Source organism: Rhipicephalus microplus, chromosome 4, assembly GCF_043290135.1.
Source record: "Rhipicephalus microplus isolate Deutch F79 chromosome 4, USDA_Rmic, whole genome shotgun sequence".
NCBI classification, from domain to species: domain Eukaryota; kingdom Metazoa; phylum Arthropoda; class Arachnida; order Ixodida; family Ixodidae; genus Rhipicephalus; species Rhipicephalus microplus.
This window is the reverse complement of record NC_134703.1, coordinates 223452047-223596225: the sequence shown is the minus strand read 5'-3', so window position 1 is coordinate 223596225 and position 144179 is coordinate 223452047. Positions and strand designations below refer to the sequence as shown.

The 144179-nt window shown below is 46.8% G+C and overlaps 2 protein-coding genes across 3 annotated transcripts; one reads left to right on the top strand and one right to left on the bottom strand.

Annotated features, from left to right (window-relative positions):
* Positions 1-40579: 40579 nt before the first annotated feature.
* On the bottom strand, positions 40580-138231 carry LOC119172476 (3'-5' ssDNA/RNA exonuclease TatD). Of its 2 annotated transcripts, none has more exons than XM_075894019.1 (2): positions 137724-138231; positions 40580-42979 (listed from the first exon to the last, which is right to left on the bottom strand). In XM_075894019.1, the coding sequence occupies exons 1-2, from the start codon at positions 137976-137978 to the stop codon at positions 42506-42508; spliced, it is 729 nt and encodes a 242-aa protein (XP_075750134.1). In that variant the 5' UTR covers positions 137979-138231; the 3' UTR covers positions 40580-42505. The 2 variants fall into 2 exon arrangements, with proteins under 2 accessions (XP_075750134.1, XP_037279490.1); XM_037423593.2 differs by lacking the exon at positions 137724-138231 and adding an exon at positions 134503-134935.
* On the top strand, positions 138213-143033 carry LOC119172477 (uncharacterized). The gene is made up of 4 exons (XM_075894020.1): positions 138213-138677; positions 138808-138873; positions 139192-139257; positions 139804-143033. Exons 1-4 carry the CDS (start codon positions 138491-138493, stop codon positions 139905-139907), a joined length of 423 nt encoding a protein of 140 aa, XP_075750135.1. The 5' UTR covers positions 138213-138490; the 3' UTR covers positions 139908-143033.
* The last annotated feature ends 1146 nt before the right edge of the window (positions 143034-144179 follow it).

The following is a 144179-nucleotide window of genomic DNA, read 5'->3' as shown; positions in this document are numbered from 1 at the left end:
GTAGCTGCTAATTCAGAAACATTGCTTGATTTAGTCTTTCTATCACGCAGAGTGACACATAGCACTTATCGGTCGAAGAGGGAATATCGGACCACAAGCTGATAACTGTTAATATCCAACTAGACGCAAAGCCGCAGAAGCGGCCATTTATCCCGGTTCAGATTAAAAATTTTGCACGGGCCGATAACAAGTCTATACTTGATTATCTAGAATTGTCCCTTCATGAGTTTGAACTTGCTTCTGTCTCAGAATCTGTAGAAGAGTTATGGCAACGTTTCAAAATCATTGTAAAGCATTGTACGGATAAATTTGTTCCAACTCGTAAAAAGAAAACGAAACAGCGCAGTCCGTGGATAACCCGGGAAATCGTCCATATCAAGCGAAAAATAAAACGCATGCGGAAAAACAAAACCAACTCGGTAGCAATCGTACAATTGCGTGGACAGTTAAAGACAGCATTAAAAGAATCAAAACGAAAGTTTTGTACCGAAACCCTTGCTGACTTCATTAAGTCTTCCCCTCAAAAATTTTGGCTTCACTTGAAGAATAAAAAAGAAGCAATTGAATAGATAAAAATTGGACCCGAGACAGTGAGGCAAAAACCGCAGATAGCAAATTCTTTCAACCAGTTCTTTCAGTCGGTCTTCACTAGAGATGAAACCGATCAGGTAGATGCTGACCAGGCCTGCCCGCGCGCCTGCGCAATGGAGCCCTTTGCCATCGTACAAGAAGGGGTGTTCAGTCACTTGCTAGGGCTTGGCACTAAAAAGGCAACCGGGCCCTACAAAATTCCCAGTGAAATCTTACGAAGATATACCGAATGGTCGTCCTTTTATTTAACAATTATTTTCAGAAAATCTCTTGAAACGTCCTCATTACCACAAGACTGGCGCACTGCAATTGTAAAGCCTATATACAAAGCTGGCAATCGGCTTCATGTGAACAATTATTGCCCCGTTTCACTGACTTCTGTGTGTTGCAAAATCATAGAACACTTCATAGCAAGGCACATTATTATTTTTCTTGAGTCAAAAGAGTTTTTTTATCCCCATCCACACGGATTCAGGAAGGCGTTGTCAACTGTTACTCAACTGGTAGAAACGGTTCATGATTTTTATTTATCTCTCCAAGGTCAACAACAAATAGACGTCATTTGTGTAGATTTCACCAAAGCATTTGATAAAGTTCCTCATAGCAAATTAATTTTAAAGCTTCAGCAACTAGGACTTAGCTCAGATATACTAAATTGGATAGCCGCGTATTTGGAGAACCGTCAACAAAAAGTACGTGTAGATGATTGCACATCTAGTTCATTGAAAGTACTGTCTGGTGTCCCACAGAGGTCTGTGCTGGGTCCTTTGTTGTTTTTAATTTTTATAAATATTTCCGCAGTTGTCGAAAGCCCGGTTAAAATCAAACTTTTTGCTGACGGTTGTTTAATTTACGCTCCTGTAACTAACGCAAACGACCAAATCAAAATGGTTTGCTGTCTGCAAGCCTTGCATAATTGGTGCGCCCAGTGGGAGATGGAAATTAACTTTTCAAAGACTACGTTCACCCATATAACTAAGAAAAAATTCGTACTCGCATATGATTATAAAATCGGAGATAGCCCTCTGACCAGAACACACAGCTTTAAATACCTGGGGGTGACTATTACCAGCGATTTGGGGTGGCACACTCATGTTGAGGAGGTGTGTTCAAAGGCCTACAGGAAGTTGTTTTACTTGAGGAAAAAACTCGAACATGCCCCTAGAGATGTCAAATTACTTTCATATAAGACATTTGTTCACCCTATTTTGGAGTGTGCGTCTTCTGTATGGAGTCCTCATCAGCAGTCACTGAGAGATGAAATAGAAAAAATTCAAAGGCTAGCAGTGCGCTTCATTTGCTCGCGGTACCGGAGGACAGAATCCGTCACAAATTTGTTAAAATCATGTGCGCTAGAACCCCTGCAAGTGCGCCGCAAAAAGCAAAGGTTAAAACTCCTGTTTCAAATTATAAGAGGCGAAATGAAAACAAATAAAGACACATACATACAACCTGCACCCAAACGAGGAGCTCGGTTGAACCATAGTCACCCAATAAGGCCTTTTTGGGCGCGTCTGGATGGCTTTAAAAATTCTTTTTTTTCCCGTATAGTATAGAAGTGTGGAATAGACTTCCAGAGTACGCTTTTACTAGCGCAAATGTCAAAGCGTTTGAGTGTTCGCTAGAATTGTACTACTGGCAACATGAAACGTAATGCCTGTTTTGTCATTGTGTATTGTTTTTGTTTTGTGTTTATATTGCTCCCTGTAATGACCCTCAAGTGAGGGTTACAGTATTAATAAAAAAATAAATAAATAAATAAATAAATAAAAAACTTCTAACATACATCTGTTCGCAGATGACTATCTTATTTACCGCGAAATTACCTATGTTGATGGTACTAAAACACTTCAAACTGACCTAAATAATATAGCTAATTGGTGTAATATCTGGTTAATGGAACTTGATATTAAGAAATGTAAGATAATGAACGTATCAAGAACTAGCTCGAATCATAACACTTACCCCCTAAACAACGTTCTTTTAGATTCCTTCTTGTCTTATAAATATCTTGGCGTGCACATCACAAATAACTAAAGTTGGACAACTCATGTAGAGTACGTGATTAACAATGCTAATCACATGCTCGGCTACTTACGACGTAACTTTTCCAAAGCACCCTCTTCCTTGAAACTAGTACTCTATAAGTCTCTCATACGCTCCAAACTCGAATATGCATCCGCCATATGGGATCCCAGTCATGCTAAACTCATCACCTCTCTTGAACTAGTACAAAATAACTCTGCTAGGTTCATCCTCTCTAACTACAACCGCACTGCAAGTATGACTTCAATGAAAAATAATTTATCACTTATTCCATTGGCTAACCGACGAAAAATCGCCTGTCTTTCACTGTTTCATAAAATTTTCTATCACCCTACACTTCATAATGACCTGATACTACAGCCTCTGTACATCTCAAACCGTGTTCATCATCGCAATAAGGTAGAAATCGCATCATGTCACACTAGGTCTTTCTTTCAGACATTTATTCCCAGCACATCTCATGATTGGAACCGCCTTCCCTCGAATGTCGCAACCATCCCTGACTTCAAACTTTTTCACGAAACATTAGCTAACATTGTATGACCAAGAGAATCTGTTACATATGCTTGTTGCTTCTGTTTTTGTATATTTGGAAATGACTATTTTTTATACATTCTGCACAAATGTTAATATTATCTGTCTTTTATTTTATTGTTTTATTTTTATTTATTGTATTGTTTATTGCACTGTTTTATTTGTACTTTTCATGTATTTACCCGCTCCCCTCTTTAATGCCTTTTGGTCCTGAGGGTATTATAAATAAATAAATAAATAAATATAAGGGGCACGTGGACTAAACTGAGGCACGATAATTTTAAAACCCATGATACGTACGAAAAAAAAGACTTTGAAAGCACTCTCACTGTCCCACTCGATTTTATTGCACGTGTTTTTCACTTGCACAAAAGTTTTTCGTGCACCTTGAATGCACAAAGTTAACAGTGTAGAAGTACAGCTAAGTTAGTCTACTTAGCTTCAGGTGTTGCGCTGCTTTTCTCTTTGACAGCACGTTTGCCTTGTTCAAGCCTTTGATAAAAAAAAATGAAGCCACGTGGTGACATAAAAGCTGACTATGCGAGGAGTGAGACTGTCGGCGTGAGCGCTGCCTCCCACCTTCAAAGGAGCGGCACAATGAATCATGTGCAGGATTTCCATTACGCTCTCCCAGTGAAACTTTTGTGCACTAAAGCAACTTGTGAAAAGATCTTCAAGTTATGACATAAAGCGGAAGAGTTCGACCGATGGGTAGAGCACACCACCTTGATCATTGTGGCGCACAAATTCTGCTGCATGCGAGCGGCGCCCTTTTTCTGTTGGGAGAAGGAGGCTGTCATTACATGCAGAACACTTGGTGGGAAGCACACACTTTCTCGCCACATATTCGGAAATGTAATAAGTCAGCCTTGAGTCACTTCTCTGTATGTGGTACTCATGTTCCACAGCTTCACTTTCACATGAGCCTGAAGGTCTCGCGTGCTTTTCCGCGCAAAGCTTCATTTGGTCAATCAGCTGTTGGTTTGGAGTTTCTTCCCTGTCCCCAACATCAAGAAGAGAACTGATGACATCGCCTTCTGCATTCCCGCCTGCAACACTGTGTGCCAAATTATAGAAAGAGAGACAGTGAACAGTGAGCAAGAACTGCTGTGGCGGCGGGTGTAAGTTGCAGCCGGAAGAAAGTCTCACGATTCCGAAAAAGTTTTCCACTTTATCTTGGCTCAGCCTGGATGTAAACAAGTAGCGAAACCCATATTTCTCACGCAAATAGCGGAAGAGCTCTAAAGTACTTGTTAAAGTGACTCTTAAGCCCTCAGCACTTGACTCGCTAAAAAACTTCTTATCAGCATGACGCTGCCAGGCGTCCAAGAAACTGAGCATTTCCTTAATGCTTTCTTGACTTGCAGAGTTGGGTCTGAGAGCTTCGACTGTGTACCTTGCTGTCATCACAGCAATCAATGACTTCATTCTCGTGGAGAATTTCTCTGTCAAATCAATTGTGCCACAGATCCTTTCCAACTGAGTACGGTAAAGAAAAAATGCTCGCAAAGGACCATGCCCAAACAACTGAAACGCATAACTTGCTCGCATTTTTTCGAAACTGTAGGGGCTTATGTGGACGCTGGTAATCCCGGGCATTGCCTTCATTGTGACTGCATTACTGTCCAATTTGAAAGCTTCTCTTGCTAATTGCATCGAAACTTCGCCATCTGGGGTGTCAAAAGTTGTAGTAAGGAGCCTGTTTCGAACGTTCTTGACTAAATGAGGAAAATCAGAAAAAAAGTGTAGGAACTGTTACAAGCTGCCACTCTAGCGTCGCCAGCGCGAAGTCGGCGACGGGAATGACAGCAGGTTGGTTCGTTCCGTACGCAAGCAGAGACAGTGAAGAGATCAGAGACGTGAGAAAACAAAACAACTTTAATCTAGTGATATTGCAGCACACGGGATCTAATACAACACTTCAATACAACTAACAAAATACATCGGCACTTGATACAACTAAAGAAATATATAACAGAAACAATAAATCAGCTTACGCGAGAGAACTATCACAAACTACACAAACTAACAACAATAGAACTACGGAGTAGAAAGTTCGAAGATATAAACAGGTGAAGGCATACGTGTGATGACCGGCAGCGTTGCGTCCCCGACGATCGGATGCGAGAAGTCGAAGAGAGTTCTGGCACGACTGCGATGTCGGCGGTGTTGCAACGCTGGTGGCTCCGGGAGGCTAGTGCTTGCAGGTGACTTCGAGCAGGTTGAGCTAACTCGAAGCGAAGTCCCGATGTCTACGTTGCGGACGTTAATATCGCGTCACAACTAGACGAACGGCTAAGTTTAGGTGGCCAGCCGATACAGAGCCACAATAAAAACTTCTAGAAGAGATGCTTGTTGATCTGTTTCTACACCATCTTGGTCAGCGACTAGTCTGCCTAGCAGGGCGAAATCCTGCGCTTAAATCCCCCTCGTGTCTCCTCGCTCTCTTCCTTGGGGACAAGAGACCTCTACATGGGTCCAATCATGCGCGTTTAATTGAGGGGAAACTCCGCCCCAAAAATATTTTGACCCCACCTCTTTTTTAATTGTTAGAGGGCCCACAACTAGCGAGAGTGACAACCTGTCGGGTTGTTGTCATACGGCTTGGCCACCAGAGCGTTTCCCACGCTTTTCCCCGGGGGAACGGTCAACCACTTAGCTCTCAGCGGGTGCGTCTCGTAGTCTAATCTTTGGTCAGGGTATACCGCGGCCTTCTACGACCTTGCAGACGTCGCCACAGTTACAAAAGGATTAACTGTCGGCGGCGACGTTCTAAGGAGAGCACCCCATTTTGCACTTCTCGGCTCCCTTTCATTCGCCGCCGTTTCTCACGGTCAGTCGGGGAGTACGGCGCCCGTTAATTGCCGTGACGCGGTGTCGCCGAAAATAGCCGTCCGTGACATTGCCCCCCACTTTCAGAATGTTATTCATAACATTTGTTCACACGGAGGGGAATTTTTTCGACAATAAGGAACAAAACACCACCAACAAGGGAGGCATGAGGACTGTCCCTCTCATACACAACATACATAGGCAGAGTGCATCAAAGTAACAACAAAAAGAAAAACAACAAGTGTTAGAGTACCAGCTTCATTTACAGGCAACAATATCAATGCGCCATACAAACAAGAAGAGGAAATAGCCGTGTACGGCAGCCATCAATACAGAATACACTGCACGAATGTATACTACGAAACAAAACGGAACAGGTGCGCTCCTCTACTGTAGTGCAATCCTTCAATGTGCATTACAGCAAGTAAAAACAACCAATGCAACAAGAAACAAGAAAATAACTCAAAATACACTTCTTATACAATGAAATACGTACATAAAAACAGAAAACAACCGACGGAAGGAGAAAAAAAACAACATACTCATAGATCTCAAGAACTATATCCGGCTCAAGTAATCGGCTCCCACGTTTTCGCTACCCTTAATATGCGTTATGGTGAACTGGTACTCTTGGAGTAGTAAACTCCATCGAAGTACTCGAGCGTTCAGCTGTTTCGCCCGTTGGATATAACTCAGAGGCTGGTGGTCTGTCTGGACACAAAAATGTACTCCATATAAGTACATGGATAATTTCTGAATTCCCCATACCAACGCGAGACATTCGCGTTCGATGGTACTATAGGAAGCCTCCCGTGGAAGCAGCTTTCGGCTGGCATAAGCTGTGGGGTGGAGCTTGCCTTCGTGGGCCTGCATGAGCACGGCTCCGAGACTTTTGTCCGATGCGTCCGTTCGAAGTACGAATGGTTGGTGCAAATCTGGTAGCCGTAGTATCGGCTCCGTCGAGACATGTTGTTTGAGACTTCGAAAAGCCTCCTCGTGGGCTGCTGTCCATTTCACCGAGTTAGCTTCGCCTTTCCGAGTTAAATCTGTAAGGGGAGCGCTGACTTCTGCGTAATTCGGGATAAATTCCCGATAGTACCCGGTCAAACCGAGGAAGGCGCGCACTTGTCGCTTGGTTGAAGGACGTGGTGCAGCTTCGATCTTGTCGAGTGTTTTCCCCAGCGGTTGCAATCTGCCCCTGCCAACTCGGTGTCCCAAGAAGTCGATTTCCTCTACCCCAAGTTCGCATTTACTGGGGCGCACTGTAAGCCCGGCCCTCTGTATGCGCTCAAAAAGCAGTCCCAGGGACCTCAGGTGCTCTTCCCATGTCTCGGTGGCTACCAGCACATCATCGTAGTAGTGGTCCACACCGGGTATACCTTCTGCAACCTTCCGCATCAGCTTAGCAAATACAGCAGGCGCTGTCTTGATGCCGAATGGCATGAAGCGGAACTGATATAGTCCCGATGTCGTCGAGAAGGCCGTCTTCGCTTTGGACTCTTCGGTCTGCGGGATCTGTCAATAGCCCTTCACGAAGTCGAGCTTCGAGAAATACTTCTTCTTTCCCACTGTAGCAAACACCGCGTCAGTTCTTGTCATAGGTTCGGAGTCGGCCACCAGAACGTTGTTCAGGCGTCGAAAATCGATACGCAGTCGATTTGTCCCGTCGGGTTTCTTTACCAAAATGACTGGCGAATTATAAGGTGACTCTGATTTCTCAATGATGCCGAGCTTCTCCATCTCCCGCACCTCTTTCTCTACACCTTCCCGCGTTACAAAGGAAAGAGGGTATTGTTTCACGTGGACGGGGTTACTCGTGGTGAGTTCGAGGTTGCAGTGGACCCAGTCAGTTTTGCCCGGGACATCCGAGAAAATACGAGCGTGTTCCCTGACAATTCTTTGCAGCTGTCCGATCTGCTGAGCGTCCAGTTTGTCGGAGAGCTTCACGTCTTCTTCCCCTTCTACTTTCAGCCAGTCAGGGGTTGGAATATGCTCGTCCTCGCTTGATTCCACAACACCAAATGTCACGTTGCACACCTTAATGGAGGGGCTGTCCCTCTCCTCGTATCTTTTTAGTAAGTTGGCGTGGAAGATTTTTCTGCCACCAGCCGTGTCTATGACGTAGTCAGCTTCACCTTTCTTTTCCCGGACTTCAAAAGGGCCCTTCCATTGCAGCAGCAGCTTGTTCGTGTCGGTTGGAAGTAAAATCAGTACCTTGTCTCCGGAGTTGAAACTCCGCTCCTTCGCCTTTCGATTGTACAGCTTCGCGTACCGGGCTCCGGCTTTTTCCAACTCCTCGTGTGCCAGGCGGCACGTTTCCTCCAAACGATTCCGAAGGTCAAAGACATGCTGGTACGTCGTCTTAGCTTCTTCAGTCAAGTCATCGTTCGTCCACAACTCCTTCAGTATCGCCAAGGGTCCCCTCACATGGCGGCCGTAGAGAAGCTCGAAGGGTGAAAACCCCATACTGGCCTGCGGAACCTCCCTATAGGCAAAGAGGAGAGGTGCCAGGTAGCGGTCCCAATCTCTCGGTTTTTCGGCGCACATGCGCTTCAACATTAATTTTAAGGTGCCGTTGAATTTTTCCACCAAGCCATTCGCCATGGGGTGATATGGGGTGGTGTGGAGCTGGCGCACGGAAAGGAGCCGCGCTACTTCCTTCATCAGGTCCGATGTGAAGTTCGTGCCACGGCTGCTCAGTACCTCGCGGGGGACGCCAAATCGGGAGAACATCTCGACCAGGGCTTCGGCCACTCGCTCAGTTTTGATACTCGGGAGCGCCACTGCGTCTGGATACCGGGTGGCATAATCCATCAAAGTCAAAATGTATCGGTTCCCATGCTTTGAGGGCGGGTGAATCGGTCCCACTATATCGATCGCCACTCGCTTGAATGGGGTGTCGATTATGGGTGCCCTCCCCTTTAGAACATGTGGTACACGGCCCTTCGGTACGGTGCGCTGACAAATGTCGCATGAGGCGACGAACCTTTTCACGTCAGCTGTGATGCCTGGCCAAAAGAACTCCTCCGAGATCCGGTCCTTGGTTTTCTGCGTGCCCAAGTGTCCTGCCATTATACCATCGTGTGCCGTTTTAAGCACAGCTTCTCGGTGGCAGCGCGGAACGACTAATTGGCGTACAAGCCGTCCGTTGGCCTCTGTGTACTGTCGGTACAGCAGTCCCTATTCTTGTTTGTACTCGATGATTCCCTTCTCATTTAGGCATGTTTGCTTCCTGCCGATCTTCTCAAAACACTGTTTGAGTGTCGCATCTCCCCTCTGCTCGCAGCCATAGTTATCTCCCGGCAATCCCGCCGTGGTCCCAGGCGTACGAAGGTTGGCAAATTTTCCCGGCTGTGCGTGCGCTTGGGAACGGGTTATAGCTGCCTCCACAGGCTCTTCTCTTAACTCCTTTGTCGCGACTGGTTTTTCAGTCTGCTTTCTGGGATGATTAGGAGGTCTTACGCCCTCGATATTGCCCAGAATGAGGTCATACAGTGGATCTTTACAGTGGACTTTACAGTGGATACAGTGGACTTTACTGTCAGATTGCCAGTAAAGTAGAGGGTGTCAACCTCAATTCGTGCTTCGGGCAGCATCCTCACTGTTCCGTCAACCAAGTAGACGAGTCTGCTTGTACCTGTCAGCTCGTCTTCCTTCACCAACTTCCTCCGCACGATTACTGTGTTGCACCCCGTATCCCGCAACACTGATATGTCTGTGCCTCGGAGGGTCCCTGTGGCCACTGGTAGGTTCTCGGCCAGATTTTTCGGCGGTGTCGCCCTTACGGCGTTGACGACGGGGACTTTTTCGCCATTCCTAAGTTCGACATACCCGTCGCATATGGGATCCTCCCGCGTTTCTCTTGGTGCGTAGAGGCAGGATGCCTGGAGGGAGTTATTTGCTCCTGACCGGCAGTCGTTTGCCCTATGTCCTTTTTTCCCACACTTGAAGCAGACGATGGCTACATTAGCGGCAGGTCTGTTGCGACACAAGTGCGGTGGCTGATTCCCACGATTGCAAATATAGCACCTTGGTAGTGGTGAGTGGCTGTTGCCTCCTTTTTCGTATTTCCCCTTTTCGTCCGTTATGGGACCATCTTTCTTTGTTTTCGCTAGGCTTGCTCCACCCTGAGCTTCCGAAAACTGGTCTGCCAGCTCAAGCATGTCTTCCAGGGATTCCGCCCTCCTTTCTTTCAAATATAATGCCAGGTTCGAACCAAATCCATGCAAAAACCTCTCTCTAATCAACAATGCTCGGAGGGACTCGAATTCTGTTTCAGTTTTGGACAGCTCAACCCATTTATCGAAGTAATGTCTTAAGCGGGCCGCGTACTGTGTTGCTGTTTCACCCCCTACTGGCCTCTCCTTATTAAACTTGTCTCGGAACCCATCCGCCGTGAAGCGAAAGCGCTTCAGGAGGGCGGTTTTAACCTTGGGGTAGTCCGCTGCATCTGCAGGCGGTAGCCTGCCGTAAACACTTAGCACCTCTCCTGTAAGACATGTCGAAAGCGCCGTCACCCATTGGCTTTCTGGCCACTTTTGCCCTCTGGCGATGCTCTCAAACCGGCGTATAAACGCATCTAAGTCGTCCCTTCCTTCGTCAAAGGTGACGAGCAGTCTACCTGCATGTATTCTCAAACTCGGCTCCTCCCCGGCATCGCCGTGCTCACTGCTGGATCTGCTCACACTGCTACTCTCATTGAGGCGAATCTTTAATTGCAGTAACTGCACTTCCCGTTCTCCGGCTTCCCTAGCCGCTTCCCTTGCCGCTTCTCGTTCTCTCTCCTTTTCTGCGCGTTCTCTCTCCCTTTCTTTTTCCTACCGGGCCAGTGCCCGCTCTTCTCTGGCTAACGCCTGTTCCTTCTGCTCCTTAACCCATTGTCTCAGTTCGGCGCCCTCGAGGCCTAACTGTTTACCGTGCGCGATCCACTTATCCAAATTCATACACTCCATACTGCAAACTGTCACTATAACGCCACTATAAAACCAGCGCAATCTTATCCAGGCTGCAACCGCTTCAACTGAGCGGCTCTATCACCACGCTGTCAGCACGGTTCTCGTTCACCCCTCACTGTCTTACTCTTGTACGGAACGTCCTGTCTCGCGGACGCCAGTTTTGTTACAAGCTGCCACTCTAGCGTCGCCAGCGCGAAGTCGGCGACGGGAATGACAGCAGGTTGGTTCGTTCCGTACGCAAGCAGAGACAGTGAAGAGATCAGAGACGTGAGAAAACAAAACAACTTTAATCTAGTGATATTGCAGCACACGGGATCTAATACAACACTTCAATACAACTAACAAAATACATCGGCACTTGATACAACTAAAGAAATATATAACAGAAACAATAAATCAGCTTACGCGAGAGAACTATCACAAACTACACAAACTAACAACAATAGAACTACGGAGTAGAAAGTTCGAAGATATAAACAGGTGAAGGCATACGTGTGATGACCGGCAGCGTTGCGTTCCCGACGATCGGATGCGAGAAGTCGAAGAGAGTTCTGGCACGACTGCGATGTCGGCGGTGTTGCAACGCTGGTGGCTCCGGGAGGCTAGTGCTTGCAGGTGACTTCGAGCAGGTTGAGCTAACTCGAAGCGAAGTCCCGATGTCTACGTTGCAGACGTTAATATCGCGTCACAACTAGACGAACGGCTAAGTTTAGGTGGCCAGCCGATACAGAGCCACAATAAAAACTTCTAGAAGAGATGCTTGTTGATCTGTTTCTACTCCATCTTGGTCAGCGACTAGTCTGCCTAGCATGGCGAAATCCTGCGCTTAAATCCCCCTCGTGTCTCCTCGCTCTCTTCCTTGGGGACAAGAGACCTCTACATGGGTCCAATCATGCGCGTTAAATTGAGGGGAAACTCCACCCCAAAAATATTTTGACCCCACCCCTTTTTTAATTGGGAGAGGGCCCACAACTAGCGAGAGTGACAACCTGTCGGGTTGTTGTCATACGGCTTGGCCACCAGAGCGTTTCCCACGCTTTTCCCCGTGGGAACGGTCAACCACTTAGCTCTCAGCGGGTGCGTCTCGTAGTCTAATCTTTGGTCAGGGTATACCGCGGCCTTCAACGACCTTGCAGACGTCGCCACAGTTACAAAAGTATTAACTGTCGGCGGCGACGTTCTAAGGAGAGCACCCCATTTTGCACTTCTCGGCTCCCTTTCATTCGCCCCCGTTTCTCACGGTCAGTCGGGGAGTACGGCGCCCGTTAATTGCCGTGACGCGGTGTCGCCGAAAATAGCCGTCCGTGACAGGAACCGATTGCTGTCAACAGGATGTGGTTATTTGCAAACCATTTCCTTTAAAGAAGTTCTAATGTTAAAGATGCGCCACATTTTCCAGTTCCAAACTGCTGCATCACATGTTATGTAGTCCACAAGGAGGCCGGCTCTTTCTGCTAGAACTGTGGATTCCAGAATAATTTTGGCCAACAGGTCCCCTTTCACGTTCTCGTTGCTCCCGAAAACACCAACTACTTGTGTCCAGCTGCCAACCAACGGCACAAACATTACGACGAGGCCATGATTGCATGGCAATGTTTTGTCTTTTTTGGGCGTATACGGTCTGAGGTCCACAAAGCCTTAAATGTTCGCACCTGTGGTCACAGATAAATGTTCAGCAAGTTTCATTTCATCGATTATTAATCCACCATGGCGGTGCAACGCACACTCAGCATCTTTTCATTGAACCCATAGCTGCTTCTGTACTGAGCGGTGTATTTACAAAGGGTTGTGTCACTTGGGAGTGCCAAAATGTTCTGTCTTCGCATATACTGGTAGAGCTTCGGGCTTCTCACTTTGAGTAAAATGCATTCAAGCATCTATTCTTTGTCGTACTTCATGCCCCGCAAGCTCTTCCTTTTGGATGCCTCAAAGCACTGCCTGACATCGAGCTGCTACTTTGGCGACAACAAACTTATCTTTTTAGCGAGTACTTCATCAGCTGTCGCAGCGCACTCGCTTTTGATTTTTTTTATGTGTAAGATGAGCTTGTCTACCTTCAATAAAAGTCGTTGATTTCTTCGGGTACAAGCTTGCAGCTTTTTCGAAACACGGCTATGGCACAGCGAGCTAACATTATGACTGTTCAGGCTTTCTCCTTGACCCCTTTTGAGGCACCACTGCCGCCTAACAAGGGCTTTTCTTACGTATTTGCAAACGACGCAAGCCATTCCTTCTTTCGTTGCCCTGCCTTGGGAGTTAGTACTGTAAACTACTCTGCCCTCGCACTTAATTTGGCCTTGCAATTGCATTGTTAAGTTGGTTGTGAGACTACTTTCAGCTCTCAATGCTGCGCCTTAGCATATATGCATGTCATCGGCTTCCTGCAGAGTGGTTGTAGCATACTGAATTGTTGTCACTGACGCACCAGCCACCTGTTCACCACACACGAACGTCTTCGAGTGCAAAGCACCGACACTGTTTGCAGTGAAGAACACGGCTTTTTCCACAGTGACTTCGCCTGAAAGCGAGTCGAGGGAACATGAGGTAAAGCACACTCCTTCGGCGTCGTAAAATTCATGCAGCGTCCAGTGCTTCCCGGGTATTTCGATTTCCATCACCGCAGCGACAGTCGCAGCCGCAAAAACTTTATCGCCATTCGAAGGTTCGTCGACATCTGTCACTTCCGCAATCTCCCCACGCACCTTTTTCTGTTGTGGGACATCGTCATCGCGCTTGCTTTTTCGCTCATTTCTCTTCGGAGTGGGCTGCTTGCTCAGGTAAGCTGGTAAGTTTGGAAAAATTGTGGGGACGGCGTCCGAAGTGAGCGTAGGCGTCCCACGTGGAATGCGAACTTCCTCATCATTTATGCGGTGTACGTAGTCCCTCATAATAAAACGCTGCTCGAAATGGAGCTCACATACCGCGCAGTCCGCGGTCAGCGCCTTGTCTGTTCTATGAAGGCTTCTTTCCCACGTGGATCTTCGTTCCGGGTCTGCAGGTGCCTCGAACGGCGACAGCTTCTTCGCGCTGTTAGTTCACGCGTACCCTGTGCTGCACCCTGGAGCGTAGCAGTGATTTGAGGCGTTGCTTTCCACTCATTGCCACACGTGGCCACGCTCACATGAGAGTACATGTATGGTGGCTAGAAGAAGAAAAAAAAGAAGAAGGAAGAAGAAGAAAAAGAAGAAAAAAAAAACAAGGCTGCGAAACAAGGGAAAAGCAACGTCGAACACTTCTCGCACGTTTTCTCCGCTGTCTTCTTTCACGCCTTACCGGCATTACTGCATGCATTTTAGTGTAATAGAAAAAAAAAGGCGCATCAGTACTGCATATTAGCGCATTACGCGGGCGAGTTCAGCCGTTCAAACAATCGGCCGCTCCACAACTTAGCGCGGTTTTGGAGAGCGACGGGGCGAACCCACGGAGCGACGGCACCTCAGAGAGAGGCAGCGCCACCTAGAACGCCCGGCGTTTCTCATCGCTATTTTGTGCGCTCCTCAGCTTCCGTCCATCACACTTCCCCTTCTAGCCACCATAGTACACGCGTGGAACTCAACCACACAGAACGAGAAGCCACCAAGAACACCACTGAAATGAGACGGTCGCGCGTACGCACGAGTGCACAAAACCGGTAGCTTTCAAGGATGGATGGATGGATGGATGAATGGATTTGGCTGTACCCTTTAGATTGGGCGGCGGCTAATGCCACCTAGCTGTAATACCTAATGAACCAAAAACTATATTTATTTTTTTTCCTTAAAAAGTGAGTTTGAGGATTCGTACTTTGCAGTGAATAGTTTAATTTTCACTCGTGCCTTGACTTTAGCCACCAATCAGATAACCTCCTTCTAGTTAAGTCTACCCGCTTAAAGTTTACTTTGCCCTCCCGGTCCCTAAACCCCAGTGCTTTGAAAAACTCTGTGCCATCATCCTGAACTATAGGGTGAAGCCCTTTACAGAACATTATCAAGTGTTCGGCAGTTTTTTCTTCCTCTCCACACGCACTGCATACTGTGTCTACCCCTTCGTATTTGGCCCGATATGTCTTGGTTCGCAGTACTCCCGTCCTGGCCTCAAACAGTAGAGAACTACCCCGAGTATTATCATAGATCGATAGTGTCGGTCGCGAGCGCCACCGCGCGGAGCTTGTTTAAAACTGAAGGCAGGCCAACTCCACTGGGAGCGCGAGCCATTCCCCAGGCATCTTTCTAGAGGAGGCGTTGTTGGAGCTAGCGCGGCCGTCCACCGCTCCGCAGCTTCATCTGAGTGTGTGCGCAATGAAGTTTCTCAGAATGATTGCGGAATATTGTTGTTGGACGTATTGCATTCTCGAGATTGCAACGTGGTGTTGTCAAAGGTGAAAGTGTCCTTGCTGCCGAGTTTTTCTTGTCGAGAAGGCCAAAGTCGACGATGAAATAAATGCTTTTGCACAGTTCACGTGCGACTGACCGGACGCATATGCATGAAACCCCAATGCGTCTGCGAAGTGTTCTTGCGATGGATGGAAACAACTTTATTGTAGCGTTCTTACGAAGCCTTTCATCTGCGAAGGCTAAAGCTACTGTCAGAATCTTTTTGAAGGACTCTGCTACTGCGTTGCCGGCTTTTTTGTCAAGTGCGAACACGTACGGCCGTCCACATCCGTTGCTACCTAAATGCTCCTGCGCTGTTACAGGCCGTGCGTGTTATTCAGCAAGGCAGACAAGCTGTCTTGTAGTTAGATAGGCTAACGCCATCGGCACTTCCTCTTGGGCATCGTTTATCAAGTGCTGATCGCTTAGACCGTTGCGGTGGCACGTCAGTATTTTGAAGCGGCCTGCCGGTTACCTCGTCAGGGGATGGTACACTGAGCGACATAAAAAAGTTTCCCGAGACTACGTTGCTGTGCGCCTTTCTGTCATCAAACCTTTATAAACCGTGAAAATCAACATTCGTGACACGTGGGCCGGTGAAACCAACTAAGAAGTGTGGCAGCTTGGGCTAGTTGGTATGACATGACGATAGTTATAGCGCGAGAACAAAACGACGACACAGAAACAAGAAGGAGAGAGAGAGAAACAACATTTTTTCGCGCATCCGGCGTGCGGGAAGTCACCGGCCGCGCAGGGCGCGGGTATTCCCTATCTAAAGACTATGGCTAATAGCCCGATAGTCCCAGGCCCTAGATCTTGAGGACGTTGTGCTCTGGCTAGGCGTTGGATACTCGGGCTCCTCCGCTCCCGTTGTCCGGGGCGTCGGTTCCCTTTCTCGTCTGCTTTGCCAGGGCCTCCTCAAGCCGCTGGATGGCCCTTCGTTGTGTGTTTGAGTCTTGGGAGCGTATCCATGCTCCCACCTCTTCGGGATACGTGGCGTCCTGGCACTGCCCATTCCCATTGTTCACACCACTGTTACACCCGCCCCACATGATGTGGCGGAGGGTGGCTAGTTCACGTTCGCACACGCTACACTTAGCGTCCCCAAACATGTCGGGGCATACGTGCCGGGCCAATGCTGGTGTTAGCACGCATTCCGTTTGCAGTTGTCGGAGCTTCACTGCTTCCGCACGTGACAGTTCACGATGCGGGGGCGGAAAGGCTCTCCTGGCCTCTCTGTAGGCCGCCAGGATCCCTCCGTAGTCGGTGAGGGGATCGAGGTCTTCTTCTCGTTCTTTACCGCTGGTTTCAGGGACACGGGCTGCCGCGGTCCGGCACGTGATGAGATCATGGGCCACAGCGTCCACCTCCTCGTTGCGGTTCCCAATGTCGGGAGCCAGTTGCCCCATGTGGGCTGGGAACCATTTGAGGGCGATGGTTGGCCCTGTAGCGGCGCCGCGAGCAGCCCGCGAAGCCGCGATGGACGTCACTAGCCGCTCAGTGCCCCGCCAGACCATGCCTCGGGCAAAATTCCTGATTGCCTGCTTTGAGTCGCTTAGCACCGTGCGCGTGCCCGGCCTACCTGCGGCCAGGGCTATCGCCACCTCCTCTGCCTGGCCGGCTGTTCGGGCGCGCACCGTGCTTGCTGTTAGTAGCTTACCGGTAGTAGCGCTGACCACCACTGCTGCGAAGGCGTTGCGTCTTCCCGAATATCTTGCGGCGTCCACGTATACTGCGCCCTCGTCTCTCTGATGTTAACGGGCCAGCGCCGCTGCTCTCGCCGCTCGCCTGCCCGCATCCCTTTCTGGGTCCATGTTCTTTGGCAGTGGGTAAACAATGACTTTCCTCGCTGCCTCATCGCTCAGGGGAACTTGTTCTTCTAGCTCCCCGTCCGGTCCTGCTCCCGGGCGTTCTCCAGAGGGTAATAATCCCACCCGATTGAGTAATCCTCTGCCCGCGGCTGTGTCGCTCAGGCGGCTCAGCTGCGAAGCTCTCTGGGCCTCGCTGATCTCCGAGAGCGTGTTGTGTGTTCCCAGAGACAGCAAGGCCGTTGTCTTTGTGCCTGGTAGGAGCCCAAGAGCCCCTGCGTAAGCCTTCCGGATGGCAGCGTCGATCTTGGCTCGTTCCGCGCCGGTCCAGCGGTGAAAGGCCCCCGCATATGCCGCGTGGCTGATAACGAAAGCCTGCAGCAGATGTAGGAGCCCCCTCTCTTTCATGCCCCGGTAGCGGGACGACATTCGCTTGACCAGGCGCGCTGCGATGCCCATCTTGGTTGTGATGTTCTTGACCGCCGTGGCGTTGGTTTGGGTGCCGTCCACGAACATCCCCAGGACTCGAAGCCCCGGGACGTGCGGGATCTGCATACCGTCACTGGTGCGCACGATGATGTTCTCGGCCGCCTCTCGACTTGCCTTCTTTCTGTGCCTCCCAGGTGGTGGAAGGATGAGTAGCTGTGATTTTTGTGGCGAACACCGCAAGCCCGTGCCCGAGAGTGCGGACTCCACGGCGTCCACCGCCACCTGCAGACCCGCCTCGATGTCTTCGTCGCTTCCACCCGTGGCCCAGATGGTTACGTCGTCAGCGTAGAGGCAGTGTCGTATCTCCGGGCCCAGCGCCTCCAGACGCCTGGCCACCTCGATCATGACAATGTTAAACAGGAACGGGGAGATGACCGAGCCCTGTGGGGTCCCGACACTGCCCAGCTCTCGTTCTTCGAGCTTCGTTCCTCCCACCTACAGCCTGGCCGTGCGGCGAGAGAGGAAGGCTCTGATGTAGTAGTTGTGCGATCTTGCGGCCAGCCCCAGGCGGGACACCTGAGCCAGGACCGACGAGTGTCTAACGTTGTCGAAGGCACTCTGCAGGTCCAGGCCCAAGATCGCTCGGTTGTCATTCTTCGGAGTCCCGCCCGGTGGGTCAAGGACTTCTCGTTGGATCAGGAGCATGGCGTCTTGCGTTCCCAACTTGGCCCGGAAGCCAAGCATTGAGTCTGGGTAGACATGGTGCGCTTCCATGTAACGGTTCCACCGGGTGTTAAGAACGTGCTCCAGGACCTTGCCCACGCAGGACGTGAGCGAGATGCGACGCAGGCCCTCTATACCCGGTGGCTTGTTTGGTTTTGGCAGCAGGATCGTCTTTGCTGTCTCCAGGCCTTGGGCAGCTTGCCGTTACGCCAGCATTCGTTGTAGTAGCGTGTCAGTGATGTGATGGCTGAGTCGCTCAGGTTGCGTAGAGCTTTGTTAGTAACTCTGTCGGGTCCGGCGGCCGAACGACAGTTCAGGTCCTGCGCCACCTGCCTCACTTCCCATTCCTCTAGATCTCGGTCGAGGTGGAGGTTCGGCTGGCCGGCGTAGTCTGGGTGGTCTTCATGACTGGTGATGGGGAGGTAGCGCTCGTTGAGTCGCTTGAACATCTCTTCTTCGCCCAGTTGACGAGCGGTGGTGTGTAGTGAGCCATGCGTGTACGTTGGTATTCGCAGCTCTTGGTCTCATCCTTCAGTTGCCTGAGGAGTTTCCAAGTGCCGCCGCGGTGAAGCTGTCCGTCAGCCTGGCTGCAGAGTGCAAACCACTGCTGTGAGCAGAGCTGCCTGCTGTGTCGCTCGATCTCTCGGCCGAGTTCTGCGATCTTCTTTCGTAGCTTTCTGTTGTGACGTTGCCGCCGCCAACGCTTTTGGAGCGAGCGCCTGGCTTCGAGGAGGTGGGCTAGTCTCGGGTCCATGGTTTCGATTTCTTCGGGTGCATCGATCTCTTCGGTGGCCCCTTCTGTTGCCGCCAGCAGCTTCGCTGACCACTCGTCGATATTGTCGACTTCGCCGAGTTCTGTGTTACGGAACTTGCTCCAGTCGACGAGTTTGTGCTTTGATGTTTTGCCGCGGTTCGGGTTTCCGTTGAGATGAGCCAGCGGTAATTCAATTTTGATGATGAAGTGATCGCTGCCCAGGTTGATTCCCGTATTCCTCCACTTCGCGGTGCCAACTTCGGGCAGCATCGCAAAGCTGAGGTCCGGATTTGTATCCCGGGCAACCGATGTTCCGATCCTTGATGGATGGGCTGGATTGATCAGTAATGTGAACTCGGCTTCGCCGGCATCTTCGAGAAGGTTCCTTCCCTTGGACGTGGTGGTCGTGGTGGGCGTTGAAATCGCCGCATATTACCGCGGCAGCGTCTCCTCTTTTGGCCAGGTCTTTCTGTGCTTGTGATGTGGCGCTCTTGATCTTAAGGAAAAGAGTTTTGAATTTCTGCTTACCATGTCTTGGGTTGCTATAGATATTAGCGATGAAGACGGTGGTTGACGTCTTCTTCTTTCTTCCACCCCGGGTTCCTCGTCCTTTGCCGCTAATCGCTAGCTCGGTGACGCACAGCTCAATGGCGGTGTCCCTGCTGCCCAGGAACTGTTGGTGTTTCACGTGGGCGATGCCTTTCCGGATGAACGTGCACACTCCCTGTGCCGCACCCTTCCCGCATGTGCGAGCGGACGGGGGGCAGGCGTGTGTCCGATACCCTGGCAGCGTCGGCGTGTCTTCGGTGTGGGTTTCTCGGACCGCTATCACGTCCGGGCGAGCCGTCGGTGCCAGCGATCTCAAGTACTGTTGTAGGACTGCTTTTCGGCACCGGAACCTGTTGGCGTTCCAGTGCCAGATCTTGATCTTATTGTTGCTGTCCATTATGAGGGAGAGCCTTTTGTGTTTGGCAATATTGATGCACCGCTTCACCAATTAGCGGCTGCAGCTTCTCGGGGCTCAGGGCCCTCTCTAGCGCTTGCTCAATTTGGAGCTGAATCGTTTGCGCAAGTTGTTGTTGGATCACTTGGGTGCATTTCGTGAGGATTCTCTTCTCGAGGCCCTCAAAGCTCTTGCCCCATTTCTTTATAGCTCTCGCGTTACGACCGATCTTCTTACTGAAGCTCCCGTAGCCGAGAGGTTTGGTCCTGTCTCTGTTGTTTGTAGTTGCCACCGAGATGACCGAGACGCTATCATCTTCTTCCTCGTTGCTTTCGCTTTCTAGTTCCTCTTCGGGATGTGCTTCCAACCCTCTTGCCACCGCAACCATGGATGCCCTTGCCGGAGTCTTCGCTTTGGCGGTGAATTGGTAGGTCTTAGGGGTTGTAGTGTTGACAAAGCGGTTGCCCGCGATGTTCATTGGGGTTCCGTTGTCATCCTCATCGGCGTCTGTCGCCATCTTGTTGTTGGCTTCGTTCCTTGATCCCCCTCTTGAAGCCTTCTAATGGCGTCTCGTTGTTCGTCGATGACGCCTCGTTGTTGTTTGATGGTGAGCTGCGTCGCCGCCATCGCCGTCTGGAGTTCCTCCATCGCCTTCTTCATTTTCTTAACAGTATCTTTCAACTCCCACGTCTCTTTCTTGCATTGTTCGCTGCAGCCGCCGCCGCCACCGCTTGGCATCTTGCCAGGCTCCTTCAGCGTTGGAGCTGCTGCTCTGCTCAGGGCCCCGCTCGTTTGCGTCATCGCCGCGTGATTGACGTCAGACTTGTTTGTCGTGCTCAGGTGCGCTTGCACCTGCGGCGCCGGTCTTGGCGGACGCGCTTCTTTCGGTCTTCCGGAGGTGACGTCAGCCCACTTCACGTCCTCCGGTTCCGCTCTGCTCCTATCACGGCTCGCCACGCCGTTCTGTTCGTGACGTGTGCCGCTGGCTCCCGGCTCCGGGAAGTCGAATCTTCTAGAAAGCGCAGCCTCCCCGGGCGCTTTCGCGGGCGCCATCTCGGTTATAGTTTCGGTGTTCTGTTTTATCCTCTGCCGCTGCTTGATTTGTAGCGGCGTTTTGAATTTGTTCTTGCATTTGCCCGCGCCCGTGACGTGGGAGCCGCCGCAGAACTTGCATCTTGGTTTGCAGTATTCTGCATGGTCTTCTCCTGGATTGTTTCTACCGCAAGCGAAACACACCCTAGCGTTCGGAGTTGGACACACATCTTTCCTGTGCCCTATCTTGCCGCATGTAGTGCAGACCTCACGGTGCTGCCTGTACAGCGTACACTTCGAGACAAAGCCGCCATACTTTACGTAGCGCGGTACTTTGTTTCCTTCAAATAGAATTACCACCGACTCAGAATTTCCGAGCCGGTGTGCGGCCATAACGGTGGGGTTATGCTTGTTCACTAGGAACCGAGTGATCTGTTCCTCGGGTTCCTCTCTGCCCACTCCACTTCTTACACCCCGTGAGGTGTTGTCTGGGGTGCTCTTATACGCAAACGTTTCATACGTGCGTTCCTCCACCGTGATATTACGGATCGATCCGTAGCGAAAAGATCTTGCTTCGCTAGGAGTGCTCAGCACTATAATGTTCTGGGCGGCGTTCGCCGCAAACGAATCGCCCTCCGCTTCTTCGATCTTAATGTTAGCCGCTGTTATGATGGCTGTGCGCAGCGTGGTCATTCTGGTGGCACTCACTACGAGTCCCCCGCGAGGCCTAACCACGCGGTGCTCGTCTTTCTTGGCGAAAGTAGGCATGCGGGCTGACTTTGCCATATTAGCGTTCACTTTGGCAACGTACTGCGCTTTCTGTTCGCGCCTACGCTCCTCCTTCAACTTAGCGTTCGAAGCCGAGAGAGACTTGCTCGGCTCACCTGCGGTTAGGGTATCCCGCTGCGATGGGCTGCCTGTTTTTTGCCGTTTCTTCTCGCGTCGAGAGGCCACTACAGTCCAACCCGCACACGAGTTCGGCGGGTCACAGTCACTGTTCACCGCGGTAACACACTGTCCGATGCCAGTGGCGGTCTGAAAACCGTCGCCGATCGTCGTCGAGCAGTCCCCGCTGGCGTCGAGTCGCGATCCGGTCGGTTGTTCGGCGGCTTTCTTCTTCGCGGCGGTTAGGCCTAGCTGACCATGCCGCCTCTTGCGAGCAGAATCCGCACTTATATCCGCAGCCGAGGAGTCCATAGCTTGGAATTCTTCGTAGTGTTGGTCGTTCTCGTCATTCCGAAGCCTGACGAGCTCTGGGGAGGCCTCCAAGGCCGCCCCAAGTGCCGCGCCGACCGAGCACATGGTCGGAGCGAAGGTAGCCGTCGTTAGGCATAGCGGGGCCTCGCCCGCTTCGCACATGAAATCGCTCTAAAACTCTCAAAATTGGGTGAAATGGCCCAAATTTTGTATTGACGTGGTCCACTCACTGCGTTGATCACTCACGTACCAAAATTAGTCCTGCAGGGGTCGATGGTCCGCCGAAAATTAGCATTTCCTACGGAGACGATGTGAAGCGTGACCGCTCGCTCCGCGCGCTCGCAGCGCTCGCAGGACACGAGCGCTAACTTCCAACTAAGTTTATTGCGCAGAGCGCGAAAATATATAGAGGAGAAAGTAAACCATGTGACAAAACCATATGGCACAAATAGCAAAACATGAGTAAGGAAAGAAAACAAAAGCACAGAAAAAGGCAAAGAAAAGTCTATAAGAAAACGAAACAAAAAAAAGGTAACATAACTACTTGCGCGCACCAAAACCTTCCAGGAACCTTAGTTCCTTCTCGGACCGAGACACGGAGGTCTTGCTATGCAAGACACCTGTTCGCGTGCCATCTGCGCGGCCTCGACAATGACTCAGGTGTGCTCATTTTTGTGCTTGCACAGCGTCGCTGCGCCCTTGAAAAGGGGCACACAGTTGCACTCAGTGCAGTTCTGAGCAAGAAAACCATCTTTCCCGTTTCTAACAATGTTAGCATGTTCTCTCAGTCGATCGTTCAGACACCTTCCAGCCGTTCCGACATAACAAGCACCGGATAGAGGGGGGGGGGGGGGGGGTCCTATAGACAACTTCGCGCTCCCCATACCTGTTTCTATGCTGAACTCTGCATTCCGTTGATGACTGCGTTTTCAGGGAGTTTATAGATTTGGCAAGGATGATTAATTTGAACGGTGCAGAGAACAGGACACGAACTCCAACTCGTTTTCCGATTTTCTTGAGCCTGTGTGATATCTGGTGCTTGTATGGAATCACGGCTATCCTTTCACGCTCTGCATTGGTGTTGCTCGGATCCTGTTGCTGCCTCTGCTCTGCCTTATTAGTCCACAGGATAATCTCAGCAACGGAAGCGATAAAGGCCTCAGGGAAACCCGAAGCCTTAAGGGGAAACTTGAGCTTCGAAGCTCGCAGAGATGTTGTGGACGCACGACCTATTTAAGGCATTCTCAAGACAGCTTCGTGCTATGCCTCGCTTAACTAACTTGCTGTGAGCGGAAGAAAAAGTAAAGGTTTCTGTGCACGTGGTTCATAACACCAACAGATGCGCTGTGAGCTAAAAACAGTCTTAAATCCAAAAAGCGTAACTTGTCATTTTCGGGCATTTTATGTGTCAACACAAGTGGCTTTAGACAATCTTCAAAGCCACTTGTGTGCCGTAGCCGTAGTCGAGATTTCAGTAGTTGTTGGGGTCCTCGGTATGAATTGGGCCAATGTGGTCTATAGCAATGGTGTGGAATAGTGCCTGAATTGGCATACGGGGGTTTAGCGAACCCGTTTGCGCTCCTGTCTTTGCGCTATATCTTTGGCATGTTTAACAGATATCCATGTACATAGACTTCAACGTCGCTTTTCATGACACGCCAAATGTAACGTTGCTCAATTTTTGTAGTGTTCGAGAGGTATCGCCGTGACAGTCTTCATCATGATATGCAACAGAAGGAATTATTTTAGGCTTTCTGGCACCACGATGCGGTGTTTTATTCTGTCTCCGTCGTTGGTGATTTGTACAAGTCTGTCCTGTACCATACTATAGGGGGTCACTCTTGGTGCTCTCTCTGGTTGATGATTGGGGCAAGCGTAGGATCGTCTTTGTGTGCTCTTCGGAGTCATTTGTGTTCAGCTTTCAAAACGAACACATTGTGCGCATTTTCTGGGTCTCGTGAGAGCGCATCTGCGATGAAGTTTGTCTTGCCCGACGTGTGTCAAGCCGTGAAGTTGTATAACATCAGGTCAAGCACGATCCGAGCTAACGCCTTTGTGGGTGCTTCTTTGACATGATATGCGCTACCGCCCAGTTGTCGGTGGATATTTTGAAGAGGTCTGGCCCTTGAATGTATTGGTGGAATCCGTCAGTGACAGCACAGTGCATTGCAATCGCCTCCAGATCAGAATAGTGCTTGAGCCTGTCCAAGTTGGGCACCCTTCTGCTGGCATATTCCACGATGCGCGTTTCGTCTGCGTGTCTTTGAGAGGGGAAAGCACCGAATGCAGTATATTATGCGTCAACGTGAAGTTGTGTCGGAAGTGCTGGGTCAAAATTCGCGATAGTCCTTGATGTATTTCCTTGTAGTGAGATGTCAGCCCTAGGAATGATCGCACTTCTGTCTTCTAGCGTGGTTGCCCATAGTTCTTTATGGCACTCGTTCGTCTTGAGTCGATGGGCACTCCATCTCTCGAAAGTATGTACTCCAGCACCGAAAGTGCTTTTCCTGAAGTCCACTCATAGGTTCAGGTCTGTCAATGTTTTTACAGCATCGTTCACGGTTCTGATGAGCTGTCCGATGTCGTTCGTGAATATGCATATGTCATCCATAAACACAATGACGTGTCCACTGTCAATGAGCGGTTTCATTCCATTATCCACAATGCTCTGCATGGTTGACGGAGCTGTGCACTACCTGAAGATCATGCGTCTAGGCTCGTAATGTCAGTCTTCAGTTACAAACTCTTCTTTATCGATGTCACTTTCACGTATTGATACATTGAGAAAGGCCTTTTTCACATCAAAATTCGAGAAGAGTCATGACCGTGACACTTTGCGGAGTAGTGTGTCAATTCACGGCATACAGTAGGCGCGCTTCAATGTCTTCGCATTAAAGAAACGATTGTCGACGCACAATTGCTTTGGAGTCGATTCTTGGTGAGGCTGGACCACAACAACGAGCGAGGCATGTGGAGACTTCGAATTGCAGATGATGCCTCTTTTCAGCCAGTGTTGTTTCCTCCCTTATGAACTTTCTGTTCACGTCACTTGTCTTATATGGTTGTATTGTCACTGAGGCCAATCGTGTGCTTGGCATGCGTGCAGAGACCCATTTCGTTGCCGGGGTTAGTAAAACATGGATGTTTTCACTCAGTACAGATCTAACCTTTTTTTTTTTTTGGTCCGTGTTGAGGTTGGCAAGTTGCACTTTTTCAATTATGCGACGCACTTCCTGCAACGCCGGAAGACTAGGATGACCTTGCTTTGGGAAGCTTGCTTGCTTGCTTGTTCCTTTCTTTTGTGGCTCTCACCCACTAAGGGGGATTGGCCAAGAAGCCGGTGGTTAATGCAAGTAAATACCTATAGATTTTCTAGATTAGGGGAATATGATTACTGTGTTTTGACTATGCAATTAATTTGGCACAATGTTAAAAAAAGAAAAAAGGGGGGGAGAAATAATAAATAAAATTTGTTGAATATCTGTGGTGGAATCGTTATATGAAATTCTCCTGAAAGTTGAATCATCGCAGTGTATCAGCTAAATAATAAGTGGTAGTGTGACTAGTAAAATTCGAGAGCTGATGGCTGACTCAGCAAGGTAATCTTCTTGTGTTATATATGAATTCGCAGAGAGCCCCGCAGATGTTCCTGTCGCTATGTCCCAATGAAATGGCCCCAAAAGACAAAATATTGGGAGTATTAGGTGATATTCCTAATTTTCTGAATAAAATTTCGAAGCAGTTTTTTCTTTGATTTTTGAATCGGTGACATGTGATAAGAAAATGGTCGATATGTTCAGGTTCGTTACAGCTTGAGCACAGAGGGGATGGCACCAGACCAGACCTGTTTAAGTAGAAATTAAGAGGTGGTACACGGCAACGTAATTTTGTTACCAAGACTTCCAATTTACGCGTGGGACACCATTTATTATTTCATGTGAAGTGCAGGTGCGAGAAATCTGGATTCGGTATCATGGTTTTTGATGAGTCTTCAAGAAGGGAAAGTTTTCTAAACCTCGCTGCTGTTACATAAGCTGTAGGAGGCATGATTGGCACAATCGGAAGATCAAGAGATGTTCGCGCAAGTTTGTCAGCCATCTCGTTTAAAAATATACTACGATGGCCTGGCACCCATATCATTCGCACTAGACGAATGTTTGCTGGGATTAATGATTTAAAAGTCTCTAGTACTGCTGATGTCGACGACGATGATAAGAATGAACACACGGAATACGAGTCAGTCACTATCACAGCTGTCGAATGAGTCGCAGGAAGTTTACGAATAGCTAGTATAACGGCCGTTAATTCCGCTTCAAATATTGGTGTATAATCTGGGAGGCGTAATGAAAATGACCAGAATAATGAGAGAGAAAAAATACCCACACCTGCCTTCTCGCCACTCATAGACGCATCCGTTGCAATTACTGTATTAGTACCTAATTGAGACAGGTGTTGTTCTAATAAACCAATCAAATATTTAGAGGGCAAGTGTTTAGCGTTCATGGGGAAGATATCGTCAAATTCTATTTGCACTTGGCCGATTGGTTTGACAGATGGTGTGATCTCGAAAATATTAAGATGTAAAGCATCTAGAAGTGTTTGAACAAATAGCACTTGGGGTTTATATACACGGGACCAATGCTCATTGAAAAAGACACCAGGCTCGGCAAAGAATACAAATTGTCGCCTTCTTAAAGTGGATTCAGAAAATTTTAAATAGGTGTTTACTGTTAAAATACGAAATCTGCAAGCAAGGGTGGGTATCCGAGCTTCTTGATACAAAACATTGTTAGCTGTGAATTTTGGCACACCTAAACAACTACGTAGGGCTTCCCGCTCTAAGAGAATGATGGGGTTTATTTTGTATGCTGGTCCACCAGAGAATAATACACATCCGAATTCAAGAATCGGACGAACGTACATGCGATAAATCATGATCATCGTATCTGGGAAGCTGTTCAGAGAGGCAGCTACAAATGTTACATCTGTTTCTTCGTTGTCATCGTTGTGTGCTGGCTGCAGCGGAATGTTTTTTTTTTTCAATGTTCCATTTTTGGCATTTCCGGTGAACTGTTTTTCGGTATCCACACTAGCGTGTGTTCCAACCGTGCATCTTTCGATGTAGTCGAATGCCACACATTCTCACCAATCGGTAACTATGACAGCATCATGAGCCAAGCCGTTGACTACTTTTACACCAATAATCACGCTTGAATATTTGATGACAACGTGGCCTTGAGTTGCTCCTAGGGGAGTCGTCAAGTCTCTGAATGGTCCTTTGAGTACGCAGTCTGTGTCAGGCACAACACTGAAATTATGTTGTTCTGCTAACGCTGATGAAATGGGAGTCGCAGTAGATCCCGTGTCCCATAATGCTATTGCCTCGACACCGTTGATGTTGATCGTAATAGCCACAAGAATTATCCCGCCTTGCGTGCGCGTCCTCACGATGCGGTGGATGCGTTGTTCTTGCGCTGCTCTTCCTTCCCTTCATTTTGCGGCAGCCACCTTTTCCTCTTAGGTGCCTGTGTCAGGTTTTGTGCAGTCCCCCGCGCGGTGTCCACACTGTAAGCAGCGAGCGCATGAGTCAGCGGAGATTCTTGTGTGCTTTCTCGGTTGATGATCATTCTTCGCTGTGCACTTTGCTGTCTCGATCCGCACACTGCTATCACATGGGATGGCTTCACCCTTGTGGTTTCGCCTCTTGTCGATGTCGTGCGTCTGTTCAACTGTCGTGCGTAGCTGATGAAGTCGGACATGGTTCCGTTTTGCAAGTCGTGAAATGCCGCGAGCATGGGTATTGCATTTTCCGATCGGACACCTCGTATGAGCCAGTCGACGATGTCGTCGTCGCTTAATGCGTACTTGCCACATCTGATGCGTTGCAGCCGGGAATATAAAATCTCTAATGTTGTCATCGTCGTTTTGCCACCGTGCGTTCACACTTTTTACCAACTAGCAAAACAGTGGCTGTTGAACTCCTTTCGTAGTGCCGCTACCCAAGTGTGCCAATCTTTGAGATTCATGCCTTTTATGCAATGCCAAGCTGCTGCTCGCCCACAAAGCCCTGAAATACCAGCATTTAGCTTGGCCAGGTTCTTCCATGAGCATCTTTCGTGCATGTTTTCCACCGATGTGATCTTCAGACTGTCATTGTCTGTGCCGCAAAATGTAGGGAGGGTCATCGCGAGATCAGACATAGCCATAATCTGGATCATGGCGTTTTTGTTGGCACCATCGATTGAGTTTCTTGGCGCTCCCATTTGTCGTTGCAGAAGCTGTGTCATCATTTGCACCGCAGTTGCCAGTGTCGCGAGTTCCATCGAGCTTTCGTTTCGTGTCATCATGGGCATCTCGGGAGAAAAGCTGCGTCGTTGCGTACCACCATGAGAGTCTTCGCTCTTGTACTTGTCTTTGAGTGTCGACTGTCTCACCTCGGGTTTTCGATCCATCATGACTGCTCGATTGTTGCACGCCGTGCTTTGTTTAGGGGATGATTGGGATTGGACATTCGCTGATACCGTGGAGACAGGGGACGCTCAGATTCTTTCCTGTGTCGCGTCGTTCACCTCATGTTTTTGTGCTCACACCACCTTTTCAGCCATACTGTGTGCTTACCTTTTTCGCAGCATGGATTGCTGGTTTGTCCGCATTGGTGCCTTCAAAGTTCCTCGTCACCATGTCAGGGGTTGGCGGACACGATCACTGATAGAAAACAAACAGGTTTAATGATGATTCATATAGATTACATCGCGGCTTCCTTTGCGAGCGCGTCCTCCCGCTCCAAACGCTTGACGTCACGTCATCTCTCCTTTCCTGCCTCGTGAGCCAAGGGCAGTTGATCCTTCTTCGATCCGACGACAGGCATCGCTAGTCTTTCAGCTCGCGCAGTTTGTATCATTCTCTGAATTGTCGGTAGATGTTGCTAGTCTCTCAGCTAATAACATGCCCCACATAACATATATTCCCTAGGTACGCGAGATCTGCCGAATTTTTGAGAGTTTACACTCTATTTACTGTTTGGCCCTGTTGTTTTCTTGTTTATCTGTTGATTTCGTTTTCTCATTATCATCATTTATTGTCCCTTAAGGGCCCTGGGTTGGGCATTACATAAGGGGGGGGGGGGGGAGCATCGAAATATGCATACAAGGTCACATTTACAAAGGAAAAAGGCATGTTAGCTCTGTGCACTGCTACGAAACTGAAAATAAAAAACAAAAATGACACATGCTACGCGTTTCCGCATGTGTTTGCAAAGTATTTGCATTGCGGTTTGACATGCACAAAACAAAGAAAAAAAAAAGAAAACTAATAAGAAACAAATAAACAAAGAAACGTCATAGTACGTGTTTACAAAATGATAGATGGACTGATTTTGTAAGCAGAATATACAATAAGGAGTGGTTTCGTTATACATTGTTACGGAGTCGAGGACAGTGGTATTATATAACTTTAGCGGTACAATATTTACAAAAGAATAAAGGATAGAATGTGTCATCTTGTTGTGTCTCTTTTTTCTTTCGTGTTCTTTTCTTCTATTGACCTTTCTTTTCAGTTTTCACCCACTTTTCTCAGTTTTCGTGCCATCTTTGACTGCTGCTTATTTTATCTGCTGTATTTTATTTTTGAATATAGCTGCTCTTCACAAGTCTTCCAACTGATCTGCATTTTCTTTTCTTTTTATTAAATAATCAGCTTTTTGTTTTCCTACGTTTTCTTCTTTATCTGCAGTTTTCCCTTCTTTGTGAACTTTGTTTTATGTTATTTGTTTCATGTTTCATTGCAATTTATCTCATGTTTAAGTGTTCTTTTCAGCTCTGGGCTTACCTGCTTTTTTTCAGGTCATATTTGTGCTTGTCCGCTTTTTTCTGTTTTCGCTCACCTGCTGTTTTGTGTTCTTTTTTAGAGTTGATTTGTGTTTTTTCAGTTCCTTTGGGTTTATCCGCTTTTTTTTTCTTCCAATCTGCTCTTTTTTGGCCTTCTTATAAGGCATCGTAGAAATGTCACGCAAAAACCTTACCAGGCACATCCATCGACGTCGCCGCATTCCAGACATTCATCCCTTGTGCGTATTGTGTCGTGAAACAATGCCAGGAACACCAAAAGTGAAAGTGACACTGCTCTAATTTTTATTGAGCGACACGTTATGAAATGACGCTAAATATATGTACGAATTTGAATGCACAGGCATATGTAGAACAGCTGCATATGTTTATATAACAAGTTGTGTGCACTTGCCCAATGATGCCAACAGGAAGATGAGCATTAGCAACCAGAAGCGATAAGCTGATAGGAAGCACTAGAGCTCCCGGGGATGGTAGCCCTAGATACTGCTACATAAATCAACTTCAGTGGATGACACCTCACTACAATTGACATCAATCCGACATGACAGCTGTATCATAGGAGTACATGCAATGTTTATAAAATTGCCCCGCCGCGGTGGTCTAGCGGCTAAGGTACTTGGCTGCTGACCCGCAGGTCGCGAGATCGAATCGCAGCAGCGGCGGCTGCATTTCCGATGGAGGCGGAAATAATGTAGGCCTGTGTGCTCAGATTTGGGTGCACGTTAAAGAACCCCGAGTGGTTGAAATTTCCGGAGCCCTCTACTACGGTGTCTCTCATAATCATAAAGTGGTTTTGTAACGTTACCCACATATCAATCAATCAAATCAATGTTTATAAAATTGGAAAGCCAGCACTGCAATCCCAATTGATGTGTTACGAGTATAATGGTCTATTTATAAGGTAGTCCCGACACCTGGTGTGGCTTCGTGGCTGAATACTTGATTTATACGCAGAATGCTGGTTGATTCTTGCTGGTGCCATGACATTTATTTTTAGCGTCCGTGGGGCAAACCCTGCCGGTGTCAGTTTTTTCTTAACGCTGATGCGCTAATATTATCCATGTCTGTTCTCACTGTTCTAGAGTAGATATTAACTGTCTATCACATGTGGCATATACCCGCCCACGGGCACGTGCCACAAGTCTGGCGGGAAGGCTTTGACGGCGAACGGGGCGCGATTGTGATATTCATGTCATGACCAGCGAGTCATACCCATTAAACCACCTTACCCACCCATCCCAAGTTAAGGGGATGATCACGAGAGCACCGAGACGTGAGTGAGTGGATAGATAGATGAATGGACGGACAGACCGATGGAAGAATGTACGCCCAATGTGCCTGCAGTACGTAAAGAAATGTTTCGCATTTAAAATACGTACCAAAAGCCTCACAAGGGCATTGTTCGGAACTTCAGCATCAATTGGCTCATGTGCAATTGATGGCAGCTCTGGGAACCACGGCTGTATGACGTCAGAATGGGGATTCAGGTGCTTTCGCTTGCTACGTAGGCCAGGCGCCGTGTGGAAACCAAGGTCGAGGTAAATCTCAATGAAAAAGCAGTTCAGTTAGTTATCTTGTGCAGAGTGGCTTTCTACACTGTTATAACAACTACAGGTTTTGATATTCACAGTAAAAGCACAGCTCATTGTTTAATAATGTTTTTCGGCCATTTGTCTCCGTACTGAGCTCTGCACAATGGTGAAGTACTGTTTTGTGCCTCAGTGTGCCACGTCCGCTCATGAAAAGGGAGTTAGCTTTTACATTTATCCTAAGGACCCGAAGCTCAAGAATAAAGTGAGTACAGAAAAAGCTCGCTTACCCAGAACTCATTAACTTGGAAATTCGGTTAACCCAGACATGCGGCGTGGTCCTGGCAAAACTGTGTATATTTCAATGGTGTCAAATGTTCATTGATTCGGAGGAATTTAGATGTGCACAGGCTAACTCGGACGATTCAAGAGAGGGCTATCGGGGCTTCATGCTTTCGGTAACCGATTTCGGTCACTGAAAGCATGAAGTCCTGGCTTTGCCGCTGTAATCATCAGCAGAACCGAAGTTTTGGAGAAAATGAAACTACATGAACAGCAGCAGAATATGATCATGATGATAGTGAATGAGGGTGGAAGTGGCCAGGTGGCACTAGTCACCACCTGGCAGAAGCGCTTGGGCCGCCGGTGCATTCAGTGTCTGCGAAATGCGTCACACATGACGCTGCATGGGACAGTTTGCGCAGCTACCCCAGTTGCCCGTGACGCCTACTCTGCTGATTTCTCTGCGTAGTGACTTCGCGCATCCTGTGCAGCTCGGGTACATCAAAAGACTTGACTGTTGGACAAGTTAGCACTTTGACATAGAAACCCTCGTTACATTCTCGGGCTGTGTTCGTGTGCGTTGATGATGGTATGGGCATTGCTGGTTTGCCGACTGATGATGGCATATTGTAACGGGGAGTATTTAATAAGTGAACGCCGGGTGGGCTAACACTGCACACAGTATGCAAGGATGCAGGACAAGAGGGCAGTTCAGACACAGCCCCACGACAACATCGTCGTCTTCATTCCGTCTGTGTCATTTCTGCACCCGTGCCTGAGGTACCTTTTTATACTCGTGACATTACCCCGGGCGGAAAAGCACCGTCCCGGTGCTTGCTGTTATTAGACGGACGGGTCAATTAGATAGGGCTTCAGGCGAGACACATGCACAATGTCACTTCTGGATGTAACAGTGGGGTTCGTAGCAGGAGAAACTTCATAGGTTACAGGCATGACTTGGTGAAGAACTCGGTAAAGCCCAGCGTATTGCGATAAAAGTTTCTCGCACAGGCCGACACGACGGGATGGCAGCCACACTAGCACGAGAGAGCCCGGAGAAAAATCGACATCCCTACGTCGGCTGTTGTAGAGCGACTTCTGTGCTCTCTGGGACGATGAGAACCTGGTGCGGGTTACTGTACGTGCGATCAGAGCACGGGAGATGGCATCTTGTGCGTACGAAATGGTGGACGGAAGGTCATGCGCAAGCAGGGTATCAAAAGGTAGTAAGGGATCACGGTCAAAGAGAAGATAAAATGGTGAGTAGCCGGCAGCTTCATGATGGGACGAGTTGTAGGCAAAGGTTACGAACGGAAGGGCAATGTCCCAATCGGTGTGGTCGTCAGAAACATACCTAGCAAGCATGTCCGTCAGTGTGCGGTTGAGGTGCTCAATAAGTCCGTTGGTCTGAGGATGGTAAGAACTCGTAAAGTTGTGCCGCGTAGCACAGGATCTAAGGAGGTCGTCAACCACACGAGACAGGAAGCAGCGGCCACGGTCCGTGAGTAGGTGAGGAGCGCCATGCTGATGTCATCATCATCAGCCTGACTACGTCCACTGCAGGACAAAGGCCTCTCCCATGTTCCGCCAGTTAAACCGGTTCTGTGCTTGCTGCTGCCAATTTATACCCGCAAACTTCTTAATCTCATCTGCCCACCTAACCTTCTGTCTCCCCCTAACCCACTTCCCTTCTCTGGGAATCCAGTTAGTTACCCTTAATGACCAGCGGTTATCCTGTCTACGTGCTACATGCCCGGCCCATGTCCATTTCCTCTTTATTTCAACTATGATATAATTAACCCCCGTTTGTCCCCTAATCCACTCTGCTCTCTTCTTGTCTCTTAAGGTTACACCTACCATTTTTCTTTCCATTGCTCGCTGCGTCGTCCTCAATTTAAGCTGAACCCTCTTTGTAAGTCTCCAGGTTTCTGCTCCGTAGCTAAGTACCGGCAAGATACAGCTGTTATATACCCTCCTCTTGAGGGATAGTGGCAATCTACCTGTCATAATTTGAGAGTGCTTGCCGAATGTGCTCCACCCCATTCTTATTCTTCTAGTTACTTCAATCTCGTGGTTAGGCTCTGCGGTTATTACCTGCCCTAAGTAGACATAGTCTTTTACAACTTCAAGTGCACTATTACCTATCTCGAAGCGCTGCTCCTTTCCGTTGTTGTTGTACATTACTTTCGTTTTCTGCAGATTAATTTTAAGACCCACCTTTCTGCTCTCCTTGTCTAACTCCGTAATCATGAGTTGCAATTCATCCCCTGAGTTACTCAGCAATGCAATGTCATCGGCGAAGCGCAGGTTACTAAGGTATTCTCCATTAACTATTATCCCTAACTGTTCCCATTCTAGGCTTCTGAAAACCTCCTGTAAGCACGCGGTAAATAGCATTGGGGAGATTGTGTCCCCCTGCCTTACACCCTTCTTGATTGGTATTCTGTTGCTTTCTTTATGAAGCACTATGGTAGCAGTTGATCCCCTGTAGATTTCTTACAGAATATTTATATATACTTCATCTACGCCCTGATTCCCCAGTGTCTGCATGACGGCCAATATTTCTACTGAATCAAACGCCTTCTCGTAATCTATGAAGGCTATGTATAGTGGTTGGTTATACTCTGAGCATTTCTCTATTACCTGATTGATAGTATGAATGTGGTCAATTGTTGAGTAGCTCGTTCGAAATCCTGCTTGTTCCTTTGGTTGATTGAATTCTAATGTTTTCTTTACTCTGTTAGCAATTACCTTTGTAAATAGCTTGTATACTACAGAGAGCAAGCTGATCGGCCTGTAATTCTTCAAGTCCTTGTTATCTCCTTTCTTATGTATTAAGCTGATGTTAGCGTTCTTCCAAGACTCTGGTACCCTTCCCGTCAGGAGACGGAAGGATGATGTCATAGAGTAGCAAATCTGCGACATCCGTTGCGCAGCTGGTCGGTAGCGCTCGAGTAATTGCATACCGAGCGGCACAATCCGTAGCTACTGCTATCCATTTGTTTTCCGTTGTTGATGTTGGGAAGGGACCTAACAAATCCAAACCCACACGATGAAACGGCTTGGCTGGGACTTCAATAGATGGAAGGTGACCACCAGGGAGAGACGTAGGCTTCTTCCACCACTGGCACAGGTCACACACTGCAACGTAGCGGTGAACGAAACAATGAAGACCCTTCCAGAATACTCGTCTGGCGATGCGATCATAGGTTCTGGAAACACCTAAATGTCCGGCACTTGGGGCGTTGTGAAGTTCTTGCAAGATGTCCTTGTGCAGATGACGGGGGACGACGAGCAAAAGTTCCGCCCCATCGGGCTGTAAGTTGCGGCGGTACAAAACGTTGTCTTAAAGAAAAAATAGGCTCAGTGAAGGGTCTTTATGGCCGGATTGAAGACGGTCAATCATCGATAGCAGCGATGGATCTCGTTGTTGTTCGTCGGCTCTTTGCACAAAATCTGTTATAGCTAGGATGTCGGCATCAGCTTCTAACACAGAGGAGTCAGGTGGATAAACAGGGTGTCGAGATAAGCAGTCGGCATCGCTGTGAAGCTTGCCAGACTTGTACACTACAGAGAACGTGTACTCCTGCAATCGCAATGCCTATCGCCTGAGTCTTCCAGTAGGATCCTTAAGGGTTGACAGCCAGCAGAGCGCATGGTGGTCTGTGACGACTGCGAACGTGCATCCATATAGATACGGACAAAATTTCGCGATAGCCCAGATGAGAGCCAGGCACTCTCGCTCAGTAATTGAATAGTTCCTTTCCAACTGAGAAAGTAGGCGGCTGGCGTACGCTATGACACGGTTTGTGCCGTTCTGCATTTGTGAGAGTATTGCCCCTATGCCATGGCCACTTGCGTCAGTGCGTAGCTCCGAGTGGCTGGGTCAAAATGAGCCAATAGAGGTGGGGATGTGAGCGCAGAAATCAACGACGCGAAGGCATGTCCTTCGTCTTCCCACCGGGAAAAAGCCACATTCTTTTTGAGGAGATCCGTGAGGGGCCGAGCGATTTCCGCGAAGTTGCTGACAAAACGGCGGAAATACGAACAGAGTCCCAAAAAGCTGCGGACTTCTTGCATGGAATGTGGGATTGGAAACTCGCGCTCCGCACGGACTTTATCAGGGTCGGGTCGTATCCCAGCAGCGTCAACAAGATGGCCAAGTAGCTTTAGCTTTATCTGACGGTGCCCAAAAATGCAACGCGTTAAGTTGGAGGCCAGCACAGCAAAAAACGTCAAGAATGGCCGACAGACGTGAAAGATGGCTTTCGAAGGTTGGCGAGAAAACGATGACATCGTCTAGATAGCACAGGCACGTCGACCATTTAAAACCGCGAAGGAGGGAGTCTATCATGCGTTAAAAAGTTGCTGGCACATTGCACAGCCCAAAAGACATGACTTTAAATTGATAAAGCCCGTCGGGTGTTATGAATGCCATCTTTTCGCGGTCATCGACTGAATTTGCCAATATCCAGATCATAGGTCCAGGGAAGAGAAATACTTGGCACCATGAAGGCAGTCAAGCGCATCATCAATTCGAGGACATCCTTCTTGATTATTCGATTGAGATGGCAATAGTCGACGCAGAACCACCAGGTGTTGTCCTTTTTAACAAGCACAACAGGTGATGCCCAAGGACTGGTTGAAGGCTCTACGACGTCTTCGTCGAGCATTTTCTCTACCTCCTTCTGGATTATTTGGCGCTCTGAATTGGCCACACGGTAAGGACACTTATGAAGGAGACTGGCATCGCCAGTGTCAATACGGTGGGCTACGACGCTCGTGCGGCCTAAGGAACGGTCGTAAATATCAAAAATGTCAAGGTAAGAAAATATAACACCACGGAGCGCTTCAACTTAAGACGGCGATAGGTTGTTTGATATCATTTTGTCTAGGAAAGCTCTATTCTGTGCGGCTGCGACAGGTTCGGCTACGGTCTTGATGTCAGGAGTGAGATGAAATTGTACATTGCTCCAGAGTGAAGAGTTCTGCCCCGCCGCAGTGGTTTAGTGGCTAAGGTACTCGGCTGCTGACCCGCAGGGCGCGGGTTCGAATCCCGGCTGCGGCGGCTGCATTTCCGATGGAGGCGGAAATGTTGTAGGCCCGTGTACTCAGATTTGGGTGCACGTTAAAGAACCCCAGGTGGTCTAAATTTCCGGAGCCCTCCACTACGGCGTCTCTCATAATCATATAGTGGTTTTGGGACGTTAAACCCCACATATCAATCAAAAGTGAAGAGTTCTGCTAAAGCAATACCTTGAGGAATGACCTGGGTCGACATGGAGAAGTTGAGGACAGGGAGAAGCGTCTTGTTGTTGCTAATCCTCACTATATTATAAGAAAGTATGATGTTCCAGGAAAGGGTCAGGTCAATGAGTGGAGCTGCCAAGTAGTCGCCATCAGGAACAGGTGGGAACGGCGACATAGAAAGGTACACAGCGGCCTGAGGCGGTAATCGTAGACACTCCACAGACCATCGCCGTGTGCGAGCTGCAGGAGGGGCATCAGAGTAAAAAGGCAACTCTAGCTGTAAAGTGCAGGTTGAACAATCAATAAGGGCTGAATGCGCGGTCAAGAAGTCAATGCCGAGAATCACGTCGTGTGGGCAACAGTCTAGAACAGCGAAGAGGACTGAAGTGTGAAGGCCGGCAACAGTGACGCAGGCAGTGCACATACCAAGAACTGATGTTCGGCTGCCGTCGGCTACCCGCACAGTCGAAGACATGGCAGGGATGATGGAAGACATGAACTCATAATGCATATGTGGGCACCAGTGTCTACCTGTTCAGGCCATTGATAATAACACCAAGTAAATTTCGTCTGGAATTAGTGGTCGGTAGAGGTTTTTCAGTCCGAGTTGTCAATGCAGTGCCACCTCCAGGAGCTGCATCTGTTTCCCGAGAACTGCCCAGAATACACCAGTGACAGGGAGCGACGGCGTTGATAGGAGCGGGGCTGGTGACCCTGAGGCGACGGCGAGCGGCTGGACTGGGTACCCTGGGCAACGACATCGGCGTAGAATGCTTCAAAGCGTTGCGTATAACGGCTAGGTGGCAGGTACTGAAGGTGGTAATCGGAAAAACGAGGTGGCGAATACTGCCCCCGATTCTGTCGGTGGTCGTCTAGAAAACGTTGCAGGAAAGGCATTTGTTGCGACAGTGGCGGGAAATGTGGCCAACACGGTGGCAAGAGAAGCATATCGGTCAATCATCTTGTGTGCGCCACTCAGATGGATTTCGATAGTGCGATGAGAGCCGCGGAACCGATGTGGCAGCAGCAACAAGTGGGGCAGCATGGTAGTGAGCATTAGGATTTATGGGCTGCAGTGTGTGGCTGGAGTTTTCGGGAACTAAGACACCCATGTTGGCAAACTCGTCGCACAACAGCCTGAATAAGAGATATTCGGGCCGAGTTGTCAGACACAGGGGGTTGATAAGCGGAAGGAGCCATGGCTTTCAGCTCCTGGCGAACAATTCTTGTGATGTTTGGAGGATTTACGAATAGAAGTGGCGCCACAGGATCTTCGCAGGAAGAAGTCGCAGCGGTGTTCGGGAGTTGGGAAAAACGTTGAGTGATTCTCCTACTTCTAGCTTGTTCGAACCGCCGACATTCACTGACAATTGAGTCAATGGTGGTTAAGTTCTTGCATATCAGAGTGTTAAAGGCATCGTCGGCTATGCCTTTCAACACATTGCCGACCTTGTCTAGTTCGGTCATGTCTTTGTCGGCCTTCCGACACAAGGCGAGCACGTCTTGGATATAGGTGACATACGACTCGGTGGAAGATTGAACCCGTGACGCGAGTTCCTGCCTGGCTGCCCTTTGTTGAGCAACTGACCGGCCGAACAAGTCACGGAGCTTCTGCTTGCACATGTCCCAACTCGTCAGGTCTTCCTCGTGTGTCTCGTACCAGGCGCGTGCAGTACCTCGCAGGTAACAAATGATGTTGGCCAGCATAAGTGTCTCATCCCACCTGTATTGCTTGCTGACGCGCTCGTCTAAGGCGAGCCACTCGTCAATGTCAGTTGTGTTGGTGCTGCAAAATGTATCTGGATTGAGAAGATAGGAAGGGATCACAGGTGACGGAGCAGGCGTAGACTGAACAGACGGTGCACTGCCTTCAGGCATCGTGGCTGGACGAAGCAGACGTCCGCTACGGAGATCCAGAGTCGGAATGTTACCTAGCACCTCCACCAAAAATATGCAACGGGGAGTATTTAATAAGTGAACGCCGGGAGGGCTAACACTGCACACAGTATACAAGCATGCAGGACAAGAGGGCAGTTCAGACAGCCCCACAACAATATCGTCGTCTTCATTCTGTCTGCATCATTTCTGCACCCTTGCCTGGGGTATCTTTCTATACCCGTGACAATATTATCGGATGTGCTTGAAGAGGATCAAAATCACTGTTCCGATGATGACACTCAAGATGAGTCGACAAGACATTGCACCCCCTGAAGGAGGCCGCAGAAGCTGTCGCTGTCGTCGCGAAGTTCTGCATCAGTTCTCGTGACAGCGAGTGTGCACATCATCACCACATAGGGTTGAAGAAGATTGTTGTAGCACTAATTCCGATGGTGACACAGACTAAGTTGATGCAATTTTTCATGAAATAAAGGTTTGTCTGTGCCGAGTACATTTTGCTTTTGCTTTGATGATTCATTCGATAATCTGGAATTCGTTTAACTCGGACATTTTCACCGGCCCCATGAGACCTGAGTTAACGAGCTTTTACTATAGTCAAGCTCAGAATGGAAAAGCGCCTCGTCGATTGTGTGCAGCAAGCACTTTGTTCAAGGCGACTTTTGCTACCTACGATAGGCACCAAGAGCATAGCCAAAAATGTTTTCGGGGAAAAGGGGGGAGGGTTCAACTCTGTATTTCGTGTATGCGCTTGTATGTGCGCATGTATACGCAAGCAAAATTAAATATTTTGGGGAAGAGTGGGTGGAACTACCTAAACACCCGCCTCGGTTTTTGGGTGGTTTACCCTGCCTAAATAAACATGGCAACTCTTCGGTTATGTAACCGTGTTTGAGTGCCTCATCATTACATTAGCTATTTATTGCTCGCAGGCTACAAGCATAGGCAACTTACTACCAGGTGCCGTCCCAAAACTTGCCACGAAGGCTTTTAGACAAGAAGCCGGCGGTACGGCCTCTGTATGACTTGTGTGTAAGCCTCTGTAAGCTCGCCTGTGCAGATCTTCCATTCATGAAGACAAGCGCACCCCAATAAATTGTTGCATCGGGCGACGAGGTCCGGTCAGGCAATGAACACATTCCTCCTCTCTGGCATGCGGGCGACGGCTTGGAGTGTGTGTGTGACGTTATCGAGCAATTTGCCGTGTATTAAGCCAACCTGCGGATTTCGTTTTTCTTAATTGCTATGACAGCCAAGAATTGGTCATCAGGGAACCACTGCGTTGTTTTTGGATGCAGTAGCCACTGAAAAAAGGAAACTACAGTCAGAAGAAATATGCTATGTGCATCACCAGACGCGGAGTTTTTGTGGCTGTGGACTCTTCAAGTTGCATCCTTTTCCTGTTGACGAAGAGAAACGACTTCTATGGCTTGCAAACTTAAACAAGAAAAACTTCGTACCTTCCGCGGGTACACTCGAACGAACGAACCACAACAACTTCGGCACCAATGCTCAACCTCGGCTATGAAAGAAAGGTACGCAGCCTACAGCTATTCTAACAATGACAATATTTCCCTGATAAACAGCACCACACAACATTTTTATCTTTATTGCAGGTCAAAGTACTGCGGCACCGAGAGTCGCTCAAACATGGCTATTAAAAAAGAATATAAAAAGGGGACACGCAGGCCCGTCAGCATTTTTTGATGTAAGAGCTGTATTTAAGTGCACACTTGTAAAAACAAACAAGCAAGTAAGATACGGTCACTCCTTCAGAGTTGAGAAACAATTTAGACAACAGTTGTTTAGCAGTTAGTAAAAATTGCCAGTGCCAGGAAATGAAGACGAACTCCTTCAGAGTTAAGAAAGAATTTAGACAACAGTTAGTGAGCAGTTAGTAAAAATTGCCAGTGCCAGGAAATAAAGAAGAACCAGTACACTTTAACGCACAGCTTCATGCAAGAGCAGTAGCCGATGCGACAATTTGGCGTAAAGAAATCTCATTAGAAAAGTGGATGACTACAGCTCAAGAAAGATATTCACTATGCTCTCAAAGTGTTGTCGCTCATTCTGCAACAAAAATACCTTAAAGGACAGCGCATTCTTCGAGCACAAAGTTGGGGCTTCAAATATACTGCATCAACAGTAGCGGACTCGTTAGCGGCAATGTGTAATAAAACAATTGACCCTCAGCGACTTTAACGTTTTCAGTACGTCTCATAGATTCATTTTATAAAGAACATGCATCACATCAGTCTAAATTCACCACATAAAAACAAACAGAAAATGATATCCCCCAGCCGCACGTTTATCTTCTATGCAAGCGAACTTCCTGCATGCCAGATGGGTTGCCAGACCAGAAAAGGGCCATCCGCTAGCAAGATGGCGGCGCCTACGAAAAAAACCGTCTATAGGACAGCTTATCATAAATTCATAAGTGATACCTGCCGCCGCTGTTCAGTGCACACTCCATAAAAGTTTTCACCTGAGGCAGCACAGAAACTTTATGCAAAGCAGAACTCTTTATGTTTCCCGTTAAGGCACGTACGTGAACAGAAACTAGCTTGCTTTTGCCATGCTGTGTTCTATGTTACGTTACATGTAGACATTGCCTCATGCTGCTTTGCACGAAGAGCGAGCATTCACTGTCATCGATCACAAGGGCGACGTTGTGTGATGAATTTACAGAGCAGGACGACTACAGGGACAGTGATTTTGTCTCTGTTAACAGCCTCGATGACGCATTCAACAACGTGACCTGCATCGTATACCACCTTGCCCTCGATGAGACGCCGCGACATTTTGCAAGCTTTATTTACATACTTGAAGATGCTGGAGAAAGGCTCGCTTTCTGAAATTTCATAACACCCAAACTAATTAGTATCATATGACAGAAAGTGTGGACAACAAGCGAGAACACTCACACATAGTCTCAATTTTTCACCAGCAATGCGGTTGGTGGCTTTGGAGCACATCTCGGTTATGCTGGGGATTTCTGGCCCGGTCATTTGCTCCGGAACTAAAACAAGTTGATAATTGTACTCGAAAACAATCCTTGTAGGCGTTCCTTGATTCTTGTGAGGCTGTTTGTTCGATAATATTCCCCCCTGAAGCATACGATTTGCATACAAAAGCCGCCGTGGCCGCAGCGCGGTTGAGAGCAAAGCACCCCATGACGTCACACGCGAGAGGCTGCTACTCATTATCCCGAGGCAAATTGGGATGGGACCAGGCGAATGTCTCCTGTTTCCAGAAAAAGCACCAATGTAGTTACATGTAGTAGCCTCGTGAAGCAACTAAACATCTCGGTTTCACGTGCGAAAGCTGATATGATTATGAGACAGGCTATAATAAAGAACATAGCTGTGACTTTCATTACACGGATTTTCTAAAAATGCATTTACGAAACTAACTACACATTGATTTCACACTTAGGCCACATCTTGACATGGCCATCACAGCATGGCATAAAGCGAAACAGATCTGCCAAGTATTGAAATGCTCTTTAGTCAAGGCCGAAAATGCTGAGTGCAGTGTACGTGGTTCGCAGAGCCAAGTCCTGGGGTCCAATTCCAAGCACAGCTGCGGTCAGTTCAAGCACCGCAGGCAGGCAGCAGGGCTCATTCCGCTGAAAGGAACAGTAGCGCTCGAGCAGCCGCACTGCACGAGGCTGCAGCGCCGTGCGCCACTCGGATGGCAGGGCACGTGTGTTGGGCCATAAGAAGGGGCTGTCGCTCTCCAGCAAGATCCGCTCCGGTGGCACACTCTGCAGGACTTTTGGTTCCTTCCATAGCTGGCCACCAACGCCCAAGTAGCAGCCGCGCGCTAGGTACGCCGCTGCCTGGTCGCTGCTACCCGCAAAGCAGTGCAGCACAACACGCGCTGGCAGCTGGCTCCGTGCCAGCAAATCCACCATGGCATCAAATGCTGCCCGCTCCCGAAGCACTAGTGGCTTGTTCAGCTCGCACGCCAGCTCCATCTGCATAAATTTGATGCTCTTGACACAATCTGACTCACGCGCCAGGAACGGCAACCAGATCGAAATATGGAGCCCGCTACTTTCAAGTTGAAGGAACGCACTAAAACACACACACAGGACAAGCACGAGTTGACAAGGTCCACATGCTGCTGAATCTTGAATGCAGATTAGCATGACAAAAACGGGGACGAGAATATAAAAGACAAACTACAGCGCTGCTAGAACTCAAAGAACGCACGAAATATATACGCACAAATATACACATTTTTAAAACGTCGCTGCACGTAGTCTGTGAACTCTAACGTTTATATATTACATAGCATAAAGGAAAACATAAAAACAAAAGATAAAGTTATATGCTTCAAATTTTTCACATTAATATTGAAAAGCTTATTCCGTGAGTTATTTTTGTTTCTAGCCGTTTCTAGTTGTCTGGTTTCCTAGAGTCGTTTCAGCTTTTTCCTGCCCCAGTAGTCATTGATGGCTTAGCTCGGTCACAGCATGTCCCACTCGAAGCTTGTGAGCAAACATGAGTGCGTGTTCGTTAGGTGATCTTTATTGATAGAGAAACTGTATCGAGAACTGTATTCATCAAAAAACAGGATCTGTATTCATTGAAACGAAGACTGCAGTGCGTCGTCAATCATTTCGTTCGCTGCATGGGCAATCACTAAGAAAGGTGTGTGTGAGTGATATCATCAGTGAAATATTTTTCTAAACAATGCGAAATTATTACCTTACCACATTTTAAATGAACTGTTACAAGAGCATCGGCCAACGAATGTGGTGAGTGCAACGCAAGCATCAAAATTTGAGGAAAAATGTGGCATAGGAATATTTCGCCCTGAATTCGAGTGACCCTTTTTATTATGACTGCCTGATTTTATTCCAGTTTTTACAGCTGAATTTATGGCCACAATATTAGCTTTATGACAATTAGGTAGTTCTATTACAGTATTTGCAATTATCGCCGTCACTGTATGCATTTAGTTTAGGTAAGAGACAGTAATATTGCGCATGTTAGTATAACATGATAAAGAGTCACAAGAGACAGGAGGGGATAGAAGAGACGGGACAGAGCGCTGAACTACCAACAATTTATTTCTTGCGAAGGTCTTCGCTTTTATACAGTCACCAGTCGCACCAGTCATGCGCCAAACGGAATGATAATGCCGAAGTACACTGATAAAGAAAAGTTGTTCTTTTGCTTGTCGGTATGATGTACTTATGCATTATTATTGTGTTTCGCGCATGACTGGTGCAACTGGTGACTGTATAAAAGCGAATACTTTCGCAAGAAATAAACTGTTGGTAGTTCAGTGCTCTGTTTCGTCTCTTCTATCCCCTCCTGTCGTTTGCGCTGTTAAGCACTCTTCATCATAGTTTAGGTACCAGTGCACAAAAGTTTGTTGGGAAATAAAACGACTGATTTAGCAAAGGCGCCGCTTTTTGCGCCAGTCATTCAAGTTTTACCGGTCAAAACATATATCCCGATTACTAGATTCTACACACTAATACTGAGAAAAAGTTTATCAGACCCTGTATTAACAGCTTCTTCAGAAGATAAGCACTTCTTATTTGGCTGGTGCAGCGATTTATCAAGGTCGAGAATGATGGAAGCGGCTGTTACCAAATTTCACTGCCACGCTGCCTCCCTCAAATTTTACCTGCATAGAACAAGTCTAGCACTTTCTCCTCTGTGCTCTTCTGTAATGAGGAGGAAACCATTAGTCATTACATTTGAAGCTGTTGCTTGTTCACGTCATTGAATATTCATAGTATCACCTCTTAGAAATCTGGGTTCGAAAGTATCATATCACTTCCATCCAATGTAATTGATTGTACTACACTAAATTCTTTTGCTAAAGCATTGTCAGATTATCTGTAATTTTTTCGGTATCTTGGTCGTCACTCCGCTTTCCTAGTATCGCGACTTCTGCAAACTGATATGTGATTGTGAAACAATAATGTTGTTCTGATGTTTTTTTTTTTTCTTTTTTTGTTGTTGATGTTGCGTGTGTCACATTGTAGCTCTGTTTTGTTTAGCGGTGCACCTCGGTCCAGATTTCTCCTGCTCTTTCCAGTCATGTCTTGTATATTATTAATAGTTTTTATCAGTGTAGGTCTGGCTTGGTACCAAACAAGTTGTTAAAAGTACCTGCTGTCACTTTGTTGATTGCGTAATTGTATATTTTTTGTTTTTATTTTGTTCCCGCTCATTGTTGCGGTTGTTTTGTGGACGTATTTGCGTATGTTCTCGTATTCTTTTATTTGTTCTGCCCGCTCCTGCCAAAGGCCTTTTTTAAAGGCTGGCAGTAAATCTGAAAATAAAAATAAATAAATAAAATAAAAAAATCGGATATTCTTTCTTTGGCACCTCTACTTTGGGGCTGGGCACCAGTCACGGAACATATTCTTTTTGCTTGGAGGAACTCATCAATCAGTCTAAAAAAATACCTAGCTAAATTCTTCTTCTTTTAAATATTTCATTCCTACTGTCACGTAGTTTATTTACGTATAAACCTACTGGAAGGCCAAGCAACGCCAGAACAGCGAGGAACGTCAACAGGCCGAAAATACAAAACAAGCGCAAGCTCGGGTCGCGCGTGTGTACCAACACTGTGGCTTGCCGTTTCTTGCTGCTTCGTCGTCGTTCACATAGTTCCCTACATTGGCCCCCGGTGAATAGCGTAGCCAACCTGTCGACATAAGGCGTAGTCACTATAGCGGGGTTGTAATACGGCTTCAGGCGACTCACATGCACAATTTGTCGGCCACGACGGCGTAAGTCATGAGACTGTGTCAAAGGCTCAATGTCATAATTGACTGGTGACGTACGGGCGAGAATGCGGTAGGGCCCGTGGTATCGTGCCAGTAATTTCGAGGAAAGGCCAGAAGTACTCGGTGGAATCCAGAGCCAAACGAGAGCACCAGTTGTGAAAGTAGAGAGATGTCGGTCGGTGTCATGCCATAGCTTCTGGTGGCCTTGGTCCTCAGTTGTCAGTGAATGGGCCAATCGTCTGCAATCTTCTGCGTACCTGGCAACATCAGAAATTGCAGTTATAGTGAACTAGAAGTACTCTAGTGGTGCAACCGGCCAGGCTCTGGCGCCAGCCTTTCACACGGATGGCGCGAGGTGGCGCCACTGCTCCATTTCCTAGGAGCTTCGGCTGCGTTGACCGGCCGTCGCTGGCTCCTTCTGAGTTGCAGCTATGGTCAATTCTAACGCGCGTGTTTGCTTCCTGGCTCATGCAAACGTAAAATTGCTAGGTTAGTTATTGCGTGGCTCAGCGGTTTGTATATACATAGTTTGGCCAAGAATATATGTATATATATTCATATTTACCACACGCGCTAATAACATTCGCTACAAAGCGATTGCTCATCACCATCACAAGCTTACGGCGCGCTTCCACTATAGTTTTGGTGCTGGCTTATTACATAGAAGGTCATGGTAAGGACACAGTGCTCAGCATCGAAAATGAAAACAGGAACATCTTTTTATTTATTGTGATGGTTGGAAGAGTACAAAAAAATACAAAATAACAAAATAAATTTCACTAGTTTAACAGCTTTTCAAAACTATTACGAGGATTCGCAAAAAAGAAGACACGTGAGATGGACATGTGCAGAACTTAACATCTACTGAGCTTTAGGTGCTTGGCTGATTCTCGTTTTTTAGCACTATTCTGGTTCACGCTTTTAGTTAGGAAATGCAGACGAGTAGTGATGTAAAAAACGATGACCTCAGCTGCAATGCCTTCAGAATGGTCACAACCAAGCCCATTTTTTTGCTTTGCCTTAACTTCGCTTAAAATGTCGAGTATGCTATCAGCATGCAGCTCCAGCAAACTGAAACACGTTGTGAAGGCTTTTTCTAAATCATGAACAAACTTAAACAACAGGCTAGACGGATAAAGCAGGCCACCTCTGTCTTTCATGTGTGTCAATTGCGCAAGGTGTTTGAGACTTTCAGCAGACTCCTTTTGCATTAGAAGAAGTTTACGGCACTCTTCGCAGCCAGACTTCAGTAGGCATTTTCTAGGTACATATCCTGCTATATAAAATGTTAGCCGGTTGTCACTGGCAGATATAATGCATGACGCATGGTCTGGCGCACTCTGTGGGAGCGAGCTCTGCACGGCAGCTACATTGTCACTGTTTATAAACGTGTCCATTAAGCGCTGTTTACCAGATGGAACATTTTCAGCACCTGAATTTGCGGGTAGAAGGGCATGGAGCACTGCAGGCTCACAGTTTCCCTTTGAAGCTGAGTGAGCAAGATTGTTGAAGCTCAAGCAGTTGATAGTGCTAATAAACTGCTGTGGTGTTGGGTGCGTGTTACATCCAGACGACTGCCTGACAATGCCAAAAACATGCTCAACAGGACCTTGGCTTACTCTAGATGTCATTAGGTACCTGTAGCCTAGTTTCTCAGTGAGATACTGAAGCAAAAAAAGCACACTTGACACTGTCACTCGCAGCCCAGCTGCTGTTGACTGGCTCAGGAATCCTTTCTGCCCCTTCGTGTGGTCTTCCCATGATGAAAGATACTCCTGAAACGATCGCAGCTTCTCAACACTTGCTGAACTTGGGCGCAGCGCTTCAGCTGGAAATCGTGAAGTCATCATTTGCACAAGGTCATGGATGATCCTGTGAAATGAACAAAAGCAGGATGAATCTGTGTTTGTGAGCAAGAGTCAGACTGTCATATGCAAGGTGAAAGGTGCAATCGCAATAAAACCACAATGTGATGACACTTACTTGAAAAACTTTAGTGTAGCTGTGATGTCACCACAGGTATCTTCAATTCCTGACTTGTACAGCTGCAGACCATGAATCACTTTTTCTCCGAAAAGCTGAAAAGCTAAAGGTACTCTCATCTTTTCAAAATTGTTGGGGTTCGTGTGGCTTCCGGTGATTCCATGCATTGCCTGCAATGTGACACTGCAACCATCCAGTTCCAAAGCTTTGCGTACGAATTGTAAAGATACCTGAAAGGAATACCAAAGTGAGAAACTGTTAGAAACAAACAGATTGTATCAACAAAGTTGTACAGCATGCTTGGTGATCAAAAACAACTTACCCGGCCCTCAGGTGTTTCGTAGTCCGACCTTAGTAGTCCATTCCTCAGGCACTTAATTAAGTGAGGAAAGTCCGACAGAAAATGGAGTTTGCGCGTTGGGTCCACTGGATGCAATGTGCTGCATTTCGTTTCTGTCAGTGATGCTTTGATGCCCATCACAGACCACATTTTCCGATTCCAAGTGGCACCATCAGACGTAATGAAATCAACCTTGAGTCCGGCCTTCTCAGCTAAAATGACGGCTTCAAGCATTATCTTCGTCAGCAGGTTCCCATTTATGTTTCCATGAGTCGCAAATGCAGCGAGTATTTGCGTCCATTTGCCAACAAAGGGCACAAAAATTCTCACCATACCGTGATCACAGACACTGTGCTTATCTTTGTCAGACGTAAACTGTCCCAAGTCAACGAAGCCATCAATGCGGCCTTCACTGTTCACTGAGAGGTGCTCCGAGAGTTTCAGTTCATCCACGATGAGTCCTCCATGGCATAAAAACTCGTCTATAGTGCAAGTCTTTTGCTTCAGCACATCAAAGATTTTATTGCTAAATCCAAACCCAGTTCTGTAGCATTTTAAATATTTGCGAAGCGTAGTCTTACTGGGGAGAACTAAGATTTTTTCTTTTCTCAAGTGCTCATACAACCTTGCACTTTTCAGCTTCATAATCAAACATTCGAGCACCCACTCATTTGAAAATATCATGCCTTTAGTACTCTTCCGTGAAGAAGCTTTGAATATGTGGAGAGTTGCCTCACGCTGCTTCTCTGGTAGGAGAGCTACTTTTGCATTGAAATCTTCTTCTGCGATTGCCACATTCTTGGCAAGCATGACACTCAACTTTTTCTTAAGCACACATGCCTGATTTTGAAGACGTGCTGTCTTCTTCTTTTGTTGCGTCAGTCGTGAAGAAAGGGTTTTCTTTACAGGCAGGTGTACACGACAGTTAATGTACGACTTTCTTGTCAGTAACGCTTTCCTAAGGGACTTGCATTCTGCACAACTTGAGCCTGCAAATGAACAAACAATGCATACGTTAAAATCACACCCCTCAATACCTGAGGCAATGTGGTAATGTTATGGGCATCCTAATGCACTGTACGTCTACTTACCTTCAGAACAAACTTTTCCGAAGCAGCGTACGCTGATCACGGATCGTCCAGCAGTGTTTGCTTCAGCTCGATGATGTGCGGTCAGCCGAGAGGAAAGCGGCTTGAATTCTTGTTTACACATTGCTCCCTTGCAGACAGGGCTTTCTCGAGCTTCTTCCAATACGGATGTGGCCTCAGCAAGGGATTGCACGGGTTTCTCTTGACACAAAACACCTTGATAGAAGACTTGGGCTACAATTTTTCCTTCTGTGGACATAAAGCACACAGCTTTTTCATGAAAAATATCCAGTTTTGTACGCTTGCTTATCACTGTCGTCACAAATATTAGATCGCAGTGGCCAACTGCTTCTATACGACACCAGTAGTTTGCAGGAACTTCAAGTGTGCGAATAGCTTCAATTGAAAGTCGCGCACTAGTGGCAGCATTAAAGTCCATGCCTTCCATTTCACCGCCGTCGCACACTTCGTCAGGTGCATCAGGCCTGCGGCGTTTTCTGCTTGCGCCTTCAGGAGGTTTGGCTGCTTTCCTTCTCTCGGGTCTTTGCTTGGGCGCAGCGACGGAAAGGTACGCTGGACAATCTGGCAAAAGCGTTGGCACGGCATCAGGCACCAGTGACGGTTTTCCTCGGGGAGTGCGCATTTCACAGCCATTTATCACGTGCACATATTCGCGCAGAATATATCTTGGCTCGAAGTGATGTTCGCACACCGCTGATGTTTCGGTCAGAGGCTTGTCATCCCTCCGGAGGTTACGCTCCCACTTTCTGCGGAGATCATCTTCTCTAGGAGCTGCAAACAACGATGCCTTCGGGGCGCCCGGGTAGCCGCTTCGGCAACCCGGAGCAAAACAGTGTGAATCCGTCCTCCGCTTCGACATGTCACGAGCTACATGTTTGTTGGTACGGAATACCTGAACAGGTAAAGACAGCTGCTCCACAACGGTCCGTGCGAGAAAATGCAGAGCAGAGTATACCGGTACACGTGCAGTACAGTAGCTGCAGACAAAGCGATGCGCAGGATACCGGCAGACGTGCTGAACTAACGCGCTGAGTCACCAAGTGACCGCGCCTCACCGAAGAAAAGGCGCAGTAGCGCCACGAGAAACCCTAGCAGCGGTCCGTGGTATTTCCGACCGCCAAGAGAGGCGGCGTGGCCTGGCGGTCGTGCCACTAGAGTACTTCTAGTTCACTATAATTGCAGTGTACTCAGAGGAGTCGGGCATGTATGGGAGGATAGTGTCCAGCGTGCACGATGGTTCGCGTTCGTACAACAGAAAGAAAGGGGAAAACTGTTGTTGCCTGCGTAGCGGTGTTATACGCATACGTGATGAATGGAACGACAGTGTCCCAATCCGTCTGGTCTGAAGATGTGTCCATAGTCAACATATCACCAAGAGTGCGATTAAATCGTTCTGTGAGGCTATTCGTCTGCGGGTGATATGCTGTCGTCATGCGATGAACCATGTTGCACTGAGCGAGCAAGGCTTGAATGGCGTCAGACAAGAAAACATGCCCCCGGTCGCTCAAAAGTTCGCGGAGAGCACCATGGCAAAGAACGAAGTTGCGCAAGACGAAAAACGCAACTTCCCTCGCAGTTGCTGCGGGTAGTGCTGCTGTCTCCGCGTAATGCGTGAGGTGGTCCACGCCGACAATTATCCACCTATTTCCAGAAGACGACGTGGGAAGTGGTCCATATAAGTCAATACCGACGCAGTCAAATGGACGCGCTGGACAAGGCAGAGGCTGAAGTGTACCGGCAGGGCGTTGAGGTGGTGCTTTACGTCACTGGCATGCAGTACAAGCACGTACGTACTTGCGAACAAATGTGTACATGCCGCGCCAGTAGTACCGCTGACGTAGACGGTTGTACGTTTTGAGAGCGCCGGCTTGAGCGCTTTGCGGGTCGTTGAGGAAAGCTGTACAGATTTCCGAGCGCATGTGGATGGGTATCACTAACAGCCACCTCCGACCTTTAGACATGTAATTCCGCCGATAGAGGAGGTCGTCTCGAATAGCAAAATGTGTGGCTTGACCGCGGATAGTTCTTGAGACCAAATTAGCTGACGGATCATTCATAAAGGCGAGGAGTTGGGAAATCCACACATCTTTGCGTTGTTCCGATGCCATGTCTGTGAAGTCGATTGGTGTTGTGACAGCTGAAGAAGGTGACGAGGAGGTTGGGTCAGCCGGTAGCGGCGAGCGGGATAGCGCATCAGCGTCAGAGTGCTTGCGGCCGGATCGGTATACAACACGAATGTCGTATTCCTGTAGGCGAAGCGCCCAACGACCAAGGCGCCCCGACGGGTCTTTGTGCGATGATAGCCAGCATAGAGCATGGTGGCCCGTAACGACTTCGAAAGGGCGGCCATAAAAGTATGGGCGGAACTTCGTCAAAGCCCAGACAATTGCGAGGCACTCTTTCTCCGTGACGGAGTAATTACACTCGGCTTTCTTGAGAGTTCAATTCGCGCAAGCGACCACGTATTCTTGGTAGCCTGGTTTTCGTTGAGCCAATACAGCACCAAGACCGACACTACTGGCGTCGGTGTGGACCTCCGTAGGCGCATCGGGGTCAAAATGACGTAGTATTGGAAGTGATAATAATAACCTCCGAAGCGTGGTGAAGGTTCGTCGCACTCTTTTGTTTAAGCAGAAATGCCTTTGGAAGTTAACAGGTTGGTAAGAGGCGCGATAATGGAAGAGAAGTTCCGCACAAATCGACGAAAGTATGAGCACAGGCCGATAAAACTTCGTAGTGTCTTGATGGAATTGGGCTTCGGATAGTCGGCCACGGCGCGGAGTTTCACCGGATCCAAGAGAACACCCTCTTTGCAGACCACGTCACCCAGTATAGTGAGCTGACGTGCGGCAAAATGGCACTTCTTGATGTTAAGTTGAAGGCCAGCAGAGATGAGACACGTGAGAATAGCACGAAGATGAACAAGGCGAGTTGAAAAGTCGCGACAAAAAACGACGATGTCGTCTAGGTAGCAAAGGCACGTGTTCCACTTGTAGCTGCGAAGGATGGTGTCCATCATCCGTTCGAAGGTAGCTGGGGCGTTGCAGAGTCCAAACGGCATGACGTTAAACTCATACAGCCCATCAGGTGTTACAAATGCAGTCTTCGATCGGTCAGGATCAGCCATTGGAACTTGCCAATATCCTGAGCGTAAATCTAAAGAGGAGAAATATTCTGCTCCTTGCAAGCAATCGAGAGCATCGTCGATGCGTGGCAATGGGTAAACGTCCTTTCGAGTTATCTTATTGAGCCGGCGGAAGTGACACAGAATCGGATAGACCCACCCTTTTTGCGCACAAGTACAACAGGGGACGACCAAGGGCTCTGCGATGGCTGGATGACACCACGCTTGAACATATCGTCGACTTGTTCGTTGATAATACGGCGTTCTTCCGCTGAAACTCAATATGGTCGTTGGCATAAGAGAGCATGAGTACCGGTGTCAATGTGATGCGTGATGTTCGCTGTGCGACCCAAAAATCGTTGAGCGCAATCGAACGCAAAACGGAACTCTCGAAGAAGGGACAAGAGTTCGCGTCTTAGTGTCGGCGGTAGCTCAGCGGCAACAGAGAGCTGGAATGAGTCTGGCGCGGGCAGTGTGGCCACAGGTGGCATCATAGCATTGAGCTGGAGGTGAGGTGGGTGTTCGGCGAACTCCAGAGGGCGCAAGAGGTCAATGTCTTGTATGTTACCCAAACATTCTCCTCGAAGTAAGGTAACTGGCGACGATAGCGAGTTCGCAACGAGCATGGCGGTAGCACCGGATTCCACGGTGAGTATGGCAAAGGGCAGGTGAAGGCTACGGCGGCAGGTAAATACGTCAGACGGAGTGAACAAAACAGTTCCAGCAGGAGCGGCCGTACAGGTCAGGGCTACAAGGGTGGATGTTCTCGGTGTTATTTCCGTGTCTGCAACAACGACAAGTTTGTAAGCTTCAGAAAGAGAATCTGCCAAACAAGAGGTTGGCAGCGGTGTAAGGGCAACTTCTGCATGTGAGCAATCTACGACGGCCCGATGACGCGAAAGAAAGTCCCATCCAAGAATGACTTCGTGGGAGCATGATGCCAGCACAAAAAATTCAATGGCATAAAGTTCACCTTGAATAATGACACGTGCAGTGCACACAGCTGTAGGTTCTATGCACTGCGAGTTGGCCGTGCGGAGCATCAGGCCCGAAAGAGGCGTCGTCACCTTTTTCAACTTGCGGCATAAGGTCTCACAGATTATGGAAACGGCGGCTCCTGTGTCGATAAGCGCTTGTGCGGCGGTCCCCTCAACATTGACGTCGATAACCTTTTGCGGCAAGAAAGATGGAGGCCTTAAGCAGTTTGAATGGTAGGCAGCTGTTGCCTCCGGAGCTGCAGCGATCAGTTTCCCTCTCCCGTAGCAGGTCGGCGACGCATAGGTGACAGGGAGCGTCGTCGGGGCGATGGTGACCGATGGTTTGCGTAGGGTCGATGACCGTCAGTGGTGTACCTTGATGGCCTCCTAGACGGCGCAATTGGCCTGCCCACGGTGTCAACTGGAGGGGGATGTCGGCGACAGTGGCGGGCGACGTGTCCAGCGATACCACAGGCGAAACAAATGGGCCTATTATCCGGCGTCCTCCAAGCGTCTGCGCGACGGTAAAATGGAGCTGAAGATCTCGCGTAGGAATATGGCGCAGCAATTGGGGTTGTAGGCACGACATAGGGCGGCGTGGCAGGTTGAGCATACGGCATACGCTGTTGCGTAGGCCGAGCAGCGACAGCGGTGTACGTGAGAGGCGTAGTGACAGGGGGTTGCTGATGCATCGGTGGAAGGGCCTCAGCGACTTGGGTTCGAATGGCGTGTTGGAGGTCCGGTGCCAAAGCTTGCGCGGGCTCATGTGTCAGTGGCAGCAGTGACAGCTGGCGCGCTACCTCTTTGCGGACGAAGTCCTTGATTGTCGAAAGCAGCGGCTGTTGATCGGTAGGATGGGCAGCTAGGTGCAAGCTTGCGAGCGTGTCTGGCGTCGTGAGGGCTTGACGAGCAATTGCACCCTGCCCTACACAACTCATCGAAGCTCTGACAGAGAGAAAGGAGCACAGCAATTGTGGGGGGATTTCTCGTGAGCAACATATGAAAGGTGCCGTCGCCAATGCCTTTCAAAATGTGCCTGATTTTTTCTTCCTCAGGCATGGTAGAGTAGACGCGGTTGCATAGATGCAACACATCTTCAATGTAGCCCGTGTAGGTCTCGCCTGGTTGCTGCGCACGGTGCCGTAAACGGTGCTCGGCTTGAAGCTAGCGTGCCGCAGGTCGTCCAAAGACGTCCGTAATAGCAGTCTTGAATGCAGACCACGTAGAAATGTCAGCTGCGTGGTTGTTAAACCACAGTTGCACGGTGTCCGCAAGGTAGAACGTGGCGTAGCCCAGCTTACTTGGGTCGTCCTATTTGTTACTTGCGCCGACTTTGTCGTACCTCGCCAACCAACCTTCGACGTCCGACTCAGTGGAGCCCGTGAAGATAGGAGGGTCTCGCTGAGGATACACGGCGCCGCAAGTGACGTGGACGGTAGAAGGCCCCACCTGGAGAGGCGTCTCGGTGGCCATGTTCGTGTCACGTAGAGGGGGAAGCTTACGGGAGCGACGTTCCAGGTTTGTACGGGAGTCCACACACCTCCACCAGATGTCACGTAGTTTATTTACGTATAGACCTACTGGAAGGCCAAGGAACGCCAGAAGAGCGAGGAACGTCAACAGGCCGAAAATATAAAACAAGCGCAAGCTCGGGTCGCGCGTGTGCACCAACACTGTGGTTTGCCGTTTCTTGCTGCTTCGTCGTCGTTCGCATCGTTCCCTACAATACTATAAACTAGCTTATATGAGAATACCGGGAAAAATTTTACCTACTACTCGGCCCATTCTCTCCATTAGGTATGAGCCATGAAAGGAGGAGAAGAAGTTGGTTTCTCGGAGGGATTAGAACCCGACTTTTCATTACTCTACTTTCATTGATTGGCTTAGCCTTAACTGAAGAAAGTGCTTTAAGCTTCGGGGCCTCAGGCTAGGTACACTACTACATGAATGCCTTTGATGCAGTGTGTAGTTTCATTATAACAACTGAACCAGTACCAGTTACTTCTGGTATTTAAATTTATTTGTTGTCAAAGTGAAGTACAATATAATCTCTTCAAACTTGTTCCAATCAGGTTATTACGGCAGTCTAAATACAAGCTCACAAGAGTAGTACTTGCAGTATTAACTTAATGTTTTACCTAATATATTGTCATTTTCTTTATTTTTTGAATCACCTAACATTCTTCAAGTAACAACTTAAATTCAAAACTTCGCATTCTTGGCCACTCTCCCAGAAAAAACAAACAAGTGTGACAGCCTTTTTGAAAGTGACACCGGCGACCTGTCAATCTTAAGCAAGATCAGCAAAATGACAGTGATTACAATGACGGGGCGCCCCTCTGCGCAGTACTATCGTTAGAGTGAGGCGGTTCGTCAGCGTAGTGAAATCGTGACGACAGTAACAGGGCCCGTCAGCGCAGTACTATCGTTCTTTGAGGTTGCTATTCAGGCCTGTTGGTTTGCCATTAGTGGGTATAACGTTGCACATAAAAGACACAGACAAAAGAGACAATATAGCAACAGGGCACAACTAATCTCTAGTGTCTGTGTCTTTCAAGTGCAGCATTATACACACTAAAGTACTATCGTTGAAGACAGTGGGCCCGTCAGCATAGTGTAATCGTAGAAGTGAGGGGTTTCATGATAATAGGGTCATCCCAAGTGTAATGCCCCAGCCCAAAAATCGACCCCCAGCGATTCTGATGAAAAAAATTAATCTGAAAGGTAACTATGTGAGAGTGATTTTGGTGAAGTATTTTTGGTCAGAATATTGTGTGGTCATGTGACCACCCTTCAAATGTGGCGGCGAAAAGGAAAAGTTGGGCGGGAATAAATTACGCGTATGCAACCGTCTGATTGGGTATGGCGACACATTTGGTATTAAAGCATTACGTTGTGATTGTTCTTTTACACGATGCCACAACTAAAACCTCATATTATTTATACGGCCTAGATAGTATTAGCAAAGAAGGAAGAAAATACGCGAGTTCAGGCAATTTTTGTAAAAACTGCGGCAACGTTCCAACCGCAACACTTTTCTTGCTTTTTTACCAGTTGACGTACTATCTGATGAAAATATTTTAAACGTCTATAAACAAACATATATTAAGAAAAATCCTTGCAAAATTAACAAAAAGGGACTTTTTGGTGATATTCAATCGTAAATTAAGCATCAAAGCCATGATGCTAAAAATACATGAGGCAGTACATTATGTGATCCAATGCTTTTTCTTTTGATGTAGAAAATTTTATTCCTGCAAATTTTGCTAAAGACAAAAAAAAAATTAATGTTCACAACCAATGCCAGGGGAGGGAGTATAGTAATGTCTTTCTTCTGTTGAGGACTGGGGTCTCAATGACGCGTTCCCGCTGATGTGGGTTGCCGAGACACCAGGGTTGTGCCAAACCCGGACTCCTGTAATAGCGCTGTGGTCCTGCTCGTGGTAGCAAAGGTTCAAGAATATCTCAAGATCATATACCGAACTCTAAACAAATATGTAAGCAAACATCAGTAATTTCGCAAATTGTGCATACTCATATAAGATGTATTTTATATGATGATCCAAGCATAAAAAACACAGCGAATTAGGCTTCATAAACCCTATCTTGCTGAATTACAGTGCTCTTATAAAATACCAGTTCATTCTAGCATCATTTTCTCACCTTTAAATTCCGAGAGTGGAGGCTCAGAAAAGTTTTTCTGAGAGCTGTGCATTTCCTCATTCATTCTCAAGTTGTGGCACCAAGTCCTGTCGGCTACTACAGCGTATCAAGCACTTGTAAGCTAGAACTCTGCTTAAAATAATAATAGCAGCCCGACGATTACCTCGTCCCCCGTCAGCGTTCGCTCACCCGCCGCAGAAACTTCGCTGTGCTGCCAAATGCGAAAACAGACGTGTAAGCAGAACAAAACGAAAACTCCCCAAGACGAGGATAAGGCACATTTTCTTTTCCTACAATGCAAAAGTAAATTAAAAGTGGCTTGAAATTGTCTCATTGTGTTTATATACTTGCTGCCGTCTGCTTTGCGGCAGACGAGAAATATAACAGACGACCAGATGACAAGAAGACTGACAGCCGCGCATATGTGCGCACTTTGCCAATGCACACCGCTGACGTTTTTTGTGCACATCAAAATAATTTTTTTCGTTTTAAACGAAATTTACAGGAATAAAATTTTTCACATTAAAAAGTACATGAATTGTTTCATGTACTTTTAGCACGACATCCTTGATGCTTAATTTACAATTGAATCTTACCAAAAAGTCACTTTTTGTCGATTTTGCAAGGATTTTTCTTAATAAATATTTCTTTGTAAATGTTTAAAATATTTTTGGCAGATGGCGCGTCAACTGGTAGAAAAGCAAAAAAAATGTTTTGCGGCTGGAATGTTGCCGCAGTGTTTACAAAAGTTGCCTGAATTCGGATGCTTTCTTGCTAAGCCTATTTAGATTGTAGAAATATATGGTTTTAGTTGTGACGACACATGAAAGAACAATTACAACATAATGCTTTAAAACCAAATATGTTGCCATGCCCAGTTTGAAGGTTCTATACGCATTTGTTCCCACCAAACTTTTTTTTTTTGCCGGCACATGTGAAGTGTGGTCACGTGACCACACAATTTTGTTGAACGAAAATAATTCCCTCTTGTGAAACACTCAAGAATGCTGAACTGCCTTTTCAAACTTCGATACGATAAGCTTCTTGCTGATAAGAAAAAGCTTCGTTTATGATAGCACGCAGGATATCGTGGTTGAATGGTGAAAATAGCAAGAGGGGTGGTGCCGGAGCAATGTTTCCTCATAGCTCTGTGTCGGCAGAAGGCGTTCTGCTCATCTGATTTTTGAGCGTACCATTTTGGTCGTTAACTGCCAAAGCATAAAAAACAAGACCGATGAATTTGCTTCTCTGACCTCTTCAGTCAAACCTAATGCGATTATAGGCATGGAATCCTGGCTCTAGAAATCTGTTGGTATGGTATGGTTTGAAGAACTTTAGTAAGGAATTTGTTGGTAGCTCGGAAGTTTTTCAATCTGGTTTTCACAAAGTCTAGTGTTCTGATCGCAACGCACATGGTGGTGGTGTCTTTCTTCTTGTTCTTTAGTACGTACAGTCGTCTCCCGTGTTAACTCCATCTGATTGTTTTGAGTCGATTTGGTGCAATATCAATTTTAAAACTGGATAGTCTCTGAAAATTGGTTCTACAATAAACGACGACTATCTTATAGGCGGCGATATCAATATGCCCAATGTTGGGTGGGTGGAAAACAAACCAGTTTTTGGTAATTCATGAGCCCTATCTATGGCATTTCATGAGGCTATATAGTCAATTTCAGAATTATAAGGTACCGGAGCTGCGTTAGACAGCACCCACTCGAAACACATAAACTTGTAAGGTATTTTGTTGCTCCTATCTTAAGCCAAGTTTGCCCGCTGTTTCGAAAACAGTGTTTTCCTGGATCAATGAAAAGTTGTGAAAGCAGTGCTAGTGTTTGATAAAGTCTTGAAAAAAGTAATGGAAAAATATCCCCGCCCAAGCACTCCGTAAAAATGGTTAATCAGCAAACGCTAAAACTTGCAGCCCCAGTGTTTAGTAGTAGGTTCAACCTGACGTGGCACCGAAGCCTTTCACAATTACTGGTAGCATGTTCGTGCTTCTTAATGAGATTAGACACACGCTTGGAATGGGTTTACCAGTGTTTATTTCACATGCCGCACATTGTGCTTCGCATGATCACACTCACGGAAAAGTGCAATGGGCGGTGAAATGCGTTAAATCACAGCGGTTTTCTCGAACCACAGGCAGTCACAGATGTCGCAGCCGAAGCCAATGTGCCACACATTTCTGGGTGTTCTTGAGAGGCGCCCAGCCTCTCAAGAGTGGACGGGAGATTGGGTTGCAAGGTGGACAGATAGTGAACGGGGAGAGGAGCAGTGAAGCACTGCACCTACCCTCACCCGCACTCTCTCGCACCACATGCTCCGGTGGCTAGGGGTGAGCATAAACGCGCGTGCCAGCAGGTGTTGCTATGGGAGAGGGAGTAAGAGCAGAAAGATAACACCTGCCGGCACGCGGCCACTAACGCATACACAGCCGGATGCCTGCATAGCCTAAAAAATGCATTCGCATTAAAACAATTAGTTGCCTTTCAGAGGCGAAGCTCCTGAAGCAGTGGCTTTGTCCTTCTGTTGTGACCAATTTGCGACTGCCTAGTTTATGGATGACTCAGCAGGTGGCGCTAGTGTGACAGACCGACAGGCTGGCAGAAAGACAGGCAGACGGATGGACGGATGGAGGGACAGACAGACAGACGGACAGACAGATGAACAGACAGACGGACGGATTCCCTCTTTACCGATAAACTCCCCCAAAGCTTCGCCCCACTCATCATCGTGGATATGCTGTAATTTTTCCCTTCTTCAAGAACCACGCATTTATTGTTTGGCCCGGCGTTGTTGCAAGCGTTTGACATCACAAGCCAACTTTGTCAACCTTACTTTACTGTCTTTGTCAACTTTAATACAACATTGGATAGTATTCACCATTTCATCCCGTTTTGCAAAATGGAGCCCTAAGCATTACTGGTTCTGCATTAACCCTATTTAAGAGATTTCTTCTTAGTAGGTTTTAGGTTGTCTCAGTCAATAACTTTATATCCACTTCCACCCCCATTAACAGAGATGTTCTCAAGGTTCCATTTTGGGTCAGTTATTATTTTTAATATACATAAATGATTTACCACATTGCCTCAATTATTCTTCATTTTTTTCCTTTCAGCCGATTACAGGAATCTTTTTTTCTCATCACCTGGATTCTGTTACTCTCGTTTCTAGACATCAAGCTGACCTTAATTCACTTGTTGACTGATGCAAAAATAACAGATAATTGAATAATCCTATCAAAACTTGTTTTATGCTTTTTCATTCACCAAAGAAGAACTTAACATTATTTCCTCATCGCTGTGCCAACTCAGTAGTAATTGTTTCAGGTGATCATAAGTTATTTGAGTTATGAGAACACGCATTTGAAATTTCACCAACAGATTAAATATGTTTGTAAAAAAAGTCACAGCTTTGCCACAAAGGCGAAGCAATGAACACTATAGCAACAATTTGAAAGGTCACGCGCAGAATGGAAAGGAGGTCGAAACGTGCTCCGCGTTTCCCGCGCACAAATTACGCACGAAACGTACTCACAGGTACGGATGCATGCGAATTGACATCTCATTTGTTGTTTCTCTGAGTCTGAAAAGCGTGCTCTTTTTGCTAACGGAGACTGCAATGATTGCAGTGACCTTTGTGCGCCCGGTAACTGCAGCAGAATCGTTCCACGTAAAGCCTGAGGCCAGCCAATGTGTACGATTCTCCCCTCCTTGCCACTGCTAGATAAGGGCGGGCGAGGGAGCTTTGTTTTGTAATCACAATAAAATTCAATTCCCGGTCTACAATAACTTTAATTACCTAAAGTTCACACTAATTATAGAAAATTCACACTAATTATAGAAATTGTTTATTATCAATTTCATTATGAAATTATCTATCATGATCATTGTTTTTTCATCAATTTAATTATGGAATTCTCTATCACGTGATCTGAAAGATGTAATGCACTTTCATGTTTATAATGGAAAATTGAAAAATTATTCATTCAATGTACAACTGCTGCATTTTGTCAATTTCCTATAATTGCCTTTTTTGTATACAATTCTTAAAGTGCCAATTTGAATATTTTGTAATGTCCTCTGTACTTGTAATACATAAAATAAAGTTGCTCTTACATTGTTCTTATTTTAGTTTTTCCTTTGTGTTAACTACGATGTAAGAATAGGTTAGGTGCTGACACTCGCCACTCTGCGTAAGGAGTGGGCAAGGGAAGATTGCTTTCGCCGATGACCTTGAGCTACGAGTACTTGCCGTCGTGCTAATTGAGATGGCTCTACTGTATGGCGTGGAATTCATCATGAAATACACGTGCCAGAGAGCATCTTCCTGAAAGCTTATGAGTGTATGAGATTTTGTGATTTAGAAACGGCTCGTTCTGTGTCTATGAGCCGTGCCAGTGCACTTGTTCAGCTGATTAGTGCTTTTTGATTCAAAGCACATATATCTCGGCGCTGAATGTGACTCCAAGTATGCGTCAGTGGCCTTGTTGCTGGCTGCACCTAAAAATGGGCAAGTGGTGTTTTGTCCTTAATGGCGAGTCGGGGTATCGGATTTGTACGGAGCACGTAACGCTTTTCAAGGCCGTGTAAACTAGAGCGTTTTGATAAGTGGCGAAGGGCAATTCCAAAAGCTGACGGAGCCTTGCAGACTACTGACCATATGTGCACGAAGCATTTCCCCGAAGAAGCGATGTATGCCACACATCCTGCAGAATACAAGAGAAACCTCCTGTTACACGCACCAAAGAAACCTATGCTCACTTCAGATGCTGAGCCTGCCATTTTACTGGGGCTGTCCAAAATACCTGATCATGCAGAAAAAAAAAAGAAAAGGAAAGCTCCAGAAACCTATGCTCACTTCAGATGCTGAGTCTACCATTTTACCGGGCTGTCCAAAATACCTAATCATGTAGAAAAAAAAAAAGGAAAAGAAAGCTCAGCGAAAACAGCTGGCTCTACTGCTGACTTTTTGGAAGCGACGGGGGCCAAAAGGTTAAACTGCATCTGAAGTGCCCGACACAACTGCTGAAAGAACACCAAGTTTATTGCGTGTAGAGACAGTTTTTCCATAGAATGATGATGAATCAGCAGGCACGCATGCAAAAGGTAGCACTTTGACTTCAGCAGCGACGGGCCTGCTCCACATAAAAATAAAGATGCTTTTCAACACAACACTGATAGTGTTGGTTTATGCGTTACCAACTCAGTTTTTACCACGTCGAAAAAGTAATTTCTTGTTTTAAATTGAAAGATGCCACATTTTTGAGCTGCCTCATCTATGCCTAGTTGGACCAAGCAAAATTAAATGTAGAGTAACCAGTGAACAGAAATCCTTGTACATACTGATTCTGTGATGCAGACGTTGTGATTATTTTTCCATGCTTGATCTGGTCAAGCCAGATTTTCTCGTTTTTTGGCTGTCTCTGGCGCTTCACCGTCACCATCTTGTAAAATTGCAGGTGCACTTCCGACCACGGTACTTATGACATAACACCTTTTGACTATCAACCTTAGATATTCCTAAATGCCTCATCAAATGCGGAACATGATTGTCGGTGTCCCGCGTCGCTGGCGTAAGGGTCAAGCTGCAGAAGATATACTGCTCTAGGTAGTGTGCTCTCTTCTTCTGTCTCATAAGCACTTCATCAAGTTGAACTCCAAATGGCCTAATAAAATAGCGCAAAGTATGGCTGATGGCACTGGCCCAACAGTCCCGACATGGGTGTGGTATGAGTTAACCCGTTGACTTTCGGGACCCAATAAAGTTTTCCCCCCATATCATGGTGCGTACACTGCCAGAGGCCTAAATCTGCATGAAGCAAACAGTAAGACTGCCAATGATAGCGTGCCAATTTTAATAAAATGAATGCAAGTTTCAAGTTTCCCGATATATTAGTTGCAAGTTTTGTGACGAAGTTTTTAATTCATTTTGCAGGGCAACAAAACATGAAGGTGATATCCGCGCGTGCTTGCTCTTAGACATGCGCACGCACATACACACGCAGACTATTGCCTTTCTAATAGCTAGCCCGCCTTTGCCCTCGGGCTGCTATCCTTATTGCAAACACCTTAAATTTTCTGCCATAAACAATGCTACATTTTTGTTCTGAACCAAAGATGCCAACGCCGACACTGCCGACATTAGAATTTAAATGAAATGAGATCTTAAGTGCTGTCACATCAAAATGCAACTGATTTCCGCAGGCCAACGTTAGCTGCTGTCCATGCATTTATCTCACACAAGCACTCTTAGCAAATGAACAGCATGTAAAATTAGGAAATCGAATTCATTACAGCAGAGTCACAGAGTCGTAAATTATTGATATCCATGTACATCTGTATGTCGAGCATAATAAACCAGCGAGGCTTCGCAGCAATAACCTTCCACACGCGGATCGAGTCGCTCACCTGTGAGCGCCTTGGCCCTCTCTTCGGGAGTGCCGTCTGTCGCATCAAACAGAAACAGCCCAGGCGGCAAACAAGGGCGCAGTGTCATCATCTAATTTATTCTTACACCGTGGTATTAACATAGGAGGTCCTGCCTTGTTACGCCTGGGAATACACACCGAACGTCAATGCCTCTGAAAAGGCAGTCTGCGTCAAGGCCAGCGCTCGAGCCCGCCTGACGTGATAAACTCAACGACGTCATCAAGCAGCGGCGCCGGTCTGTCACGCAACGCACAACGAGCTCCCTCAGCTCACGAGCCCGTTGAAACAACCGGCGCCTTCCAGCCTGGCAAGCCTTACGCAACGCGTGGCAACGTCACTCGTCCTTGGGTGCGACCACGTGCAGCGGCTCCGGATTCGATGAGCATGACGCGGCCTAGCGACGGGCCCCATTGGAGGATTCTGACATCACGGCCAGTGGCGCTTCTGGTTGGACGTTGTTGACTCAAAAGATCCACCCGGTGCCTGTAAAAAAAGCCCTGCGGCACGCCGCCAGCAGTAGACCTATGCGTCAGTGAAGCCTGTCGTTGCTTTGAGCCCCTTTCGCTGTCGGCGCGGCCGGTGTCCTTGGCAGCGGCGAGTTTCGTGGCGCCCTTTGTAACCTCGGTGGCGGCGCACTTCATAACAGTGGTTGGCAGCGGTGGGATCGGCCGGCGTCAGCGACATCGATGCAGTGAGTGCCTGATGTTTTCCCCTCAGTTCAGCAGACTACTCTAGCACAGGTTATAGTAGTTTAGAGAAAGTCTGTGTGAAGCATTATAGAGTGAGTTTTGATCATTTCAAGCCAAGTCGAAGAGCTTTGAAACCAAAGTTAATGCAGAGGGTGTAAACACGGCAATGTTAAAAATTGCTTGCATGTCTTGCTAGTAGACTTATAGTGGGTACGGCAAGTAGATTTTTAACAGGGGCAAACAGCAAGAGGTTAGTGTGAACGATGGAGAACCTTAAAGTGAAGGAACTCATCAAAATTTGTAAGGAACTTGGCATTACTTTGGGCCGTGCGAAACGAAAGCAAGCGATCCTTGAAATCATGAAGGATGAAGGAGTGTCGGCTGAGGAAGTCGATGAGGCCTGGGCGGATATCAAAGTACGCCGCAAGGAGGCTCAAAGGCGAGAATGTCGCGAGCGCGAGGAAACCAAGAGACAGGAGCGCCTCGAGTTGAAACGAATAAAATTGGTAATCCTACAGTGTTCACAGGCACCTAGTGTAGCTTCTGTGACAGTCCAAGTCAGCGGTTATAGAATTCGGGACCAACTGCCACCGTTCGTAGTAGGCGAGGACATGGCGAAGTATCTCGTGAAGTTTGAACACGTCTGTAAGCGAAATGCTTTAGAGCAGTCTCTTTGGGCGCAAAACCTGTTAGCTTTTCTTTCCCGAGAAGTGTCCGACATAATAATGTGCTTGTCGAGGGAAGCATTTGAGAGCTATTACGAGGTTAAAGAAGTGCTCTTGAGACGTCATAAGTTGTCACCCGAGGCTTTCAGGCAGACGTTCCGGTATGCTAAAAAGGGGAATGAGTCACACGTTGACTTCGCGTTTCGTCTTAAAGCCAATTTAATTGAATTGCTCAAGGGCAAAGGTGTTTATGTCGATCGCGATAAAGTGGTAGAATGCATTTCATTGGAGCAATTGTACCGCTGCATCGAGGAGGATGTCAAGCTTTGGCTGCAGGACAAACTTGGTGGAAACTTGGTGAAGTACAGCTAAACAAAACAGCAGAGTTAGCTGAGGAGTATTATACTCGCCGAGAGTTGCATAGCAGGGCAGTGCGCGTTTAAAAGGATGAAAGGAAGGAGGAATTTTCAAAGAAACCTGATCAACGGAAACCCGCTCCGCACCTCAATTTCAAGAAGGACCCGTCTCTTACGAAGGACACTGTAGGGGAAGGGCAAATGGAAACGGAGAAATTGATTGAGGTTCCTAAGCAACGCACTGATACCGCACGGGCGTTTGGATCATGAAAGCCACTGATCTGCTACAACTGCAAAAAGGAAGGGCACATCGTGATAAACTGTAAGCAAAAGTTTGAACAATTCGAGATTAGGAAAAAAAAAATGCGGCTATTCTTGGAGCCATATCTCCAAGAAATTAGTATGAATGGGAGAATGTGTCGAGCACTTTGAGACTCAGCGGCAACTATGGACGTTGTCCTTCCTTCGTTGGTGCCTCTGGATGACTTTACAAGAGAATGCGCATGAATCAGACCAGTCGTGGAGGAGCAGAGTGCTTGCTTACCAATCGCTACGGTTGTCATAGAGGGCCCGTTTGGTAAGCTTCGCACCAAAGCGGCTGTGTCTGCCGCGCTTACCAATCGTTTTTTTTAATCTTTTCTCTAAACACTCAGAGCAGCTTCTCAAAGAGCAGGGTAAATTGTTCTTTTCCAACTTAGCGTACATGGCCCTCACGAGATCGCAAGCGCGGAAGCTTTCGTGGGAGCTTGATCTTGTTCAATGTGATGAAACAAGTTCAAAAGCAGCAGATCTGTGTGACCTTGGCGGCGAGTCGACGGAACCTCAGACACGAAATTTTCCGTGTGAGTCATTTGAGCAGTCACTCAAGCGGCCCGTCGCCGAAGCGACTGGCGCGGTCTCTGTCTGCGGAGGAGACGACATGGCGTCATTCAGTCAGAGCGAGAGGGGTGCAACGCTCTCGCCTGTAGCTGAAAGTTGAGGTGAGCTGTCGAGAGTTGATCGAGAAACGCTCATTTGAGAGCAGCGTGAGGACCTCTCGATTAAAGCGCTAATCGAAAGCGTAAACTTGCGAAAAAAGAAAAGGAATGTTTCTTTTTTTGAAAAAGCAGGGCTCCTCTATTGGAGCTACACAAATGCGCAAGGTAGCAAGTATGAGCAGCTCTTGGTGCCACAAAAGTATCGTCGCCAACTATTGGAACTGGCACATGAAAACGCATGGGCAGGGCACCTCGGCATAAAAAAAACCAAGGCTAGAGTTTCCCTTGAATTTTATTGGCCGAAACGCTGGAAGGATATCGAAGACTTTGTACGCTCATGTGACACTTGTCAGAGAGCGGGCAAATCTACGGACAAGCGGAAGGCACCCATGAAGCTTGTGCAAATTATCACAGAATCTTTTCGGCGCCTAGTAACTGATATCGTCGGGTCATTGTCAGAGTCAAGGCAAGGTTGTTGGTACATCCTGACGGCCCTCTGCATAGCCAGAAAATTTACGGAAGCGATACCACTCAAGGAGCTCAATTCACCTCATGTCGTGGATGCACTGCTATCTATACTTGCACGCGTCGGATTTCCTTCTGAAATACAATGCGACAATGGTAGAGTCTTCACCAGCTGCCTTACCTCTACCTTTTTGGATAAATGTGGAAAAAAGTAGTGCACAGCTCGATTCATCACCCGTAATCTAATTCGGTAGAGCATATGCATTCTGTTCTGAAACGCATACTGAGAGCTCTTTGCTACGAGCACAAATGCGATTGGGGAGCATGTATTCCTCCAGCTATGTTCGCTTTGAGATGAGCTCTTCATGAGAGCACTAGTTTTAGCCCTGCAGAGCTTGTGTATGGCAGGAGTGTGAGAACACCATTGTGAATGCTAGGCGAGTCCTGGGAGGAATTGTATGAGGACCCTAATGTAGTTGCGTACATTCTAGACCTCCTTCAGAGGCTTGGAAAAACGAAAGATCTTGTGGAAACCCCCATGAAGGCTGCGCAAGTGTTGTCGAAGGAGTACTACGACGAATTGGCGAAAAAGCGCACCTCTGAAGTAGGTAGTCAGGTAATGCTGCTGCGGCCGTCCAAAAAGAACACGCTTGAGGTTCATTGGGAAGGGCCCGCCAAAGTAATATCAAAGCTTTCTGATATTAATTATGAAGTGAAATTAGAAAGGCGGCCGAACAAAATTTACCACAGCAACTTGATAAAACCACACGTTTAACGTCAAGCGGTCGTAAATCTGCTGTTGAAAGCTCCAGAGGAGGAGGGAGCATAAATCTTGACCTTTAGTGATGAAATCGAAAGGGGATCGGAGGTAATCTTAGAGTAGTTGAATCTAAAGCCTAGGTTAAGTGAAGTCCAGAAGGAGGACCTGAGAAGGATTGTTTCAGAGTTTAAAGACGTGTTTTCGGACGGTCCCGGAAGCACGACGGTGATTGAACACGATACCGAGCTAACTTGTGAAGAGCCAATCCGTAGCAAGCCGTATCGATGTTCTTTCGTGCAAAAGCAGATCATAAAAGAGGAGAACGATAAAATGCTGGAGTTGGGAGTTATAGTACCGGGCGAGAGTGACTATACATCCCCTCTAATATTGGTTCAAGTGCCGGGAAAAGATCAGAGGTCATGCATTGATTATCGGCGTCTTAACGCCATAACTCGAGACCAAACTTACCCGATACCAAACCTAGAGGAGAGGGTAGAAACTGTGTCACAGTCTAGTTATATTTACACGTTAGACCTCGTGCGAGGGTATTGGCAAGTCCCCCTCACGGAGCGTGCTAGCCGCTATGCCACATTTGTTTCTCCATTTGGAACGTATCGTCCACTTAAGCTGAGCTTTGGATTAAAAAATGCGGCCTTTTGTTTTTCAGAGTTAATGGACCGCGTTCTAAATGGCCTCTTTGAGTTCACTCTGCCGTATCTTGATGATGTCGCCATCTTCTCAAACAACTGGGAAGAACATGTCGAGCATTTACGAGCCGTGCTGAACAGGTTGAAAGAAGCTGGTCTTACCGTAAAACCTACTAAATGTCACTTAGGGTGCGGCGAGGTGTCTTACCTAGGACACGTTGTGGGCGTGGCCGGCGTAGACCTTTAGAAATTAAGGTAGCCGCCGTCGTGAACTATCTATGACCAACCATACAATCTGAGATCAGGGTATTCTTGGGCCTAGCTGGATACTATCAGCATTACGTGCAAAACTAATCTAGCTTTGCCGGCCCTCTAACTAATGCACTTCGAAAGTCCAAGCCAGTTAAAGTAGTATGGGACTCAGGAAAGGAGAATGCGTTTTGCCAGCTGAAACAGGTCCTAAGCAAAAAGCCCATTCTCATGGCACCCAATTTCTCTAAAATATTTGTGATTCAATGCGACGCGAGTGATCGCGGCATGGGAGTTATATTTGTGCCAAGAAGACGGTGCTGGTAACGAAAGGCCTGTTTTGTATTTAAGATGAAAACTCAGCTGCAGGGAAGAGGCATACAGCACCTCTGAAAAGGAATGCGCTTGCCTCGTGTGGGCCATTCAAAAGCTAGCATGTTATGTCTTCAGTTCGAGGTTTGTGGTCGAAATGGACCACTGTCCTCTAACCTGGTTAAATAACATGCCGCCTTAAAGTGGCCGGTTGCTAAGGTGGAGTATGATACTGCAACAGCACAACTTTGACGTTCGCTACAAAAAAGGAAAGCTACACGCTAATGCAGACGCCTTGAGCCGTGCGTTTTAGTTAGTACCTTCTCCATCTTTTGGTTTCTCGCTGGCGATTCGGGGCAAAATTTTGTCCTCATCATGGCCTTAGCTGAGCACTCTTGTCCAGAGTGATCTCAAAGGGCCAACTTTATGTTGTATTCTATTTCATTACGTTGTTGCTTGTGTAAAAATTTGAATTCTCATTTTAAAAGTCTTGTGTCCCACATGTGCCTCTTGATGTAGAGGGAATGAAATTCCGATAGACACGTAGCTAGGTATATGTTGCACTATACTTCGTCTGGTGTTCTGTCGGGTGACCGAGGGCACTTGCTTGTGTCGTGTGTTGTCTGTTGCCGAACCGTTCTTGACAAGTTGCAGAACCATCGACAAGTGCTAAGACCAAAAATCGTCAGAAGAGACGAGTGAAGCTGGCTGACAAGTTGTGGCGACAAGCCAGTAGAGCTGGGATCCGTCCTCAAGGAATGAATGTGTTCACGGAACTGAGCCTAGAGCTACATTCTCCCCATGACCCTCGAGGCCAACCTGAAGGAACCTGGGGAACGAGCGCGCCCAACATCTGAGCCATGTAGAAGTAGCCCGTCTTTCCAGCACATTGTCTGGCGGCGGGGGTGCTGTTACGCCTGGGGGTCCACACCTAACGCCTCTGCAAAGGCAGTCTGTGTCAAGGCCAGCGATCGAGCCCGCCTGACGCGATCAACTCAACGACATCAAGCGGCAGCGCCAGTCTGTCACGCAACGCACAACGAACTCCCTCAGCCCACGAGCCCACTGAAGCAATCGGCGCCTTCCAGTCTGGCGAGTCTTACACAGTGCGCGGCAACGTCACTCGTCCTTGGGTGCAACCATGCGCAGCGGCTCCCGATTTGATGAGCATGACGTGGCCCAGCGGCAGGCCCCATTGGAAGATTCTGATATCACGGCCGGTGGCGTTTCTGGTTGGATGTCGGTGAACCAAAAGATCCACCCTGTACCTATAAAAAAAGCCCTGGGACGCGTCCCCAGCAGTAGACCTATGCGTCAGTGAAGCCTCTCGTTGCTTCGAGCCCCTTTCGCTATCAGCGCGGCCGGTGTCCTTGGCAGCGGCGAGTTTCGTGGTGCCCTTCGTAACCTCGGCGGGGGCGCGCTTCGTAACAGCCTGCTGTTTCTTACCTTGGGACCTCCTCCTACATATTTACGTACTATGTTTTACATTTATGATGCCAATAAAAAAAATGAAAGATTGTTTGATTGATTGAAAACCTATTCCGGATGGTTTCAGTATAACATTGCCCTGGCCAAGCAGATTTCGTTCTATGAGTGCGGATTTCTTAATTTTATTATAGCACCAAAAATCGTCCTCGATGGGGCTTCCCATCCATTTCCATTCATTTCAATCCTCCAACTAAGCATTTGCTACCAATAATGTGATCTGCCCGAATCAGCCTATTCCGCATATTTTTTGTGTCACTGTACGGAGGGAACACTTACCAATCGCTTACCAATCCCTCGTGAGACCAAAACTGGAGTATGCCTCGGCCACCTGGAACCCACATCAATCATCTTATCGACCTACTTGAAGCTGTTCAAAATCGCGCTACCCGATTCATTCACTCAAAATACTCGTACAATATCAGCATTTCACCACTTAAGGCAGATTCCGGTTTAATTAAGCTTTGTGATTGTCGACGTTATTCCAGTCTCATGCTCTTTCACAAGTTCTTTCACGGCACCCTCAGTCAAGCGCCATACATCGTACCCGCTGCACGCATTTCCCACCGCACCAGTCATCCGCAGCAGGTCGCGCGCCCACGTGCCCGGACTGCTCACTTTATCGTCTCGTTCATCCCCCGAACTGCCAAAGACTGGAACGGCCTTCCTGCTGACATTGCCGCCATCACCTGCCCATCATTGTTTCAGCAGCATATAACTAATCAACATGAAATGTCTATGTGAGAAGTTGTAACCCACCACTTATGTAATGCTTCCTTCGGGAAGCCCTTAAGGTTAATAAACTGAACTGAACATACGGGCTGATGTCAAACGTAGTGCAGGTCAACATAGAATGTGTTTCAACCCTGGGGGCTATGTTTTAGGGCTATGTTGTTGCGCAGTGTGTTTCAGTAAGTCCCCAAACTACAATACATATATGACTATAATTAATGCGACTCCGACTCCGGGACTACTTTGCCTGAATTATACACACGCAGACGTTATGTGACTGAATCGGCTCATTTATTGAAGGTGATATGCACGTCGCTTTCGTAACATAAATGAGTGCTATTGCGTTGCATACTTCATTAGAAATGCGAACTCTCGATGGTGCGGACTTGTACTGTAAAGCACTCCCTGTAGCTGTCTTGTCATCTTGAGACGACGCTTTTCCCACGCAAGCAAGGCGTGTTCCATATCGTACTCGGCGATTCAAACGCGAGCGTGCCAAAGGGGCGGTCGTGACAAGTCATCTCGCACCTTTTAAGTTTTAAGTGCTGGCCGGTGCAGTTGTGGGCTTGGGAAACCACAAGGTGTGACCGAGTCGATGAAACAGATATGCAAGAATACGTTGATATATCCTATGCCGAGGGGTGGTAGCCGTAGGACGCTTGAATGCCATCCTCTCACGAAGCACTAAATAAAGAACAGTAAAAACATATCCAAACCCTTCAGTAAGCGCACAAACAGCAGCCCCTTCACTATTACATTTTTATGGTTGTATTGCCTCGTTGCAGTAGTGCGCTTTTAATGGCGGTGGTCAAAACTTACTATATCTACAGCACTGCTGCAGAGTTCGCTGTTGGGGAGCTCAGATCAGGGCTTTGTAGCGGCTGATACTCAGCGAGCTGGGTCCGTCAAAGAGAACCTGGACTCAGCTGATCATCCAATTTCGCTGGCCAGCGGCTTCTGCCATCGCTCTACTGTGGAGTGTTGCCCAACACGATTATCTCTAAAATATATAGAGGCAACATTACTTGAAAAGATATTGGAAGCAGAAAAAAATGATAATGTTCTTGTTCAGTGCAATCCGAACTAAGTCGCACACCAACAACACATCTACTACGCCACGAAAAATCCACATGGCATCTGTCTAACACAGAGCGACATGATTTTCTGGCAAAACAGCATATCCACAGAGTGAATGATGATGAGTGCGGCAAAGCTTCTCTGGCTCTCACCACGGGATCTGCCTGTCTTTGTGCACGTCTGTCTGTTTCTTTTTCGGTCTGCCTGTCTGTCTATATGTCCATCTATCTGTCAGCAAAAGAGGAAGCGCACCAAGAACAAACAAATTTTATACCTACGCCTCTAGCGGTTTCCTATCGCACTAGAGCACACTCTAGTGAGCAATTCGAGTATTAGCTGTGTGAGTGCAAGAGCGCCACCACCATCTAGTGAGCGCTCTGAGTACTAGCCGTGGCCACAGCGCCATGGCCTATTTCAAAAAAATTAATTTGAGTGCTAAAACAAGACACATTCAAGCACGCACACAACCAGGCATCAAACATGCACAGCCCTCACTTCCAACTGACTCATTCATAGCACTAAGGCTTGAATATATAAATGGGGGACATGCACGCATTAACATCATAGAAGGCCAAAAGCATACACTATCAAGACAGTTTATCGTCTCACAGCCTAGAATCCATAAACTGGGATTCTCTTGCGAACGAAGATAGCGAAGGGGCGCTTACACAACGACCCTTATTTCTTTTCTATGAAAAAAGCCTATAACACTTAACATGCAGTTTTTCTTGGGCTTCTGCTTAGAATCTTTGTCTCGAAGAATCGTGCATCACAACCACTCAAAATGACATACGCAACCAGGTGCGCATATTTGTCATCTCGTTTTATTAATTTTCGACTCTGTTTCTTTAACCGGTAATTAATACATCTTTTGGTTTGGCCGACGTTCCCCTTGCCGCAAGATAACAGTATCGAGTACACGACCCCCGTGGAACATTTCACATACGGCCTCTCATGCTTCTTCTTGTAGCAATGCTTTTTGCAATTGCAAATACGTTGGCATAGTTTCCCGATTTTTCCAGAAGCTGAAAACACCATCGGTACACTGTGCCTGCCCACGACTTTCTTGAAATTGTGCGAGAGCTTATCTATATAGGCACAACCTGTGGTGTAATCCTTGAGGGCTGGGTAGCAGTCATCGCTTTTCCCGTGTTCCACGTTCAAACTTATGCAAAACTGATTCAGCAACGACTGTAATGAGCCATCGAGAGAAGCCAGCAGCCTCTGATCACCTTACCTAATTAAGGAAACTACATTTCACACTGCGTGAACACAACCTCCTGAACGCCGACTTCAAGCTAAGAGAAGCAACACCTTTTTGACAATCATTGCACGGGCAGAATCATATAACAGCTCATTCTTAACACGCGGATGATAAAAATAGCAAAAATGCTCGATTTAACCCCTGGATATCAGCCGGGAAAAGCTGTAGAAATCACAGCACAGAAATCACATGTTGGAAACTTGCTTCGCTGCATTGGAGAAGAAAGTCATATCGAAGAAGTCTGCAGTTATTGAGTTTGTGCTGATACATGACTTTCTTGTCTGGCACTGCCACATGGCAGAAAAGCGAGACCTGAAGCAACTTGTAGTCCCCAACGGCCTCCGGAAGACCGTGATAAAGATAGCTCATGAAGGCCTTCTGTCAAGTAACCAGGGGGGAAAAAGGAAAGCGAACCGTGTCCTTACAGAGTTCTATCGGCCGGGTGTACAGGCAGACGTCATACGATTCGTGAAGTCACGCGACGTATGTCAGCGGACCCTGCTAAATACCTCGTGGGAGGAGTTGCATTGGGGAATATGTCTATCATAGACGCACCTTTACACCCGGTCACTATCGATATTATCAGGCCTCTGTCCCCAAATCATCCAACGGCAACAAGTATGTCTTAATCATTGTAGACTTTGCAACGTGTTATCAGGATGCGCTGGCCTTACCGAGCATCGAGACGGAGCGCATAGCGGAAGCACTAGTAGAGATGTCCTCCCGTGTTGGAGTGCCACGAGAGATAGTCGGTAACCATGGAAAATCTTTGAATTCAAATGTTATGCAAGAAATCGGTTAACTACTTTCGTTTTAGCAACTACCCACAATGCTATATCACCCCATGGCGAACGAACTTGTGGAGAGATTTAACGACACCTCCAAACAAATGATTCGCTGCATGTGTCGATAACGGCCTCAACTGGAACAGGTATTTGGCTCCCCTTTTTTTCGTTTACCTGGAATTTCTCCTCTACGGTAGATTTCTAACGCAGGCCAATGCCAATTCTTTAAAAACTGTTGACAGGGGCAAACATTGATCCTGGCACGGAAACAGCTTATGGGTATGTTGTCAATCTCCAGGAGCGACTGCAGAACACATGCAAGGTGGCCCATGACGAACTCCTCAGGGCCAAGATCGCGCATAAGAAAAGGTATTACTGCTACTACCATTAGATATAAACAAGTCAATATTGATATGGAAAGGACCCTTCAGGGTCATGGAAAAACGCAATGACTATGATTATGTGATAGATCTCGGAGCTCGGAGAAGCTTATTTCACATTAACCTTCTCAAGAAATAGGAGAAAAGAGAGCCTGAGAATGAAGTACAACTGTACAGTAACAACACACTGCTGTTACTGCACAGTCAGACACTGCGGACGAGCGAGAGATTCCTTTGTTGCTCTGCATCTACGTCACATTTTCGGTCGTAGCCTCCTTCGACCTTTTACAAAGACATTCACACTTCAAAGAAAACACAAAGAAAGAAGAAAGTTTGGTTGTTTTTAGGCTCTCGCGTACATAAACTTGGCCAAACAAATTAACACCTGAGTGCTCCGCTCGAGTCTGCTGCTTACAGAGTGCGCTTTTACAGTGGAATAGAGTAAGGGCACTGACAACATAGGTGCCAACTACCTCAGCCACGTTTGAATTCTCCTCTGAGTAGCGTCGAGTGGCAGTACTATTTGTTTACCATGCTAAGCGCTGTACCTTCCGACCTACTAGACTAAACAGATATTACTCCTGTCGTTTTTCTTTTAATTTTGTTTTATGTGCCTTCAGCCTTCCACGCTTGTAAAAAGTTGTTTCCCCTCAAGAACTTTCTTGAGCTGGGGGATATTATGACGAAAGGACATACAAGTCATGTTTTATGGGTGAAGCATAAGCATAAAAGACGAAGTGGGAATGGAATCCGAAACTGAAGAGCGGAGGGCAGGTTGCGCGGGGTGTGAAAAAAAAAAAGCAGAAACGAGCGACGATGCAACGTGCGGGAAAAGGCTCGCGACGGGGAAACGAGGAAGCCACGAGGGTTTCTCGAGCATGGTTCGAGACGACGAGTGTCCGCCAGGGTTTCTGAGGTGGGCGTGACACCAGGTCGAGTCTGTCCAAGATCCACTCCGGTGGCCTACTTCGAGGTTCAAGGCGCTAACTTGCGGCGTGGCTCCTGCCTGGGTGCAGCGGCAGGAAGCGGGTTCATGAACGAGGCCTGCCTGATGCTGCCTTCGGGGATCGTTGGCTGATCATGCTCAGGAGTCGCAGCCCGCCGTGCCGAGTTACCCACCGAGTGTTCTGCGATGGTGCTGCACACAGTAGCTCATCCGTGTGTGGCGACCGTGCGACCGTGCACCCTCCGCGCCACTTCTGCTCTGCCGCACGACGATTGACACGCCACAACGGGAGGACAGTGCTCTGAATCGTGAGGCGGTGCTTTTCTTGTCTAACCTTAACAGGCAGGAACTCTACACGCTTGACAGGGTCATACAGGAACGTAGCTGGGCTATGGACAGTTTAGGAGTGCCTGCTACGCATGCTTGCGATTACCCTGAACACATAATCTTTAATTTATTGCTTTTTGATCTATTCTTCAGCGTGCTTCATGAAGTTTTTCGTTCCTTCTCTCTAACTCTAAAGCCTTCCTACAAATTCTTTCTCACCCGGCAGCAGCAACCCACGCGACATACATCCATGATCATTACACCGGGGTTCACCACGGCTCCTGTATTCCATTACAGATATGACGATGTGAAATCGTGAAGAAAAAATTTGGCAGATCCCGCATACCTTGAGAATTGATGTTATGCAAAGCATGTGGAGGGAAGGTGACCGTGTAGCAAGTTTTATATTTATACAGCGGTCATAAAATGATGCAAAACATGTGTAAAAATGTTACACACACACAGACACACGTTGAAGAGTTGCAGATGTTATTAAACCAGCTTGCGCTTCCTTAACGGCTTGCACTTAAACAGAACATTAGGGTCTACTTGAAAAGAGTTCTGAAACATGGCATGGCTTTTTAATAGAATGCTAGATTTCCACGTAGAATGCTTGGATTTGATTCCTGCTGGGGCCCTGACATTTATTCTTTGCACTCGTCGCGTCAGCGTTGCCGATGTCAGGTTTTTTTCTTAACACTGGTGCGCTAAAATTGTCCATGTGTGTTCTCGTCGTTGTTGGACAGATAAGTGTCAATCCTCTGTGGCACATACCTGTATACCTGTGGCGCGTCCCCAACCGCGGATATGTGCCACCGACTGGCGGGAAATGTTTGACGACACATGCGACGGGATTATGACATTATCGATAACTTGACGAAAGCGTCATATTCGTCAAACCATCTCACCCTCTAACACTAATTTTGGTTCACACGCTAAGTTAAGGGGGTGATCACAAGAGCAGCTAGACGTAAACAAGCGAGCGGGTGGATGGATGCGAAAACTGCTCCCAGTACGCAAAGAAATACTTCGCATTTAAAAAATTCGGCAGATACCAGACACCTTGGGAGTCGACGTTATACCGAAGATGCGGAGAGAACTTTAGAAGAGTTGACTTGGAAAATTTGGTGCTTTGACATAGAAACCATAGTGAGGGTGCAACTAGACACTACACACAAAAAGAGACAAACGAGGGCAGGCGCCTGTCCTCGCTTGTCACTTCCTGTGTGTAATGTCTAGTTGCGCCCTCACAATGGCTTCTATGGGAAGGAAAATTTTTATTGAGTGACACCTTATGAAATGGTGCTAAATATATGTAGAAATGTTGCACGCACCGACATATGTTGACCAGTTGCAGATATTTATATAACCTGTTTGCACTTGTGCAACGGTGCCAACAGGAACATGAGTATTAGAAACACAAGAAGCGATAAGCTGATATGAAAGTCATAGACAGGAAAGAGCACTCTTTCCTGTTAATGTCTCTTCCTTTCGTAGTTACACCGTAACTACTCTCTTTTTGCAATTCGCAAATGTGTTAATTTCAAATCACCAACTAGCCCAAGCATCTATCTTATCTCCAGATGCTTCATGAAGGGCACCTACAAATGGCGAAAATGAAAGCGGTGACCCATAGCCATATCTGGTGGCCAGCCATGGATGATGATGTCACAACAGTGGTGCAAGCATGTTGCACCTGCCATGAAAATTAGCCATCACCAAGGCAGGTGCCAATCGAACAAAGGCCGTTCCCGGAGAGACTGCGAACCCGGATTCATGAAGACTATGCTGGACTAGAGGGATGGTTACTCGTTCATAGCAGTACACCCATATACTCGAAGTGTATAGATGTGTTCATCGTATCTCACCCATCGACTGCAGCCACGATAGGCTGCCTGCGAAAAATTTTCGCTACGCATGGACTCCCTGTTGTAGTCATACCTGACAGTGGCCCAACATTCGTGAGTGAAGAATACTATCTTGCTTAGAAACAGCATGCAGCAAATTATAAATTATAGTACCATCGTACCACCCAGCCTCTAATGGGGCAGCCGAGTGTGCACTGAAGACCAATAAACAGAAGTTGAAGAAAGTGGAGTCAGGAGATGAATTGCGTGTAAAGATAGCGAGAATTTCGCTCACATACCAGACCTCTCAGCATGAAGTAACCGGTTGCAGCTCCGCTGAACTTCTCCCGAGTCAGAAGTTGAAAACGGCGTTGGATTTACTACTGCCCGACTTACAAACCACAGCGATGTCGCAACATCTCTCTGAATCTACCGAGGATCGGCACGAGTCGTAGCTGCACCACGAGGAATGACCGCTTTCACTCGCAATTTTCATCCAGGTCCCACCTGCCGGCAACGGTGGAAGTGGACAAATGGTATGCGGCGGTGCTAAGACTACCAGGTGGCCGCCAATGGACGCGTCACCACGATTATGTGCAAGTGGTGCCGTGGCAGCCAAAGCGGTCTGAGTATTGTGGACATTGCCACACAGAACTTCTGTATGCTTCAACCTTGGAACCAGCTGTGCCCGATTGGGTGCTGCCATAGCTAGCGCACCAGCAGAAGATTGCCGGTAGCACTGAAAATATGAGGGCTTCGCCTTTAGTCTGGTGAATTCGAGGTCACATGTGTCTACAGTGATGCGGTGGTTATGCCAGTGCTCCGGGGATTCCCAGAAGCCAACGATTCTTCCTCAGACTCTACTTCACCACAGCTCGCGAGTTTGGAAACCAGTTATGCGTATAAGCCCCAGTAATCAAACTGAACATTGTGTTACATTCAGAAATGCGTGTGTGGGGGCTAGTTGGAACATAGTGCAGGTAAGAGCTGCGCTACAAAGTTGAGAACGAAGAACTGGACTGTCACACGGAAAGTGCAATTTGACTGAAGTTTATTGAAATGAAGAACAGAAAAAAGAAGGAGTACAGTCGAGCCCACATATAACGGCCCCACTTAAGACGAACTTTCGCTTAAAACGAACAATATCGGCGTGACCGTCAAAATATACATTGGTTCAATGGCACAAAATCGCACTTACAGCAAACGTCTCCAAGCGCCGCTGATCGGTTACAGCGAACGAAGTCAGCGGTCTGCCGACTGCCCGGGAAACCAATTTCGACCACCGATCAGACATCAGCGAGGTGCTCATACATTCTTATTGTTAAACGCCGATTCTGCCTCCGCGCCCCTCTAGTTGCTGCTCTCCACGACCGCTTTTTGTTACGCACCCCTCCGTCCTTTGTCCCCCAGCTACTCTTAGTACCCTGCATCACCAGACGAGGCCCGTGTTTTCAAACTGCCACCTATCTTTCGAAGACCGGTCCGCCACGTACCCTGTTTTTGATCGCTGGTACTGTCGTTGGCATCACCGGCCTGAAGTGACCAGACCACTTGTCAACATCGTCGGCCGCTGACTGTATCCGATAGTCTGCGTCTAGTGCACGCGCGTACGCTACCCCACCGACTCTGATAATTTGCAATTTGTTTCGTGTTTAGGACTTGTTCTCGCTCACTTCGCACTTGGCTCAGCATGCCTTCCGCGCACGTGCGGAAGCGCGAAAACGGCTGTTAATTTGCGCAGAACGAATCGCGAAATATCAAAGTTCGTGAGGCCACGCAAACCCGCCGGCGCAACAAAACGATTTCTTGATCACGGCCGCCGTTTCTTCGAACGACGCCGCGCGCACCAAACCAGGCGGCCATGCTTTGACTTCTGCGTGTGCTGGCACTCTTTGTAAGCTTTTCTACGTGCGAGTTTCGCGGACCTTTCAAGCAAGCTACCCACCTTCCCGAGTGTTTTGGTTTTCAAGGTCGCCTTCCCGCCGCATCCTCTCCTCTCTTTATCACATGGAGGAAGAAATCTTTCATTCCTCCGTGCTTTATCGCAACTTCTTGCCCTTCTCACGCAAGTCTGCTCTCCTCTCTTGATCACAACCCCTTCGCCCATCTCCACCTCTCCGCGACGCCCGCCACACTGGCTCGAATTAGTTTCATTTTCCGACTGGAAAGGCGCCCAGAGCTGTTCCACGCGTGTGCGCGTCTTACTCGCTCTTGGTGATCGTGTGTGGTCATGATGGCCGACGGGAGGACTAGCACGCTTTTTTGTGCCGCTCAAAAAAAACGTCAGAAGTGTAACCGCTTGGCTTGAGCGTAATCCGCGTGCTAGGTGCCGCGTTGCGAAGCACTTGCTCATAGCTGTTGACCACCTGGCAGCCAACTTACTGCTTCGGGTGTCCCGGTATTCAGCTGTGGAGGTGGTGAATATTTCGTAGGTGGCCATGACGGCTACATGTGCGCGAAACTATTTTCGCGAAGCCGACTTCGTCGATTGTTGGGCCCGATGCCGAGCCTGAAGCTTCCGAACAGGACCACTGCGGCGACGATTTGTGGCAGCGCGTCGTCGACTACGACCTGGGAGAGCAGGTAGGACATCTGCTGCGATGATTCAATTACGGCCAATGATGATGACGACACTGCGGAACCATGCATATTGGGGCATTGTGAATGAAGTACGTGGCGAGAGCGATTCGGAGGAATCGGATTGCGAGAACGACGAAGCTTTGGAGCCAGCGCCTCATGCAGCTTATGCCACGGGTCAGGACGAACGAGCAGCCTGCCGTTTTAAATGAACTCGAGATCGCCCTTATCGTTTCTACTCTTCGAAACACGTGCATTGCGGACTTTTTGGGGCAAAAAAGTTTGTTTTCACTCGCAACTTTTTTTTGGAAAGCTGTGTTTCATTTACTAGGAACTTCGGGATACAGCAAACGGATGCCGCGTCACGCTCAGGTTCGTTATAAGTGGGCACGACTAACATACAAGGGAGTGGGCACTGCAAGCAAATCACGCATGATCCCAGCGGAGTGGTATTTATACCATTATACAGGTGCTTTTATCAAACTTTTTTTCTTATTTTATTTTTTTTTCGTGAACATGTCACTTGTCTATCTGTAAGTTCTATCGCAGGTTTGCTAGCACATGCAAGAAACTTCCCACACATCATAAAGTAAGCTTCAATGATTGTTCCTGCCCCGCTGCGGCGGTCTATTGGCTAACGTACTCGGCTGCTGACCCGAAGGTCGCGCGAACGAATCCCGGCTGCGGCTGCTGCATTTTCGGTGGAGGCGAAAATGCTGTAGGCCCGTGTGATCAGATTTGGTTGCAGGTTAAAGAACCCGAGGTGGTCGAAATTTCCGGATCTCTCCACTACTGCGTATCTCATATGGTGCTTTTGGGACGTTAAACTGCACATATCATCAATGATTGTTCTTCCCATTTTGTCTATGCTGTGAGCCACAGTAGTAGTTTCCCCGAAGTTAGGTTGACATTTATAATCAAAGCAGTGTTGAGCCAGATTTCCTTCTATTGCAAACCTAGTACACATAATACTGTGTTCCTAGAGCCCTTTGTTAATATATTTTATATTTTGTTTATTTTATCTGTGCTTGGGCATTGTAGTGCTCGTTGTGTTTTCTTTTTTTCTTGTTCTTTCGCTTTTAATACATTTTGTAAAAGGAGGAAGCAATGTTACGTTGCTGCCATTAGCCGATGCACTTCTCATGTAGTGCCACAAAATGACACTTTTAGCAATTATATAATAATTGAAATAAAGATGCTGCTGGTCGCTTACGTCAGTCAGCATTGGGACAGAGCCTTGTGGTTGTGCTGCCTCGGGAGAACATGACATCACTGTGCTGTAGTGTTCTGCCCGCAATTCGCAAATAAGGCTATTTTTCAGCTGGTAAGTAAACGTAATAAACCAAGGCAGCCCTACTTTCAATAGCAGAGAGGGCTGCTCAGGTAGAAAAAGACGACGGCTCAGCAACGCAAGCTGAAGTTTTCCACTGGTTCTGCTATTGCTAGGTAAATATTTGCACCTGTCTCTAATACTTTAGTGTCTATCTAATGTTATATTACTATATTTATTTACTTCTTTATCTATTTACTTATTTACAGAATAATACAGCTGAAAGACCAAGCAGGGGGCATAATGAAAAATAATTGACGATGTAAGTTCAAGGGGAGAAAATTTAAGCAAACAGGCCTCATAAGGCAGTATAACACAAGAGTAACAAATAGATAAACTAAAACGATAGCGAGATAATGGAAATTGCAAGTGTAGAAAATTGGCAGATCCCACATAGAGTGGGAATTCATGATATGCAAAGCACGAATGAGGAAGGTTGAAATCTCCCATTAAAATCAGCACAACGTTATGAGGTGGATGTAAATTATGCCGTACACGACTTCCATGTCATGATCATCATGTTTGCACCCACCAATGGGGCTTATCATCAATTCACCTCATGTAATACCAAATTTGGTATATGTGAATCTAGTGAAACGGCGCGAGCGCGCAAGGGCAGAGCATGTAGTCGTGTTTTACGTGACATGCATGTCATGATTACTATGTTTGGACGTGTCATTTATCTTCATTGTCTATTCACGTCACATAATACCGAATTTGGTTTATGTGAAGCTAGCAAAACGGCTACGAGCACATCATGACCGTGGCACGTACTCATGTTCTTACATGACACACGTCATGATTATCATGTCATCCATTCACATCACGTAATACCAAATTTGATATATGTGAACCTAGCAAAATTGCCGAGAGCATTCATGTCATGTAATACCCGATTTGATATGTGGAAGATGGAGAAATGACGGCGAGTGCATCATGAGCGTGGCATGTAGTCATGTTTTTACATGACATGCATGTCATGACTATCATGTTTGCGCTAGTCACATACCTTCGTCATCCATTCTCGTCCCATATATCTCTCGTTCACTGCTACAAATACCTAGGTGTTATAATTACTTCCGATTTAGGATGGAATGAACACATAGAATACAAACGAAAAAAGGCAACGAAAACACTCAGGTATTTACGAAGAACCATTGGCAAGACTACTAAGAAAACGAAAATGTTGGCGTACCAAAACTTATGTGTGACCCATTCTGGAATACGCGTCTGCTGTATCGGACCCTTACACATTAGCAAATATTAAAAAACTGGAATCCGTACAAAGAAAATTTGTAAGGTTTATTCACAACGTTTGCAGAAAAAGCCTGTCCCCTTCAGCCCTCTTGGAAACTTTCGATTTGGAAACCTGAGAGCGCAGGCCCACCTGTGAAAGACTGAAAATATAAGATCTATCACAAGAACCTAAAAATTGATAGAGGCAAATATATTGAAATATCAAAATCACCGACGACACTGTCGCACCATAGAAAAAAAGTTCAAGAATTTTCATGTAAAACAACTACTGTCCAAAATCATTCTTTCCTCGAACAGTACGTAGTTGGAACACACTGCCTCATGAATCAGCATCATTCACAACTGTTTCTTCATTCATGAATGCGATAGCGAATCTGCCTTCCACCCTTTGATTGATTTGTTGTTGTTATTATTAATATTATTATTGGCACTACATCTAAATTCTTCTGTGTGTATAAGTTATAATGCTTTGTTATGTTAAGTGCTAGCTTGTTTGTATGTTACTTTGTGGGCACTTGTTACTTTTTGCTCATTGTGTAAATTTGTCATTTTGTTCGCTTTTGCCCATTGTTTTGCTTTATTAATCGCTCATGCCTTTTTTTTTTTTTTTAGGCGAAACTCACTTACTCTGTCCAAAAGGAGCAGAACATGTTACATTGACTCATGTTTTCAATGTTTCTAAGTTAGAACTCTTCTAGATTTTCGTTTTTCCCTCGATGCACTGTTTTTGTTATAAGTCATTCCTGTTGTTTTCTTGCATTGTAAAATGTAATATCAAATGCATATATACATACCTACTCCTGCCTACGACTTCCATTGTTTTAATATAAGCCATTACTGTTGTTTTATTACATTGTAAAATGTAATATCGAATGCATACATATGTACCTACTCCTGCCTAAGACTTTGCATAGAAGTCGGCAGTATTAACATAATAAATAAATGAATAAATAAATAATACCAAATGCTTTCAGTCTTCATTAATCAAAACCTGTTACCACAAAATGCAACAGCAAAGCAGGTTTCACGATTTAGGAAGCAGGATAGATTTAAGGAAGCAGGATATCTTGAATGGGTCATCAAAAGGGCCCGAGAAAAAGTGGCAAAGAAAGTAGAGGCTGGGCTGAAGGGAACAAAAGTTATCACTCCACAACTAGAAATAATTTACTCGTGATTCCTTATGGGCATAGATGCACATAAGAAATAGGAGTTATTGAATATTTAATTCAAGCAAGAAGACAATGAGGTGTGCGCACGAGCGGAGAGCTCGAGGCTGGTGTGGGCCGAACGAACGTTTTGCCTGTCATGGACGCGTTTGTTACCTCTCTGAGTCATTAAACCTTTGTTTTCGCTCCACTACACCGACGAAGACATTTTTTCTTCCACATTTTCTGGTGCCGATAGCTGGGAACATACCATCCAAGCGACCCGACGCAAGTACTTCGCCTGCAACGAGGATGGAGCGTATCAAAGACAAACGAACCACTCAGCGAGCCGAAGCATGGCAACTGATTGACTCCAGCCAGTTCGCCTCATCGGATCTACGGGTGGTGCACGACCAGCTGAAAGCGTGCAACGAAGGCCAGCGGGTGCTCAACTTAAAACTCGAAGCACACCTCATCGACGACCAGGTCATAGAAGATTATGCCTCCGTAGCGGAATATGAAGACAATGCTGCTGTTACGCTGGCGTTGCTGAGTCACCACATGAAGGAGCTGAAGGCGTCGACGTCCAGGATCTCCGAAAGTGAAACAACCAACATCGCGATCGAAGGTATCGTCACTGCAGGTAGCCGTGTCTTTGGCGATTACATCACACATGGGTTCATCAGCTCTCGTTTGCCTAAACTTGAGCTGCTTCACTTAAACAGAAGCCTAACGCAGAGGCATACCTTTCTGGGATATGTTCAGGCACGTGGTTCAAGAAAACCTCAGCCTATCGAACATCGAATGGTTCCACTATTTGAAGAGCCTAGTGAATGGACAGGCATCAAAGGCCATCGACGGCATTCAAGCCATGGAGCAGTTGTACGAAAACGCCATCACCTTTCTAAAAGATCACTTTGGACACAAGAAGATTGTCGAGCAACAATACTTGTCAAGCTCACGAACGCTCAAGGCAGTTAAGTCCTCCAGCGATGTGGCTTCGTTGCGAAACCTATTGGACACCGTCGACATCAATATCAGAGGACTTAAGCCGCTCGGATGCCCTGAGCTCTCGTATGCTGCCATGCTCGTCGAGTTCCTCACCAAAGCGATCCCCGGAGATCTGTTGGTAGAACAACAGAGCTGACAGACGAAAGTCGATGCAGTTGCAACGTTAGAAATGGAACTTCAGGAGCTACTCAAGTACGTGTGCATGGAGGTGGAAGCTCATGGGAGAATTTCCTTTGTGGACGCCAGCGATCGCTGTGTTCAAAATCACCGACAAAACACGCTTTATGGGGCTCAACCTATGGCGACTGCTTCAATCAGCCATGCAAGGATTGAAAAAGGTACCTGTTTCTTTGCCATTCTGCAGTACACACTATGGAGTTATGCACATCCGACATTAGCTTGCATGAAAGGAAGAACAGCCTAGCAAAGGCGGGCAGGTGCTTCAAGTGCACCATCAAAGGACATCGGTCTAAGGATTGCCACAGTCATGTAATTTGTTTTATGTGTAACGGAAGACACGCAACAGTTCTTTGTGACCCCGAATGCACTCGGAAGCAGCGCTTAAACGAATCAAGGACCCCTAGCTTGCATGTGAAAACGAACAAGTCATCATCAGAACATTAAAAAATGCTGTCCTACAACAGACATTTCGTGCATAATTGACAGCCGAAAGTGACTCATGCTTTATTAGAGGTGTCTTTGACAATGGAAGCGAACAGACATTCATTCGAGAAGACATCTCTAAGGACCTAGGATTACCCACAGTGCGCATCACCAGATGTGTGGGAGCACACCAGATGTGCAAACTTATTCTCAATGAAGCTAATCCGCCTGAGCAGTATCAAAGCTTAGCTGCGTTCAACACAAAGCTGGGATAGACAATTCAAGGTACGATAGCATGCGAAGAAATTAATTATGCAGATGCTATTTCGCACATCTGTATACTTCGCACCAGCTGTGTTGATACAGACAAGTCGCGTTCACTGCAGCAATTTTCACATCTCAAGAATGGTAGCCATGGAGCAGCTACAAGCGACTACCAGAATAGCACACTCCGACAATTCAACGAGGAATAGCATCACAAGGGTAAGCGATTTGAAGTTGTAATTCCTTCGTAGCGACTGTGTTCGACTCAAGCAAAGATGCGAGTGGTTGCCGTGCGACGACCTCTCTGTTCAGCACAAAACGTTTCCGCAGATACAGAGCGAGAACAATGACACGACAAGGAGATCAGGCCACACCACTCCGATGGACGCCCTGGAAACCATTCTTTAGAACACGAGGACACGTTTGTCAATAACAGGCGTACCGTCAGGATACGAACACGCCTTAAGAAGCTCACATCACGTGCGACAAGAAAACACCAGTGCTACTGCTGAACCGGTAACGCGGCTCATGGTGGTGTTTGTGCAATGTTAGCAGACAAGCGTGCTTGTTTTAGGTGGGGAAATCCATGCAGGCGGTTAAAAAAGAAATTGGAAAGTGTTTGACGCGTGCTCGGTTTTGAGCGAACATGACAAGTGCACTGGTAGCAACTCGTCAGTGTGATCAAAAATGATCACAGTGAATTTTTTCGGGCTGGTTAGTGTGGTGCTAATCATGCGTGAATAGTGTTTTAAGCATGTGCACCTTAGTTATTCTTAAAGGTACGCTTGTCAGCCATTGTACATCCTTAAGTTGTACATCCTTTTCACAAGGCTTTTCTATCGAACTATACACTTCAGGCCGTGGAGTGTGTTGAATATTTTATTCAAGCAAGAAGACAACGAAGTGTGCGCACGAGCGGAGAGCTCGTGGCTGATGTGGGTCGGACGATTGTTTGCCTGTCATGGACGCGTTTGTTACCTCTCGGAGCCATTAAACCTTTGTTTTCGCTCCACTAAACTGGCAAAGACACCTTTTCTTCTACAGGAGCTTAAAAATGTGGGTAGTAGATGCAAAGTTAATGTTGTTTTCAGCGTTGGCCACAAGTTGCGGCAAGTTTGTCTAGCTGTGCAAAGGTAATTAGATGGAGAAAATTATGACACAAAGAAAAAATGTGTAATAAAACACACAGTAAATTCATTTCGAGTGTCAAAGCAACGCAGTATACAAGATACAATGTTCTTGCAATAAAGTTGACATTCTAGTTAACAAACTAGTGTCGATATAGGAATCTAGGAGCATGCGCGTGATGTAAAAAAATGGCACAGGTTGTAATTTGCCCATTTATTGTCAAAAAAGTGGTTGTAATCCTTATTTTGACAAGATAGAAATCTTGCATTGCCACACAGACCAACAGTCACGAAAAATTATAGAAGATTTTTATATGTCACTGGTATGTGGTAATTGTATCAACCAGCCTTCCCTAACACTATCAGGTACAGAAGTTTCATACCTCAAAGATAGCTTGTACATTTCATCACATAGCCTTTTCTAGATATTTGTCAATTGGAGCTTGCGCGATGGTTCTTTCTTGTCTTTGCTTTGTTTTTTCAGATGTTAGATATTCCACTTCTTTTTGGAATAAAGTTTAGTTGCAAGTCAGCACTGTAGTTTGTATTTTCTATCCCGTCCCTGTTTCCATCGGGCTATATTCTTTTAAGATGTTGGTATAGAGAACCAGTGCTGGACTTTCCACACCCGCCCAGCTGTCAAAGCGCTCACTTCTCAGCCACTCCTGCACGAGAGTGGCGGCTGGTAGAGGCAGTGCAGGCGCACATTGCCCTAGCAAAACCAAAGGGTGCTGGCAGTACTGCTGCGTATTCAAGTGCAACAATATGTAGAAAGAGGGAAGACGTATCTGTCTACATTTTTCCTTGTTCATCATATCAAAAAGAAAGGAGGCGGCGTGTCATTAAAGTTGTCAGGCGAGCAAAGTATGTTGTGCTCTAGCTCTCTTGTCTAGTGGTGTCGGAGTAGTTCCCAAACTGAAAAGCGAGTGTCTGCTATATTTATTCAATAGTGAAGACCGCCACCAAAGGAAACCAGAGCCAAGCAGTCGATTTTAAATGGCATTTTGTTGGAAATAAAATGATTGTATTATGCAGCGTACGGCATATATATAAACTTTTTTTATCTCAATCGCTGAGCGTTGAGTCGTGCACCTCAACACTAGCGGAGTTTCTGATACATCCACCCGTCTGGCCACAACCAAACTCTATCTGATGCCACCGCGTGAAGTGAATGATTTGATAGGCAGGTCGTCTACATTATAAACAGTTATGTATTTCTGCCTTGTTTACAAAGTTAGTGTGGGGGCATGTTTGCCAACACCTCTGAACTATTACAAAACATACTCTCGCGGCGATTACTAGATGCTGATGCTGGGCTGTCTCTGTTTAACTTAATTTGTGCTAAATATATGGTTCTTGTTACGAACAAAGCAGCGGACCACTCAAAGCCTAGCTTTCTGGAGTCAGCCGATGCGGTAAGCTTCCTTTTCAGTGCCTGCCGTGGCTAAGTAACATTGAAATTTATGTCTTGCTAGGAAGTATCAAATATATTCTAATTTTACTCGTCGTTTAGTTCACTGAACGCTCAGTTTCAGTTTTTCCGCTTGCCTGTGTCGGTTTAAGATAAAGGTGTCTGTTCAACATCGATAATTGCTAGGCTTTCACGTGCCAAACAAGATATCGATCTGAGGCACGCTGTAGTGTGGATATCAGGATTAATTGTGACCACTTGAGGTTCTCCAATGTGCACATTTATCTTGGTTCATGGGTGTTCGTTGTACTTCACCACCTTCGAAGAGCGGCCGCCGTGGTCGGGAACCTATCCCGCGCGTTCAAGCATAGCAGTGCGACACCACACGTTCTATGATGCCACGGTGGTTTGCTTGATCAAAGTCCCCTTAACGCAGCTACCACTTCCTTTATTTTTGTTTGTTTTGTTTTACTACAGATGTGGGCAGCGTATAGTACTGACGCAGCATGGACTTATAGCCTGCACTAGCTTAACACAAAACCGAGCACACAACCAGAACATGAAGATGAGGGAGTCCATCACGGCACAGCACTGTCCCTTCGATGTCATATGCATAGACGCAGTCCACATTGCAGGGCTTCTCTCCATGTGAGAATAGCCTTCGGACAAAGTTATTTTTCTAAACCAAAGTGCAGTATTACTGGTGCAATGGCTTTTGAAGCTGTTCGTTCTAAAAAGAAGCGAAGAAACAGAGCACACGGGTGCCCTCCCAGCAGTGCACTGTGGCCGGTCATCTGGGCGCGAGCTGCTGAGTGGTGTTGCGACTCCCTGCCAGGTGCTCTTTTTCGTCGCACCACCTATCCAGCGCTGGTCTCCCATTGTGAAGCTAGCAAAACGACGGTGAGCGCATCATGAGCGTTGCATGTAATCATGTTCTCACATGACACGTATGTCATGATCATCATGTTACACCAGTCATATACCTTCGTCATCCATTAATGTCACGTAATGCCAAATTTGGTATATGTGAAGCTTGCAAAACGACCGCGAGCGTATTGTGAACATGCCATGAAGTCATGTTCATCCATGACACGCATGTCATGATTATCATGCTTGCACCAGTCAATACCTTCATCCATTCACGTCACATAATATCAAATTTGGTATACGTGACGCTCGCAAAACGACCGCGAGCGCACCATGAACGTGGCTCGTAGTCATGTTCTTACATAACACGAATGTCTAGATTATCATGTTTACACCAGTCATACACTTTCGTTGTCCATTCATGTCTTGTAATAACAAATTTGACATATGTAAAGCTAGTGAAACGACCGCGTTTGCATCATAAATGCAAACACGCAGGAATTGCGGCAGCACGCATGCAATGCGACGCTTTGACATATTCCCGCTGCTTTTCACGCAAGTTGCAGCTTTTGGCTGCTTCACGCATACCTTCATCGGAGCGACGCACGCTGCCAGCGAAAGCTTGCTTCGATTCCCGATACCAAACGGACATACTACTTTTCCGGATACTCCAGTGTGGCAGTTCAACGGATCATCTGTCTCTGGTGAAAGCCCTGACCAATTCTTCTCAGTTCCTGGCCCTTTTTACAAGCCCGGACCCAGGATATCACCGTTTGCTTCAGCATCACGTGTGACTGATTCGTCGCCGACATCAGATCACCACTGTACAAAGACAGTCTCAGCGAATGCACCGCTCTGACATGTTCCTGCTGCTTTTCACGCAGGTAAATAATCGTTTTGCCTTATTTGCACGACATACTCGCTGCCGTGCCTTGTTAGTGCTGCCGAGTCCATGCTACTGCCCATGCTACTGTTTTAATATTGTGCGTAACTGTTTAAGCGTGATGGCTGAGCTATTGTTGTTGTCGGGAGACATAGAATTGAATCCTGGCCCTAACACTCGTGCTGCAGTTGCAGAGGGATCATCTGAAATTTTGAAACTCCTACAGGATCTTATTGAATTCTGGCCCTAACACTCACGCTGCATTTGCAGAGGGATCATCTGAAATTTTGAAACTCCTTCAGGATCTTCAGTCTGGTCAAGCATCTCTTCTCACTGAAATTAAATCAATTAAAGACAAACTGTCAAAAATCGATACCGTGTTTGCCGAAATCAAACAGAGACGCTCTAAGATTGAAGAAGAATGCTCTTTATTAAACAACGCAAAAACCGAGGTTCAAACCGTCCAAACCCTTGCAGAAAGCAACGCGTCAGTCATTGCCGGTTTAGTTGCTAGAATGCATGATTCCGACGACAAGGCACGGCAATCAAATCTCTTATTATTTGGTGTGGCCGACAACTCAAATGAGACTTGGGCGCAGTCAGAACGTGCAATAACTGATCTTTGCAGTACAAACCTGAAAATTGATATGGCACCTAAAGACATCGAGCGTGCACATAGACTTTCTTGCTGGAAAGAACAGGCCTATTATTATGAAATTCTCACAATTTAAAGTTAAATACTCCATCCTAACCAACACCAATCACCTCAAAGATACGGTATTCAGTATCTCCAAGGGCTATTCCCCAAACACCCGCTCAGCCCGGAAAAATCTGCTACAGTTTGCCAAATCCCAAAACAAGTCCTTCAAACTTCGCCATGACAAGCTTGTAATCGGGGAACATAATGTATATATTCGACCACAGCTCACAGAGTGTCATTCCTCGCGAGGTATAGCCACCAATCATAACCAAGAAACTTTTAAACGCTACTTTCTTGTCATGTTTTTATACTAATGTCCGGAGTGTTATGCCCAAGTGTGACTCACTTCGCTACCTTATTGATACCGTAGATTGTAATCTTGTCGCCCTTACCGAAACCTGGCTTAATACTGACAAAAGTGACCCTGAACTAAAACCTGCCTTCCCTAATTTCGACATTTTTCGGTGCGATCGATCAGCTAAACGTGGCGGCAGCATACTAATAGCTACCCATGCCAGTTTACAGTGCTCAGCCATAAACGTTCCTTCCCCTCTTGAACTGCTCTTTGTACGCTGCAATGCTTCTTGCCCACCAACTATTATTGGCGTTTGTTACCACCCGCCCAACGCTGACCAATCATTTGTCATTCATCTACACGAAGCGCTTCTTTCCTTAGTATCTTCCCATCGTCAGGCGTCCATTCTTTTGTTCGGTGACTTTAATCTTCCAGCAATAAACTGGTCAAATCTTGCTGCGACAACAGCTAGGCATAACACGGAAGCTGAGTTTGTGAACACATGCCTTGGTATAACACAGATTCTTACTACCCCGACTAGACAGACTGACAACACTTCGACGATCCTCGACCTTGTGCTTTCTTCAAACCCCGATAGCGATACGTCCATTAACTATCATCCAGGGCTATCTGATCACTCCCTTGTCCACGTTTCAGTTGAAAGCCATGTGCCAGGACAGCCGCGAATGAAAAAAACGCTAACGCTGTGCGATAAAGGTGATTACTGTAGCATGAATGACGACCTTGCAACTTTTTATGAAGAATTTTCGCCTAACTTTTTTTATCGTTCAGTTGACAGTAACTGGTTACCTTTTAGAAATAAAATGCAAAATCTGATAAAAAAAATATGTTCCTACTATTTCTGTAACTGAACGACCCGCTAACCTTTGGTTCAATAATTCACTGAAACGCCTCAAAAACAAAAGGAAGCGCCAATATAAAACAGCAAAGCTAAAAAAATTACGGCCTATTCACAGGGTGAATGATGATGAATGGGCGAAGCTCCGGAGGGATTCATCGGTAAACTGTGAATCTTCCGTGTAATTCGCCCAGTCGATCATCATGTAAAGACGTGAGAAACGCTGTGTGTGTATATACACAAATCAACTTTTATTTGTTCTTAGACAATGGATGGCTTGCGATGTCCCTTGCCTCGCGCGCTCGCACATCGGGATTCTGTCTGCGAGCGCGCGCTGCTGCCACCTTGCGCTCTCTCCGCTGTGCAGCCTTATCCATCCGGCGACTCCGAGCGCGCGCCAACAGCGAACGGATTTTATTACAACGCTCCCCCTAGCGTACGTCGCCGCACTAAATCGAACGATTGCCTTCAACCAATGACACGCGCCATATGTGACATCATTCCTATTTTATAAGATCTCGCGTCTTTCATCAACTACAAGTACCACTTTCTAGTTTATAACATCTTGCATCTTTTCATCATCAGCTACAAGTACCACCATCTAGTAAACACTACAAGAACTAAACGAGAGGTGGCTACATGCAGGAGACGGTACCGCCATCTAGTGAACACTGCAAGAACTAAACTAGAGGTGGCTACATACAGGGGACGGTACCGCCATCTAGTGAACACTGCAAGAACTAAACTAGAGGTGGCTACATACAGGGTACAGGGGACGCACAGCCAACGCCCTAAGAAGCTTCGCCCCTAAAAATAGTGCTAGTGCTTGGGACAGGTATCACCAATTTGAGAAACTTTACCTTTCGCTTTCGGCTAAAGCCAAATGATTTTTTATAACACGTTCCTACCTAGTATGCTACAAAATAACCCTAAACAGTTCTGGAAAATAACTAACCCGAAGCATTCAAAACCGGTCAGCTTGCGTGACGAACGCAACTGTCCTATTCAAGCTTTTAATGTTGCCTAGAAATTAAACTGTGCCTTTGGCTCAGCGTTCACCAAAAAGCCCGATACAGGATTACCCAATTTTCCTCTTTACGATCACCCTGTCATGCCCGGAATTACCTTTGAAGCTAACGGCATAATGAAACTGATAGAATCACTGAAACTCACTTCATCGAGCGTTGACGGCACGAATTCTAAAATCCTAAAAAATACTAACACATATCTAGTACAATACTTTCGCTCATTTTCCAGCAATCACTATCATCTGGAGTGGTCCCAGAAGACTGGAAGGTGGGAAAGATTATTCCAGTAACAAAAAAAGGTAATCCATCTGCTCAGCAGCACCAAAAAAAGGTAATCCATCAGCTCAGAGTAGTGACCGTAGGATCTCACTCACCAGCATACCGTGTAAATTAATGGGACATGTTATTTATTCCCACGTAACAAAATTCCTAATAGCCCAACACTTTTTCCACCCCAATCAACATGGCTTCCTAAATGGACTCTCGTGCGACACTCAGTTAGCCTTATTTATTAACGACATCAGTACCAGCCTCAATAAAAACGATCCTCTACATTCTCTATTTCTTGATTTTGAGAAGGCATTAGACAAAGTTCCACATAACAGACTATTTTTGAAGCTATCTTGTCTAAACCTTGATCACGCTGTATTGACTTAGTTACAAAATTTCTTAACTAACCCAAAACAGTTTGTATTCGCTAACTCGCACTCTTCTAGTTTATTTCCCGTTCTCTCAGGAGTGCCTCAAAGAACAGTTTTAGAGCCCTTACTATTTCTAGTTTACATTAATGATTTGCCAAATAATATTCAATCTAACATACGTCTATTTAATGACGACTACATCTTATATTGCCCCATTTACACTTGTAACGACAATTTAATTCTCCAGCGTGACCTTAGTATTATTAAAAAATGGTGTGATACATGGCTTATGTCTCTTAATGTCTCCAAAACCTCATAACTGTCTTTCCACCACAGAACGACGTACGTCCCGAATCACTACGTAATTGGCAGTTCTAACATTTGATCTGTTCAATCCTATAAATATCTGGGTGTTTCCTTAACCCAGGATCTGACTTGGTCAACTCAGATTTCGAACGTGACCAACGATGCTAATCGCGTTCTTGGGTATCTGCGCCGTAATTTACGTTTTTGTTCTTCGCCCGTCAAATTGCTCGCATATCAAACATTGGTCCGACTTAAACTTGAGTACGTATGTGCGATCTGGAATCCCCACCTCTCTAACTTATCTAATACACTTGAATCTGTGCAAAACCATGCGGCAACGTTTATTTATACGGCCTACTCCTATCACACAAGCGTCAATAAACTAAATAGCCAAGCTAATCTTCCTCTACTCGTAACAAGGCGTAAAGTTAAGCGGCTGTGCTTGTTTCATAAGTTTTATCATTCGCGCATTGCTACGACAGCCACTGAAGAAGTTCATCGTCACTCTGACCGCATCAACCACCCATTGGCTGTTTACCCAGGAAAGACCCTCACCCCTGCCCATCAGCATTCTTTTTTAATCGAAACAGCAAATGACTGGAATAATCTGCCAACCGACGCCATTGTCATCTCCAGCCTCATCCATTTTCACGAAGCAATCGAAGACATTATGTGCTAAAAGTCTTTACTGACCACCAATGACATTGTTCACAATAAATGCCAACCCCGGATGTAAAATAGGGGCCTTTGAGGTATAATAAATAAATAAATAAACCTGGCATGTAGTCATGTTCTTACATGACACGGATGTCATGATTAATATGTTTGGACCAGTCATATACTTTCGTCATTCGTTCACATCACCCATACCAAATTTGGTATATGTAAGGCTAGCGAAACGACCGTGAGCGCATGATGAGTGTGGCGTGTAGTCATGAGTCATGACTTACATGACACCAATGTCATAATTTTCACGTGAGGGCCTGTCACTTATGCTCGCCATGCAGTCGTGTCATAGCATACCAGTTTTGCGATGTCATGTGAACGAAACCACCTCAGAAGCAGCAAAACCATGACAAGTAAATGATGACATTCATGACATATGTCACAATTTTCATCCTATGACTAGAGACTTATGTTATTCATACAGTCACGTTATGCCATACAAACTTTGTTATAGATCCAACCGGCAGGAAAACTTGGTCATAGGCGAGCGGACGGACGGGCGGACGAATAGATAGACAGACACGGTCAAACTCGCCCAATTTTACTAAGAAATGCTTCGCATTTAATACATAGCAAATGTTGTGCGACATTCACAAGTACAGCTCTCTTAACACGAAAGTGTTTTATGCCAGGGTCCACCGCGGCTTCTCTAATAAATTTCCCTTGCGGATATGACGCTGAAAAATGTGTACAAACAAATTTCAAAGAATAAAAAAAAAAACGAGAAGAAAAAGTTTAGCGGAGCATTGAACCAATGACCCTGGACTTTGCAACTACTATGGTAGCTGTGGGCAGCAGATAGCAGCGATATATATATATATATATATATAGACGTTGCGAGGAAGGAAGCGCACTGGCTCCGTAGTATAAACGGAAGCGAAAAAGCACGACTAACGAGGAAACACTTTTATTAATCACATACGTTTCGGCTGGTGGGCCAGCCTGACGAAGGCTGGGCCACCAGCCGAAACGTATGTGATTAATAAAAGTGTTTCCTCGTTAGTCGTGCTTTTTCGCTTCCGTATATATATATATATATATATATACACATACATATATATATGCCTTCCCTTCAAGTTCTATATATATATATATATATATATATATATATATATATATATATATATATATATATATATATATATATATATATATATGCTTTCCTTTTCTGAATGCTGGTGTCGTTCCCTCTTTTTGTACGTGTGTCAGTGTGCACTAAAAAATAGTCATTATGCAAGTTTGGTATAAATGGATGCATTGAGTAATGACGGCACTGGTGGCAATGTTTCCAGAACTAGGTAAGTTGCAAAACTCCCCGCGTCAGACTACCCGTCACACGGCGCCGGGACAGCTACCAGTTTGGTGGCGCTGGCGGCAGAACAACCTTCTGCTAGCAGACAAAAACACGTAGTCGTCGTGGCAAGACACCGTGGTAGCCATTCTGAAAGAGCTTTGCCAACAGTATATTATCGGGATTTGCTGTTGTGCTGCCGCAGAAACTTAATACTGCGTAATATTTAGCGGCATAAGGCAAATACAGTATAATTATGTGTCACAGAACGAGCGCTAAACAAGAGCGCGCCGCCAAATCCTTGCGACAACGGGCGGCAGAAACGCCGCGAGGTAAAAAGAAAAAAAAAAAAAAGAAAGCAAACATCCAGGGCTCCCGGGCGCGCGCTCTCCCCGCAGAAGCACGGCTTCGCAGACGATCCTCCTCACCCCACATCGGCGGCCCAGCAAGACCGCGATTTTTCTAGAACGAAGGAGGCGGGGTCAGACCGAGTGAATCATCCTCGGGAGAGGGCAGTCGAACCGTCTCGTGCCTCTCCCCAGCCTTCGCTGCGTATCGCGCCGACGAAATGACGAGAAACATCTGGAAAGTCGCGCGCAAGGTATTTAACCGAGCAGCCGAGACGAGAAATCAGGAGGAGACGGAAGTGAGCGCCAGAGTGCGTAGAGAGTCCGCCGTGTAGTCGGCGAAGTTTGTGGTCCGTAGGGACGGCTCAAGCTACAGGCAAGAGTGTGTGTTTACCGCTATCGAGCGAAGACCCGTGGCAACCGCTGCGAGTGTGAAGCCGACGTGTTCCGGCGAAGAAGTTGAAGTTTGAAGAGTGGCCAATTGAAGACGGGAGGTTTCCTGGAAGAGAACTTCGAGAGCTGCGGAACGACAACAACGCTGGACTTTGAGTGAGTGATTCTCGGAAGAGTATCATTCAGACTTTTGTTCCAAGGACTTTGGACTGAATAGGTTTTATATCTCTTTGGTCTTTAAGTGTCTTGGTTGTTCAATGCATGCGACTGCATTGTAGTGCGTATTGTTGTCTGTGTCCGTTGTTTCAAGTGTGGTTGATTGTACTGTGTAGTACATTGTTTGTTTGGTGACGTATTGTATGTAACTATTGTGGAGTGTGCATACGTGTGTATTGTGTTTTGATCTGCCGTTAATGAGAATATAATTTTGTTTGTTTATCAACTCTCGGCTCTGTCTTGTTCTTTGGGCCACAGCCGGCGTCCGCTGGCGCACCAATAAGGACCACTTCTAAATTGTCCACGCTTTCGTGGTGCGGTTCAGGGGGCCGATACTTCGGCTCTTGGAATTAGCCCGGCGATCGCCTCCCTAATAACGGGACAGGTGTGACAATTAATCTGGCGTCCGCGACATAGGACCTTTTGGTGCACAGTGTGTCCAAAGTAGTGAGAAAGAGCCTCGAGTTGTTGATAGTGCTATCGGAACGATTTTGTGGGTTGTTCAGTGTTCTCGTTAACGAGTGCAGGGGAGTGCTCCGATAGACTGATCTAGGCAGATACTTTTTGCACGCGGCAAGGTTTTATTTGCGAGACACCATGGATCTCGAAAAGTTAGTTGCTCTTGGTGAAAAGATGGGTCTTTCTGGCGCCGAACTACGGAAGTGGGTCACCCAGAGGAAAAAGAAGAAAAAGCAGCCGAGCTGGAAAAAGAGAGGTTGGCGGTCGAAAGAGCCAAAACGGAAAAAGAAGCTGAGTAGGAGAGAGAGAAGTTGGCAGCCGAAAGGGCGAGAGAAGAAAGAGAAGCGAGGGAGCGACAGCTGAAGGAAGAAAGAGAGACAAAGGAGCGACAGCTGAAAGAAGAAAGAGAGGAAAGGGAGCGGCAGCGGCAGCACGAGATGGAACTCGAGCGGCTCCGTTTGCAACAGCGAAGCGAAACTCCCGTCCAAGCTAGAGTTGAAAGCAGCGAACGGGAAGATCACGGCTTCCGCTTGAACCCAAGCAAGCTGCTCGTAGCGTTTGATGAAAGGAAGGACGACCTAGACGCGTACCTCCACAGATTTGAGACGATTGCGAGGAGCCAGAATTGGCCGGAACAGCAATGGGCAACTGCTTTGAGTACCTGCTTGAGTGGTGAAGCGCTCAGTGTGTACGGTAGGCTGACGCCGACCGATGCAGCCAACTATGCAAAGGTGAAAGCTGCTTTGTTGAAGCGATTTAGATTCACTGTGGAAGTATTCCGGGACAGATTTCGGACAGGAAAGCCAGCTGATGGTGAAACGGCTACGCAGTATGCCGCCCGACTTTGCCATTATTTCGACAGATGGATTGAACTTTCAGGGACAGCACAGGAGTACGAGGAGCTTAGAGAGCTCCTAATTAGAGAACAATTTCTTACTAGTTGCCACCCAAGCCTGTCGCTGTACTTGAAAGAGAGGAGAGCTAAGTCACTTGAAGACATGCTTGAATTAGCTGATCAATTCTTGGAAGCGCAAGGTGGCACTAATTTGGCCAAAGTCAAGAAGGAGGGTCCCGAGGATTCGAAGAAATCGGCTCCTGAGGAAAAGAAGCATGCACCAGAGAGCATTCCGCGATGTTTTCTGTGTAACCAAGTGGGTCATCGCGCGAAAAACTGTCGAACGATCTTTACGAGCCCTACGGTAGTAAAATGTTTCAAATGTGGTCAGACTGGGCACAAGGCAGACGCATGTCGTAACGGAGCGAGTCAAACTCACCAGGTATCCTGTGCACAAGTGGTGCCAAAAACCGTTGATGACGTCACCGATGGATTCGTAGAGTTGAAAAATGGGGAGAAAATCCCTATTGTGGGTGCTGTATTGGCAAAACAACAAACGGGTGCTACGAAGGGAATGCCTGTGATGGCTGGAAAAGTGGCGGGAAAGCGTGTAGACGTTTTAAGAGACACTGGGTGCTCCACTGTAATAGTACGAAGAGACCTAGTCCGCGACGATGAACTCACGGGCCAGACCAGCCTGATTTACACCGTCGACCGTTCGGTCATGAGGCTGCCTGAGGCCAAGGTCAGGATCGAGACGCCCTTCTACAGTGGGATTGTTTCTGCCTTCTGCATGGATGATCCATTGTATGACGTAATCGTGGGGAACATCGAGGGCGCCCGATCGCCGGACCAACCCGAACCACTGGAAGAGGACTCAGAAATCGATCTACCATCGATTGCAAACCCTCACGACCAACCAGCCACGGCCGACGAGGACGTAGTCGCAGTTGCAACCCGAGCACAGACCAAAGCCCAGTCGAAGCCATTCCAGCCCCTCCCTGCACCCAATTCCGAAGAGGACCAGAGCTTCAGCTATGCCGAGGAACAAATCCAGGACGAGTCGTTAAAACCCTGCTTTGCGCAAATCGGCAAGGACCTCAGATGCCGTAATAGTAAATGCGCGATAATGTTCAAGCAGGAAGATGGACTGCTCTACAGGTACTATACGGAGAGGAGTGGTCGGCGGATACGACAGCTCTTGGTGCCGAAGAACCACCGAGAGGCTGTTATGAAGCTAGCCCACGATGGGATAATGGCTGGGCACCTGGGGGCCGAGAAAACCAAGGACAGAATTCAGGAAGAATTCTTCTGGCCCGGTGTCACAGCCGACGTGAAACGGTTCGTGGCATCTTGCGATATCTGCCAGCGAACTGTGCCAAAAAAGAAGGGTGCCACACGTGTCACTCGGCCAGTCCCCCGTCATAGACACCCCCTTTAAAAGGGTAGCTATTGATATAGTAGGCCCTATCCGACCTCCATCTGGTCAAGGAAACCGCTATATCCAGACTCTCGTCGATTGCGCCACGCGCTATCCGGAGGCAGTTGCACTACCTGGCATAGAGACCGAACGAGTCGCAGAGGCCCTCGTGGAGATGTTCTCCCGTTTTGGTGTACCGAGGGAAATCCTAAGTGATCGGGGCTCGAATTTCACGTCGGAGTTAATGAAGGAAGTGGCACGACTTCTATCGGTGCGCCAACTCCATACCACCCCTTACCACCCAATGGCCAACGGGATGGTGGAAAAATTTAATGGCACCCTGAAGACTATGCTCAAAAGAATGTGTGCGGAGAAACCAAAAAACTGGGACACATTCCTCGGTCCGTTGCTGTTCGCGTACAGAGAGGTTCCCCAGGCAAGTCTCGGCTTTTCACCGTTCGAGCTTCTGTACGGCCGACATGTCCGGGGACCCCTGGCGATCTTAAAGGAAGTTTGGACGAACCAGGAGCTGGACGATGAGCTGAAGACAACCTATCAGTACGTATTGGATCTCCGAAATCGTCTAGAAGAGACGTGCCGCCTAGCTCACGAAGAACTCCGAAGGGCGGGAGTACGCTACGCTAAGCACTACAATCGAAAATCAAGGGATAGAGTATTCCAACCAGGAGATAAGGTTCTCATCCTGCTCCCAACTGACAAAAATAAACTCTTGCTGCATTGGAAGGGGCCCTTCGAAGTGCAGGCGAAAATTGGGGACTTCGATTACTCCATAAAGACGCCGGGTGGGCCGAAAATTTTCCATGCCAATTTGCTGAAGAAGTATGCGGAGCGGGAAACGAACCAAGATGCGCCACATCAATGCCAAGCCATCGTAGGGGTTATTGACAATGGAGAGGAACAGGAACTACCGGTGCCGGAGTTCGTGCAGACAGAAGGGATTACTGACGTCAAGATCTGCCCAAGTTTGACGGACCAACAAAAGGAGGAGTTGGAGAAAACCATGAAAGTGCACTCTAACCATGAAAGTGCACTCTAAAATATTTTCGAATGTCCCGGGCAAGACAGATTGGGTGGAGTGCCACCTCGAGACAGTGACGGAGTCCCCAGTCCACGTCAAACAGTACCCGTTACCTTTTGCTACGACTAAAGACATCGAGGCCGAGGTACAGCAAATGAAAACACTGGGCATAATTGAAGTCTCGAAATCGCCCTATAATTCCCCAGTGTTGCTTGTGGACAAACCAGACAAAACCAAGCGGTTTGTAGTCGATTTCCGGCGCCTGAACAACCTCATGATAGCAGATGCAGAGCCCATGCCTAGGGCAGATGCCGTTTTTGCCAGTGCCACAAACAAAAGATACTTCTCTAAGTTAGATTTCGTTAAGGGCTACTGGCAAATCCCACTCTCCCAGCAGTCGAGACCTAAAACTGCGTTTTCGACAAAATCCGGTCTCTACCAGTTTTGCTACATGCCTTTCGGGATCAAAACGGCACCCGCCGTGTTCGCCCGGCTGATGCGACTAGTCACTGAGGGAATCCCGGGCGTTGAACATTACTACGACGACGTACTCATAACAAGCACGACCTGGGAGGAACACCTATCCACTCTCAGACAACTCTTCGCTCGAATTCAGGCTGCCGGGTTGACCGTGAGACCGAGCAAGTGTGAGTTGGGAATGAATGAGATTGATTTCCTGGGTCATCACATTGGACAAAACATGCTTGCTCCACTGGGAAAGACTCTTGACAAAATCCAAGCTGCACCCGCCCCAAAAACGAAGCGACAGGTACGCACTTTTCTCGGGTTGACCAGCTATTACCGGGAGTTCATTCCAAATTATGCCGAGATCAGCGCCCCTCTCACAGAACTGATCAAGAAGGGTGAAAGCAACTTAGTAAAATGAACGACGACACACAAGAAAGCATTTGCGAAACTCAAGGAATGTATCTCGAACCCTCCCGTGCTCCGCCTCCCAGACTTAACCAAGGAATTCATCCTCCGCACCGACGCTTCCGACACCAGCCTTGGGGCTGTGCTCTTGCAGTCACACGAAGGGACCCTCCATCCCATAGCCTACGCCAGTCGCAAACTACTTCCCCGGGAATCATCCTACAGCACCATCGAAAGAGAATGTCTAGCCCTGGTGTGGGGGATACAGAAGTTTAATATTTATCTCTACGGAGTTCCTTTCTTGGTCCAAACTGACCACCAGCCTCTCCAATACATAAAACAGGCTAAACAGCTCAACAGCAGAGTGTTGAGGTGGAGCTTGCTTCTGCAAGAGTATCAGTTCCGAGTCGAGCACATCAAGGGAAGCGAGAACGTTGGTGCCGACTACCTTAGCCGAGTTTGAATGTTTTGGAAGGGTCTGACAGTAGTGAATGCAATAGGCTGTGTTGTTATTGTGTTATCCAGTGTCGAGCGAATCAAAATGGTTGTTCCGGTGATGTGATGTGATGTATTGTACAATTCTTGCAATGAATGAACTTTGTACATTTGTATAGTTGGGAATTTGTGGTGGAGTGTTGTACTCATGTGCCTGTGGTTATATTTCATGTGTTGTGGAATTGAACTACAATGTAAGATTGTATTGCGTGATATATTGTGAATGTGAAGTGTCATGAGCGACGGATTGTGTTACAGTCTGTGAGAATGTGTGGTGACTGTTCGCGCTCGTTTGTGTGGTTTTGAATATTATGAGATAATATTCTTAAAGTGGGGGGCAGTGTCACAGAACGAGCGCTAAACAAGAGCGCGCCGCCAAATCCTTGCGACAACGGGCGGCAGAAACGCCGCGAGGTAAAAAGAAAAAAAAAAAGAAAGCAAACATCCAGGGCTCCCGGGCGCGCGCTCTCCCCGCAGAAGCACGGCTTCGCAGACGATCCTCCTCACCCCACATCGGCGGCCCAGCAAGACCGCGATTTTTCTAGAACGAAGGAGGCGGGGTCAGACCGAGTGAATCATCCTCGGGAGAGGGCAGTCGAACCGTCTCGTGCCTCTCCCCAGCCTTCGCTGCGTATCGCGCCGACGAAATGACGAGAAACATCTGGAAAGTCGCGCGCAAGGTATTTAACCGAGCAGCCGAGACGAGAAATCAGGAGGAGACGGAAGTGAGCGCCAGAGTGCGTAGAGAGTCCGCCGTGTAGTCGGCGAAGTTTGTGGTCCGTAGGGACGGCTCGAGCTACGGGCAAGAGTGTGTGTTTACCGCTATCGAGCGAAGACCCGTGGCAACCGCTGCGAGTGTGAAGCCGACGTGTTCCGGCGAAGAAGTTGAAGTTTGAAGAGTGGCCAATTGAAGACGGGAGGTTTCCTGGAAGAGAACTTCGAGAGCTGCGGAACGACAACAACGCTGGACTTTGAGTGAGTGATTCTCGGAAGAGTATCATTCAGACTTTTGTTCCAAGGACTTTGGACTGAATAGGTTTTATATCTCTTTGGTCTTTAAGTGTCTTGGTTGTTCAATGCATGCGACTGCATTGTAGTGCGTATTGTTGTCTGTGTCCGTTGTTTCAAGTGTGGTTGATTGTACTGTGTAGTACATTGTTTGTTTGGTGACGTATTGTATGTAACTATTGTGGAGTGTGCATACGTGTGTATTGTGTTTTGATCTGCCGTTAATGAGAATATAATTTTGTTTGTTTATCAACTCTCGGCTCTGTCTTGTTCTTTGGGCCACAGCCGGCGTCCGCTGGCGCACCAATAAGGACCACTTCTAAATTGTCCACGCTTTCGTGGTGCGGTTCGGGGAAGAGCGCGCCGCCAAATCCTTGCGACAACGGGCGGCAGAAACGCCGCGAGGTAAAAAGAAAAAAAAAAAGAAAGCAAACATCCAGGGCTCCCGGGCGCGCGCTCTCCCCGCAGAAGCACGGCTTCGCAGACGATCCTCCTCACCCCACATCGGCGGCCCAGCAAGACCGCGATTTTTCTAGAACGAAGGAGGCGGGGTCAGACCGAGTGAATCATCCTCGGGAGAGGGCAGTCGAACCGTCTCGTGCCTCTCCCCAGCCTTCGCTGCGTATCGCGCCGACGAAATGACGAGAAACATCTGGAAAGTCGCGCGCAAGGTATTTAACCGAGCAGCCGAGACGAGAAATCAGGAGGAGACGGAAGTGAGCGCCAGAGTTCGTAGAGAGTCCGCCGTGTAGTCGGCGAAGTTTGTGGTCCGTAGGGACGGCTCAAGCTACAGGCAAGAGTGTGTGTTTACCGCTATCGAGCGAAGACCCGTGGCAACCGCTGCGAGTGTGAAGCCGACGTGTTCCGGCGAAGAAGTTGAAGTTTGAAGAGTGGCCAATTGAAGACGGGAGGTTTCCTGGAAGAGAACTTCGAGAGCTGCGGAACGACAACAACGCTGGACTTTGAGTGAGTGATTCTCGGAAGAGTATCATTCAGACTTTTGTTCCAAGGACTTTGGACTGAATAGGTTTTATATCTCTTTGGTCTTTAAGTGTCTTGGTTGTTCAATGCATGCGACTGCATTGTAGTGCGTATTGTTGTCTGTGTCTGTTGTTTCAAGTGTGGTTGATTGTACTGTGTAGTACATTGTTTGTTTGGTGACGTATTGTATGTAACTATTGTGGAGTGTGCATACGTGTGTATTGTGTTTTGATCTGCCGTTAATGAGAATATAATTTTGTTTGTTTATCAACTCTCGGCTCTGTCTTGTTCTTTGGGCCACAGCCGGCGTCCGCTGGCGCACCAATAAGGACCACTTCTAAATTGTCCACGCTTTCGTGGTGCGGTTCGGGGGGCCGATACTTCGGCTCTTGGAATTAGCCCGGCGATCGCCTCCCTAATAACGGGACAGGTGTGACATTATGGCTTTCTGAACTGCCCATGATAAACGATGCTTCATATTATATATAGCATAACATACGAGTCTTTTCGTTAGTTGCTAGTTGGTGTACGTCCGCAATTGATTTTTAGGCGCGAGAAACCCAATTACAATGTCTTGTATCCTCTCTTGTGACTGCGTTTTTTGTGCCTTAAAATAAGTTACAACTAGTTGGGCCAATCCCCAGGCCATTGTCTGGTTCTTTAGTCATTTTTTTTAAATGTAAGTCACATTTTTTAACAGCTTACACCGTCAAAAAAGCTGCGCGTGTGGCCCTTTTCTTGAGCATCTCTTCCCTCTTCAACTTCTTGAGTTCCTCTAATGAAACCTGTTAACACAGCTGAAGCCAAAGCTTCGAGCAGGGACCGCACTTTGGGGTATTGGTGAGTACTTCGTAGTCATTACTCGCAAGGCTGCCTGCCGACACACTAGGACATGAACACACTTTCAGCTTTTCTATGTCCTCTAGAAGTTCGGCAACCGGGTGATGTTATCCGCACTGCCGGCCGACTTTGCTGAGCGAGGGTGACGGCTGCTCGTGAAGACTGTCATGTCTTCTGCGACCACTACGCATTTCTCCACAAATAGCGCTCTTTTTTCTTCTTTGAGCACTAGAAACACTACAAGATGTCTTGTCTCGCCATTCCCAACAACTTTCCGCCAGCATGCAGCAGGCAAACAAACGTTTTCTATGTCTTGAAGCAAAATGACGCCACTTGTTGACGGCATGTCGGAACTTAATTCACCGTCTTCGAGCTCATTGCTCGGAGATAGTCTATTCTATTTCGCTGATGATAATCTGGAAAGTACCTCACTCTTTTTGGGCAGCTTTCACTTCTTTCTTGCCGGTTTTGAAAGGTAAGCGGGCAAATTTAGGATATCTGTGGAACGCATCTTCCTATGAGGTCCCACTTTCCTGTGGTGATTTGTACCTTCTTACTATCGATGACGTGAGTGAAAGTCTTCAGGATGTCCTCCTCAAGAACGTTCATATCACACACACGTGATGTGCTGGACAGTTCACATCACTTAGTTTTGCAACTTACTTAGTTCTAGAAACGTTGGCTCGTGGTACGATTGCCGCCTAGGGGTGTGTTAAGGCATTGACACAATTGCACTTATGCTAATGGAAATGCGGCAAATGGAAAGGACGCTTCGAAACAACGCGTTGAAGGAGCTCATCACAGATGCCACGGTCATTTGCATTACTGAACTTTACCACGAACGCTCTGAGAGGACAGTGGTAGATATATAAAGGCATATTTTTAAGAGCGCACCAAGCTTGTGAGCGTGGCACAGTGAATAGCATGCCTGGCATCTGTTGTTGCAGACCTAGAGGCCATAACCCCGACTCCCACTGACAAAACTTTTTTAGATGCGAAGCAGCTTAGGGGTGAGCTGAATGTGGTGTGCAGCGTGACCACCCTTACTGCGCATGTATGTTCACTCCCCTCCCTCTCCTCTCCAATTCTCCCTCCTCTTCCCCTCTCAACGCCAATGACGGGAGCGTCTGCTAACCTACGCTGCTCCCGCTGTTTCTCCTCTAGGCATTCCACCCTGCGGCATTCACATCCTCCTTGCGCATGCGTGTCCCCCCCCCCTTCTCTTGCCTCTGCTACGATCCCCCTCTCTCGCCTTGCGACACTGCAGCGAACTAAAACTAAAGCTAAAACTTGCCTGGCAACAACATGTAAGCCATGCTTCATCGTCATTGTTGTATCCCGTATATAGTAGTTTCAGTTTCTGTGTTCGAGTTGGGAACACTGGGTCCTTGTGATTGTATATATTTGTGGAACGTCTAATAAAAAAGGAGAGTATGCAACCGCTATCCGTGAGTGCGAGGCACGTCACTCGTTCACTACAATGGCGACGAGTGTTTAAACCCCGTCTGGGATAGTTCCCGGGGGATAACCAGGCACGCCCGCAAATGGCTTTCGCTGGCATCGCCGGGGGATAACTAGCCACGCCCGCAGATGGCTTTCGCTGGCATCGCCCCACCGGATCCGTTCCTTCCGAGACTGGGTCGTCCCGTGCAGCCATGGTTCCGATGGCACGACATGTTCAAGGTCTATCTGCTGGCGTCCGGTGCTTCAGAGTTCTCCCCAGAGCGACGCAAGGCTCTTCTACTATATTCCTTGGGACCCGAAGGTCAACGTATCTTCAATACTCTGTCTATTTCGCAGGCGGCCGAAAAGGCTGAGGAGGAAGGGACCGAAGCTACGTCCGACGTGTATGACTCCGCGGTAGCGGCACTGGCTTAAGCACTTCGATGCCGCCTGCAACCTGGTCGTCGAGCGCCACCGATTTCACAGTCGAATCCAGTTCCCAGGCGAGTCTATTCAAGAATACGTGACCGCGCTAACAGAGCTTGCCGCGATGTGCTCATTTATGTCGCAAGAAGAGTCACTACATGACCAGTTTGTTGCCGGTGTGTCTTCGCAGCGTATTCGGGAACGTCTTCTGTTAGAAGGGTCTTCGCTTTCGTTCAACAAGGCAGTTGCTCTCGCGAGTCAAATCGAACAGGTAGCAGTGGAAATGAAGGAATTTCCGTCTCTGTGCAACCAGTATCTGCGCAGTTTGGCACAAAAGGCGGTTCATCGTTGCAGTCACCGAATTCACTGCCGCGTGCTCGCACTTTCAATCAACACGATAAGGCAGCTACATCGGGTAACTGCCCCCCATCTCGACAGCGCTCTCCATCGAACTCGCAGCAACACGCGAATTCTTCGAATTGCTTCAGGTGTGGTTCTAAACAGCATCGCGCTTCTTGGAAACGCTGCCCAGCTAAAGGAAAAAATATGCTTCTTTTGTGGCCGTTTCAGACATTTTGAAAACGTTTGCAACCAAAAGCGGTCGCAAGCAGCTGTCCACGAGGTTTCAGTACATAGCCCGTTGCAGGATGAAACCGTCGAGGTTCTTGTAGTTCAACAGCCTCTTGCATCTGGAATTCACATTAACATTCAAATCGGGCAGGCCACTATGAAGCTGTTAGTCGATTCTGGCTCTTCCGTTTCCATTCTTTCAGGCAAGGTGTTTGACCACATTTCTCTGGTGTGCGGCTTCTTCCTGTTCCTCGTGTGACGCTTCTGGATTATTCCAAAAGACCGATTTCGGTTCGAGGCTGCTTCTTTTCTGAGGTCTTTTTCGAGAATCGCAGCGCACCGCTTTTGTTTTATGTCGTCGAACAGGGTACTTCTCTCGTTGGCTTGGATGGTATTAAGGCCTTGAAGCTGCGTATTGAAGGCTCTCAGCTGCAGTGTTTTCAAACCAGCACGGTACCGAACGCCGAAGTAACTCGGACATGTCCAATAGAGCCATCCATGCAGCTACCGTCAGCACTTCAGCAAAAGTTTTGCTCGCTCTTCACAAATGAGCTGGGCCTTGCAAAAGGTTTTGTTCACGGGATTAAGACACGTGCGAGTGTTCAGCCAGTAGCATCAAAACTTCGCCGGCTTCCTTTCATGTTACGACCACGCGTGTCTTCCGAACTGCAGCGCCTGGAAAGCTTGGACATCATTGAACGTATCGACGCGTCAGAATGGGTGTCCCCTATTGTAGTCATTCAGAAGAAAGATGGAAGTATTAGGCTTTGTGTAGATTTACGCGAACCTAACAAGGCCATCGTTCCGGACAGTTTTCCGCTGCCTCACATGGATGAGTTGCTTCAAGCCTTGGTGGGTGCCACGCAGTTTTCCAAACTCGACTTAGCGTCTGCCTACCACCAAGTCCGCTGGATCCTGAGAGCAGGGACTTGACAGCTTTTATAACACATGAAGGGCTGTACCGGTTCAAACACGTTTGTTTTGGGCTAGCCTCAGCAACTGCTGCTTTTCAGAGTATGATGTCTCGAATCCTTCGCAATTGTGCGGGTGTCCTCTTTCACATCAACGATGCAATTATTTTTGGTAAATCAGCTGAGGAGCACCTCAAGAACTTGGAGGCAGTGTTGCAGCGTATCAAAGACGCAGGTCTGAAGCTCAACAGCAAATGTGTGTTTGGAGTTCAGGAGCTCGAATTCTTGGGCCACAAGGTGACACCTAGCGGTATTTCGCCACTGTCGGGGAAAGTGGACGCAATTGTGGAAACCCCAGTTCCAAGAAATGCCGCTGAACTTCGCTCCTTTCTTGGGTTGGAGGAATACTACGCCAAGTTTGTGCCACACTTGGCCGAGATGGTAGAACCAATGAGGACTCTTCTTAGGAAAGGCGAAACCTTCACCTGGTCTGTTGAGGTGGATAACAGTTTCCGCGCGCTAAAGGAGGTATTATCATCAGATCTTGTCTTCCACATGTTTGATCCTGCGCTTCCAATTATCATTTCCACTGATGCATCCGAAGGTGGTCTTGGAGCAGTCCTTCAGCAGCACGCCGATAATAAGCTTCGTACTGTTGCTTTTGCATCACGCACGCTATCTCCGGCTGAAAGAAAGTACGCAGTTGGCGAGAAGGAAGCACTTGCATGCATTTGGGCATGCAAGCATTGGCATGCATACCTGTGGGGACGGAGCTTCACTCTCCGAACAGACCACCAGGCCCTCGTTTCGCTTCTGTCTTCGCAGGGCTCAGGCCGACGCCCACTTAGAATTGCACGTTGGTGCACAAGGCTACTACGTTACAATTTCACGGTGGAGTACCAGAAAGGCTCATCTACCAGAGTAGCCGATGCTCTTTCGCGGTTACCCGTTCATATGGCAGATGGAGAGCTGACTTTTGAGGAGGAAATTGTTTCTATGGTTCAACCAAGTTGCCTGACCAAAGAGCAGTTTGAACAAGCGGTTCTTGCTGATGCCACTCTTCAAAAGGTGAAGGAGTTTGTAAATGGGTCTTGGCCGTCATACAGAGATTTGCCGGAAGGTCTGGAACCATATTTCAGAGTTCGAGACGAATTGTCAGTGGTGAGCGAATTGTTGTTGCGTGCAGAGAGGCTTGTAGTTCCATCATCTCTCGTGGCTTAACTTGAGGCAACAGCACATGAAACTCACCAGGGTATCGGACGCACCAAATCCAGACTTAGGGAGCAATTTTGGTGGCCCCGCATGGACAGTCACGTGGAAGAAGCAGTCCACAATTGTGCTGTCAAGCAGCAGATAAATCGGCAAAGACGTCGCCTGCTCCGCTGCAACCTGTCGAGCTACCAGAGAGACCATGGCAGAAACTTGCAATGGATATCGTTGGTCCCCTGGAGAGGGCGTCTCCAGATTGCAGATTTGTGCTGACACTCGTAGATTACTTTTCAAAATGGCCAGAAGTACAGTTTTCAAGGGAAATTTCTACAAGAACCGTGACCGAGTTCCTGCTCAAGGTATTTGCACGGGAAGGCTATCCTGAAGCGATAGTCTGTGATAATGGGTCCCAATTCACGTCAAAAGAATTTGTCAATTTCCTACAAGAACGAGCGATCCGCCTGTTGCACTTATCTGTTTATTACCCGCAGGCAAACAAACAGATCGAGCGGTCCAACCGCACGTTCAAGACTTACCTACAACTGGCTTGTCTAGAACAACGTCCACTGCGGACTGCTGTACGGGATTACCTCGCCGCATACAGGTGTACACCACACGCCACAACAGGAGTGGCCCTTGCGGTACTTTTACACGGAAGACTGCCAAGAACGAAGCTTGACATCTTCGGCTTATCGCCTGAGTCTTTCGCAAAGGCACCTTACCAGGAGCTGGCCAGGCTGCGGCAACGTGTCAAGCGCAGTCAAGAAGACAGCAAAGCCTACACCGACAGGAGGCGAGCGGCAAAACCGACAACAGTGGCAGTAGAAGACATGGTGCGGGTGAAGAAACCATCAGTTTCATTCAAAGGTGACATCTCTTTCTCGAAGCCAAGGAAAGTCATCGAGCAATGCGGCCCAGCATCCTTCATTCTCGACGACGGCAAAACATGGAACGCGGCAAAGCTGGGCAAAGTGCCTGCTCGGCGCCCTGGCGACAATGGCCTTCAGCAACATTCTGCAAGGCGTGAATATTCGCTCCATCACGATCCCGGTGACGCGACGCTTCTCGCTGCAACATGGCAGCCAGCGTCCGCCGAGGCAAGTGCTCCCGCAGCGAAACCTGTGCCTAGTGCAGATTACGATTCCTGCTCGCCAACGAGACGAGCCGCCGGACAGCTTCCTGCTTCAGAAACTGTTTCACGCCCGCCCGTGAACACTACAGAAGAACCTGTGGTGTCGTGCCCACCTGGTCGTCGCATTCAGCTGCACCAAGAGAGACGGCGACCGGACAGATATGGTTATAAAGTGTGAATGTGTAAATATTCCTTAGTTGGTGTACCTGTTACCTAATGTGTTCAATATTTTTGGCATGTGTATAGATAACTTTGTGTGTATATATTGATGTGTATTTCTTGTTGTGCATTTCTCGTTCCACATATAAATTGTGCGCGATTAACCTGTACTAACGTACTAACACCTTCCCACAAAAAAAAAAATGAGGGAGGGAAAATGTATCCTGTATATAGTAGTTTCGGTTTCTGTGTTTGAGTTGGCAACACTGGGTCCTTGTGATTGTATATATTTGTGGAACGTCTAATAAAAAAGGAGAGTATGTAGCCGCTACCCGTGAGTGCGAGGCACGTCACTCGTTCACTACAGTCATTGTGCTCTACAACTTTTACAAACAACAGCTCTACAAACAACACCGAGACACTCCGGCTCTGCAACAGTAAAATTAATCTCTGCCTTGCTCCGGGACCGGCTTGCATGGGCGACGAAGTGTTCAGCCTTGTCGTAGCATTGAATGAACACCGTGCCGAGACCGACTCTACTGGCATCGATGTGGATTTCCCTGAGAGCCAAAGGATAAAAGTGGCGTAGTAATGGTCTAGAAGTAAGGACGAACTGTAGTTGCTTAAGGGGTGACTCCAAATTCGGTGTCCAGTAGTAAAGGACGTCCTTGTGCAGCAAGTCTGTCAGTGGCTCGGCCTTTTCACCAAACTAGGCCCAAAGCGACGAAAATAAGAGCATAGGCCCAGAAAGTTTCGCAGCTCCAGAAGAGACTGCAGGCTTGGCCTAAGGCCAGCTTTGTGCACAAGGTATCCCAAAACCAGTGTTTGACGTTCACCGAAACAACATTTTTTTTAGTTCAGTGTTAAGGCAGCTTTCTCCAAACATGTTAGTAAACGTCGAGGCGATGATTATGTTCCTCAAAAGTTCGTGCAAAGATATCCACATCATCCATGAAAGGCATAAGCAAATTTTCTATTTCAGGCCCCCAAAGGTATCCATATAGCGTTCAAATGTTGCCAGGGCATTGCACAAGCCGAACAGCATAATATTAAATTCAAACAGACCGTCTGGCGTAACAAAAACCATTAAATTCAAACAGGCCGTCTGGGGTAACAAAAACCGTCTTTTCTTTATCAGTAGGATCAATGGGAATCTACCTGGATCACAATTCTACTGAAGAAAAATAGAAAGCTGAATGCAAACAGACCACACTGATGCCAGTGAAGTCGAGAAATAGACCCACGAGGAACAACTGGCTGGCGAAATTCCAGCCATTGGGTCGGCTCACCATTCATAGTGGCTGAGCCATTCTTCAACCTCATCGCCAGGTTTCTCTGTGAATGTGCATGGCTCTCTGTAGTGGAAAAGTGGCGCCCTCACAGTCAGCTACCTGATGTCTCCATTCGAGCTCATCTCTTGAGAAAGTGGTGGCAAGCGCGCTAGTCGACTGCTCTGGCGAAGCTCATGCTGTTGTGGTTCTGTCATTATTAGACGGTTGCCCTCCGGTCTCGCGTGACAGTAACTGGCTTACCCCGCATTCTACGATGTAACATGTTAACGTATCTTAAGGAATAATTGTGAGAGGTACACCTAAGAGCCAAAAACAATATTGTTTGTTTCAATATTGTTTCAATATTGTTACGGGGAATATTTATTAAATTAACGCTGGTCGTGTTGACCCTGCACACAGTGCACAGAAACGCAGGACAACAGTGCAGCTCAGACTCAGTCCCATAACAAAAACGTTGTCTTCGTCGATGCGGTGTCATTTCAGCACCCATACCAGAGGTACCTTTCTATACCCATGACATTAACCAGGTCTGTGAAGCACTGTCCCTGTACCTGCTATGATTAGAACGGCATGTTACTGTTGTACGGCTTCAAGCAAGAACCATGCACAATGTCATTTCTGGGTGTAACAGTCAAGTTCGTAGTCAGGCAAATATTATAGGTAACAGGCATCACCTGGCGCAGAACTTGATAGGGCCCAATCAAGGTATTACGGGATATGGCATCTTGAACATACAAAGTGATGAATGGAGGGTCAGGCGAAAGCATGGTATCAAAAGGTAGTAAGGAATTACGGCCAAAGAGAAGATAAAATGGTGAGTAGCCAGCTGTTTTATGACGCGACAGGTTGTAGACAAAGGTGACGAACAGGAGGTCGATGTGCCAATCAGTGTGGTTGCCAGAAACATACATGGAAACCATGTTCATCAGTGTGGGGTTGAGGGGTTCGGTAAGTCTGTTAGTCTGAGAATGGCAAGAAGTCGTAAAGTTGCGTTAAGTAGCACAAGATCAAAGTAGGTTGTCAATCACACGAGACAAGAAGCAGCGACCCCGGTCCGTGAGTGAGGAGCACCATGCTGAAGGATGATGTCGTAGAGAAGGAAATCTGCAATGTTCATCATCACATATGGTGTATAAGGTGGAGACTAAAAATAAATCGTTCAAAAACAAATTCCGTCACGTTTACCAACAAAACGTTACCCCTTCATTGCACATATTTCATAGGAAATGCTGCAATCACGAGAGCTGATCGGGTTAAATATCTGGGAGTTAAACTTACCAGTAACCTCAGTTGGGAAACGCACGTTGAAAATGTGTGTTCGGGTGCACTGGAGAAATTATCCTTTTTGAAAAGAAAACTGCATAACACTCCTCCCACGTTAAAACTAAAAGCGTATAAAGCACTCGTGCGACCAAAATTGGAGTATGCCGACATTATTTGGAGCCCTTGGCAACAATATTTGATTAGGAAAATAGAAAGGGTCCAAAATTTAGCTCTACGCTTTATATATTCCGCTTACTCCCGACAACATAGTGTAACTAATCTACGTAATAGGGCAAGCCTACAAATACTAGAACAGCGCAGGATAATATCCAGATGAAAATTCGTCTACCAACTTGATCACGGGGACTTTAAATTATCACGGGAACGATACCTTCTGCAGCCTTCTAAACTTTCAGCTAGGACAAATCAAAACAAAACGTTTAGGCAGCCACCCAGCCACATTAATGCCCACAAGTTCGCTCTCTTTCCTCGCGCAATTTTTCATTGGAACGCATTACCTGCGGAAGTAGTGAATGCTGCCTCGACGGCTTCATTCACTCAACAGATGGAAAAGATTAATTTCACCATATAAGTGATGTATGCTGAAAATAGTGTCATTTGAGTGCAATTCATCCGGCTACAAATGTTGAAAATATTCTTAGTTGTGCGCAGTTCTGTTGAACAGCGAGAAAATATACTTGACTTTTCTGTACTTGATAGTTATGTATTCTTTCATTTATGCCCTGTACTCAAGTGTCTTACTAGTTATTGCTTGAATGTATTGTTTGTATCCCACTCCTGCATGGGCCCGGGTAGGGCCTGCAGTATCTGTAAATAAATAAATAAATAAACACGGCTGGTGGTCGGTAGCGCTTAGGTAATTGCATACCTAGTGGCATAAACTGTCGCTACTGCAATCCGTTTGGCTCCAGTGGCCAAAGTTGGGAAGGGACCTAGCAAGTCCAACCCCACTCGATGAAACAGCTCCACTGGGACTACACTAGGTTCGAGACGTAGCTTTGTCTCGGTGCTGGCACAGGTCACGCGCTGCAATGTAGCGCTGAGCGGAACGACAAATTCCCTTCCCGAATACCCGTGTGTCTAAAATGGTCATAGGTTATGGAAACACCTAAATGTCCAGAAGTTGGGGCGTTGTAAGTTCTTGCAGGATGTCCTTGCACTGATGACGCGGGACGACGAGCAAACATTCCGCGCCGTCAGGGTGTAAGTTTCGGCAAAACAAAACGTTGTCTCCAAGCAAGAACAGGCTTAGCGAAGGGTCGGTATTGCCAGATTGAAGACGGTCAATCATTCAGCGATGGATCTCGGCGTTGTTCATCCACCATGTAGAGAAAGTCAGTGATGGCTCAGACGTTGCTGTCGGGTTCCAACTTTGTGGAGTTGGGTGCACAAACAGGGCGCCACGACAAGCAGTCGGCGTCTGCCATCGCTGTGCAGCTTTCCAGACTTCTACACCACCAGGAACGTGTACTCCTGCAATCGTAATGCCCGTCGCCCGAGTCTTCCTAAAGGGTTTTTAAGTGTTGACAGCCAGCAGAGCACATGGTGGTTCGTGATGACTGCAAACAGGCGTCCATATAGGCATAGAGCTTCCTATTTATACACTAGAGAGAACTCTGGCACTAGTGTCTATGAGAGTGCAATGCACATCACTTTGGCAAGCATGAAAATGATGGGTAATAATAAAATAATAATCTTCTGTTCACATTTTAAAGACCAGCACAGTGATACAAAATTGGCCAGCCAAAGCCTCAGTGGGCTTGAAGGGCACAGCCGACAGACAACAGACCACAAGAATTAATGTATCTAAGACCACATAGATGTAGACATTTCTTTCTCATGTACATATACAAAATAAAAATGAGCTTGTACAACAGTGCAAAAAGAAACTGATACTAATACATGAAACGTCCCCTAGCCTTTTGTTTGCTCATGCCATAGCAACAATGCAATAGAGTACTTTATAAATAGGACACCATCAAATTTTTGGTGACGTGAGGAAGAGATAAAAATGGAAAACAAAGAAAACAAAATATAACATGACAAAACATAATAACGTTGTTCTAACGCATGACGAAGAAAAAGTAAGTAATTTCAGACTTTGGGCTCCAGTTGGCGTCGCTCGGCCTAGAGCTACTTTGTCACGAAACAAAAGTAGGCAAATGTACAGCATTTACGCTTCACTGCCTCAATATTTTAAGCTCACTAATTTAAACCGGGTCACGAAGTTTGCAGCGGTTTGTTTGCCACGAAACAAAAGTCAGCAAATGTACAGCATTTACGCTTCACTGCCTCAATATTTTAAGCTCACTAATTTAAACAGGGTCACGAAGTTTGCAGCGGTTTGTTCTTTCATTCGAAACAAAACCGAAACACAGTAATAGACAAAGCCACAAGTGGACTCGAGGCCTGCAAGTACGAAGACTAGGCAAATCTGTATACTACCGATCATGATCACAGAGCCAGGGTCCCCTCTAAATTTAGGAAACTCTGTGCATATAGGTACAGACGGAATTTCACGATAGTATAGACGAGAGCCAGGCACCTCCACTCATTAATGGATTGATTGATTGATATGTGGGGTTTAACGTACCAAAACCACTATATGATTATGAGAGACGCCGTAGTGGAGGTCTCCGGAAATTTAGACCACCTGGGGTTCTTTAACGTGCACCCAAATCTGAGTACACGGGCCTACAACATTTCCGCCTCCATCGGAAATGCAGCCGCCGCAGCCGGGATTCGAACCCGCGCCCTGCGGGTCAGCAGCCGACTCATTAATGGAATAGTACCTTTCCGACAGAGTAGGTGGCAGGAGTACGCTATCACACGGTTTGTATCGTTCTGTATCTGAGTGAGTATAGCCCCAATGCCATTGGCACTCATAACGGTGTGAAGTGCCGTTCAAGCGACTGGGTCAAAATCAGCCAGCACAGGGAGTGGTGTGAGCGCGAAAATCAGTGACGTAAAAGAACGTCCTTCGTCCTCATCCCAGAAAAAAGCCACGTTCTTTTCGAGATCCATGTGGGGTTGAGCTATCTCTGCAATGTACATGACACAACAGTGAAAATATGGGCAAAACCCCAGAATGCTGTGGATTTCTTGTGTGGAACGTGGGACTAAAACTCGAGTACAGCGCGGACTTTGTGGGGTTCTGGTTGGACACCAGTGAGCGTAGACAAGGTGGTCAAGTAGTTGGACCTGACGGCGTCCAAAGGTGCACCTCGACATGTTAACATGGAGGCCAGCACAGCAAAAATGGCCGACAGATGTGGAATATGGCTTTCAATGGTTGGCGAGAAAACAATGACATCATCTCGATACCGCAGGCAAATCAATCATTTAAAACCACACGGATAGAGCCCATCATACGCTCATAAGTTGCAGGAGTATTGTGCAACCCAAAAAGCATGACCTTAAATTGATAAAGGCCGTCGGGTGTGATGAATGCTGTCTTTTCGTGGCCACAGTCATCGCCGAAAATTTGCAAGTATATAGATCGTAGGTCAAAGGAAGCGAAATACTTGGCACCATAAAGGCAGTCGAGCGCATTATCAATACGAGGTAGAGGATAGATGTCTTTGGTGATTTGATTTAAATGGTGATAGTCGACGCATCTCACGAGTATTTTTACAGAGTGTGCAGTGAAAGTTGGAGGCATGGTAGTTAGACAGGACACTGGCAAGCTTTCACAGGAAATGAAGAATCTCATTAAGAAGAATCAAAGCATAAAAGCCTCTAGTACGACAGACAAAATAGAACTGGCAGAGCTTTCAAAGTTAAGTAATAAGCGTAAGGTATCCGATGTAAGAAGGTATAACATGGAGAAAAATCAACACGCTCTGAAAAACGGAGGAAGCGTCAAAGCAGTGAAAAGGAAACTTTGGATAGGCAAAAATCGGATGTATGCACTAAGGGACAAAGAAGGCAAAATAACTACCAATATAAATAGGATAGTTAAAATAGCGGAGGAGTTTTACAGAGATCTGTACAGTAGCCAAGACAACCACGATCTTAGTACTATAAAAACTAGCTGTAACCCAGATGACACCCTACCAGTAATGATAGAAGTCAGAAAAGCCTTGGAGGGCATACAAAGAGGCAAAGCTGCTGGTGAGGATCAGGTAACATCACATCTGCTAAAAGATGGAGGACAGATTGTAGCCACCCTTTTTACGAGGTGTTTCCTGACGGGAAGAGTACCAGAGTCTTGGAAGAATGCTAACTTCATTTTAATATATAAGAAAGGAGATGACAAGGACTTGAAGAATTACAGGCCGATCAGCTTGTCCGTAATATACAAGCTATTTACAAAGGTAATTGCTAACAGAGTTAAGAAAACATTAGAATTCAATGAACCAAAGGAACAAGCAGGATTTCAAACAGGCTACTCAACAATCGACCACAGTCATACTATCAATCAGGTAATAGAGAAATGTTCAGAATATAGTCAACTACTATACATAGCCTTCACAGATTATGAGAAGGCCTTTGATTCAGTCGAAATATGAGCAGTCATGCAAACACTACGGAATCAGGGCGTTGATAAAGCATATATAAACATCCTGGAAGAAATCCACAAGGTATCAACTGCTACCATAGTGCTTCATAAAGAAGGGTGTAAAACAGGGGGATACAATCTCCCTAATGCTATTTACCGCGTGCTTACAGGAGGTTTTCAGAGGCCTAGAATGGGAACAGTTAGGGATAAGAGCTAATAGAGAGTACCTTAGTAACCTGCGCTTCGCCGATGAGATTGCATTGCTGAGTAACTCGGAGAACGAATTGCAACTGATGATTACGGAGTTAGACAAGGAGAGCGGAAAGGTGGGTCTTAAAATTAATCTGCAGAAAATGAAAGTAATGTACAACAACCTTGGAAGAGAGCAGCGCTTTGAGATAAGTAATAGTGCACTTCAAGTTTCAAAAGACTATGTCTACTTAGAGCAGGTGATAACCGCGGAGCCGAACGACGAGATTGAAGTAACTAGAAGAATAAGAATGGGGAGGAGCACATTTGGCAAGCAATCTCAAATTATTACAGGTAGATTGCATTATCCCTCAAGAGCAAGGCATATAACAGCTGCATTTTGCCGATACTTAACTACGTAGCAGAAACCTGGAGGCTTACAAAGAGGGTTCAGCTTAAACTGTGGACGATTCCAGCAAGCAATGGAAAGAAAAATGGTAGGCGTAACCTTAAGAGACAAGACGAGAGCAAAGTGGATCAGGGATCAAATGGGGGTTAAGGATATCATAGTTGAAATCAAGAAGAGGAAATGGACATGGGCCGGGAATGTAGCACGTAGACAGGATAACCGCTGGTCATTAAGGGTAACTAACTGGATTCCCAGAAAAGGCAAGCGGGTTAGGGGGAGACAGAAGGTTAGGTGGGCAGATGAGATTAAGAAGTTTACGAGTATAAATTGGCAGCAGCAAGCACAGGACCGAGTTAACTGGCGGAACGTGGGAGAGGCCTTTGTCCTGCAGTGGACACAGTCAGGCTAATGATAATGATGATTCGACGCATAACCGCCACCTGTTGTCCTTCTTTTTGACAAGAGCAACAGGTGATGCTTGAGGAACGCTCTGTGAAGTCTAGTGGAGAATTTTCTCTGCCTTCCTCTGTATAAGTTGACGCTCTAAGTGAGACACACGGTAAAAGCATTCAATAAGGAAACAAGCGTCGGCATTGTCGATACGGTGGGCTATGCTGCTCGTGCGGCCCAGTAGGCGGGTGCAGACGTCAAAAATGTCGAGGTAAGAAAAGAGAAGATTACGGAGCGCTTCAGCGCGATCGAAGTTACCGCACCTAAGGGTAGCCCCTATGTTGGGTCGTCCTGGCTTGTATGCCGGAAGGCAAGCCGCGTCTGTTTGGCGCCAAGCGGCGGCCCCTTTGCCAGGGTATGGCCATCTGCCCGAAACAAAACTTCCCACTCACACAACCCTGGAGGGGAGGTCATGCCAGGACAGACGTATGAATGATTATGGGTTGATCAGTTACGTGAGGCTCCGAGGCGAAGCGTCTCCGGGCGCCACGTCTCCTTCCTCTCTGACAAAGACATGGCGCGGGGCATGGACTCGGGCTTTCCCGCCAGATAATGCGAAGCGGAAGTTACTTGTGGACGTCGGTTTAATTTTACTATAATGCCGACGTCCACCTACCTGTGTTTACAAACATGGAATGGGTCTTTATTCTGCAATGTCAGCGCACGTTAAAGAACACTACATGGTCAAAATTTCCGAAGTCCCCCCCAACAATGGCATCCTTCATAAATATATAGTGCCTTTAGGACATTAAACCCCCAAAAATATTTGAATGTGGTCGGCACAATGGCATCAGGTCTTGCTTTGAGCCCCAGCTATTCCAGCCTGTTTTATTCAGAACAAGGAATGTGCACTAGCACGTTTAAAGTTAGTGCTCGTCTAGTTTCCTTACAGCTAATTGTGTCATTGTTTCTTTGCACAATGTTTCAGAAAGGCAGGCTTACATTTCTACATGATAATGTTTCTTGAAAAATTCCTCACTAGCACTCACGTAGTACTTGCATGACGCGATTATTGGCGAGTCTTTAAAGCAACCACTCACGGTGAAATTAAAATATTTGATGGTAGGGCAATTCTGCACTTCTATAACACATTACTACATACAATATTCGAGCTCTTTATGCTACATCACATTATTACAGGGTTCTTTATTACTGTTTCAAGACAGTTTGTGGAGTAGAACGCCCGTTTTCCATGCAGAAGTCTTGAGTTCGATCTCCGCTGGAGCCTAATATTTGCATCTATCTCGAATTTTCACCCATGGGCTTATTTTTCACTTACGACAATGCTGACACCAAAGTCGACACTAGATTTCCTTCAAAATAAGCTTAAAGAGGTCATGACACCCAATTTTAAACCATAACCTGTGGTGTGTTGGTTGATTCCTGTACATTCACAGACAAGCTGGCGAAATTTGACCGAATTCGGTCGAGTCGTTAATAAATAATATACTTTTATGAACAAGCGAGTGGCCTGAGAGTCGGAAAACACTGGCACGATCGCCAGCCATGACATCCCAAACCGCTTGCTTCGCGAGCTGATGCGCGATCTGCATTCCGAAGGACGATCATGTTGCATGGTCAGCTGCGCTTGCAATTCGCTGCTGGAACTAAATAACTTCCGGGGTTTGAAACAATGCCACCGCATCACTCATGCTTGCTGCTGGTACTTGCAACAAGCGATTTCGGAGGTCAAAAAGCGTCCTGTGAATGCACAATGCATATGCCGTTTCCCACCATGGATAAATATTTATTAAACTCCTTGCAGGCAGTGCCATGGTTGAGCGTCACACTTGCTATTTCTTTACCCGAACCGAATGCAATCGACAGAGTTCAAGCAAAGATTCGGCCAAAATGTATATCGTGAGTAACCCTAGCGCCGCACTGACATGCCATTCGCTTCGGCTTATGTATACATAAGCCGCACAGCACAACTGATAGAAAAACAACGTTTTAAACATGCAGCGATGTTACCACCACTTATTTATTATGTTCAGCACCAAAATTCGTGCATGCACATATGCTAGCCAACCAAAATCTGCACACTTCGCCAATCGACGGCACTAAATAACACTTGCTTGCAAATACAGCGTCAACAGACCCCCATAACACAATCCCGTTTTTCAACCTGACACGCTTGAAATAAAGCTATTTATCATCGCAGAAGCCGTCTGCAACGTCTGCCCCAACGGCAGGGTCGTTGGCATTTCGGTTCACACTGTCTTCGATGCTTTCTTCGTCACTTGAGCTGGTGGAGATAGAGTCAAAGCCAAATGCGCAACGTACACGAGGTCATCACCGCATATGATGATAGTATTGATAACACACCGCAACACTTGCAACCCACTGACACCTGCGGACCATGTGGCAAGCAACGTTTTTAGATACTGTCAGTTTAAAAGCTCGCTCCGAAGGTGGCTACAGCTCCTATGCTCTTCGAAGAGTGGTGCTGGTGTAGCGTTGAGATTGAGTCACCGCCACCACCGGCGACCCTTGGAAGCGGGTTTTTTTTTTTTTTTTTTTTTTTTTGAGTTCGCTTGCTCAGATTACAGCGGTGGGAGCTTGAAGGGAAGGTTTGTGTCGTCGTTTTGTTCTCGCGCTATAACTATCGTAATGCCATACCAACTAGCCCAAGGTGCCACACTTCTAAGGGAAGGTTAGATTTCGGTCATCGCAAAGTACTTAACACGTTACACAGCAATCAAGCAAGCCTGAGTGAGTTAGCAGTTTAACATAGTAAACATGCCGACCTACAGTGCGCCACGCTGTCAAAGTGGCTATGCCTCTGAGGGAAAGAGTTGCGACCGGCGGCACTTCTTCAAACCTACAAAATAACCCTGCAGTTCTCAGGATTTGAACAGCTATTATTCAATAAAAAACATTCCTGGTGACAATCAAGACATACATTTCTGACTTACATTTCGAATCGGAGGACCTAATCACTTCATACGAGCACATCGCAAGGGGAAACATGAAAATTCCATGTGGTAGGTGGACACCTAAGGCCGGTGAATTTTCTCGAATTTTCCTGAATATTCCTGCACACTTGTCTAAACCAGCAGCATTAATGCGCCAGAGAAAACCACTGAAACTTAGAGAAACCGCGAATTTCGAGGGCCGCGTGTCCGCAAGTGGTGGCTATTTGTCGGCGTTAACATGGAGAACAGCGATGTTGACGAAGCTACGGGCATCTCCTCCAATCCTGAGTTGTGTCTGGAGGTAGCAACTTGGTTCCCTACATTACAAGACCGAACAATTAATTATTGTTCTAATACTTGAAGGCTGAGCTTATCAAGGAAGCTTTTTTTTTAATTCGCTCTTTGTGCTGCGCTGAAAGCTTCAAAGCGAAGTCAGCCATAGGATTACACTACGAAATCGAGTGGCTGACTACTTGCCTGATCCTTAGAATATCAAGCCCTGCTGCTGCTTATAGGTTGATGTCAAAGGTGAACATACTGCATCTGTCGACATCGTCACGCCCTAAACATATTAATTATCAAGGAAATGCTTTCCAAATTTGGGTTCAATGAGGTTTCGGTCAGCAGCATCAGTTGTTGTGTAGGAGGAAAACCGGTCATTAGTTGGTCCACTGACTGGAAAGCAGTGATTTTGTTTCCTGAATGTCGTTCTACACTTTTCTCTAAAACTGCGGCCCTATTAACCATCTTTCTTAGTGTTTTAGTAGTGGAGCGTCATTTTTGGTGAAGCTTTGTTGGTTTTGTAGATTTCTCTCTTTTTTTTTTTCTTCTACCAAGCTCTCCGATTTTTTTTTTTGTGTTCTTGCATGGTGGGCATAAGTGTTTTCGGGACAGCCGGAAAGTGATTCTCGATACGTCCCCGTTCTTCGGGGATGATGTTGCGGTCGAAATCGAAGGGAATAAGCTGCTATGACAGCTCGTGTATATTTTCAGGTGATCAACATAACTCAGAAAAGTTGATACTATCTGCAACCTCGTGAGTTTCAGCGGGCTTCCCAAATTATGCTCGCTGTATGCGCACGACTGAACAAGCTTCCCCCTACAATTGAGGAAAAAGGTGAAGTCTTTTGTTACCACCACTGCCTTGTCGATTTTGACAATACCTTTGTTCTGAACAACTTTGAATGAAAAAAAATTTTTGGATAAGCTCGACATTCCTGGATTGAAACTTTTTCCGGTCTTGTACTGCAGCCAACCTAGTAGCTACCTCTGGACATAACTCTGGATCGAAACGGACGCCAGTAGCTTTGTCAACATAGAAGTACTCCATGTTAACGTCAGACACACGGCCATTAACGGCCGACACACCGCCCTAAAAATTCACAGTTTCTTCTAGTTTCTGGGGTTCCCTTTTGTGCTTTAATGCTGCTGATTTGGACAAGTGTACAGAAATGCTGCTGATTTGGACAAGTGTACAAAAGTATTCAAAAAATATTCGAGGAACAGCACCGGGCTCTAGTGCTAACGTACCACGTTGAATTTCGACGTTTCCGCCTATTATGTGCTCGCAGCAAAGCATTAGGTCTTCATATTCAAAATGTAAATCTTGACTGTCACCTGGAAGGCTTCTCATAGAATAGCAGCTGTTGAAACCTTGAAAATTGTAGGATTATTTGCAGTTAGAAGAAGTGCCGCCGATTGCAAGTGCTTTCCTCGGAGGCATAGCAACTTCGACAGCCCGACGCGCTACAGGTCGGCATGTTTACTCTCCTACTGCTAATTTACTCAAGCATGCTTGATTGTCGTGTCATGGGTGAAATACAAATTGTGAAAGAGCTTTTCCAAATAAAAGTTATTTAAATATTGGCTGCATGTCATCGACTGCACTGTTTCTATTTTTTTCTTAAATTATTCTTTTATAACTTCAGAAGCCTTTCTCCTAACTCCTCGTATAATTTCAGCTACAATCCAAGGAGTTTGTGTATGAAATGCATCTTTACATAAAAATTATACCATTTATAACCTGTTCCACCTGTTGGAGCTCCACGCTGCCGCTGCATCATAGTCGGAACGGGAGTTGATCGTCAACATCACTGACTACGTCACCGGTGAGGCATATAAGTTTTACCTCACCCACATATTTGAAAATGATGAGTCATGGCAAAAGATCAAAGAAGAGATGATCCCTCGTTTCAACGACTATGACCAAGACCTACTTATTGCCAACCATCTCAAGAAAACCCGGCACTATCGTCAATTCCCTAACCAGTTATCAAGAATCTGAAAGCCTAACATGAATCGACAACTGCCACAAGACGAAGTCGCACATGAGTTTACCTACAGAAGACCATGCATATTTTGGGAAAAACCCAACCATCAAGCACACCTCCCCTCTAAACGAAAGTCGGAATTTTTCAAAGTCCTCGCTCCAGCTTATGACACGAGGCGTTGCTCACCTACCTGATGGCCTTCATACTTCGTCTCGCATACGTGATTCACCACGCGGTGTTTCACTACGCCGCTTTTCAAGTGCTCCTATCACTTACCATTTGCCTCATAAGGACGCCGCGATCATGGTAGACGACCTGATGCTTCACGAAAATACCCTGTCAAACCATGCTCTTTCAGGACGGGTTCATCCATCACCGTCCAGTGCACACACCCTAGATAGTTGAAGCTAAGCACAAGGCTCAGACGTATCGAAAATCGCACGCTGCCAGACGCAAGAGCTCTTCGTAGTGAACAGTGTAGAAGAAGCTTCTAATGAGCTTTCTCTCAACTCCGAAGCAATATCTTTACTGCCTGAACAGAATTACAACAGCCCACAGATTAGCTGCCGTCTGGACACTACAACAATTTGTAAAGAAAACCAGCATGATGCTCAAGAAGCGCTCCCACCTCAGCACGTTCCAATATAACCGCAGCAATGCCAGCAAAAGCAAGTCCAAGGATTCAAGACACTCCAACGGATACGCCAAGAAGGACGACGATGCACAGCGAGCCTCTTAAAGCAAACTCAAAATGTGAGGTATATACGCATAAGGTATCTGCGCCACAAACACATTTGGCACAAGAGATCAAGATTGCGCCTACAATTACAGCGCCGAAACCATAGAAAACGACGAAAGAGACACAAAGGCATCATCTGTAGAATGCAGAGACCCAGACACCATTCCGTCAGCCGCGACCATCGCATTCGCAAACTGGAAACACACCGTCTGTTCCCGCCACGACACACAATTCGACGCCTTCAACATTCGAACCTGAAATGCTACAGGGACTCCCAACCTTGTCCGTTCCTCACAAGAACTCAACCGATGTCATCACCAGTGCAGATATCCAGGGTGTGGATATGCCATCCAGGACGCAATAGCCAGCCTCGTCCACCAGACTTCCCTTAGATATGGCCGGACTGTTTCCCTCTGCTGCGGATTTTTTTTGTGCGAGTTAAGAAACTCCCTTCTGAAATAGAACTAGGGTGCATTTTGACATTTCTCACTTTAACACAATGCGTTTTTGTTGTTTTATTGCTTGTATGACGTGACTTCTTCCGGGAGAAGGGGGAATCCTGTGACGTAGGAAGGCAGTGACTGATGGTAGAGTCAGAGGATGAAGAAGTCAGAACGAAATAAACATGGCGTATGAGCTAGGCAACGTCCCCCATTCATTATAGCGTCACACCCCCACAGTAAACAATCGCGAAAATATTTTTTTTAGGGGGGGGGGGGGAAGAACAGCACTGGCCCGGTGTGCCACCGGCTGGCCACACCACTGAGTCATTGCAGGCAAAAAAATAATACATTTCTTAGGTACAGGCGCAGACCTTATTTATCACTAAGCAGTATTCATTCGGCCCTCATCAAGCTGCTTTAACTACAATCTGCATATTTGGGAACAAACTTTTTCTTGTTTCGCATGCCGAGGTAGCAGATGACGCTTCCTCACCAACAATGTTTCTAGAATAGGTAAGTTGCAAAACTCCTCGATTCAGACGACTCGTCACACCGCGCCAAGACGACTTCCGGTTTGGTGGCACTGGCGACACAACAAACCTCCGCTAGCAGACGAAAACGCACAGTCGTCGTGGCAAGACGCCATGGCGGCCGTTTCGAAAGAACTTTGCCAACAGTATATTATCGGGATTTCTTGTTGTGCTGCTGCAGAAACTTTATACTGCATAATATTTTAGCGGTAGAAGGCAAATACAGCACAATTATGGCTTTTTGAACTGCCCACGATAAACGATGCTTGATAGCATAACATACGAGTCTCTCCGTTAGTTGCTAGTTAGTGTACGTTCGCAATTAATTTTTAGGCACAAAAAAAAAACAATTACAATGTCTTGTACCCTCGCTTGTGACTGTGTTTTAAATGCCTTAAAAGAAATTACAACAATGTGGCACAATCTCGCGGCTTTTGTCTTGTTCTTTAGTCAGCTTTTTTTTTTTCTTCTTGTCAATCACATTCTTTAGCAACTTAGGCCGTCGAAAAGCTGCGCGTGCGGCACTTTTTTTAAGCATATCTTCCCTCCGCTTCTTCTTGAGTTCCTCGATTGAAACCTGTTCACACAGCTGAAGCCAAAGCTTCGAGCAGGGACTGCACTTTGGGGTATCGGTGAGCACTTCGTAGTCATTACTCACGAGGCTTCCTGCTAACGCATTGGGACACCATGAACACACTTTCAGATTTTCTATGTCATCCAGAAGTTCGGCCAATTGGGTGATGGTATCAGCATTGCCGGACGACTTGGCTAAGCGATGGTGATGACTACTAATAACGACTTTCATGTCTGCTGCGACTATGCATTTATCCACAAATAGTGCTCTTTTTTTCTTCTATGAGCATTATAAACATCACAAGACATCTTGTCTCGCCATTCTCAGCAACTTTCCTCCAACATGCAGTGTGCAAACAAATGTTTTTTATGTCTTGAAGCGAAATTATGCCGCCGTTCGCTGACGGCGTGTCGGAAGTTAATTCACCGTCTTCGAGCTCAGTGCTCGGAGATAGTCTATTCTATTTTGCTGATGATATTCTAGAAAGTACCCAACTCCTTTTGGGCAGCTTTCGCTTCTCTCTTACCGGTTTTTAAAGGTAAGCGGGCAAATTTGGGATATCTGTGAAACGCATCTTACTATGAGGTCCCACTTTCCTGTGGTGATTTGTACCTTCTTACTATCGATGACGCGAGTGAAAGTCTTCAGGATGTCCTCCTCATGAACGTGCATATCACACACACGTGATGTGCTGGGCAGTTTCTTATCCGCACGAGGAATAGCTAGCTCCCATGCATCTTGCTGCTCAGGTACACACGGAGCACAAAAGAAATGTCGCATTTCTTGTAGCCACTCGTACAGCCAGGAACACAACATGTACAACAGGAATGCAACACGCAAAGCATACAAAGCAGAACAGGGCACGTTGAAGCACAAAACTGTTCACGCAGAAAGAAGCCTCCACAGATAACGACCCACTGCAACATGCACAGCCAAGGGAAGTTACGGGAGTGACACCAGCGAGCATACAGTGAGTGAATCCGGATGCGAGAGCAGCACCACATTTGTCTCTGGCAGCGGCGGCCCTGCGCAACATCGCTCAGTTTTGCAACTTACCTAGTTCTAGAAACGTTTCTCACCAATCCCAAAGCGACAGCAGCGCTGTGCTGCGCGGGGTATGGAATGGGGCCGCTCCTCGCTGCCGCAACCGCGCACGCTTACCCAGCTGACAGCATCTAAAAACGTTGGCGGAAAGCAACACTCGCAACAATGACCGCATGCAGAAGGTGCTGTTTGGTAGCAGACGACACTGCTCCTACGGCTCGTGGAGCACTGTTAAAAAATGGCGGTCGCCGGCGGTGGGCGGAGTTTACAGCAGATGACTTTTACGGTTTATTTAAGACTGAAATAATCTCTTAAAGTCTAGTTTTCACAGGTGTACAAGCATATTTGAAACTTTACTTTCATTTTTCATCGAAAACCGTCAATTGTTGGATGACCTCATGACCCCTTTAACACTATCGCATTAAAAGCTTCGCTTATTAAGACAAGCAGATCGAAACATGCAAAATCACCTATGTACTCAGACACGTAGACGACTACTTTGTCCTGTTTGACTCCACTCAACGTGATGTAGTTGACCTTTTTACCTATCATCTTAGTCTGGCGATGACACACGAGCTCCCTGTTAAAGGGTCACTCACCAGGTTTGACAATTTTGAGCTGACAAGTGCAATGCGTAGACGAGGGGTTCATGATCATGTATGCCAACATTTGAAATGCTACGTGCCGCGGAAATGGGTCAAATTTCAAGATGAACGCTGCTCCCCCTACCCTCTACCGGTGCGCGCCTAGAGAATGAGGGCATGACGTGCGCATATGAATGGCCCTACGTACACCGCAATGCAGTGACGTTGGTCTTCTATGAAGACGATTCTGATCTGACGTTCCACACAGTGGCACATGATATGGCGAAAATTATTTAACACCGCATGCATAGTTTACGTAATTTGTTGCTTGAAAAGATCAATAGAACTTTAGATAAATAAGGAGACGCATTAAGGGAATGTGAGTGTCTTTTTTCCATTTTTCTCTCGCGAATTGCAACGAGATGCAGGGCTAATGTGTCGGCATTTCACATGCGTTTGTGTCCCCGCGGTCAGCGCATGGAGCAGACGACTGCTGTGGAACGCTACTACGTGTTCTCACACTCATTGTGCTCATCTATCTACCACGTCTAAGCCAGCGTTTCCGAACCATGCTGCAGAAACAGGCAGAAGACCACAAAATAACGCTGGTCAACAAAGCAACGCCGCTCGCGTGCTCGGGGGGTCGGACTTGTTTGGGCACGTCATGCGCGCATCACCTCTTGGTCGGATGCCGGAGAAAGTGGGGAAGAGATTTGGCTTGTGAAGACTACGCGAAGGAGCCGAAAAGGTTTCCAGCTTGCCTCCTCTCATTCTTGTTTCACATCGCTTCAAAAAACCTGTTTTTTCTGCTCGTGATGAACCGTTTCAAAAAATTTTTGTGGCAAAATATTCCTCATTAGACACCCAACAACTTCTACTGTCTAACTAAAATTTGGTATGGGGCCTGGTGAGTGGCCCTTTAAGGACCAGTTGAGAGGCTCCGACTATTTTTCAACACCGCCAGAACAAGCTTGGCGTTTCGTAGAGTAGACCGCAGCCTTCACGCTTTCTGAATAATACAGCGCTGCGCGCCACCTAGAGCCTCCAATTAAAAAATAATTCCCACGCTCCTTTTCTACACCAGACCGATCCTTTTTCCATGCGCAGTGACATAAAGTCGGCAATCTGTGACTTGACAAAGCATGCCGCTCGTCGATTGGTTGAAACTAGGTCTCAACAAACAGTAGTGAAGTCAACGACAGTTCCTCTTCCTACCCACAGCTACAAAACTGCCCCTTTTTTCTCGGCAATACAGTGATACAGCTTAGCATAGGGCCTGCGCGCACGTGCTTTGCCCTCCACATGAGCAACACAAGGCAGAAGTGTTGCTCCGTGGGCGGAGTCACAATGACGGGCGTCACCTACCCCTCTCTGTGAGAAAGAAAGGTGTCGAGGCCATGCAAAAATCTGAAATTAGCTGAAACCGATGTTCTAACCTCTGTAAACTTTTTTAATATAGCACGTATTTGCTTAATTCTTGCAGCAGCATATTGACGAATTAAAAGTGCACATATTTCTTTTTATAAATTTTTGGACGTCGGGGTTGTTTAAGAATGGCATTCAGTTTTTAGGCCTAAGAATTTTTCTGTCTGAATATCATGCGTGTTGGGATTGTGACAATATGCTGCTTCCATAACAATCATACAATTTGAGCTGGTGAAGAGAGTAATTGCACATCTTTGTTCTGACAATACACACCGCAAATCATGCCCCCATGAGTTAACTTACAGTTTTATTAAACAGAAGGAGTGCCTTTAAATAGCGCAGGTCACCCCAGTCATGTACTTGTTTCAGTAGCAGAAATTGCACCAAAAAAGATAAATTTGTGTAAATATTTCTGCTGGATATAAAAAGGTTGGCGTGTCATACTTTCCCAACATGTGACATGCTTCAAAGAAAATTGGCTAGAATGTTAATGTGGATGTGCTTTATTCCACCCCATAAAAAAAGAACTAATGAGTATATGCAAAAGCTGCAGATTCATTAGCCAAGAGACTTACAGAATGAGTAAAGAAATATCAGACTCCATTTGCAAATAATGTCGTCTATCGCTTCCTGTTTTCTTGGGGCAAGGTTTACGATTGTTATAGCACGAAAACAGAATGACGGCAAAGGAACAAGAGAAGATGTCATTCTGTTCTCACGCTATAACAATCGTCATGTCATACCAACTAGCCCAAACCACCACGCTGCAAGGTTTACATTGCACAGTCGGGGAGATGCCTGAACGATAGACTAAGAAAACATAAGCAGAAAGTGGGCTGTTATCAAGACGGGCAGGTGTGTCAGTGTAATGATTGTTGTTGTAAAGCATTGTTCAGAGAGTGTACCATTGTATATAGGGCCGATAAGGCTACGAGAGAAATAGTTGAACCAGCCCTGACCATGAGGGCCGGTGATAGCTGTGTCAGTTGCGTGCCAACTGACACAGTGCTGACTGTAAATGAATTGAGCTTTTTTGACACCACAGGTTTTTGTGAGCAATGATTAGACTTTTGTGCACAGATCTGTTTATTCTATTACTTTTGAAAAGAAACAATCAGTTGAAAGTTACCACTTGTCTTGTTGTCTCTTCTTCATCCATGTGTGTCAGCACTATGCCACATTTTGAACCCGTAGAGCACTATAATGTTGCACATGCCAGGAGGATACATGGCATGTGTGAGAAACTAAATATTGGAGAGCCCTTAAGCTTCGCATTTAAAATTTGAATGCAATAACGAAATCCGGCCCCTAGTGCACCCTTCAACTGCTAAGCGCGTACTTATTAATATGTTTTATTACATACACACATATGCACATAAACATGCACACAGTAGATTGGACCAGTGCGTGCTATTATCGCCGAATGGGCTCGTTTTCGTCGTGACACCTGTCAAACAAAGTGCGTTAAAGGGGCCCTGAAATACTTTTTTAAATAACCATGAAATGAATTTACTAAAGGAGCTTATTGCCTCATGAATTTAACGCCACGAAAATTTCAAGAATCCGTCCAGTGCAAGTAGAGTTACAAAAGTTGGTCGCATGCTGCAACTGCATTATCTCTTCTCTCGTCCTGACGAAAGCGCTGGAAGCTAAGCAGGGAGGGGTGGCAGGGCAAAGAAACTACCGCGCCTCGTGACCTTGAGAACTTTTTTTTTCTTTGAATGTGCGGTTTTTCCAGTGTGATCGCGCGCACACACGTGGCCAAGTAGCGGCCTCCCCCGGCTCGGCAACTAGATTTTTCACTCACAACCAACGGGGCCGACTCTGGCGGCGGGTTTTCTGCGACAGAAGTTCTCTATCCCATTAAAAGTGCGCTAAGTTTGCTTGAGCACACTTTTTGTGACGACAGGGTTAACAGACCAAGCAGGAAGTGGGCATCAATAGCATCAATGTCTCAGCCACTCAGTGTTGTGGATGTGCTTGCTAAAAGGGTTTGCAAAGAGAGGGGGCTTCAAAACAGTGGATTGTCGGGCTAGTTGGTTTGACATTTGGCATAGAAGAGCGAAGGCTTGGAAGGAAAGGAAGACTACTTAGAAGAAAGACGCTCATGGAGCGTCTTTCTTTCAGCTTTCTCTTAGTTGTGACCGTTATTAGGTTGGGCAATTTGCAAGGTGCATAAACACCACATTGAGGGAGCACGACTCCGCTTTACGTAGTGCAGCACAAACACATCTGGTGCATCTGCAGGACATGTGATACACACAATTTTTTACAGACACAAAAATTTTGCCAACACACGGGCAGAAAATAAACCGGGAGTTAACTGAGGCGTTCCACATTAAAAATATGGGAGATAAGTGTGTAAGCCTAGATCAGTCACGTCTGATGAAGAATTCGACTTCCTGAACAGCACGTGCAGGTGTCCTACAGTTGCGAAGACATCAGCCTTAAAAAAAATAGTTGGTATTAGTGCACTATGTGTAAACAGATATAGTTAGTTTTATCTCAGGGGTGTTCAGGACCACCTTTAGGGGCGTTAGTTGGTCTTGAAGATAAAAGCGCATGTGTTGTTTTCAATAAATAAGTTGTGAGTTTGCACCTGTGATGTCTGTCTCTTCTCACCCACGTTTTTTGGTACAAGTCTTAGCTATGAAGTTCCACCAGTTTGTGTATGGTAGGAAAATTGTCATTGACACCGATCACAAACTGTTGCTAGCCATTTCATCCAAAAATATTGGGAACATGCCCCCAAGACTTCAATGATGTTTTCTTCATCTATTAATATACATCTATGAGCTACAGTTTGTTCCAGGCAAAGAATTAGTCCTTGCTGGCATGCTGTCAATGGCCCCACCATCACAGCCTGAAGACATGGTAGATTTTGATAACATTCAGGTACACGCAGTTGCTGTTTTGTCATCCTCAGTGAGCAAAAGAACCAAACAGCTTTTGTCTCGGGAAACATATAATGCTCCTAAGCTACGTTCTGCCGTAGAAAGCCTGTCTTCAAACAGAGGCGTTGAAGGAAAACTCAAGCCATTTGCCTCGGAACTTTCAGCTGCTGACGAAATTTTTCTGAAAGGGACTAAGGTAGTTATACCAAAGAAACTGTGCCCAGAAACACTAAGCCACATTCTCGAGGGCCATCTTGGTTTAAGTAACTGCAAAGCTAGGGCACAACATTTAATATTTTGGCCTGGTTTGAGCTCCGACATTGATCCCATTGTAAAAAATTGTGCGGTCTGTAAAACCTATTCTTACAAACAACTGGACCCTCCTTGCTACGAGCCCCTCCTTATCACACTTGGTACCGGGAGGGCGTAGATCTTTTTTGTTATGCTGGAGCCACATACCTTGCCCTTTTTGATGCTTACACAAATTTTCCAGAAATTGAAAAACTTGAGGAGACGTTGGCAACTGCCGTTATTGACAAGTTGGCAGCCATTCTTCCCATGTATGGAATCCCGATGAAAGTCTGCACGGACAACGGCCCCCAGTTTGCAAGCGACTGATTAGCCACATTCTCGAGTCGATATGATTTCAAACATATATCTTCAAGCCCAGAGTTTCCGTGTTCCAACAGGGTAGCAGAAGAGGGTGTCCAGATTATAAAGTGGCTGCTTAAGGAAACTAGGACCACTCATGAAGATTTTTGGCTAGGTTTACTTGGTTAACGCTGTGCTCCATTACATTCGCTAGTCGTTAGCGGAACTTCTGCAGGGCAGGCCTCTACGCCTAGACTACCAGCCTGCAGCCCAAGCCTCCGGTAAAAAAAGCAACAGCAGAGGTCGTCCGGACAACCGTCGAGACCACTACTACCAGGGGACATTGTTCACATGAGAGGCCAGGCTTGGTCTCAAAAGGCTAGGGTGTTAGGGAAAGTAGCCCCGAGGTCCTACAACGTCGCAACAAGAGAGAGTTGTGGCGTAACCGCTAACATTTACTGCCGACTTTGGAGCCATTTGTGTATCACAGTGACACTGACGTCGAAGGTGATGACTCAGAAGAGCCTCCACATCAGAGCTCGCCTTGTGTGACTTCGCCGGCGCCTAGAAGATCCTCGCGAATTAGGGCCGAACCAAGACATTTAGCATGCAGTCACAGCTTCGAATAACAGCTTAGCGGCCTGTTCCTGTGAACTACTGTTGAACTTGTATTTTTTTATCGCATTGTACTTTTTTGATGCCTTGTAAAAAAAAATATGGGAGATGTATCATACTGTGTATCACTCATGTAGTGATGCGCACTCCAGTACGCACTGAGCGATGATAGCTAATATAAGAGATGACAATAAACCCAACAAGGCATTGCTGCTTTTTGTTGCATCAGTGACCATTCAGTCTTTGATCAGCCTACCTGTGCCTAATACACGGGTATTTTTATGCCACCCATTAAACTAGTTGGTCAGCTTAGAATTGTGTTTTCTTACACATGTACAGAGAAACGAACAAAAGCGGGAACAGTGCAGCGTAACGTTTTCGTCATGCTGACACTTGCGGCTATAAAAATATGCTACATTGGTTCTTGATTGTATCGTGGATGACTCTAGATGTTTTTATTACCATCCAGGCTTGTAAAGAAACACAATACAGCAGAGAATAACACATTCTTTGCATTTCTTTCCATCCCCACTGTAGATTACATTACATAGCACTACATGCCATACAATTTTACATGGCCGTTATCGTTCAGCATTAACATCTCTCCTTGTAATGTTGCTTATAGTTGAACAGTAACGGCGGTTCTTCTCTTCATGCGGGTTTATTATTCTGTGGTCTGGTGCATAGAATAGGTATCCCTGACGGCAGCTTCTCCGGCAAATCGGAGGATTCGCCTGCCATGGGCCCAAATTATGTCCGCCGGCTCAGGCGATAGGGCACTGACCGATGTGTACGCTGAAGCTATAGTGAAGGTGGCAAATGCGACGGCGAAATACACTTCTGGCCAACTTTGTTGTGCTGACATACGCACTTATCAATGTCACCCACTGATAAACTTGACATTGTGAAGGAAAACAGCAAATGAAAGGCGTATAGCGGTACGAAATGACAGCGGTTCTCACACTTTGTGGAGAACCGTGCGTTTGTGTCATGCATGCACTGGCATTTTCACCAGATACTTGGATATAGAACAATCTATCTGGATAAGCGCGACCACGAATCACCCGAAATCTTGTGGTCTGGTCCATAGAACAAAGCCGGAGTTGGCGCTGCGGTGTGGACCACAGAACGGGTACTTAGGTTAACACACCATCGCATGCACTGACATGGTCCGTCGTTTTCAGATAGGATCAATAAAGTCTCATAGTGCCAAAATATCTTATATCTCGCAATGCACTAATTGTCTTGGCGACATTTGATAGTAGTAGCTCACCCGATCATTCTGCCCGGCCACTTATGGAAAAAAAAAAAGATGAAAAGGCCTGCCTGTTTCTCGAGTACTTGGATCTGGCACTCGGGAGAGGAGAAGTCCTTGCTGAAGTCCAAGCCGCACTCGCCGATGGCGACGCACTCGGGATTCGAAGCGACGCTCCGGAGTACTTCGAGCGCCTCGTCATCGTCCCAAGATTTGGCGTCGTGCGGGTGGATGCCAGCGGCACAGTACACGGTGCCGGGATGCATTCGCGTCAGCCGAAGGGCCTCCTTGGTTGAGTGCAAAGATGTGCCCAGAACTATCATCTTTCTGACACCCGCATCTTTGGCCCGCTGAATGACGCTCTCGAGGTCTCGATTAAACTTTTTGTTCACCAGGTTAGCGCAAATATCTACGAGTAAGTAATTATCATCAGATACGAACAGCTGATCAGCATTCGACGCCATAATACATGTGACGTCACTGGTAGGTGTTCTGTGACGTGCATAGCTCCTCCCGGACCGCGGGAACCTTCATGCCGTAGCAAGGTCATGTGTCACAGATCAGCCTATCGCGGGCGCCGCCGGCTTCATAAAAGCTTTTCGATACTTTTGAATTTATTGAGGGACTTTACCAATATGATCACACCAACGCCTCCTCTTGGAAGATGCCTGCCGCATGAGAAAAAAAAAACAGCTGCCACATCCTTTCTCTCCATTTTGAAAATTTTCTCGGTCGCTAGCATCACCTGTGGCGGACGGTGCAACAACGCAACACTTTGCATAGCCTCCGAAACAGTAACGCACAGTTGCAGGTCTCGAACAACTCTCGACTGACGCGCCCCTATGGGCCGCAGATGAAAAGCGCTTAGCTGTTACCACGTTGGCTGGTACCGTCCGTCGCCGTGATAATGAATGGATGGATGGATATGGCTGTACCCTTTAGATTGGGCGGTGGCTAGCGCCGCCAAGCCGTAATACCTAATGAACTAAAACTATATTTTTTTTCCTTAAAAAGTGAGTTTGAGGATTCGTACTTTGCAGTGAAGAGTTTAATTTTCACTCGTGCCTTGACTTTAGTCACCAATCAGATAACCTCCTTCTAGTTAAGTCTACCCGCTTAAAGTTTATTTTGCCCTCCCGGTCCCTAAACCCCAGTGCTTTGAAAAACTCTGTGCCATCATCCTGAACTATAGGGTGAAGCCTTTTACAGAACATTATCAAGTGTTCGGCAGTTTCTTTTTCCTCTCCACACGCACTGCATACTGTGTCTACCCCTTCGTATTTGGCCCGATATGTCTTGGTTCGCAGTACTCCCGTCCTGGCCTCAAACAGTAGAGAACTACCCCGAGTATTATCATAGATCCTTTCCTTTGCAATTTCCTGCTTAAAAGCTCGATAGATCTCTAGTGCGGACTTCTTAATCATGCCTACGGATGGATGGATGGATGGATGTGGCTGTACCCTTTAGATCGGGCGGCGGCTAACGCCACCTAGCCGTAATACTTAGTGAACTAACCATTACATTTATCTTTTTTTTTCCTTTAAATAATGAAGTTGAGGATTCGTACTTCGCAGTGAAGGATTTAATTTTCACTCGCGCCTTGACTTTAGCCACCAATCAGATAACCTCCTTCTAGTTAAGTCTACCCGCTTAAAGTCTATTTTGCCCTCGCTGTTCCTAAATCCCAGTGCTTTGAAAAACTCTGCGCCATCATCCTGAACTATAGGGTGAAGCCCTTTACAGAACATTATCAAGTGTTTGGCAGTTTCTTCTTCCTCTCCACACGCACTGCATACTGTGTCTACCCCTTCGTATTTGGCCCGATATGTCTTGGTTCGCAGTACTCTCGTCTTGGCCTCAAACAGTAGAGAACTACCGCGAGTATTATCACAGATCATTTTCTTGGCAATTTCCTGCTTAAAAGTTCGGTCTCGGTCGCGAGACCGAACTACAGTCTACAGTCTCGGTCGCGAGCGCCACCACGCGGCGCTTGCTCAAAACTGAAGGCAGGCCAACTCCGCTGGGAGCGCGAGCCATTCCCCAGGCATTGTTTAGAGGAGGTGTTGATCACACCCACGACCACGGAGGAAGGAAAAAGGTAAGGAGAGGGCATGCCCAGCCGGCGCAGGGCGTAAAAAATGTGGCGGAAATGACATCATGGCGGCCATATTTTAGTAGGCGCAATGGCGGCGTTGTTATGGTTACGTGTTGCGCAGTGAAGCTGGTCTAGCAGTGAGCGGCCGCGGCTGGCGGCGGAGACAATATCTGTGCTCGGCGCCGCGTTATTGGTTACGCAGTGTTCGTCTGGCTGTTACATTACTCTTAGCAACGTTTACAAATCTCTTTGTCCATCACGGGTTTTCAACAGTGCGTAGAACAAGTGCATATCCATGTGTCGTGCGGCGGATGACGCGGATGAAGCAGTTAGTGTTCAGCGAAATGGCGTTGGGCACCATGACGAAGCTGAATGACGACGAACGCCTTGCAGGTCAGTGACGGTTGAGCAGTGCTCCTGCTTGTGACAACGGACGACGCTGTTGAGCCCAGCAAGACGCCGTGAGGACCATGTGCACATACGTAGTTTCGTGTTGTGTGTGTACAATAACAACTTGCATGTGCGTATTAAAACACCTTTTCTGTTCCGCTTGGTACACTCTCCACCAGCATTGCATGTAATCTCAACGTAACAGCAACCACGTTCAACTGTCACTAGCACCGTGCTCAAAGTCACCACGGTCGCAGAATGCTGACGCAGGTGAGTTTCACGCGAAACACGGACACAGTGGCAGGACGCTGCGTCAGTCGCGTGGCGGAATGCAACCGTAGAAGGCGCACGACCGATCGTGTTGTCTGTACAGTTGCTCAATTAATGACGTGAAAGCACTCGCCGTTGTCGGTGCATCTAGCGCGCGTTCTTTCGTAGTTGCTTCGTTGTCAGCGAGCTGTTACTCTTTGTTATTACTCGGACGAAGCGATTTCGCTGAAGGTGTCCCGCTGGCTCTGAGTGATGAGCCCAGTTCCATTAGTTTTGGATCGTCACGACACGCGCTGCGCAGCCCACGTGCTTTCCGAGCCGGAGAGGGAGTCGCACCTTCTGCTTCGCATTCATATGTAAACAAGAGAGGAGAATTTGCCTACTCAATATGGCCGACTTCCGGCTTCATTGCGGCTTCACAACAAGTGACGTCAGGGCCTCTCCTTACCTTTTCCTTCCTCCGTGCCCACGACCGTCACACCTCCCTACCCAAAGTCCTTCCTCTATGATGGCAAAGCCAAACCACAGAACACCTACCACGTTGTGCGGTGATTTCGTTCTGGAAGGTCCGATGTGCGGTGTTGCTGTGCGTTTGGGTGAAGACGGCAAGAAGTTATTTTGCATCCCGTGGGGCAAGCAGAACCTAACCAGAAGAAAAGTGTGGTTGCACTGAATTGGACGGAAAGACTTCGAACCGTCGGCCACTGCACGACTATTCGAGGTAAGTAACGCGACACAAAGGTGCAAGAAAAAGCATACGCGTGCATGTGCCGAGCTGCAATAGCATTTCATTCGTGCGCGCTGGTTTTGATGGCCCACATTTGTCGAGATTATTCATTTTAGTGCTTTATGAACCCGCTGACGTAGGTCATGCACTACGAGCCTAGCATGCAAGTAAATAAAGCGAGGGAAGCGCACTAACTCGCTGACAGATATCCGCATTGTGTTGCACGCGACCTAAATTTGTCCGCCGTCGTGGTATGGCAGTTACTGCGGTTACGGTGCTCGGCTGCTGACCGGAAAGACGCGCTTCAATCTCGTCCTCGGCGGTCGCATTTTCGATGGAGGTGAAATGCTAGAGGCTCGTGTACGGCGCGTATTCAGTGCACGTAATAGAATCCCAAGTAGTCGCGAAATTACCGGAGCAGTCCACTACGACATGCCTCTTACTCACATCGTGGTTTTGGCACGTAAAACCCCAGCAATTATTATTGTTATAGCGATAAACATTCATAAATTTCAGCAGTGAGTTTCTACTATCTCTAGTTTTCTATCTGTGCGCGTTGTTAACTTCGCTTTACAACATGTTCAGAAAGTCGTTTCCAACTCTGCTACAGGATCATTTCACAGAAGACCAGTTTGAACGGATTATTCTCAAGAATACCGGTGAAAAGAAGCTAAGGCCATTTGCGACGCCAAGCATCTTTTTGCATCGACCAGTTGCAAAGCCACGCAAGCCACCCCCTAAAAGAACAAGAGTGGAAAGTACTCGTATGTTCACGGTGTTAATTAGCACAAATGATCTTGAATGCTATTCACAGCATTCAAGTCAAATTTGATTATTGCAATGAAAACAATCCTTGAGTTATCATTTGTCATTATGTTCATGTATCCTACCCAGATGACCCCAAAGTCAAGCAAAACACACAGGTCGATGTCGAACCCCAGCCAGTGGACACTGAGAATGGTAAGTTTCTCCCGTCTGTAAGCTCCTACCTTTCCATCAGCTGGTAAATTGCCTGCTTATGCTCTTCATCCGCTCACATACAGATGATATATGCCGTGCAGACAGCACAAAGATATTTTATATTTTGTAATTTACAATCTTTTTTTATGTTGCAAAATATGGTTCAAACTTACCTTCACGTCTAATAAAGCTGTGTCTACAGCTGATCCAAGCAAACATGCAGATATTTTGTGTGGCCCAAAGCATGTGTATTCCCCATGTGAGATACCAATGCCTCTCTACATTGCTGGTTGTCAACTTGCTTTGTGCTCTAAGCAGATGTTCCTGATATGCAACTAGACCTACAGATTCCTGCTCCATTCCAGCCAGAAAGTACACAGGCTGGTGAGTTAAACAGTTTTGTTCGAATTTTTTTGTGTGCCATCATTCAATGCCTCTTTTGCGCATGCTACTAGGAGGTCTAGGAGGTCTAGTAGCATGCTACTTTTGCGCATGCTACTAGTTTCCATGCTACTAGGAGGTCGAGGCCCTTTGTTTCGTGAATAGCAATACATTATACCCGTAACAGTACCGATTTGTGTGCAACTCGTGCAGAGTGAGAGAAAGTGAATTGCATGAAGGGAACAAGGGAAAAGAAACATGCGGGAATGTTAGATATTCCTGCGCTTATCTGATGTTTTTGTGTTGCGCTTCCCTGCTCTCATGCAGGTCATTCGCTCTCAGCAACGCATTCTTAACAATGCTATTTAAAACTAGGGGAGATACCGCACTGATAAAGAATACACATACAGAGAACTGCAAACAGGCTGTTCCGTGCATGCGCTTTCTGTATCAGCGTGACATCTTTAATATGAAGCACCACCTAGCCCCCGCTCTTGCCTGTTTAGCATTGACAACTGCTTTAGACCTAATTTCGGTGCACTATTTCAGGCCACTTGATACAAGCAGCTGTACAGAAGAGGGTGGCCCAGCTTGAAATTGAACTTCAGGCGACGCGACGGAAGCTTCAACTTGCTCAGAGGCAGCAATTCTAACCACTAACTGCAAATAAGCGCCTTGTTGCAGGACTAAACAAATACTTGAATGAAGACCAAGTTAAATGTCTGAAGATGGCAACAATGCAGGGGACTCGATGGACTAAGAAGACTGTTATAAAGGCATTGAAAATGAGACTTTCCTGTGGAGCACGTGGCTATGACTCAGTCAGGGAGCTTGGACAACCTCTGCCAACAGAACGCACCCTACATCGTCACTTGGAAGGGTACAAGTTCACACCAGGTTTGCTGGAGGACATCGCACTAAAGGTAAGTGCATAGACAGGTGCCCATGACCCTTGACCTGTCTTGTTACCATAGCACCACTGTTTGCATCGCCTAACTAAATCTTTCCACTCCATAGCTTGTTAGCCCATGACCCTTGACCTGTCTTGTTACTATAGCACCGCTGTTTGCATCACCTAACTAAATCCACTCCATAGGTTAGCCTCATGTCACCAAAGGAGCGCCACGCCACTTTAATGCTCGATGAGATGCAGCTTGCACCAGGCTTAGTGTACAACTCATCCTCGGGAACAGTGCTTAGAGCCCCAACTATACTTCTTGCAGACGGAACACTGCCACCCGACTGTTTGGCCACTCATGGGCTGGTATTAATGCTCGGTGGGTAACAACCCCCTGGAAGCAAACACTTGCTTACCATTTGACTGGAAATTCATTCCTTGCCAAAACAGTTAAGGATATAATCATTGTCATCATAAAAGCATGTGAGGCAATTTCCCTGAAAGTAGATGTTATGGTGACAGACATAGGAGGGGGGAACCAAGCAGTCTGGAAACTGTTCGGTATAATTGTAGGCAAGCACAGCAAGCCTAAAACCTCGTGTCCCCAGCCATGTGATGCATCTAGGCAACTTTTTTTCATGGCTGACGTTCCTCATCTCGTTAAGAACCTGAGGAGCCACTTAACTAAGGGCCAGAAGATATACTTGCCCGAAGAAGTAGTGAAAAAAAAACAATCTGCCAGGAAATAAAATATCCATCGAGTCTACAAAGAAGCTTGTCGAGATAGACAGCAATGCAGAGCTAAAGCTAGCTCCCCACCTGAAGCCTTCTTCAGTTGACCCCAGCCATTATGATAAAATGAAGATGGGGCCAGCATTCAGCCATATCAACAGCGACACTGCTGCTGCAGTACGCTTGCTTGTAGATAATGGAACATTAGATAAACCAGCCTTGACAACTGCATGGTTTCTTGAGATGATGTTTCGATGGTTCAGACTCATGACTTCCAGAACAACAAAACTGGCTTTGAGCCATTCTGACGATGTTGAGTATGGAAAGGCCCTTCAGTTTCTTGAAGAAACAATTGCACTTTTTGAAAAAAATATGTATTGGGGATGAAAAAAAAGCCACCTGGAAACCAGTGCAGACTGGCCTTATCCTAGCGACAACATCAGTGTTGCTACTGCAGGCACTGTTTCTTGAAAAGTACAACTTTAAGTTTCTGCTCCTGAGCAGGTTCGGCCAAGATGCCCTAGAGAATCTTTTCTCTACACTAAGGTGTAAGAACCCGGTGCCTCGTGTACTTGAATTCAAGTTTTCGCTTCGAGCTGCTACGATGGCCCAGTTTCTGAGGCCAAGCAAGGACGGCAGCTACACTGAAGAAGACTACTTTCCCTTGACTGGCACGGCCGATGACGACAACAAACCAAATGAAAGCAAAATCTATGTTGTTCGTCCGTCTGACCTCCTTGATATTCAAGACTTAGAACATGAATCCTTGGAGTACCTTGCTGGTTATGTTGTTGCATAAGAAGGCAAACTCTTGTCAAGCCTGTGTTGAAGCGATCACAAGCTCAGCCGAGGGAAACGAGCTCACAATGCTGAAGTGCTACAACAAAGAGAAGCCGGCATTGACAGTCCCATCACCAGCTGTCTTGCAGTTATTAGAGACTGCTGAAAATTATGTGCGCTTAAATGAAGATGCATTGATTGCAAACAGAGTTTCTGCATCTAAACTTCAGAGTACCATTCAAAGCTCCCTGTACTTGGGCAATTGCTTCCCTACATGCCACTGCATATCGGACAAACTCCTTGCCACGTTTTTAAAAACTGCAATCTCAATTCTCGTGAAAAAGAAAAACCATCTCCTTATGACAAAAATTCAAAGCTCACAGAAGTGTGGTAGCCGAAGCATTGAAATGCATGTTGCTGCAGGTAGCATTAGGTAGTACTGGTAGAAAAGTTTGTGTAAAATCTATGATGTCTCTTGTACTACTGTAAGTGTGGCTGTTCTTTGTTTTTGCATTTTAATAGTTATTTAGGCTACCCTTACTGTTCAGTGCCAGCTTCATGTCATTGATTGATTTGTGGGGTTTAACGTCTCAAAACCACTATTTGATTATGAGAGACGCTGTAGTGGAGGGCTCCGGAAATTTTGACCACCTGGGGATCTTTAACGTGCACCCAAATCTGAGTACACGGGCCTACAACATTTCCGCCTCCATCGGAAATGCAGCCGCCACAGCCGGGATTTGAACCCGCGACCTGCGGGTCAGCAGACGAGTACCTTAGCCACTAGACCACCGTGGCGGGGCCAGCTTCATGTCATGTCCTTTTGTTCACTTGGAAGCACATCCTAAGCGTATTTTGTGCATCGTATGTGTAATTAAATATACTAGTAAATACGTGCGTTACTCTGTACTTTGCATTGTGGGTGGCATGTGCCGCAGCTTTTGTCTGCAAGTATAACCTTACGTAGTTGTACAACTTAGTGTCATTATATTTTTGTGCTGCATGTGTATATGGATGAATGGATGAAAAAACTTTGTTCAGCTCCTGCAAGGCGGCATGTGTATTGGTCAAGCCGTTATGGTAAATAAGTGGTAGTTGGTGTTACTGTACTGCTCGCGTAGTGATAATTGTGTGGTATTATGAAACTTTGTTTGGGTTTGTGTATCATTCAGACTTTCGTTTTAAACAAATAATACTCTTGTTCCTACATTATGATCTGTTCTATATTTCATATTGTTCTGTACGCATTGTCTATTTCTTGTATTGTGTTATTCCCATTGTATTGCTGATCCTGCCTAAAGTATAGCATTCGGACTGGCTGTATGTTCTATAATAAATAAAGAAATACCACATAGCCATTGCTACTGGCCATCACTGTATTTCCCGAATTGTGTTGTTCCCACTGTATGGCTGACCCTTGCCTAAAGTATGGCATTCGGACTAACTGTATGTTCTTATATAAATAAATAAATGCCATATAGCCACTGGCCATCACTGTATATTTCCTATATGTATCGCTCACCGCTGTCTAAAGTATGGCATTCTGACAGGCAGTATCTTCTTAAATAAATAAATACCCCATATCCACAGCTACTGGCCACCAAATAATAAAACTATATCAAAGTACATTATTGTCTACTCTGTTACTCTTAGGTTACCCTCACACTCGGATACTAAACGAAATGTCTCGGTAAGCAGCAATGCTATTTCACTGATGAAAAGCACCAAGCTGCGAACTAACGTAGGAAAAACATCAGAAGCGATATAAAATCACCAGCAAAATAAAGTGCAACAATAACAAGGCCAATTCGCGGGCATTTCACTTAAGGATCTTTAATCCTTGAGAAGCTTGCGCGCTTCAGGGAGGCACAAAGGCAAATCGAAAAAGCATAAACACACTATTAAAAATCCACGCGGCAATTCAAGGTTACGTACCACGTTGCTCATATCAGGAATACAACCGCATTCACACACGCGCACACAAGCAGCCTTGTCGAAGAAATTTAACTACACCATGGTGTTCCGCGCGGTTAGGTCGCGTTTGCAACACGAACAAATTCGGCGATGACACGCCACTTTGGAATGTCGTGACGCTTGCGTTGACTCGTAGCACAGAATAGCAAAAGACACTCAATTGGTCGGGCAATCTCCGCACGCAGTGAGAAGAAGACTGTTAGCGCAAGCGTTTCCACCAAATTTTATACTCACACACGTGCGCAGGATGTTTACTTTCAGCGAGGATCGCGTTTCAGTAACGCCATGTCGAAATTTTTTTGCTCCGGATGGCTGTCAGATGCATTCTTCGACCGAAGTGACCGCTATATGTACACAGCACACTTACGAGCAAGAAAGGCGGAGAGCAATCGGATTAAGCGCACGCAGTCGCCAAGGTACGGCCAATACCCCTTTACTGCCGGTTGTCGCGAATTCGCGACATACCGAAAAAGGCCGACCAAGCAACTTACCACACGCGTACTGCCTTCAGCGCCGGCTGTCATGTCTTCGCGGCGAACGT

What these genes read in the sequence shown, in the direction of transcription:
- LOC119172477 (XM_075894020.1), top strand. Translation starts at nt 138,491, where the DNA reads ATGTTCAGAAAGTCGTTTCCAACTCTGCTACAGGATCATTTCACAGAA. An exon ending in AACAAGAGTGGAAAGTACTC is followed by an intron (nt 138,678 to 138,807) that starts GTATGTTCACGG and finishes TATCCTACCCAG; the next exon opens with ATGACCCCAAAGTCAAGCAA. An exon ending in GCCAGTGGACACTGAGAATG is followed by an intron (nt 138,874 to 139,191) that starts GTAAGTTTCTCC and finishes TGCTCTAAGCAG; the next exon opens with ATGTTCCTGATATGCAACTA.
- LOC119172476 (XM_037423593.2), bottom strand. Translation starts at nt 134,895, where the DNA reads ATGGCGTCGAATGCTGATCAGCTGTTCGTATCTGATGATAATTACTTA. An exon ending in TCCAAGTACTCGAGAAACAG is followed by an intron (nt 42,980 to 134,502) that starts GCAGGCCTTTTC and finishes AAATTTATGCAG; the next exon opens with ATGGAGCTGGCGTGCGAGCT.